The following is a 121,349-nucleotide window of genomic DNA, read 5'->3' on the forward strand; positions in this document are numbered from 1 at the left end:
CTTATTCAAAGTTTAATCTGTAGTAGGAATGTAAAGAAATCACCCCACCATCAAAACTCAAACTCCTGTTTGGAACCTGCTGTCAATGACACATTGATTGACACATCTGTTACAGTGATACAGCGACTAAAATTAGACACATCAGCACTGAGCGATTGATGCTGTTTATGGCGTATTCATATCAGTCGTGTCTGTAAATACAGAGGATATTTTAAGTCAAGGTCGGTTGAAAAACACAAAACCTGCAGGTTGAACTCATCAATGTTTTTTGATTTGTACTTTACATTTATACATTTCATTACATTTGATCAAAACTAAACCTGAGCAGATACAGTAAATGTGCTGTTAGTTATTATAAATGTCCATGACAGAGATAGCTAAAATAGAAAGAAATGCATGGCTTTTAATAACCATTTTCAGAGCACATTCACATCTGTGTGTGTGATGAATAACAAACACAACCCTCTCTAGTTTCTTACTTTAAGGCCAGAAACACAAGGCGCTGCTTGATGTTGTTTTAGGGGTTTCCCCATATATCAGTTCTACGGCTTGTTGCAATTCTAAGGAAACCATCCAAAGGGTCAGTCAATCTAAAACATTATGAAATGTAGGAAATCATAACTTGTACGTTACCCAGTTGTGGTTTACAAGGAACCTCAGAGCTGTGAGAATACTGTTATAGAACAACTAACCACTTTCTATTTTTACAATGCAACCATGTCTCATAAAAAGTATTTATTGCCAGGTGGCCTTAGATCTGCCACATGTTCATATGTTTCTTGTCAGTTTCCCTCGGTGTATATTTATTGATTTAATACAACACGCAGTAATAGTCTGTTTGATTGTGGTTGCAGATACATTCTCTTTGTTTTATGTAGCCTATTGTCTAAAGAGAATACAGCTGTACTCAGATCTTTAGTATATTGTGTAGTCGTATGTATTGAGAAGGATTTCAAAATGTTGAGATAGCCTTTGCTACTTAGCAATGATTAATTGAGATTAATATTTCCTCTTAGATTTATAGACGCTGATGATGGTCAAAAATATTTGCCTCTGCACTTTTTCAGTTACACCGTTTTTCCTATGTGTCAGCATCTGTGAATGCAATTAATACATGAAGACCAAGCTTCAATCTCATAAAACTAATTTACAAATTTAAGCACGAACAGTTAAAATCAGATTAACAAAAATTCATCACTTCTCCTTTCATTTTTTTTTCTTCTTCCTTCCACAATTCAGCCCCCACAATATTTCTTATCTGCTCTCTTATCTTCTGCACCACACAAATCTATGCACAGTTAGAGTGTCAGCGAAAATAGTTGGCCCTATAATATCATTCTACAAGCTGAGGTTGATTATGATAGTGAAATTGGCAGCGCAGCGTGGAATATCCCCCCGGTGATTTTCCAACTCCAACTCATTTCACGGGCCATCTCTGGGTCCCGATCTCTGAGGCTGGGTTCACTTGGCGCTGGCCCCGTGCTACTGATGTCTTGATTGCTGTTTCATAGACTTTCACGTGTCAATGCAGCAGCACCGAAGGGACCTGCGAGGAGGAAGTGATGCAACCACAAAGACATGTAAGAGCGACTTGAAAACACTAACACTGTGGTTCGCTGACCTCAAAGGAAGGAAGGAGACAAAGAGATAGAGAGAGAAACAGAGAGAGAGAGAGAGAGAGAGAGAGAGAGAGAGAGAGAGAGAGAGAGAGAGAGAGAGAGAGAGAGAGAGAGAGAGAGAGAGAAGGGGTTTATAGGTGGTCAGAGGGTCTAAATGTCAGGTGGTGACAGTTTGGAGCATGAATGTCAAACTATAGTGTTGAAGATTTCTGCACATATGCGGTTATGTTTCTCATGCATCTGTCCAACCCATACACACATAGCACGTGCACACAATACACCACCGTGTTACAAAATGATGAAAACGGCGACACACATGAATCAGGTGGATGGCAGGTGAAAGCAAAAACAGCCTGCTGTGTAATCTCAATGCTATTCTAAACAGCAGCAACCTAATTGCTTTTACAAAAATGTTGGATTTCAAATAAATTAGATCAGTGGCTAAAAAAAAAAAAATAGGCTTGGTAAACGTAGCTTTATCTGTAAGTCAAGGCCATTAGCAGCCCTAGTTTGAGTTGCCTTGGGCTCTGTAATTAACTCCACTCAAGCACAGCTAAACATTTTTGACATTTTTCCTAGTCCAGAATTAACTGTCACAGCAGAGGGGGAAAGTAACCATCTTGTCACATTGAGTTTATCTGAAGATTGGGAAACGCTGTCTCTCTCTCTCTCTCTCTCTCTCTCTCTCTCTCTCTCTCTCTCTCTCTCTCCCCCCCCCCCCCCCAACCTGGATCTCATTTCAGTAATGTTTCATGATGAGCGAGATGATGGAAAGTGTGACTCGGCCTAATGTTTTGAACGTTTGGGTGGCGCCGTCATCAGGTTACATTACACTGCTAATTGTTAGGCAAACTACATTCCTCTTCCTTGTATATATGCAGAGGTCTGGAGCTCATCTAGATGAGGTCACATGACACTCATACAAATATCTTAGTGAGGAACAGAAGTATGAAACACTCCTCTGTCCTGCTAAGCTTTCATTAACTGTTACATACAATATGCTGTATGCTTTACGGTTTAAAACAATGCATTTGCAGGCCCACACGTAGTCGTGTTTTCATGACATTATATTGACTTACATTTATTTCCTGGAGACTTACCTTAACCTCTAACCTTAAACTAAGTCTTCAAACTAAAATGTAATCATTCGTGTTATGGGGACCTGCAGTTTGTCGCCACAAGGAAGGTTTTTTTTTCTTTCACAGGATGACTGTGTAAACAGATTCATGTCCCCACAACAGGGGTAAAACATGCCCCCCACACACTCGCTGCACAGAGGCTGTGTGGAACAGCAGATTCACCTGATTGGTTTAGCTGGGAAACAGAAAAATGAGTCGGCTGATGTGAATGGAAAGGCCCAAGGTGCCGTAAACATGTAGCATGCGGCGTGACAACTCCCAAGCCATCCAGGAACTGCCTGGTTTCCAGAGAAGAATTATTTCTCTGTCAGCGCAATCGCAGTAACTGTTTGATGTACGATTTGTCAGGAACAAGGAGTGAGGTGTCACGGTGGTTCGGGGGGGTAAACCACACACTGTTAAAGATCAGTAAAATATTGATTGTTTATATGCTTAGTAAACACATTAGTCACAAGACTGACTACATTAAAAAAAAAAAATCTATTTCAGTAGACGGATGAATTTGTAAAATATGAACTGAGATAATGACTTTTATACATGTGTATTTCACTATATTATGAGAAAAAAATGGTTTTCTTATTTGTGTGATTCGACAAATTGACAATTTGTACTCATCTCTCTCCATAATACAGCAACATAAAATGCAGTGAACGTTGATGACATTTCTTGCACCCCTTTCAGTTAAGGTATGAATTCTTCTTTTCTTGCAACAGTATAATATGCAGCTATAAAGTGGACAGCAATTTCTATTTAAACAGCATGAGAGGATTTCCAGACTATTCAAGAGCTTGTTAATGATGGTAGAGTTGACCTTAGAGGTCGCCCACACAAATTACTCATTTTGCACATAATAGACCATTTCTGCTAAGTTTCATTTATTGAGAAGATAACGTTTTCCATCTTTCTATCATCTTGTATGGTGGCAATGAGTAGTTGGGAGGTTGCGAAAGCCGCCTGATAATGTCTGACACGCCTAAACAAAATAGCACCAAAGAAAATTCCCAAGTCAATATGGTCCAAATTTCCCCTGATGAGCGCACATTAAACCAATCATTGTGCGTTAGCATTTCGGTCGTCCACGGACCATTACCGGGTGCTGTAATTACACCACATGTTCCATATATTACTTTGAATGAAAGAAGTCCAATTACAATCCTTTTACTCTGTCTCTCAGTATGCTGGCTGATGCCGCCATAAAAGTCTGTGATTAAATTACTCAGGGGAAAGCACTCACATTTTATATGACAACCCCTGACGCATCGCTCAGCCACGAATTCCCCGACCGGCAGCAAATCTTCTGCGGGGCTCTGACTGCGGACAGGTGGGTCCAGATGACTGAGAGAGACGGAGAGACAAGTCCTCCCAGCTTTACGCCTCATGCTATTACTCTCTGTCCCTCCTTATTGATATAGAGCTAACTTACCTGCCATACATATTGTATCATTTGACAGGATCACAAGGAAGGACATCAGTTCATTCCTGACCTCCCTGCTGCAGCATTCTGTTTCCTCTCTACTTTAGCTGTCAAAATGTTAAGAAACACAATGCTTATCATCTGGTAACTGTGTAGATGAAGCATGAGTGCTGCACGTGCGAGTGTAGGGGGGGCTCTCCAGGCCCAAATCATAACCGAACAGGTGATTCAGAACTTTTTGTCGCCGTCTGTTTGAAGTCGTTTCAGAGCGAGAGGCAATACTCACTGCCAAACTGCCCCTCTTTCAGTTGAAATAGGCAGTCAAAGGCTTAAAATGAATATACAGTAACTACCTACACCCACGTGTTCCACCGAGGCTGAAAATTCCCTCATCTGAGACGAGAGTCTGCTGCAGACTGTAGGTGTTGCTGCACTGGTGAACACTGGACATCGGCACCGTGAGAGAAACCCCCGTTCGCGGCACGCAAACAGGCAAAGTAAGAGCTTTACATAACACTCAAATGCTAGCTTATTCAAGAATTTTATTCCCCCGGCGCCGGTGTACAGGAGTCATTTTAGACAAACTGTGTGAACAGCGAGGCTCCACAAATTTCCCTTTTCGCATTTCACAGCAGGGAAATTCAGAAGTTGTTCAAGTCACGCAGGAATGTGAAATGGGAGTTCCTGGAAGACATGCACGGGTCAGGCAGACACAGAGGCCCTTCTGACAAGGAAGGAAACCTCAACTTGTCAATCACGTCACCCCTCCGTCAATAGCTGTTTAATCCTCTGCTGAAAGCTGGTGGGTGCTGGATCTAGAGGCAGAAAGGAGGTTAAAGGTAAAGTGATTGACAACCCCCCACCCTGCCAGAGCATTCGGCATCGTCGGAGCCGAGTTGGCTGAAAGGTAAGGATCTCATTGTTTTTCGTGCAACCAGACATCTGAGTCTTTAACATCAAGGCTGCTCTGCTTGTGACAGTGATACTGATGAAAGTGATACTGAGGGGAAATGCAAAATGCCTGTTATCAACTTTTGCAGATGGCATAAAATGTCTGCCTGAGAGCAGATCCTTCATGCCTTACTACCCCCCCCCCCCCCCCCTCCCTCAAAAAAAAAGAAGAAATCCTTCACAAAGTGTATTGCTTTATTCTCTGCCCGTCTGGAAAAAGAAAAAGACAGTCAAATCAATTTTGGTTATATGTGTGGGTATAAACAAATCGTAATGAAATGAGCACAGGGAAGACAATATCCTCGCTTTTAACAAGAATACATTTGAGCTTATATAAGCCTCATCATCTCCATGACAACGGCTTTACTGGTAACACAGGGACGTATTTGTGTATAACCACAGCAACGTCTTCCAATTGAATTAAGCTGCACCTGTGCACATTATAGATGGAAATGGTAGACGGAAGGTTGTTTCAGTGAGCCTGTTGCCGATACCAGCTCGAGACATTGTTGGTTGCACTGAGAGTATATTTAGTTTCTCACGGATGACAGAAATGATTCATATATAACAGCGCGAGATGAATTATCTGATAAACAAAAGCGATGGCGAGATAACAAATGTTTCACTTTTTTTTTGTTGGTGTATCATTTGTAGCATGAGATAAATGACTAGGGAATCTTATTTTATTATTTTTAAAAAAACAAACTTGATTTTCAATCAGTTATCCTGTGCAATCCATTTGTCTTGTTCAGCATTGCTTTATTATTCTGCTACATGTCAATGATGGTAAAATCTGAGCTTGTATTCTTCCTAATGCACCATTACAAGACAAACAAAATAAATATATGCTCAGACCTGAATGAGAAACTGCAACGGCTCAAACTATTGGATACACAATACAAATGGAGGAAGCCGACATTCAAATAAATTGCTTCATCGTGAACTTTTTCCCATTTTGTTTACCACTGGGGTGCAAACTAAACACCTGATTTGTGGAAAGGGCAGCGGGGCTGAGATGCAAACAGAGAATATTAGATCAGAAGCAATAGTGAGACGTATAAGATGAATAAGATGTGGTGGGGACAGACTCCTCTCTGGTACACTGGCTGCTCTGTCGAATAATTGGAGAATGTTATGACTGCTCTGTCAATACAGAGCATAACCGTCCTGTGCCAATGCATATTTATGATTAATACAGCTATTTGGAATAAATATTTAATGCTGCTTTATTCACCTAGTTGGTCATATAGAATACTGTTTCAAGAGGTGTACAGGGGGTTGGTCATACTATTCAGGTTTTTTAGCTTAATTTTAAAATGCAGATCTTTTATTAGCACACATCAAGTCTGGGTTGCCAGTATTCTTGTTTCCATTCGACATTCATTTAAAATTCTGTGCATCATTCATTATCTTTTATCAAGACAACGGATGTAACAATCCAGTCTGCAGAAATGTTTTTGTCTCCGTGCATATCTGCAAACTACGTGCTGAACTTCACGCACTGAAAGTAGTTGAACGCTCGGTTGAAGAATACAAATATGGTTTAATACGTTTCATTTGACATGCACCAGGTGAAAGAATCAGAGGAAGCGGAGGCGTTTAAAGGCATTTGGTATTTGTTTTAATCACAGACTTCGACCACACAAACCAACCAGAGCAGTAACAAGGAATCAGACTTCCATCCTGCTCGGAAGAAATAGTGAAAGATGAGTATTATGTCTCAAAGTAAGAACATTTATAACAGTCATAACAGCATAACAGGTATCCCGGCAGTTAATTAATAGTTACTTATGCAACACGTTAGCCTCAGACAGCTCGTATCATGGCTAGCTTTTGCCTGGCAGCAAACTGGTAACTCCATGAAACGATCAGAAAGCAAACATCATAATGGTTACCCTCAGATAACGACGGTCGTAAACGTCTGGACAAAATGGTGGATGTAATGTCAGCTCAACTGCCACAGTGGCGGTTGCTACTAGCAACACAACGTTGGACTGAAACCATTTGCTGGTGGCAGAATCGAGTTGACGCCACAAAAATAATACACGTAACAGGAAATGTGACCTTTTTAAATGTTGATGTTGGTTCGACATCGTAATTCCGTCTCGTAAAGTCGAGTCTTAAAACTACTTACTGTCCCTGTACCAACATCTTTGACTGCATATTTTAACGTCCTTCGCATAATTAAAACATCACAGCTTTATGTATTGGTAAATCACAGCAAAAATGATAATTTCCTGCACAGATTGTGGTGTCACAATCTCTGACCTAAATAGATGCACAGACACTGAGTCCTGTACACACACTTTCCTACAGAATCTTCCACTTTGTGTGTTTTATAATCACACAGAAACACGTTATGCAGTTTACACAGATACATGGCAGATGTGTCAAGTACTTTACTGTTAACGTGTCTTTGTGGATTAATTATAACACTCTTACGCATTGCGCTTGTAGATAATTAAAGCCTGTTGGAATTAAAGTGATGATGAACATGAAGCTCTTACAAAGCCCATTTAATACAATCTATGTATTAATACTAAGGTGTACTGCTGTAATACAGAGGTAGACTATGTCCAAAGTGTTGAATCAGTTCAGAATATTTCCAATGCTGTGACTGTGGAAAGGAGGACAGGAGACGTTTTAGCATTTATTATGTGAGCAACTAAAGATTATCTTTATTATTGGTTAATGTGCTATTTATTTATCTACTTTGTTTAGAAAGTGAGAACACATATTGTTATAGTTTACCAGAGCTCAGGGTGACATCTTTAAAATCCTTTCTTTTAACAGACGCACACACACACACACACACACACACACACACACACACACAAAGAATCACAAATCCTCACATTTGAGAATCTGACAACAGACAATTATATTTTTGCTCAGAAAATTTGCAAACATTTTCTTTCTTCCGATCAATTCTTCAACAAATCATTCCAGTTCTCCGACAGTTATTAGTGCGAATGAAAAAGTGTCTTCGATGTGGAAGAGCAGCTCATATTTCAAGAAAAAGCCCGGCGTCCCTTTATATAGGTCCTGTGTTCACGTCTGTGATCTATTCATTACTTTCGTAGGGAGCATGAACACACCACAGTAAACAGGACAGGTTGTTTACTTCTACTAACAACACAAGGAAACACCATCCCCTAATGCTGTTTTCCCCTTGATTGCATCTGCTTTCAATACCACTCCCATGTCCATCGAGTATGAGCGTGAATAAACACAATGACAGACATGAATTAATGATGATGATGCAGATGTTTGCAGTAATGGAGGTGTGCTGGTAAATGTTGTGATAATAGAGGTACAGTAACGGAAACATTTATGATTGCGGAGGAGGGTGACTGAGGCGGATGGAATTTAAGATCAAAGAGGACGACTAAATGCTTTGTCTTCTTTCTTTCTTTTTTTTTTTACACAAGTATAAATTTTAATTCCTGATCTCATAGGGGAAGAATGGGATGCATGGAGGTGTGTGGCTGATTCAGAAACAGGACCGAGCGAGATAAAAGCAAAAGCCTGTAATGCACTGTGACATGAGGCTCACATCAAGAGAAGAGGAAAGAAACGGTGCAAATGTTCGTCTGATAAAAAAAAAGCCATGTTTTCTGTCAAATATTAATGACGCCATGAAAGGCTTTACTCATAACAGCAGCTATTCTCAATTCATAAGAGGGCACAGTCACACAGAATAGTGATAAATAACTTCTTCCAGCTCTCACAATCACACCCCTTTTCTCTTTTAATAGATGGGTACACAACGCAGGCAGCCACATCTGTCTTTGTTTCTCTCTCTCACACGCACCAAAACGCGGCGTTTCCGAGTGCACGTGCGCGCATGCATGTACGCACGCGCATGTGCGCGCCCTGTGTTTGTACAGCTCCGACTTATTTTTCACTTTTCCCTTTAACTTCCTGTGAGTCACCAGCAGTGAAGGAAATACTTTACAGCTGTACCTTTATTTTTTATGTGAAAACACGGCTTAATGCACACAGAGAACAAAAGCAGGAATCTGGTACAATGTTTTGCTTCACTTGTAAATTCCTGTGCACCTAATTTGCTTTGCTACTCAATGGCAAAGTGCAGTTATAGAGCTGTTACATAACCTTTGCTTATTTAAGTATGTCATGAGCTGAGAGTGGCTTATGTAACTTTACAAGATGGTATAAATCTGTAGATCCACTCCTCTTTTCCACTTATCAAAACTCCAAGATACATCTTTTGTGCGGATGGAAATTGCTTGAGAGTCTGTGAAAAAAAAAATGTTCTTGATTATTGTGCATGAGATGAATTTTTCGAAAGTGGTGTCTCCACAGATCTCCTCTTTTTAATCGCAATTAATGTCCAGCGGTGTTAGTTGCAAATGCTGCCAGTCACAAGTGGAATGCAGAGAGAAACGCTATGGAGATATTCTTTATTCCAGACATTCAGTATTTATGTTCTCCAAGTCCACCACACAAGGAATGAAAAGCCCTTTGATAACAGCAGAGCTCGACGATTGTTTGTCATTCACAGAACTGCAGGGACGGATTAAACGACTGTACGATTTTGCCAAATAATTTGTAAAAATTTGGTCTCCAAAAAACACCACCCTCCCTCGGAGTGAACGTCGTCGAGATAAACCTGTCATCCTGAATGCTTTTGGATGAGTTGTTGTTGCTCCAGCATTACATAACCCAAAGCCATTCACTCAGATTCATAGACCTAAGCGTGCGGCTGAAGGGACTGTTTACCTCTCTCCATTCTGATTTATAAACTGAATTCATTTCCAAGAAGAAGAACTTCTTTACTTTTTTTTTGTTGTTGCCGGGACTACATCTGGGGTCAGAGACCAAACCATATGGACCCAGACACAGCCGTCAAACACAGGCATGAGTCTAGATAGAGTTCGGTGTTGGTGGGGAACAGCCACAGTTAATTGGACTTGTCAAGATTAATTAAGATAATTAGGGATTGCCTCCCATGTTGGTAAGTGAGAGGAATGAGGTTGAGATAAAGTCAACCTGGAAGACCTTTAAATGTTAATGTGAGTTAATGGACAAAAAGACTATGAGAATAAAGAATATGGGATATAAGGGGAGTGAGGGATAAGACCTAGGAGGTGTGGCTAAGAGGGAGGAATGCCACGGTCATGTCACACTGCTCAAGCCAAGAAAACATCATCGCATCACCCTCCTAGTTGTAATTCTAGTTGTCAAGGATTAGTGACAGCGAAGATATGTCGCAGTCGCTGAAAGAACCTGTGATATAATATGTTACATGTGATATAATAGGTTACATGTGATACAATGAAATAGTAAAACCCAATATTAGTACTCATATAATTGATTCTGCTAATTAGGAATGAGCTACACACTATTTGTTCGCATGCTACGACTTGAGAAAGGAGTAAAAAGCTCGTCAAAGCTAATTAAATGATGTCACTAAAAGGCCAGCAGAAGGGTGACCATTATAGAATAATGGGCGGACACCACCGAGTCAGAATAAGAAGAGGTTTTCTTGCTCTTACCATGCTGCCGTAATTGCCGAGATGGTCAACATCCAGTGAGCTCGCTGGTAAAATAACAAAAGTTGGAGTCACAAAGCAAATTGTTGCTGTTTTGGAGTGAGTCCAGCTTGAGAAGAACTTTTAATGAAAAAGAAAAGATGGCAATAAACTGTGGAGTAACCGCCATAACAACTTTATGAATATGTCAGGGGTGATTGTATCGCATGTTCATGTGGAGTATTATGCAAAAAAGCAACAAACTTTAAAACTCTTTATAACATTATCAAAGAAATTAAATAAGTTCAAGATAAAGAGATTTATAAATTTAATATATATATTTTTTAAATACACAGGTTATAAATCTATCTTTTAGTATAATATAGACAAAACAGTGAAACAATAGAAAAGCATTATAAGTCATAGTGCTTTTTTTTAAAGAATGTTCTCATTTAAAGGCTATGTATAGCAAACTATGCAATAACTGTAATACATGGTAATTACACTTAACAGGAAATTGTGTAAGCAGAACTAACACATGTTGCACTAGTTGTTCTAGAGGCGAACATATAAATAGAGCATTTTGTGGTATTTAATTGGATCTGTCTTTTCACTTTGAGTCTCATTTGATCTTTTTCTCCTCATATTTCAGCCTCCCTGCCACTCGAGCTGTCAGACCAGGCTTTTAAAATCTTTTTGTACCAGCCTTGTTTGGCTCTCTGCCTGCCCCACAGGTCGGCTAGCCACCGAGAAAACTCCAGGCTCTCCAGATGGCCAGTCCGCTTATGAAAGCAACTCGCCAAGCCCTTTTGAACAGCAGTGCATGCTACATTTCAAATGATATTTTGGTGCTTTGATATTCAGTGATATTCATAGATGTATGGTAGTGAGTAAGTGTTTTTGATAATTATGGAGTTTGTTTAGTGTGGGATTTGTTGACCATCAAAACAGACATCACACAGTGCATCTATGTGCATTACTGGACACTTTCAACTGCCTATCAACTGTTTTCTTGAAAATTAATGTAAAATCTAATATTTTAACAAAGTCAAAAGTGTGCACACCGGCTGGGAGTCGAAACGTCTCTGAGCTCTTTGCTACCTGTTTGCTGCCATTTGTTGTGGTGGAAACTGTGAAACAATAAGCTAAGTTAATGTACCAAGTCAACAGCTCTGGATCCTCCTCAGTCAGCATTTCTAGACCAATTATGTTTGAACAGGAAACAAGGCCAGTCCCATTTCAAAGTTTCCACACGTCAACAAAAAAGACTATTTTGCTTATATTTGGAAGACTCAACTAGTGTATTTTCAGCTGTGCTAAGCAGCTCGTTAGCACACTCGGTTGGTCCACAAAAATCTCCCCATCCTTAGGCGGACATATTTTTTCAGAGGCTAAACGGAGGCTATACTCTGGCATGGAGGTCAAATTGGTCGATTTTTTTTTTTGTTGAAAAAAAAGAAAGAGGCCAATAAAGTGTCAGGAACAGTGGCCTGTAACCGAAAGGCACAAAACTCCCAAACGGATTCACTTTCCACGGCAAAACTAATCAACCGTTTGTTGGCTAGTGAGAGACATCATTGCAGCCAGCATAGTTCCTTTTTTCATGACTTTAGCCCCGCCCCTTTCAGAATCAGAATTGTTTATTTGCCAAGTATGTCGAACACATGAGGAATTTGACTCGATGAAAGGTCCGTAACAATAAACATGACGCAGTGATAGATACACGTGGCAAATAAAAAAAACAGATAACAGTACTTTAAAACAAGTATATATTTCATATTTCATTACTCATGAAACCATTTCTCGAGACTTGTGGGAGGTGAGTGGATGCACGTGTTTACATTGTCGCAGCTATTAGGAATCTCTCGCTTTTTTATTTGTAGCCATCACTATCCCATACGATCCAGTGCGGACCAGTCAGTTGTTTATTGGCTTGTTCAGAAAATTCTTGTCTTATGACTGTATTTACAAGGTATCTGGTTCAGATCATGCATCACATGAGCTGGACCAATGGAAACGCCCCAGCAGGATGTACATGATGGATGCCAGGCATGAACACCATTGTTCTTTTTTTAAAAAAAAAAACCTGCCTGCACACTATGTCATTAACAGTTTATTGTACATAAGTCAGTATATATCCACATATACATATGTGGATATATATGAAAACATTCGATTTGAATGGTTGCAGCGTGTGAGTATCTGTACCAACATGTCCTTTCTCAAAACAGTTTCTGTCTTTAGAAACAGGTAAATGTTTGATATAACTTAACACATTAGGATCAGATCCTTGTTATGAGATATCATTTCATCAAAAACACAAATGTTCAACTCTGCAATTTTGTATTTCTCTCCAGAAGACATAAATGCCCTCTGTTATATTAGAAAATGCTGAAAACTGTAGCCGAAAAGGAAGATTTTCAATCAAAGACACGGTATTAACATTAAAGTAAAAATATTGAGAAAGCTGCAAATTACTTCTGCAGTGATTAATTGAGAGAACAACAACTAAATGCATGCGAGGTCATTATTTTTGTTTTGTTAGTGCACGCTGTCTGCAGAGTGATTGGCATCTAAATAACTGTCTCCACTTTGGGAAGATATTTGGATTATAAAACAGAGTCTTAATTATAAAGACAATACCTCATTTGCATGGCTGTTATTTAGGCGTTTCCTAGTTTTTAGTTAACACATACCCGACAATTATTTTAAATTGCAATATTTCTGGCTCAGGAAGAAGAGCCGATGTTAGCGCCAGCTTTAAGAGCTGCAAGATTAGCTTTATAAAAACAGCCAATATACTGCAGAGCAGCGCGTCTCAAATTCAAGAGCAGCGGGAGGATACAGAAAAGAGATTGAACCATGTATCTTTTCTTCCCTCTTGCCTCAACACCCTTCACATTCAAATGACCTCTGAAGGCAGCATGGGGATCTGCCTGATAGATATTACAGTATTTTGTCTGTTGCCGCTATGTGCTCGACTTCAGTGCCACCCTCCCCCACCATGCAAGCTGACCTTTCATATTTAGTATACCATGTTGGGTAAAGGTCATCACTGTTTTGGCTTCTCTCCACTGGTTTTGTTGTGCAATTGGAAAAGCCCACAGTCTCTCCGATATATAAATATTTCCATGTTGCTGTCAACAACATGCAAAGGGCAAGTAATCATTGTGCGTTTTCAGTAAGTGATTTTCGAGATTTCTAATCACGCCGGGCTGATTAGCTTTCACCTGAGCATGCGGAGCTGTAACGCCGTGCGTTTCTCCTCTCATTAATTTCCGTTACTTCTATTCCGCCACGATCGGCTTCGTGTGCTTGTGACCTAAAGTTTAGGGCATTCAACGCTTGGAATTAGTGTAAGACCTTGCGTATTACGTGTCATGAATAAATAAGTAAAATACTTTGTTATCAGGGAAAGCACCACCTGTTCATAGAACTAAATCATCCAGATATAAATATATATCTTCCCTTTTGACGACGGATTTAATGTCACTAGCATGCTTTTTCCCCAACCTCAGACTTCCCTTTCGATGGAAAGGAAATGCATTTTCTTGCAGGAGATTTCCCAATCACATAAAGTGCCTGCTGCTGGCTCCTCGTGACAGGTGCAGAAACCTAAACAGCCTCTTTGAAAACCGAATAGCTCATTGCTAAAACTATGGACATTATTTCATTACGGGGAGATCTTATAGAAGTGGGTAAGACGCGTCGCCATTCCTCTACGTTCAGCATATTATTGAAACAATTTCGACCTTCAGCATATTTCACTCATCTACGAGAATTTCAGACTTTTGTTTCATCACTCCGTCTTTCATTCTGTCATCATCTCTCTCTGCGGTGGTTCTGTTTTAAGACTTGGGAATGTGAAAGGCTCCAGTTAAGCTTCAAATGGTCCCCCTCCTCTTCTCAATGAGATGGAAACATTAATCAATTAGGTTGGCCCTTAAAGGATCTGAAGGAGATGAAGCTCCCCTCTCTCTCAAAATGAAATGCCACAGACTTTTAAATCCAGTCAAAGGGCATTTTTCCCAATCTTGCTCTCTTCTCTCCCCCCCCCCTCCCTTTCATTCCACACTCCTCGTTTCATTCATCTTCCCTCCCATCCCCCTCTCATTTCTCATGTGCTACATAAGTAGAAGGTCGGGCAATGAGAGGATGATGAAGAGGAGGGTTTATTCAGGAGTGGAATGGGAGGATGAGGGGATGATGGGTCTGTGAAAATATGAGTTGGAATTGCATTTTCGAGGAACAAATTGAAAGGCGAAATACAAATAAACATTTTTCTAATTGTTTTGCATCAGTCAGAGAGAAGTAGATTCACATTTTTACCCTCCTGACAACTGTCATAAAAAGTTCAAACTTATGAAGATATCTTGATTGATTTGGATCATTTGTGTTTCTAATGCACTGAAACCACCAAATGTCAACCTACTTGACATGGAAATGGTACAGCAAATAATATATAATTCAATAAAGTGTGTTCTCTGTATATGAATAGTACATATTGTGATTGCTGGGTTTGGATCTGGTGGAAACGCAACAGCAGCTAATTACTAGTATGGAAAAGGGTCACGCCGAGGGTGGAGCGGACTCCATGAATGGCAGTTGTTTCAATGGCTGATTGTCCGCAGGAACAAGAGACAACATAGTCTCATTATTGAAGGTCAGTGGCTAGAAAAGGTTAGCAAAGGTTCACCATTGAACAGCCCTTTGTGGCGAGCCTGCCACGGCCTCACACAATTTATTCACACTCGCTCTAATACAAAACTGAACTGTGCTTGGGCAAAAAGAAGTGCAAATTCTGCAAAGTCTTCTTCGGTATATTTTCGTTGTCATTCTGGAACTATCACACATTTGACTTTATTTGCACATTTGAATTCAGTGGACGCTCTGCCAGGAAACGTTTCCCAGTCTAACGTTTGTCCACGGTTTCCTTAAGTTAGATCCAGGTTGCCGTGTACAGTACACGTCTCTGCTCGCGATACAGTTGCGCTCTCTGAAAAGAACATACAGAAATGTGATCTCACAGGCGAGCAAATAAAAAATTTACTGCAGGTCAGCGGGATCAAGCATTAAAATATCCCCAGACAAGAATGGGGTCTTTTGTAAGGCCGTGGTCAGTGTGCTGCTTTTCGGCAAAGTGAAGACTTGCTGTGTCTAGAGGGTCTGGATGTTGCGTCTGGAGCCATCATGTGTCTTGTTAACTGAACATTGCATTCCTCCAAACCCTGTCATGTCATCCTGCCCGTTTTTTCCTTTGTCTGCCGACTTTTTCAGAGGCCTATTCTAATGTATTTATGTGTATTCTGTTCATGGTTATGGTAGTTTTAAAACAAAAATAATAGAGATGATTTGATGCATGATTGGAGGAGAAACAGCCATACTTAGCTGAATGGCTTTTCGTTCGACATATTTGGACAGCGGGACATGAGTGGAAATGTGAAAGGGAAAAATTAGGCACCTGAGTACAAGTTTGATTCAGTTTAAATTGACATGAAGTGAAATTCGTTGCATGAGAAGCAAAGTCAAAGGCAAAGTCATTTAGCAAGCTGCTCGGTCACAAAGTGGCCCACAGAACACAAATGACACAAATCAAAGCAAAGGTGAGTCTTTTCAACATCATCTGGTTCCATGGGTTTCCATCTGTTTATTGTTTACATATTTGCTGCTTCTTTGCAATTTTGCGAAATCTCTATGTTTTCTGTGTAAATGTGGGTCATTAATGAATCATCTCTCTGCTTAATGGACCTTTTGAACTATTTCCTGTTTACCATCGCTTTGCTGTTTGCTTCTTTCAGGACAACCTTATATGGAAATGCTCCCAGTATGACAGAGGCGACGCTGTTACAACATTTATATGAGCGCTAAATTCAATCAGAGGGAAAGGTAGCAACATTTAAGGCTTCCAATTTAGTCAAATAGAACGTCCATGTGAAAAATAACCTTGTGCTGCCATGATGTTAATTAAGAAACTCCTCGACCTCCAAAACCTCTGACTGTAATTTCTGAATCTGAAAGCTTTGACCTGTTTTACAAAAGAATAAGCATTAATATTTTACACCAAATGACCAACAACCAAAGTCCTGCTGTGTCTGACGAAACTGCACCTTGACAGCTTCACTTCCCATAAGTACTGGGGACCTGAAGGTCTTATTATAGTGACATTAAATAACACTTGCATAACTCTGCTTATTTGTTACAGATGAGAGAATAGGCTAATGTGTATTCTCTCGTGTGGAGATGGAGGATGTCACGTAAGAAACGCTGAATTAGTGTACAGTGCGACCTCTGAAATACGCGGTGTGACGGTTATTTGTTGACGTCTCTCTTTTTCCGCTTCCCATTCTTTGAATTATTAATAATTTGGAGCCGTTTTACATGCGTGCAACACAGTTAAGGATGTTTTTCGCCAAATATCGTTCATTAACTGTTCAATTTATCAGGGAAGAACAGGGTTTAGTTGGATCCATCCACCTCCCCTCTCACTCAAGCTGTGTGGGTTTTTGCGGCCTTTATACTTCCAAGGTCATGAATATGTTAATTATACGCAAATGGAGCATGTGGAATATCTATGAATTACAGTGCATTCATTTTAGGGTTATCTCAGAGCGTTGTATTAGAACAGCCCGGTCAGAGATATCTAATACCTGACCAAAAATGTGTTATTTTCGTGACACTATTCTTTGACCAATCATTTTTAGAGTAAGTTCACAATAATGCAAACAAATAAAAGGTTCGACCTCTCTAACTGCCTCACAGTGATGTGGCCGCCAACATTTTAACTATGACTGAAAAGTTGTTGTTTTTTTCAAATTATTTGCTTTCTGGCTGTCAAATACAACTTTATAATTCCAATTGGGGGAAATCGAGTGGCTATTGATTTTTGTCATGCAAATAGTGTGTGATGGACGCTCGTCTATCCGCCACTTTGGTTCAGGCAGAATGACCTCAACAACTACCGGATGTATTGCCATGAAAACCTGTATGAATATTAATGGTTCCCATAGGATACATCCAAATATGTGGTGAGGTTGTCATGTGGTCTACACAATGGGTTTGCGTGATGTATACAGCATGTCGAACTGACTCAGCGGGAAAAACAGGTTAAAAGAGATAAAGAAGGAAATACATATCACAGTTAAAAAGTGAAAGACCACATCACCTGGTGATCGAGACAGAAGAAAATTAAATTAAGTCACAACAACACCGTTCCTGTCAAGCTGGCAAGGCCTTTATTCCCTGTTACAAATATTAAAAAGCAAAAGCTGCTTGTGTACCATTCAAGTTTACCTTCAGCAGCTTGTGTAGCATAGAGGTGCTAACGCTAGTTAATGACGTGATGACACACTCAGGCATCATTTCACCTATTCTAGAAAAACACTGTATTAAAATGTGATGTTATATATATGTATATATATATATATATATATATATATATATATATATATATATATATATATATATATATATATATATATATATATATATAAGAGCGTCACCTCAATACCTCGATGGAAAATAATGCAAGGTCATACATTTAGTAACAGCATCCGATAAAAAACAGACCTGAAGACTGTTTTTAGAATGCTATTGTGAAGCTTAAAATATCGTTACATTACAATATTAACGTAACAGAGTTGCATATTGAAGCTAGTTACATTCGCTAAGCTTCTTGTCCATTTTCACGATGAAGACTTTTGTATCAGTCCACATAACAATCACAGTAATTGGTGCTCTCTTCTTTGAAATATGTCTTGTTTAACATTTGCTTCCAAAACATCTGAGAGGAAATAATAGAGGAAATATCTCATATTGTGATAAAAGCTCTTTTAAATGATATACAGTGATATAAAACAAATAGGCAAAGGAAGACAATTTCCCCAAATCCAGGCAGACTGCGTCTTGAGATAAAGAGAAGGAGGATTTCTTTGCTGTTGTTTATTGCTCATCTGTGGTGATAAGTGCACATTTCTAAGCTGAAGAAGAATTAACAGCTCATTGAAGTGCAAGAGGAGAAATCTAAGTGGCACAGTAGAAAGGGAAGAAATGTTTCTGTCTTGGTCTTGTGTCACTCTTCGTAAATAATTGTGTTTTTAAGTTAAATTGTACACCACTTTAAATAAAACAGTTTTTTTTTTCCTCCCTGAAGCCAATTGCTTTGTAAAAGCACAAAGCATCACAGAACATTACTGAGTTTCTTTGCTTGAAGAACGGAAACCTTTTGAGGAGGAGATTAGTCATCTTTCCACAAAAGGAAAATTGGCAATCAATTTTTGAAAAGAGAGATCACTTAAGCTGAAAAGAAAGTTATAAAACCAGTATCGCTGACATCATCTAAGTACCGGGCAGGTCGTAACCCTTAATGGAAAATATTGTTTTATATTTTCTTCTCGTTTCCTGATGGAACAGGAGCTCTTACCAAGGCAATAAAAAGTGTTTGTTTTTGCTAATTGCTCTGAGTGGATGCATGTATTTCAAGATGAGTCGGGCTAGACGACGTGATTTGTATCCCACGATGGAAAGAAGTTGTTCTTTCAAGTGTGTGTGACTTTTCTCCCGCTGTGTCATCTCCCCTTTTATAAACCTGTTACACCAGTCTGAGTCCCTCCCCCCACAACTAATTCCAGCCGGTGTCTCACCTCCTTCTTTTTTATTCTTTACCATTTTTCAAAATTCTTCCACCCCCTCTTTTTTTTTTGCCTTCTTTTTCTTATTTTAAATCAAACATTTTCTGTGGCAGACTTCCCTTTCTGTCTGGCCAACACTCCATGCTACGCAGCGGCGCTGCAACACAAAACACTACACACATTCCTTTCCCATGAGGCCATGAGGCGGCCCGTGCCAGACACCCCTGTGTACTGTATCTCCTGCTGAAACAGTGACTGAGAGGCCGAGTGAACAAGTGACAGTGGGAGAGAGAGAGAGAGAGTGAGAGACAAGCCAGAGGAGAATCAGACAGACAGCGACGCCGAGGTACGGAGCGAGGACAAATCGGCATCTTTGTGACAGTTAACCTTATGAGCTTGGATTCAGGACAGCCTGAGCTGGCAGCTGCAGGCAGGCCGCCACGGCGAGCCCACGGTGCGACCCATCTGTGCCTGATATTAAAACAAGCTCGCACCCCATGCCCAGAGCCACCATGCTGCGTAATATCTACACAGACATAGGCACAGTCCGGAGGGGGCCAACAAGTCACCCACCGGGATGACAATGGCAGCTTGGTTAACACAAACACACACAGAGAGAAGAAATACTCCCACACATGCAGCAAAGGCACAGAGGGACAAACTACACACATTGGCAAGCAGAACCACATTAATGATACTTCCCTATACGTATGAGTGAGCACATAACACCACTCCACCCCATTCTTGTGAAAAGTGTGATACACATTTGGCCGTGAGTGCTGTTATTTTCCCTCTCAGCACCTATTTGAAGCTCCACTCGGACATTGTTCTGTGTTTACATCCTGTTGTGTCGACCACTGCGCGGGTATGTTTTTGCGTTTGTCCAGCTGTGTGTATGTAAGGGTCAAAGCTGGAGCACGGTAGCATTATATATTATCTCAGCTACCATGAGAAGTCGATCTATTCTCAGTGTGTATTCAACCGCATGCCGGATAGGAGACAGGCATGAAAACGAAATGAAGGAATTACACATCATAACAAGAGGTGTCGACATGGTTTGCAGGTTTGAAAAGGGAAAGCAAGACATACATTCTTGCATTTATGAAAATATAGATTGTGTTTTGAACCCTTATTGTGTTGCCTTGTGATTACCACCAGCAGGAAGCCGTATTTCATTCCTGTTCAACACTATATTAACAATACACAAACTGCACGTGTATTTGGCCTTTTCCTCCATCAAAGTCTGGAGCGTTATTCTTCACTGGCTCTCAGCTTTGGCCCTCTGAACATTCAAGGTCTGGCTCTTTTAATGGACATCCCTGACAGTCCACTCAGTGGCATTATAAAGAAACAAAGGGAAAATGTCAGATTTTCTTGTCTGGATTATAGGAAGATCCCAACTGTACAAAGCCAATCAGGCTTCAAGCAGCTTGAACCCTTTCTTTCCTCTTTGAATAGCTTTTAGTGACAAAAATGTACATTGTATGACATGCCATGATATATTATTGATCTGATTTTTACAACACTGAAGCTATGATTCATATGATTCAATGAGTTCCATATTATAACTTGATATTACATGAGATGGAAATGTTTTAATTTTTTTTACATTTGTACACACTACTTTAAAATTCAGTCAGTTTGTATTTTTTTAACATTAGAAACTATTGGTTTGATTAATAATATTGTCCTATGAATGTAACATTAAGTACCATTGTGGACCAGAGGTGGAATGCAGCTAAATGCATTTTCTGAAGTACTGAAGTACAATTCAGAGGTGGTTTTACTTGAGTATTTCCATTTTGGGCAACTTTATACTTCAACTCCATCAAAGATAAATATTGTATATGTTTATCTGATGATTACAGCTACTTGTACTCCTTTGCAACTAAGATTGTACATTGAAAACATATTATCAGTTTATATAAAGTGATTGTGTATTAAGTTTAACAGCAGTATAGAGTAAATATAGTCAAATTTAGCTCAACCTCAATAGTCAGTGATAATATTCCATATGATAATATTCCATAAGATAACACACACACACACACACACACACACACACACACACACACACACACACACACACACACACACACACACACACACACACGGGACTGCTTTTACTTGTCATAGTTTAAATGCTTTTTGCATATGCTTTCTGTACTTAAAGGGCCAGTGTGTATTTCTACATCCAGTGTTTGGTTTGTCCCTTCTGGGCTACTGTAGGGCCTGCTGAAGAGGTATCTGAGTATGTGGATATAAGCGGCTAATTCGAAGGTGACACAAACACAGTGCTTCATATTTTCAGGTGATCATACACTAAAGAAACACTGTCACAAATATACTTTGTGACATTAAAGGCGCTACTTGTTTTAAAAGGGGGACCATAACCAACTACAGGTTAGAAGTTGGTTGGGATCCTGATGACGCCGTCAGAAATAGATCACAGAAAACAGCTTTTTGCTCCCTCATCCTTCCCTTATAATGTTTTCATGACCATGCAAATACTGCCCCCCCCGCCCCCCCCGATAACTGACAGGGGGCAAGTTTGGGAGGACTCTTTCTCCACTGCCCCCCTGCCAATCCTCCCAGCCCCGCCGACACCTCCTCTCCTTCAGTTCCTCCTCTGGCCGCTAGATGTCGCAGCCTCGCAGTCTCTCCGTGAACGGTGGACGCATGGCTGTACGGGAGCGCTCCCACATGACAAAGCTCCAGCGCGCCTGGAAACCAGGAACGGAGCTCGGGGCGTTTTTTGTGTGTGTGTGTGTGTGTGTGTGTGTGGAGGGGAAGAACCAGTCGATAGGGTCTATTCTGCATCTTTACCTGCAGCACGGCTCGGCTCGACTCGGCTGTCAAACAACTTCAGTGACCGTTTGAGTTTTTGTTTGCTTGTGGTGACCGAGGCGGACAGCTCCCCTCTCCTTCTGCCTCTCTCCCGGTGAACTTTACAGGGATGGTATATGCATATTTATATGAGAGCATCACACCGCTGAATGCCCAGATAGCGCTGAAGAAAAGTGTAGCACGGATGTGGAGAGTGAACTACTAGAGAGACGCGAACCTCTTCTTCTACTACTTTTTGATCGGCTTATTACACGAGAAAAGGAGAGTGAGCGCGCGCGCGAGAGAGAGAGAGAGAGAGTGAGAGAGAGAGAGAGAGAGAGAGAGAGAGAGAGAGAGAGAGAGAGAGAGAGAGAGAGAGAGAAGTCGCTCAGGTTTTTTGGAGCTAAGCTTTCATGCCGTCAGTCTTGCGGACTCTGAGATGGACGTCAGATTTTATCCAGCTCCCCCTTCAAGCGTGGGTTCATGTACGTTACCGACTGACTCCGGTTTGGACTATTACCACTCCAACAAGGTAACGATTCTCTCTACTTCACGAGCGTACGGTCGGTGTGACGATGCACGCGCTCACAGGAGCGTTGCTCACACACGGTTGTCCATGTATACAATGTGTAGGAAGAGCATTCGTGGCGAGTGCCGCTCGTCTCTGGGTGAATTCGATTGAAATGAGCTCTCGAGCTGCATGGCCACCGAACTTTGTTTTGTATTTCTGATGTGCAGATTGCTTTGAACAAAGCACACCTGACACCTGTTCTGAGCTCGTGCTTCCTTTAATTAGAAATTGCTAATGTGTTCATCTGGATAAACTATGGGTAGGTTGTCCTGGGAGCGGAGTTGGAGCGCACTATACTCTTTCCAGCGCGCTGGAGCTGAACGCTCACAAACCGAATATGTGGCTTTTTTTTGTGTGTGCGTGTGTCCCACCTCTGAATACACGTAAATCAGAAGAAAAAAAAATAATATTCCCTGTATAATTTAAAACCTTGCTGACCAAACTGCGGAAACTCGCTATCTTATCTGCTCCACGCAGGTTCCCACATGAGTCAATGCACAATTAGTCCAATAAACAGCGATCAAGATTGGGTCTAAATGGGAGGGTGACAACATGTTATGGATCGGGGCTATTTGTGACGCTCCAATGTGTACATAGTGCAGATAGTAACTGCAGTCTGTATTTCCATTCATATTGTGTCTCATTGCTCGATAAAAGTGTTTCCATGAAGAATATGGAATACGCATGTTGCGCATGCACGGTTCACACCTTTTTGCGCATGCATCCAATCTCATCTGTGACCACACAGTAACTTTTTGGATTTCATTATTTATTAGCAATCTACAAATAAATCACCCGGTTTTGTTTGTAACTCTCACGGATGAAATATCGGAAATGATCCTCTTTCGTGTTTCTATCGCCGTGCGTTTTTACGCACGAAAATCGTATCCAGTTTGGAACGTCAAGCCACTTTTATTGGTAAATTGAAGAGGTGCCGTAATAGAAGTGTCACCCACAAGCTTCTATTTAAAGGAAAGCATCAGTCGTTACTGCAGAGCTAAATATGATCGAGTTTCCTGAATTATTATGCAGATCTTGATATTTCTGTTGAATGTCATGAGGCCTGTACTGTACAGAGATCACCTTTCCACTGCTCCACTCCATGCTGTGTTCATGCGCGCTCACGCTTTGCTTTATTCATAAAAAATTTGCATTTAAGCAAATTAGAAATTTACAAAACTGCCAAATAATCAAAAAGTACAAGTCACAAGGCTTTTCCCCCCATGTGTTCTGGGTAAAACTTGTGTAAACATTTGGCTAGAAGAAGCCTTTAGACCCGCAGCCATTCAAATAGGTTTGCTTGCCTTAGCACCTGGAATTAGGCCAGCAGGCAGTTAACATTTGCTGATGACAAAGTGAAACATTATAGCACAGTGCAATGTTTGAATTGTTAATCTCCCCTGTTCATACACACAGTCACCTGCATGTATACACGAACAACACACACTCTCTCACACCCACACTCACTTGCAGAGCGGTTTGGATTACAATACATGAGACTACAGTCATTCTCCAACCCCCCTAACCTCCTGTAACACCAACTTCACGCAAACATAAACTGACCCAAACTCTGAATTTAGGCTTAAATTGTACCTTTGAATGTGAGCGCTGGCAAATTATTCTCACGTAGAAGGGGTTTTGTAATTTTCTTTCCTTGTGGTAATGTTAGTGTTCATGCGTGTGAGTGTGTGAGTGTGTGTGTGTGTGTGTGTTGATAAGTGTGGTTCACACACAGACAAACAGTAGCTGCTGTGGCCGTATATTTAAGATCACAACCAGACCCGGCCCCAGACCAAGGCCGTGTTTCTGGTGTCATGGCGTTAACACAATGAGCCGCACTAGTTATCATGATTCAGCCAGCGTAGAGGCTGTTGGGCCAGTTTGGGTTTCAAGGACAGAGTCGTATCACATTGTCATTACTAAAGTAACGGCTGTGACTAAGATGTAAAGGGACATGTTATCTGTGCCGTGCCGCAGCAGCAACGACACACGACTGTTTAATAATGATGCATGAGCTTTATGTGACGTTTTGGCAATAGCGCATCCTTTATAGCAGTTTTCATTTCGGGGACTGGATGGCGTTGAGCCGACGGAGTAGCACTGTGTGAGCAGGTGTTCACTGGGAAGCTTGCAAAGATGATAAGAAAACAGATATATTTTTGGGATTTCACAGTTGTTATGTAGTTAGTTATAGCCATGCGTGGTTTCAATGTGTTTCTTTTGTTCCAATATTTCACAGGGAATTTAAAAAAAAGGATTTGAAGTTATTGATCTTTGCGTTAAGAAGCAGCTTTTCAGGGTGTGAACTAAAACCCTCCCAATCGAGGCCTCGTGGAAGCAGTTAATTCACTTTACACTTATATAAACTCACTAGTGGTGTTATGCATGAACAGTATTAGATACACTAACCAGGAAGTGAGCATAATACAAAGTGGGACAGTCCATTTATAAAAACCCAGCACTTCCTGTAGTGGTGTAAACTCAAACACATCTATTTCTGACTAACAGGCTGTGTGAAACTGACTTTATGTGTGTGCGTGTGTGCGTGTTATGCATGCAGGTATTCATGCCGTCGTACCTGAGAGGGTTCATAATTGAGGAACGTAAAGAATGTGTAAGCTGAAACTGGTTGGAAGTGATCAGCCACATTCAGACTGACGATTGATTGATGGCTGCCGGGAATATGGATCACATTGACAGGATACGTCAATAGCACAAATCTATGAATGCACTTGACCTTTGCATTTAGACAATGGTTTGCCTGCAATTACACATTAAACATCAGAAAGAAATACACTATGTAACAATCATAAACGTATGAATCAAAGGTCTGATGTACTTTCGGCTTTAATTTCCTTTATCAAACACAAAGCAATAAGGAGATTATGTCAGACAAAACTGCCATTGTGCTTTTCCACACTTCATTGTAAATTCCTCGATAAAACAACCTGTGCATCCACAGTTCAGAACAACGCAAAGAACAACACACGAGCGGAGCATCAATTTGTATTTTTGCTACGAACCCCACGGCACCCGTTGCTCTTCTCAACTCCATCCAACTCGCATTGTCCTGCACTTGCACAATCACCGTGAGTCATCTTTACTTTTCGCCCAAGATTTCTCCTAATCTTTTTGAAGCCTCTCTGTATCTTTCCTCACTGAGTGGGAGGCTTGTTTGTTCAGTGTACACTCAGCTGTGTATACCAGCGCTGAAGGCCACTTCTTCGCAAATGCCTGTTTTAGCGAGAGACTATTTGTCAAATGCATTATGACTTGTGCATACCCCTAGGCAGAATCACTCTGGTGAAATGAAGTTGGATAGATTACTGTAGCTGTTCCACTTTCTCCTCATCCCTCTTCCCTCTAACAACACGGTGCCCGAGAGAGAGCCTCTCAAGTAATTATACTGTAGTTATTCTGTAGGTTTATAATCCAATGGTTTGCAGATGTTATTCTTTACAAAGTTGCAGTCGGTTCCAAGTTACTGTATGTTATTTTTATATGCTGCCGAGCCGTTTTCACCGCAGTGCGGAGGGAACACTCCATTGATACGCAGTTTGAGCAGTACTCGCAGAAGTGATGTCTCATTAAAATCATTACTGTGTTTGACTGTATGCGTGCATGTGTGTGTGTGTGTGTGTGTGTGTGTGTGTGTGTGTGTGAGTGCAGCGCCTACCGAATTGCTAATAGACCTTCAGGCGACATGCGTGAAACACGTTCAACAAGAACACCCTGATTCAAACATGGATCCAGGCTTTCCCACGTTGCACTTTGTTAGGCCTCGTTGTACATCTTCATATAAGTGCAAGTAACAAGCAGCTGACATTTGTCCACCCAAAGAGCAATGAGGCCAGTTTTTGCAGAGCACGTACCGCCTCTTTTCAAGTGGGCCGTTCCATTTCCCCCACTATCCAAATCACTGTATTAGTCATGGGATACTTCAAAGTATGGACGGGCGAAAAATATTTTCCATGTTAAATTCTTAGTGATTTTCTTCTCTCTCTCTCTCTCTCTCTCTCTCTCTCTCTCTCTCTCTCTCTCCAAAACATGACTGTAATAGAAACAGGGGGGAAAAAAAGAAACGAGTTATTCCAGCAGTACCTCATTCTGTACACAGAGAAAAGTTAATTACATGGAGGCGAGCATTCTTGGGTCGCCAGCGTGGACTTGGGGTTTTTCATTGTGCCCATTCATAACATTCTGCTGACTGGCCAGTCCGACTTGCAATATCCCAACCGTTCTCATCGGGAAAAATGTTAACCCATGCATGGCTCTAATGCACACCAGAGGGGGAAACACAGTCTGCAGCTGCTGGAACTGGGAATACTTAAAGTGCCGAGTTTATTGTTCTAATGCAGTTCCAGGCAGTTAACTCAGAGCAAATAGTAGATTACATAAAGGAGTCGTGGGATGAACATTATTTTTTGTGTATAAAAAAACCCCCCAACAACCTTAAGTGAAGTTACTTTTTTTTTTTTTTTAGTCTAACCACTTCCTGGCACTGCACATAATCAAGTCTTTTTGTCTCCCCGTCTCTCCCCCTCTATGTATCCAACTTCTTCTCTCATTTACCTTCCCAGCAGCAATGTCAAAAGGTTACGGAGGGAAGCCGGATCGCCTGGGGCTGATTGTGTCTTTGAGTTAATGATAAGTAGCTACAGTGTTATTCTCTGGGGCAGTGGGGCCCGGATTGTTTTCTGTGCACAGACTTGTACAGTAGGAGAAAACTGCACTATGTATGATTTTATGTTTTTGATCACTTGCTTCAAACAGGAACAAAATGAAAATACAGGACTATGTACGAGTACATGTATCAATAGTCAGATGGATACATTGAGCGTAGGTGAGTCGCACATGGAACATCTAATCTATGTTTCGTTCACCTATGTTACAACATAGGAAAAACACCCACGTAGGCGCCGCCACATCAACGATACTGTAGTTTCTATTTCGCGGCTACATGGGACTTCATGGGGTATTTGAGGACAGCGTTGGACTGTTTAGAGAGCAGGCGACGGGATACTGTACAGGAATTTACCACCGTGGACTTCAGTTTAACCTACAGGCTAGACAGTGAAGGTAACAAAGCCTCAACCAGACTCTGCAGCGCTCCAGTTGCTCTGCTCTGTACTCAATAATCGAGACCAGACATGACTCAGAGCTACTAGAGGTGTTAAGAGGGTCATAAGTCATGTATGGCTGAAAATAGATAGTCTAGTTTATCCTGCCTGGTTAGCTACTTAATCACCTAAGTCCATTGAAACAGGCTATTTATGCCGGTGATTAATGGCATCAACTGCCAAGAATTCATTCATGACGGTGCATTTTTAAAAAAAAATCTCCCTAATATACTTTTGTAATATACTACTGCTATCCAAATCATTTTTCAAGCGTTCATCACATTGCAATCGATCAACCAGAAATGTGCTTTATTATGAGAAACGAGGAGCCTGCTATTGGGGTTCAAGATAGCGTTTAGTTGTCGGGCTTTAGTGGCAAACTGTAACGCAATGCAAAACGCCGCCACAGCACAAGGTGTCAGAGTAATTCCAATTTTGACGTTGAACGCAAATCAAAAGAGCCCGGACCCAGCCCAACTCGTGCCCCTCATTAAGTCACATTAACCCCAATTATCGTCACTGCCCCTTGAAACCCAAATACTACAGTCAGGCTTGACTCCTGGCTTCTCAGCTGGATGTCGGGGGGCGCGTTTCATCCCCTCGACTCGTGTAAAGGAGCCGAATGTGTCGAGGCGCTTTTAAACTGTCCTCACCTCGGGAGGCCATTGGTTCCTGGGTAGCTAGAGCCTCGCCTGTCTGCCGGTCTGCCCCCACCACCCAGTTTCCTTGTGCTGTTTTATATTCAGTTCTTGATTGGTTGGGGGATGGTGTGGTGGAATAGCATTTGAGAGGTTAGCTGGTTTGTGCAAGGAGGGGGAAGTAGATTTGGGGCGTGTGTGTAAGAGGGAGAGAGAGAGAGAGAGAGAGAGAGAGAGAGAGAGAGAGAGAGAGAGAGAGAGAGAGAGAGAGAGGTCTGCAGATGGAGAGAAAATGGAAAGAGATTTTTGGGGTACTTTATTTTTCAGCTCGCCCTTGAGTCTGTAATGTCATTCAACGATGTGGAAACCAAAACGAGCCTTGCCACCAGATGTGTTCCAGTCCAGATAGCGACTTGAAAGACAGACGTTTATTGTTTTAGTGCATTTGGTGTGGTTCAAACCCAAACTGCATGAAATGCTGATTGATGGATTTCACTAATGAATGTGTGTGTGTGTGTGTGTGAGTGTAAGAGAGAGAGAGAGAGAGACAGAGACATCTGCTCCATGTGATTTATTTAACCATTTCTGTGCTCTACGCTCTCACCGCTGATGAGAAGGGAAAGTGAGTTCATTTCACTGTGCTATACAGTATCATCTCAAAGCAGGTTCATTTCCCTTCTATCAGCGCACAAATAGGATATAATACAAGCCATTCAGTAATGTTTCCCTTTGATATCTACAGAATGTGGCCTTGATATTTCTGTAAAGTATAGATGCAAAAACACCAAGTAACAGGCTTCAATTGAGATAAGTACGGTAAACATACTTAGCAGCAAGACCATAAATCACAAAGATGTTGCATAGTAGGGGCTGCTTTTTTATTATAACAATAAACTAAAGTCAATATTGACTCTCAAACTGCTCTGACCTTCTGTTATGCAACAGTATATCTTTGGTTCACCAAGGGCAACAACCAAACGCATTGTTGATGCTGACATTTAGCATCATCCACATGCATGTGGTTTTGACTTAAGGTCAGGAAGTGCGCAGCTCGCTGTTTTTTTGTTGTTGTGTGCAACAGTTTTAGCATCCCTGCTGAGAACTGCGTGTCCTTAATTATTGTACACAAACAATTGTCGTGTTCCTATTGTTTTACAGTTCAGGTATCAGCACAGCCAAAGACGGATGCAAGGAAGACAAAGCATTTTTGTGTGTGTCGTAAATTCCCGGAGCAAGTAAGCTGCTCTTCATTAGGATAATTGCTTCATTTCATTCGTGAACAAATAGACCACAAAGTGATGATTCTCGATGCTGCAGATTATGAGTGCAGTTATTGGCCTTGGCAGATTTGTGTTAAGCAGGCTTTGGTACATAAATTAGCCTAACGATTGTATGAGAAAAACATATCAACATTTCACATAAGCACAGACGGAGCTCATCATCTCTGACTTTCACACCCTACAAAGATCTCACAGTTCACCCAACAATTTGTTTTTCATTTCGTCTCTGTGGGAATAGTGTGTTACAGCCTATGTTTTGCTGCTTTGATTTTTTTTTTTCTCTAAGTAAAAGCTCTACGTTTAGACGTTTAGCAGGAAATGAAACACTAAGGAGAGGAAGAAGTGAAGGAGCGTGGGGAAGGGGGGGGGGGGGTAAGGGCAATTGTTGGGCATGTAGACAGATCAGAGTGGGGACGTTTTGACAGGCTGTGGACTTGAAAGATACAATCTACCTTGGATATCACGGGATTGGGACGGTGTTTCGATCAGCCTCAAGTGAAGGAACCGCTGTTGACTCAATCCTTGTTGTATAGAAGGTTTGTGGTCTCAGATGGCAGACCAACAGCTGATCCAGGTACAGGATGTATCATTTTATATTATATAAAAAGCTCTGGGAATGTGCCTGTCAGAGATGAACCATCGCATGCGGCTTATTTGTTGGCATTTCAATCCCCCGGCTCCACTCCTGATCGGCGTTTCCTCCGAGAATTTCAACTCGAGGGTGGCGTGATCCATAGGATAAATGTATAAAAACACAGATAAACATAATGTCTGCGCCGTCAAAGAATGCAGCTGTCGGGTGTATTAAGAGGGGTTCGCAACACGGGCAAACATGAACAGTTGTCTTAGCTTCCTGAGGCATGTCCTGTGCAAATAGAACTGGAGATGGCTGGTTCAGGCCCACACTCAGAGACCACAAACCCACTGAGTACACACTTTCTCAGAGGCTTGCACTCTCTCACAGGTGGACACACACACACACACACACACACACAAACACGTACACACTCACACTCACACTCACGTTCATACATACAAATGCTAATGCGAGCATGTCTGCACTCGCATAGCGTAAATAAACACAAGTTCACACACATGAGCGCACAAACCACACAAAAAAGGCAGTCGCGCAACATCCCGACCCATTGCAGGAGTGATTACTGTCCTTTATAATATAAAGGTTTATTAATGGAATATATTATGAAGGTTTGAATCATTACAGTTCAACACATTCACTAAACATTGAGTGCAATTACACGCACTTTTTTTTATTTTGTGGTTGGGAATTTTTTTCATTTATTTCTAAATTCGAGCAGAAATTCTGCTCTATTTTTTTGGACGTCTCGTCGCTTCCTTCTCTAATTGTCACGTTGACTTAACCAGCCCTGCTGTTTTCCACACAAGAAGAAGAAAAAAGTCAGATGTGTGCATGTAACCTCGTCGCAGGGTGACATTATTACTGACGGAGCCCTACATACATCGTTGACATTTAAAATAAACCCTCATAAAGGGAAAACTTTTAAAACGGGGGCCTCTTGTGATGCGTTTAACGTCGATACATCATGTTTGAGTTACATCAGGATTGAACAGGAAGTTAGTAAACTGGTTAGGCCACTAAGGATTGGTCCTCTGCCGTGTGCCGTTTGTGTCTGTGTGCTGCTCAGAGCCAAGTGCGGGTGTGTGTGTGTGTGTGTGTGTGTGTGTGTGTGTGTGTGTGTGTGAGACTCCCCTCCCTATCACTACAAACCCACAGTCCCCCCAGGCCCCATTTTTGCCTCAGTCTAGCAAACCACCTCTGGCACTTTTGGGCTTTGTTCATAATATTTTCATTGTAGCTTTGCTTTACTTTCCAGGAATGCCATTCGCTGTGTGTTGATAGTCAGTTTTTGCTAAACCAAGATAACAGCGTCAAATAAGAGCACCTAATCTGACAAAAGAACTGCACCCTGTACTTGAATGTAGATATAATTGCGTTTCTTTTCTTCTTTGCCTATCATTGCTGAATCTGCTCTGGTATTGCCGTCTCCCTGCTTCGTCCAACATCTAAACACACCCAGAATAATGCTTCTTAAATGTGTAGGAGTTTGGTGTTAGAGTTCAATTCAGATTTTCAAGTCTTGGGACTTGTCTTTCACACCCTCTGAGTATTGATTATGGAGCTACAGTAGATGCTTCAGGTCTGTTAGTGCGATGATCGGTGTGTGATGTGTTGGTGCAGCTGAACGCCAGTGTGTTCACTGTGCAAACATAGCATTGCTGGCACTCCTGGTTTCACTTAATCTTTGACACAAAGGCACTGGCATGTGGCTGGGCTCTCAGACAGATTCAGAGAGTGAGAGAGAGTGAAAGAGAGAGAGAGAGAGAGAGGAAGAGAGAAAAAAAGAGTGAGAGAGAGAAAGAGGGGAGGAGTTTTATAGGTGGTCAGAGGGTTTAAATGAGAGAGAGCGCTATGTGCACATAAATAGTGTGATAATTGCTTCTAAGATGGCACATATTAAAGCTTTCAAACGTGTTTTTTCTTCTTTTTTATTCCATCTAGACAGGAAGATTACATTTTTCACATCACAGTCAGTTATTAGGATTTCCTGAAGCAAACACAGCCTCACTGTGACTGATACCATGCCTGGTACTTTGGTCAGATCAGGACCTTCTTCTGAGTTGTAGTACACGCAGACGTCTACACTACGGCTATTCTTGATGGATAATTTATTTGCCTGCCATCCCATAATTACCCACCGGGTAGATGGGAGGACCTCTCCGAGATTATAGTTTGTCTTTGCAGTAAAAAAAAAAAAAAAAAGAAGAAGAAAAAACCTGAGACACTTTTATTTGGCAGTAAGCTCTTTTCAAGGATCTTTTGATGTTTTATCATGCAGTGAAAAATTAATTGAAAAATGTATTCATAATCTCCGCGGTGATGTGAACGGGGAAGCAAACATTTTAAAATGGAAAACATTTATTTATTTCCAAATTGATGCCTTATCCAGAGTCGCGCTTCTAATTACCGCTCGCTTTGTATGAGACGTTACCTCTCGGCACCGGAGACAGCTGTTCGCAAAGTTTGATCTCTTTCTGATGGAGAAACATTGCATTCAGATAGGTTTCAAATAAATATTTTCACATCACAAGCAATTGTTTTCGGGACATGGCTCGAGACGAGAAGAACGACTGCAAACAAATGAAAAGCGGTGACCTCTCGTCAGACTTCGACAGGATTCTGCTGACACCACTCACGGGTATTCACCAGCTTCTTGGCAGGAGAAAGGCGCGAGTTCTTTCTAGATACACAACACCTAATATTCTTTTAATTGACTTCAGAGAAACTGTATCAAGATGTGCTGATGAAGTTACAAATTGGCTATAGCTGCTCATTCCGAGAGCCAGATCTCTTGGTTGCTTTTGGTTTGTTGTACTTCCTGCCGCTCGGCATAATGACGAGGGTGGAAGAGTGGAATATTTCAATTACTCTGAGAAAGTCAAGGAGGTTGTTGAAGTTTGAGAAATACAACACGGGCTGGTTGCTATGTGGAGATTGCGCCCATTTGGAATGCAATTAAATTGGTTTGGCTGCTTGCCAGTGAAAAAAATATATTCCTTTTTCTTTCCTCATCTCAAATGAAAATGTATAGAGTGTTTTGCTGAAAAATACCTGGAGGGAACAGTAGGCTGTTGAATATTTGTAATACAGCTTGCAGTGTGCAGTTCAAATGAGTTTTGAGATGAGTTATCCATTGTGGTTTCCCCTTTGACATTTCAAAAGGTATGCAGCTTTTGAACCATGGATTTACAGTAATCTATTTTTTCCCCCTATTATTGATGTGTGGTTGAGTTATAAACTGTGAATTGGCTTCTCTGCCATTTCACTGGCTGTGCCATATCAGAAACCAGGAGGCCACGGTGCAGAAACATACTTTGTAATAGTGTTTATACACAGTCACATGTAAACCCCCAGTTGTTGGGACCCAGTCTACATATGAAACTGTACAAGACTGCTGTTTACCATATAGAGTGTGTGAAGCTTTCAGCGGCTCCTCAGTAGCACAACGTAACCGATCCCCACTGAGACGTGTTGCAGACTTTACCAGCTGCTCTAATTTGGAAGTAATGACTAACTGAATTGTACGTGAACATTAGAGAATGTGAGTGCTGAGGCTGCTGCAGAAATTGTATTAAAAAAAAAATCTAAATCTGCAGTTGTTTTACGTTTGTTTGATTGATGAACAAAGTACCAGGCGTCTGAAAAGTGAAGCCAATGAGGAAGTGCCTCACATTTGCATTCTTTTTAATAGCCATCAGGGGGCGACTCTTCTGGTTGCCACAAGAAGAAGCTTGATTGTGGTGAAGTCCATGAGAACGTGACTCTACTTCTCACTTGATTTATTACCTCAGTAAACGTCGCAAACTTGAGGTTATAGTGCCACTCTGTCTAGCTTTAACCCTTTCACAGTGTGCTCTCAGCCCATGAAAGCGACATGTTTTATTCAGCGTTTGGTCTTTCCTCTCGTGTTCATTCTGGTGGTGAAAACGCCAAGATGGTGACAGACAAAAATGAAGATGGCGATGGTCAAAAGGCTGAACTCAAGGCTCCGAGGCCACAAACCAATGGCTGATGTCACTGTGAAGACATCCACTTCTTATATACAGCCAACTGTATGTAACAGACTGGGAAAAAAAATGTTTGCTTGTTAACACAGAAATGAATTATCATCTAAAATGACTTGATGAAAAGATAGGGGAAGAAAACAAGTCTGTATCGCTTCCTTCCTTTTAGCTGTGTGAAGACCAACAGTAATTGACATTTGAGGTTGTTTTGGCACTCGCAAAGTACAAAGTGATCTTCCTCTTCGTCGAATGACCTCAAAGGGATATGAACCACAAAAATGCTCTCAGATTTGCGTGAGAGATATTTGGAAACTGTACAGTTAGCGTCCAAGATAACTTTCTGGGTTTCATTTCCAGTATTTCGAAGGCGGAATAACATAGCAGCAATTTCTTACAAGTCACAACAGTGTGAAAACGCCCCAACAATTGTATTGTGAGAGAAAACAGAGACAAAGAGGAACCAACAAATTCAGAACCATGTGAGCTGTTAGCTCGGTTTGAGTATTAAGAAGAAGAAGAAAAAAAAAAAACAGCTGCCTCTGATCCACTGTGGCCTGATCTGCAAATGGATCGAGCTGCCCAGCCGAGCCGCTCTTACAAAATCAGCCTGGCATGGCGTTATAATAGCTTTTCCTTGTACGCGTCCTGTCAAATCAACTTAGCCTCTCCGGGTGCTATTTTAGTGTTAGTCACACAGTCGATAGAGAAAACTACAAGTCCTGTGTGTCGCCTCTTGTCCCCAGAGAGCTGGAGGAAATGTACTTGAATGTCCAACACTGTAATGCTTTCATTACACCATGACACTTTAGGGAAGTGTACTTTGAAACCAGATCCCTGGAGCGAAGGAGCGAGGTGTTGAGATGATGAGCTAATTAGCGGGGTCTACCACTACCCTGCTAATGGCTGTTTGCGGGTTTTGCGGGTGCCGTAGAATGCTTGACTTTTTTTTTCTTCTCCCTTTTTAGGCAGAGGCTTCATCCAACATGCACACGACAAAGCCTGCTAAGTGAATCAAAAAGCTGCGTATCAGTGGAAACAAGGCCCCTCAGTCTCCTCAATGGAGCCGCGAAGATAGAGCGAATGGGCACAGGCGCATGCCAATACACCTTCAGGGCATTGATTGTGAGCCACAATGCTTTCATGTGCCTCTCATGCTTATGTCGAATGTAAAGTCCTTTCTCAATAAGGCGTAGGATTTTTTTTTTCATGTTGTCTTCTGTGTGTGTGTGTGTGTGTGCCTTGCCAGATACTTTGATGTGAAAAGATGTGAGTGGACGTGCACACGCGCGTGTGAGAATCCAGACTTAGGGATACTCTGTTAAGCTGTAAAATGATGCAGGGTTTTACTATTATAGCCCTGCACATGTGAGCGGAACTAGAAAACAAACATCCGACAGAGAGGAAGAGGAGATGGAGAGATGGAGCTTCATCCGACAGAAAGAAAGAAGGCCTGATAAGCAATTCTGCAAAACCTGCAGAAAAACAAAAGAAAACGAAGAGATGCACGTGCGCCGCACATTAGCATCGACACGATCTCTTTCCCGGGCGGTGCGCGTGCTGACAGGACACCAGCCAGACCTCACTTTCATTTGTGCTCATGCAACTGATCACACTTACTGTTCTTTTCATTACGGCAGGGTGAGCAGCAACATCACACAGTGGTGTTCCTCCCACAGTGTTCCCACAACTAAACGACCAAGTTGGCCGTCTGTCACGGCCTCCCGAAATCAACCAATTGAGCACTGAGGGTGAAGTCATTTTCGAGGTATCAATTCTGATGGATAGTTTAAGTCGTATATCAAGTAAAAACGCACCAACACTAACTGGTTTTAGCATTTTAATTAAGGGGACTCAGTTTCTTATCATTGTTAATTAAATATCTTTGGGTTTTGGACCGTTGGTTGGACAAAACAAGCTATTCAAAGTGGGTTTTCTTCAGTTCATGAATACATTAAGATGCGTAATCAACAGATGAATATGATAACAAAAGCCCTCGAAGGAAGCAGCGGCCCAGCGGTCGGTTTTAATCTGCCCAGTCACATCAGTTCCCAAAGAGGACCGACGTCTGTGAAAGTATTGGGGTTTGGAACAAAAAGGTGTTTCTTTAGAGAGTGAAGCAGTGTTGCAAAAAAAAAATTGCAGATACGAAGAGTTAATCCACGAACCGGTGCCTGACCTTTCAGCAACACTTCTCGCATTACAATAACAACTCAGCTTTTCTCTTCGCTTCAGAAAGAAACCGCGCGCTTTCCGCCGGGTCACGACTCTTTACGTCAGCGCGTCGTGCACCGCGCGCATTCCCTGCATCCCTTTACAATTAAATTACATTCAGCTGTAGTCATTCAGGCTTGTTTAGTGTATTTGGCAACTACTATTGCTAAGCCGCACAAACAAACCCAGGCAACAAAGCCGCACGAGGGGTAAGCAGGTTTCGCGTACGACACCGAGGTGACGGATGAGCTAATTGGGGCTTAACAGTTAATAACTGGAAGAGGTGAGACAAGTGCTGAGCTCCTCTCGGTGCCAGAGTCGGCGCTGATTTTTCTTTCTTCCTGATTCTATTCACCCTTGTTTCTCACCTGCCAAGCTGTTATTCCTAGTCTCCCATTCTCGTCTTCTCGGTCTCACACTGTTGGATTTCTCTTCTCTCCTTTTAGTCTCTCTCTCTTCCTCCCTCTCTCTCTCGCTCTCTCTCTCTCTCTCGGGCTGATTCTCATCAGCCTGTATTAGTTGCAAATGCAGAACTAAGTGGCTGTGACAACATTCTCCGATGCTCCAGCTGCCACAGATTTATTGAGTTATTAAAGTAATGTACTGTGATTAAAAATGCTAATTTTCCCTAAATCGTACGCCAGCGTACATCGTTTTTCAGGAGCTGATTTAATTACACGGAAAATGAAACAAGGGCCGATGATTCAATCTTTGCAGCCAATTGCCTCTCCACCCGAAAATGAATTACCTCATGATACAGAATTATTGTTTGGGCAACAGAAAGTGAAATGACAGTGAGATTCTTTTAGATTGAATAATCACAGCGGTTGCTGTTGCATTGTTCCAGCTGTGGTGAGCACACATGAGCTTACATTTGAACCATACACACACTATAGGTGAGCTTGTAGTTTCTTTATATGTCATCGCATCAGTTTTACCTCACGCCATAATCTGAAAGTGAGGCTTTGAATTGACTGTACATAATTACAGATACCTTAAAATCCTTTTCTTGCTGCTAAACTAAGCCACTCAAGAGCTCTGTAGGGCCTGGTTTTACATTTACAGCGTGGATTTTAAATAAAGAGAGAAAAAACTTTCCCTTCCCAATATTATTATGAATTGTGTCCTCGTCTATTTTGAATAATTTCTTTCGCCTGGGGGATTTCTTCAGTGTGCTTTCCTTGGCTCATTTTGGCCTCTCATTATGCATTCATGTATTCGTTTATATAATGCGCAACACTGCAGCCTCATTGGACAAATCTCAGTCGTTATAGACAGCATTGTGTATGATACATGAATGTTAACATTTCTTCTCTTTTGAATTCCTCTTTACTTCGACTTCAAGCAATCCGTTTCTCCCGCTATCGTTATTTTGCAGAATATGCAAGGCCCCTTTTGAACATCACTGGAGTGAATCAGCTCCTGCAAAAGTAATCCTCATTTGAATAATGAGATAGAACTTTTTCCCTTGATCGCTTGATCTGCGCCGGGCACTTCTGCCGAGCAGCAGATAGCGGCGTTACTCCGGCCCTCGAAAAAATCTCCGGCAAGATCACCCAAAACAGCTTCAGATAGGGTTTGGATCCCTTCCAGATTCCTCAGTGTACTGTAACAGATCCTCACCACTTTACGGCCCCACCGCCTATAGGTGAGGGTGTGAAATACCCGTGACCATGTCGGATGTCTTTTTTTTTTTAAACTCTCTGAAAAAAAAAAAAGGATTGACTCACATGTGGAGAGTACAGCGGAGAGTGAGCGGCTCCGGCCCTCCAGATGTCCTAGACATAACAGAGGCTTGTCAGCTCTGTGGCTGGCCTCTAAATGGGTCACTCTCCTTGATATCACACAGCTCCTTCACAATGACCCCACTGTTCTCCTGATATTACAGCACACCAGGTGGCTCCCTATGAAAGTCACGGTCGGACAAATGGAGACTGCGTGTGATTGTGAGGAGTCCGCTCTGTAGTCACACGGGTGCATTTCCTGTTTGTTTAAGGTATAGAAAACGTTTTAATACACACCACTTATAGACAAAAAAAAAGGTATCGGATTGTCCGCCCGCTATATGATTTCAGGCATCTCGCGGGCGACAACCTTCGATATGCTGAAAATGCATTTTTCATTGATCCGCTATACACCTCCCTCCGTGGCAGTTCATATGCATGGCTGTATGTAACGTAGAACGTGCAAGAGAGGCTCTGCCGAGAGGAGTAGGAGGGTGGGAACAAAAAAAGAAGAGAAAAAAAAAGGGAAGGTGGGTGGATGGCAGTTCAGTGATTTATGATTTATGGTTTGATTACAGTCTTTCCATCCTGCTGAAGACCGGTTGTATTTGCCTGCATCACGTGAACTTTTTTTTCTCACATGGCCTAGTGGTGCAGCGAGCTCCAGCTCCTTCTGCCGCTCATCAGAACCAAACAATGTGCGCATAATCGCGGCATAGGACGGGATTCAGCAACAAACACACACAAACACACACACACACACACACACACACACCTGCGCACACATACTCACTGATTGAGAGATAAAATGGAGAATGGGCTCTTTTTTCGTCAGCTGAGCAGTCTGCCCTCCAGCAGCCTGGCAACCATTCAATACCATTTACCTCCTACTGGGAAATAATATTGATATTCATAAATGTACCCAGTAAAAGGGACAAAAAAAAAGAAAAAAAGACAAGCACAGGTGTCTACCGCCTTTGGTTCACAATATCCGACTCATCAGAATGAATCTTGCAAACATGAATGAGAAGAAATCCTCTTTAAAGTTTTCCTCTTTAAACCTCTTTTTTTTTCAAATCTTTGTTTGGAATGTCAATGTCACCGTTTTGTAAATAGCCATGAAAATGTAGACAATGGAGCTTTTTTCTTTCCCACCTGTAGCTGGCTGGATGGTCTCTACTGAAAGCTGCATACCATTAATAGTCTATGAGTGATCAGACCTTGGCGAGAAATACACAAAGCAGCGAAGTGTTTCTCTGTATTTGTCTTTCTTTCTTTCTTTTTTTTTTTTAAAACTAGCATTGATCCACCTGTATTTAAACCAAGTGAATACTAAGAAAGCTGTAGTGAAAGAGCCAGTCACCGATATCATGTCTCCCCAGGCTTTCATTAAACTGTCATTCATTCTCCTCCTCAGGCCTCCTTAGGCCGCTTACTTTGAATTCTCTGACTGCACATTCTGTACCATGCACTCCCGAGCCGTGTGAGTGAAGTAGTACATTTGGGTTCAACTTGTTACTTCGGCTGCTTGTAAAATGCTGCAGTGAAAGTTTAGAACCAGAAAATCTAGATCTTGATTTACCGCTTTGACAGGACGGCTCCAGCTGTTAAAATACGAGTTGCTTCTAAAAGACTAAACCTGGTGATGTTCAAACGAGTAATTGCTGTACATTTAGTGCTTTGACTTCGTTGGCGCTTTTCACTCAACTTTTAGTTTCACACCAACACCGGTTCCCCAAGGTCAAAGTCCTGTTTGTTCGTCCCATCCAAGACTCGGTGTTCATTCTGCGCTACACAAACAACCTGAGTGTGCAGGAGCTGCCGATAGCTCATCTGCTGCTAAAATATCAAAAAACAAAAAGTAACGTCTGGTGGGAATGGCTGCTATCTGGACAGTTGCCTAACATGGAAACATCCGCTCCAAATTGTCTATATCCTCTCATATAACACATGTACAATAGTTGCAGTATCATGCGTGTATACTTTCTAACACACAAAAAGGGCCATCAATTTCAAATTGAATTTGACTTTCATGCGAATCATTTTCGGTTGTTTTCTTCAGGAGCAGATTGACCGTTTCAACAAATAAAGAAAGAGTCGCATCTCTCCTAACTCCTCTTTTAATCTGGAGCCTGAAACACCAAACTGCTAATGGTACCGTGGAGGAGCCATTATACACTACAGTCAGTTAACCCGACAGCGAAGCACAGAGTGGACCCGGTAGTTTCTGGCTGCACTCAGAAAACATCTGAAATTATCACCTAGTGAGAGCTGACGTTAAAAAAACCTTTGAACATCAAAAAAGAAGAAGGAGAAGAAAGAAAAAAAAATGATGGGTGAGCTCGCAGCGGCTCCGGCATAGGCCGGTACATTTGAATATGAACGGCTCCGACTGAAAGGTTATGACCCATAAAGAGGGGGAACGATTTGAGCGAAGCGTGCAGTGGGGAGAAATGTCAAAGTGAGAATGGCAGGAAATATGTTAGTGACAAGGAAAAAGCTGCCCCTGGTATTCTAGAGCCGATGAGTAAAAATAGGGCATTGGGCAAGAAGGCAGGAAACCAGCAGAGCGAGGCCTCTAGTTGGAATTTCTTCTGGGGAGGAGAGATAAGGGACTTAACTCCCTCCTGTCTGGGCCAGCCGACTTTAACATGCGACATGTGATCACTGATCATTTATGTAGAGATGGACAGCGGAAAAGGAGATTGAAGAATTGAATAAATGATCGGAGCGCTGACTGATGTGTGTGCACTGCTGTGCGTCTTAGTGCGCGCACTTCTGCTCTCTGTTGATCTGTCACAGATTGAGCATCGACAGGACTTTTTAATTAGGTCAAGACTTGTGATGGAAACCAAAGATCTCAAACACACGCACACACACACACACATAGGACTCTCCCGCGAAACACACAAATACACATTGAGGTAATGGCTGAGCAGTGGAAAGTACCGCGTGTGTGAGGTTCCTCAGGTTAAAGAGTGGAAGTTAGACAATAAACAGTGGCCTTATCAGGCTCGAGGCAGAGCTTCCCACCTGAGAGCCCGACATATCACTCTGACTATTCGAAACAAATATGACCTCTACGCACTTGCCTCAGCTCACTCACACTCATGAATAAACAATTTTCGACAAAAGAAAGGACCCCCGCCCCCCCCCCCCGCCCCGTCATGATGGCACGTTTGCCTCCCTGTTAAAGATGTCATTTTGCCACGTCACACTCATCCCGCGGCACTATTTGATTTGCACTCAGTTACGTGGCCTCACCGAGTCGAGATCCATCGGGATTTTTTACAAATTTGATTTTGCGGCCTGATGAAATGTGAGATCGATGCCCCAGACGAAACGAGACAACGAGATGATTACAATGCCGTTGATTACAGTAATTTGTACACAGTGTGGCGGTTGAGGAGCTCGCGGGGCGTTCACTGACAGCTACTCGGCTGACAGTCTGAGTGACCACTTCTCATAAACCGTGGGTGGTTCAGGAGTTCCTGGTGTTCATCTCAAAGTCAGAACGTGCCAAACGTCTACTGAGGAGACTAAAAATAGTGCACAGCAGCTGAACATCTTCCCCAACAATAGAGGTCACTGACTTTCATTCATTGTTTTTAAGTACGTTATTCCTGTTGTGAGAGTCAAACAAAATAAGCCAGGCTCCTAATGATCACTTTTTTCGTCATTAGGACAATCAGTAGGAAAATTGAAAAGTCACGTAGATCTTACGAACAGTTGACTCCCAATCAGCTGCCAGCTAGCTGTTCTGGCTTGACAGGCGTTTGGTTGTTGATTGCATTTTGAGAAGAAGCTACTTTGAAATAAAAGAGGAAACTCTGGATCCCTGGGGGAATAAAACAAAAGTGTGAGGGTAAGGATCAGCGTATAATTTCAGAATTTTTTGGGGGGGTTACAGGATTTCTGTCACATGCGCTGTGACAATTAGAGTTGAAAGACAGAAGTGCTTCCATTGACAAGGGGAACAGCGTTGCACAAGCGTCCTTATGTGTCCTTGTTGTGGCCAGTTGCTGTCATATTGAGGGCACTGCCTTCCCTCCAGCGACATCGCCGGATGAGACAATAACCTAAATACCTGTCGGATTTCTCTCTTTCCTTCTCCGCCGTGCTTCTTTACCTCTACCTCACTTTGTGATCCCATTTCGTCCTCACATTTTCCCTCTCTCTCCCCCCCCCCCCCCCCCCCCTCCTCTCCTCCTCCTTACCCACACTCCCTCATGGTCACTCTCTTAAGTGATTGCTACATTTCATCTCATGGTAAATCGTCCGTCAGCCCGGTGAGCTATCATTATGCAAATGATGCGCAATTCAATTTCAGTTGGTCGGAAGGGGGGATTTCTAATTAGGGTGAGGCACAGCACTCAAGATGGAGAGAAAGATGTAAAGGCCGAGAGAGAGAGAGAGAGAGAGAGAGAGAGAGAGAGAGAGAGAGAGAGAGAGAGAGGGGAGGCAGAGAGAGGTGCTGGAAATGGAGAGCAGGGGTGAAGACAGAGGTAAAGACAGAAGGAGAAGACGGAGGCTGAAGAGAGCGAGAGAGAGAGAGAGAGAGAGAGAGAGAGAGAGAGAGAGAGAGAGAGAGAGAGAGAGGCTGGAAGACGAGTATCCATCCACGAAATCAACACCTGCATCACAATTATACTCTTCAGTTGGCTGTGAGTCTTCCGCCTCCTGCTTTCTCCTTAACCAGTTCATTTTAATGAAGTAGTGGCTTCTGCGCTTTCTCAGAAAAGGATCTGGAGAACATGTTTTTTTTTATTTTTTTATTTTAATTTTTCATGATTTTGGATGTTTTCACAAGTGGAAATCTTGGGGGGGAAAACTCTGGACATGCAAAAACGATGTAATCATATTAATAAACACCAACACAGGACTTTCAACCAGGAGGCCCGCTTGTGTGTCCCAGAGTGTTGCAGAGTTATTCAGAAGTTATGTTATGTTCTCCATACTTATGATACATTGTTTATCTTGTGCTTCATTTACATACAACATAGTTGGTCTTAAAATGGTTAAAACCAAATTGTCAGATGACCATTAAAACAACACATCACTTATGCAAATACACTTTTTTTTGTTGTTGTTATCGATTAAGGTGTTGATTTTTTTCTTTATAAATCGAAAAATTGTTTTGTATATAAAATTCAAGAAAATAGTGGAACACAAGATAATATTCCAGTGTATTGTTTGTTTCAACCAACAGTATAAAACGATATCTTGTATTTGATGTTCACCGGAGAAAAGCAGCACATTTTTCCTTGAAAGGATGCTAAAGAAAACACATTTGAAAATCTATTTGCATTCAAATGCATCATTACCAGCCTCGGCAGAAAGAGGCTGAATAATGAGATGTCAAATAAATGAACTACACTACATACACTACAATACTATGTACAGAGGCTTGTGTACACACACAGTTTTTAATTTCCTATATTTTAAAGACATTGTTTTTATGCGTCTGCATTGCTCATGCTACAATCTATCTACTTGCGTTACACTTTTAGTGTAATTGATAAAAGTATAACTTCAATATCAGAAGACTTACAATTATAATATTTGCCGTATCTGCAGGTTTGTGTCGCACATTTTCACAAATGATGTTTTATGATGTGTGTCGCTGTCAAACTTGACCAGCAATGTGCAGCATATTTATTTTGACTAAGCATCATTCCTTACCATCACTGTAATGATGCATTGGGCTTGTCAATGTTTTGTTTTTTTTACATTTTATTATTCTTTTAGTAGTCTAGGAGGGAAAATAATTGAAAAAAACTTTTGTCGAACAGTTCCATCTTGACTAAATGAAATGAATGCTCTCAATTGAGCTGCATATGAAGCTTGTTTGTATCTCTGTGTGTGTTAGCGCTTAATTAATAGCCATTTACGATTTTGATTTATGTCTTGCTTCATTTGAGTCTCACACGCTGTCCACTCTGTCTTTTGCGTGTCCCATGTGTGTGAGTGTGTGAGTGTGTGCCCATCTTTGTGTGGGTTTTGACTCATCTGCACATCCACACATATCTGAACATGTGTAGGTGTACGAACGTGTATCAAGCATATCCAGTCACACACACACACACACGCACACACACACACTCACACACACACACGCACACACAAAGAGGATTCAGCTGAGATCAGCAGCTCACCCTGGGCTGTCAAATTTTCTGTCAGCACAGCCCAAGAATCACAATTGGACTCTTTGGGAGGCATTAATTCAAAGCACCGTAACAATGCTCTGAAACCAAATCAACTGCCTGTAGTCAGCATATCAACTCTCAACTAACTCTCTCCCTCTATCTCTCCATCTCTCCCTCTTACTCCACTCCACCGCTCTCACTCTTTCCACCCTGTGTTTGCTGCCTTTTGCTCTTCCATCATCTCTCTCTCTCTCTCTCTCTCTCTCTCTCTCTAGTTTTCTTCTTCTTCTTCTTCTTCTTCTTCTTCTTCTTCTTCTTCTTCTTCTTCTTCTTCTTCTCTCTCTCCTTCTCTCTCTCCTTCTCTCTCTCTCTCTCTCTCTCTCTCTCTCTCTCTCTCTCTCTCTCTCTCTCTCTCTCTCCTCCTCTCCTCCTGCGATGTGTGATTGAACTTGTAAAGATGTTGCTGAGGCTGGTTCACTGTAAAAGGTTGCCTCACATAGATAGTGACTTCCTCTGCAGCTTGTGTCTCATAAAAGCAACTTGTAAAAATGCTCTCATGATATTTTAACTTACCGTTCCATTTAAAAAAAAATACTCTATATGTATTACTTTATTACCGGCCTTTTTTAATTGATGTTATTTGTACAGATATGAAGTAATGTGAATAAGATATTACACTCTCTTATTACACATTTGAACCCTTTGGCTCTTTTTGGATGCAAATATTAGATTTAATTATTAATAGAACTTCAGATTGCTTGTTTTGTAATATTAAATTCAGAACCATATGAAACAAAGAAAACACTGTATGGCAGCACTGAGAAGCAAGTGAGACTTTTTATTTAGAAGTCTGATTTAGATTATTTTCTCTCTCGTGTTTATGACTTAAGGACATGTAAAAAACGGTTTTGTCGGGATATTTTATTCATGTTCCTAATGAAACTAAATGCATTCATATTTTTATCCAAGTGTATTTGATTTGCTTTATAATGCTTCATAAACATCAACGGCAAACATACATGAATTGTGTGTGAGCAAGTTATGTAACATTACTGTCGTGTATGTGTGTGTGTTCACAGTAAAGTTCCCGAAAGTACGATGGTAAGAAGTGCAAGTTACGCCCCTGACACCATTTAGTGTTGTGGCTGTTGTGTCACATTGAAAGATGAAGTTTAGCTCACAATATAATGTAATTGGTGCTAATCTGCTAGTAGCAGAATGTGAATGCCTGATCTGTAGATGTTTCCCCCTCCTGATCCACACATGAATCTTTGAACCGAACCTTTTTTTTTCAACTCTTTTGTCACAAACACAGAACAATTTAGATACGACGTGGATAAGAAAGTGAATCAGCAGAATGTTGCCTCTCCTTTCCTCTCATTTACTCTCTTTGCCTCCTTTTTCCTCTTCTTGCCTCTCCTTTCCTCTCCTTGCTTCTCCTTTCCTCTCCTTGCCTCTCCTTTCCTTTTCTTGCCTCTCCTTTCCTCTCCTTTCCTCTCCTTGCTTCTCCTTTCCTCTCCTTGCCTCTCCTTTCCTTTTCTTGCCTCTCCTTGCCTCTCCTTTCCTCTCCTTGCCTCTCCTTGCCTCTCCTTGCCTCTCCTTTCCTCTCCTTGCTTCTCCTTTCCTCTTCTTGCCTCTCCTTTCCTCTTCTTGCCTCTCCTTTCCTCTCCTTACCTCTCCTTGCCTCTCCTTGCCTCTCCTTTCCTCTTATTGCCTCTCCTTTCCTCTCCTTGCCTCTTCTTTCCTCTCCTTGCCTCATCTGACAAGCTGAAATCAGTAAATGTATTCACCAAAAATAGTTCACTACATTTCCTTTGCTATACAAGTAATTGTTCTTTTGTTCTTGTCGTACTATCTGCATTGCCGTGCTGCTAAACATCCTCATGATGCGATACAGATGCTGTTTTAGTTGCTCCTCAAGGAAACTGGGGAACAGTTTTATCACAGTCACAGAATTTTCTCATGAAATCAGATGACAAATGCAAACTGACATTTGGGAGTCTCTGCTCTCCCCAGCAATCCCAATTTGTTAAGGAATTATTCTCCTCATCTTCTGCCTGTATTAACCTAATCTAGCCTCTGCGTGTACCGCTCTTGAAAAAAGAAAAGGAAAGCAAAGAAAAATCCCCCGTTTTGGTGCGAGCCAAATCGTCTCCCAACCACTTGTTTTCCTCCTGTAACACAAGCGTTTCACAGCCGAGGCTCTGGCTCCGCGAGTCAGCTGCTGGTTGTTAGCCGTGTTGTTGTACCACCGTGTTGTTTTTGCCTTCAGGAAACCACTTCAAAAAGAGGAAGGGGTTCTGAACAGATTCATGAAAATTAAAAGTTGCTCCGCATCCCAGCGAGCGAGGGGCAGCGGCTGCACTTCATTACCGAGCTCCATCGCTCCGGCGTTTGTGCCAAACGCAGCACGAAGGGGCAGAAAGAGAGCAAACACATTTCAGTAGTTATTCCAGTAAATGTTATCCTGTCAAAGAGGTGTTGTGTTCTCGAGGTTAGCGTTCATGTTTCAAACTGGCTTTGATGTAAATAAAAGACATAATTCATCAAGTGATTGCTTGTCTCTGGCGTACAGCTTTAGTGCATAAAGCTTGATGAATACTTTCAATCAAATTCAACCAATTTCGTCTTTAATTTTGCACTTTCACAAATCCTACAACAAACTGCACTTGATTATCGACTGGAGCAAAACTCTTTAAATACATCTATAACTTTTATTCCATTTTCCTGTATGGGGATTTTTTATTTATTTTTTTAAAAGCAGCGTTTAATCCACTCAATAATCCACTCATCCGACTGCACTTTGAATCTAAGCTTTTGCAATTTTAGATGGTGCTGTTGAATTTCCTATCTGCGAGAAAAACATGCAGCCGAGCGCTGCGTTGTTGTTCCAGTAGATACAGAATCTACTTTCTGTGACAACCCTGTGTAGCTGCACGTAGAGACACACAAAGTCAAGTTGAAAAGAACGAGAAGGAGTCGCAGGAAGAGAAAGGAGAGCAGCAGAGAGACATAAAGGTTCGAGAAACGAGCACAATGAACACAGTTTGATGTTGCAGATGTGGAACCTCCACTTTCACTCTTAGTTGTGTGCGTCTTATTTTGTAAAAAAAAATGCTAAATATTTTCAGATGTCTATCACAGAAAGGTCCAATTTCAACAAATACAACACGTCTGGTTAAGAGCAAGCAACAATATTGATAAGGCTGTTGGGTTTAATATATAATAAAAATGTTTTTATTGAAAAGAATCCTTCATACAAATCACGTTTGTGTTACTTTATGTTCAACTCATATTCACTTTTAATTGTGTTATGTCGAGAAAGCGGTCATACAATTATTTTTTTGGGCATTCATTCCATTTACATTCTCTTACATCATCTTTAATAAATAAGTAAAAGAAGTTGTCTATAAATTTGCATCATCTTCCACTGTATGTAGTCAATGTACAACAACACAAGTGTGTATTTGCGTTTGAACACATCATGCCTGTCTTTTGAAATGCCAGGAGACGGAGATAAAAAAAAAGAATAAAAGGTATTTTTCCAATACCGATACCAGTATTGGATCGCCTCATATTCTGCATCGAGTATCGATTACATGAGTGTACTGTATAAAATCGAGTTATCATATCACTTCACCAGTTCATTTACGCTGTAACGTACACAGGAACGACAACAAAACCCGATCATTGCTGCACATCTGCACACTAGCGATTATCACAGTCAGTTGTTTCCACCTTTTAAAGCGTCAGCATGTACGTACATAAAAAGTCACAGGAGTTTACACGGGGAGCGGATGGAGAGTCTCTGGAAAAGCTGCGGTCAGCTATAAATAGCCTCGGCTCAAACGCTGGTGTTGGCTGGATATTCCCACTGGTGTGATCAGTAGTTTGAGTGTCAGTCGTGGCCCGAGGCAGGTAGCCCTTGGGTTCATGTCCTGGTTATGGTCGAGTTGCTCAGGCCTCAGTTGACATCTCTTTCACACACACACACCTCATGTGTCCGTCTTTCTCACTGCAGGGTTGTTGTTTTTTTAGATAAATAGCACATACAAATACACCCACATAGAATGTTACAGACCTGTTGATTTACAGTCCCTGCAGACATTAACAGAAAAATATAAACCAACATTTCCTGTAAACATGTGCAGGGGTATGTACAATATGCATCAATATTTTTTATTTTTTTCCGCAATTCAGGTCTGTAGCTTCCAGCGTTTAGTAATCAATGCGTTGTATTGATTCACTATATTCCACAAGTATACTGGCTTAACAATAGAGTCCAAACACTTTACATTATAAAGTCCTGGTATGATTGTAATGCAGACAGAACTGCACAGCCTTTAAATGAGCTGGAAATTCAGCATTCGATTTAACAAAGAAGTATGTCAAAGTATCAAATGTCAAACACGGCGGAACTAAAGCATAGTCCCGGATTCTTCTGTCTTCAAATTAAATGATATCGCATTGAAAAGCAAAACATATGGAGGAAAGTGATTCATTGCAATACGGTGTTGCACACAGCAGTTGGTTTTGTTTAAGTCCCTAAAAAACCACTGAAAAAGTGATTCACACTCTGTTATTGACTGTCAGACCACCGCAGCCAGAAATTCGACTGGTATTATGTAATAGGTTTATACAACAGATCTGACAGGATAATGCACGTTACCAGTTGACACATCAGGAAGAACCGCACCAAAGGGAGCAGAGTTGAACAAAGTAGGGACTGAGTTTAAAAACGAGACGTCAGTGTGCATGCTTTGTTGACTGCCTACTGTACATACAGTTTGGATCACCGTCTCCATAATGTATAACTACAGTATGTGTGTACATGCATGATTGTGTGTGTGTGTGTGTGCATACATTACTGTACACTGTAGATGAGTGATAGGGTTTCTTCATAAGCCGGTCTAGGCCCTTGCATTCCTCTCACCGGTGGAGTCTGATGTGTCCAAGCCTTTCAGCTAATCTGGGAAGAATGTCGGCTGCAGACACACACATGTGTTCCATTAAGGCCAGATCTGCGTAAATAATATAACATGCAACAGCTAACGTTACAGGTAACTATACCCCCACAGCTGTGCCTTTGGCTTTGCAGTGCCTCACCACCCCCACGCCTATAAAAAGGCAACGCTGATATCTAATGAGTAGATGTGGCGTGGCGTCTACTGAGCTTTAGGCTGCTGATTTGCAGCAAAATAAAGGGGATGAATATGTATTAGATAATAGAGCCAGACAGATTTGAATGAATACTAGGAATAATGAAAGTCTGATGATATATCAGCCGTTATTCTTGTTCTGCTTGTCCTTTTTTTCTTCTTCTTCTGTTTTTTTTTACGATATGTTTGAGTCAGAGGAATCTACATTTTTTTTGTTGTTGTTTTGGTTTTGTAAGAGATGATTCTGCCAGTTAAACATATATTGCAAATACATTTTTGTCTTATCTGACGATATACACGTATGTATTAGTTGCCCTCGATTTTGTGATGTGTTGGTAGACATTTCAATCTCTCATTGTTAAAATAAGTGGACAAAATTTAGCCAATGTACTTTTTCAACATAATCGACAATCTGAATGTACTAATATTATTGATATATATATATATATATATATCATTAGTATATAATCAGCATCATGTAAATCTGTACGAGAGCAGTAAATCTAAAGTCACATGGCACGAGTTGTGCGTGAAAGCATATCACAGCCCAAATTGTGCACCCTCCCCCTTCCCCCCATTGTTAGTGCCTCGACATCCAGACGACCGTCATTGGCTCTCTGTGTTTATTGTCTGCCCGCTCAGCTCGTACTGATTGGCTCCTCTCTGCCAAGCGACAGGACAATGTTTGCTTTGCTGTCTGCCTGGGGAAGTCCCTCTTGTCCCTGAGCTACAGTAACTGATACAAAGTTCAGAGGATGCCAGCCTCTTCCTGGTGTGGTGCAGCATCTTCCTGTGGCCGCACACCAAAGTCAGTTTGAACAACTGTGCGAGTGAATTACAAACTTATTTATGTATGTTTTTATTTAATGTACTTTTACTTCTCGCACAGAGCATCGCGGTAGCAAGAGAAAACAAGTGGCTCTTGCCTTTTGCTCTATTTTGGTCAGAACTAGATTGTGGGTGTGCGGCATAACAAGAAAAAAAGAGAAAAAAAAGAAGCAGAGATGGTAAACGGCTGGGAGCATCTGGTTTTGGTAGAAATATCACATAAACCTAAAGCCAGCCAGAAAGTGAAAGAGAGGTGACAAGGGTGAGAGCGTCTGAATTGAGGACTCGAAAACAGAAGAGAGGAGTCAGAGAACAAGTGCAGAGAACAATGCTTCTGCACTTGCAAACTGTTGTGAGCCAGCAAGGAAATGTGAGGAGTTTGGCTGTTGCTGTTCTGGGTGCCAGCACTCCTAATGAGTCTGTCAGGGCCAGTTAGCATAGCCAGGCCTGCTTGTGTCCCCTCCAGGCCGCAGACAGCTGTTATTAGCCCCATAATGGCATGCCACAGGGCCAGATTAGCTTGGCACACTGGAGAAATATCAAACATTCACTTACTGTGGCTTCTTCGCTGGCGAAAGCAGCCATTCTGCGAGGCATTCATTTAGCTGCGATGTTGGCAAGCTATCTACCCGGCCACAAAAAGAAAAAGTCCCCTTTGAGGGATGTAGTTAGTGTACAGTAGCTCCTCTGGAAGGTAGAAAAGGAAAATACATGTCTGGTTGTTGAGGATGCAGGGGCAACATACCGGGTCATGTTTTGCTGATTATAGCCCCAAAATAGCCATAATAGCAACTGAATACCTGAATTGGGATACATAAATCAATGTATATTTTGAGGATACTGTAAATCCACATAAAAAAAATAAAAAAAACATCTTGCAATTTGAGAAGAATCTTTTGTTTTTTATGAACAGCTATCAGATATCGGGCCAATACTGACTCAGATAGCTGGATCAGGTAACATGACAAGTGCTATTACATTCTTTGTATCCATCATTTACTGGAATTTTAATACTAGTTTTCATAACAAAGTTTTGACCAATTTGTTGCTGCGTTCAATCGGTTTACTCATGAATTGTATCTACTGTTGTGAAGCTTATTTACCAAGTGGCTGCTGTACGATTGATTATGTAATGATTAAATGTATTTAGTGGTTTCATGTTTGTTTTACTAAATGAGGAAAGTCTGACGTTGCCTTCCACATTAAAGAATGATCCCAGTCAGGCACACATCTATATAATCGAACACGGGTTGGTTCTCCGTAGCGGCCGACACCCAAAAGCCCCCGTGTCGCCATCGGGACTGAAAAGGTGGCGCCTGGTCGGGACGCTGCAGCACAGAGGAAAGCTGTAAATGAGAGTTCTCCTTGATAACGCTGCGTCGTCATTATGCGAGCCATATCGACGAGAGAGCCGCTGCTGTCTACTCATCCGTTTTCACCTTTCATAACGAGCATAGGAAATCAAAACCTTACACAGCAAGTACTCGCACGGCCTCAGGGGATAGCCCGCCACTGACTGTGATCGGCCATTAGATCAGCATACTGTTTGTACTGTGCTCTTCTTCATAGACCTCTTCTCATAGGGTTATAACTCATGCTCTTTGAGCCTTTGAGTTCTCCAATATGTGTCATATACGTCGTGTGTTACCCACGCTTTTTTTTTTTTTTGGCGTACATTGCTCGCAGGTTTCACTTTGTGGTAATCACCGTGCATTTGGGCCCATAAACCTGATCTCTAAAAGGTGTGTTTATGGCGGTTCCACTATAAAAGCCGAGGCCTGCCGCTACGCTCACGTGCTTGTCTGCACCATGTGACTGTCTCGAAGTGGAAGGCAGGGCCAGTTATGGTTGGTTCAGGGATGTTTTCTCACTCAATTGTTAAATATAGTCAAATACGGCACAGTCTCACTGCATGGCAATCGGAAGCCCCGCCCTTGAAGGATTTTGTGTCTGTGTGATTACATGTGTGCCTGGGTGTTTTTGTGTGGATGAGGTGACAGAATGAAGGCTAAATAAAGAAGGCGGCGAGGCGGAGTAAAGCAAGCAAACGATTAAGGACGAGAGAAAGATAATGTGATATTTGCTCTAGATTGCTGCGCTGTTTTTTTTCCCCCCCAATAATCTACATCCTCATTAGCAAACTGTACGTATCAAGTGTGGCAAAGCCATTAAGCACTTTAGCAGGAAGGAGCTACAGCCATTACCCATATAAATTCATGTTTTATCCTCTTACTTAGGAGAAACAAGTCTCCACATCACCCGCTGCAGCATTTATTTTAACAGCAGGCAGCGCACGGAAGCTAAAATAGACTCTCCAACGCCAGAGGAAAAATAAATATGTCGTTCATTTGATCAATTAACCCCTGTTGAACAAATTTAGATGACAGAAACGGCATGCAGCCTGTTGACCAGATGTTCCAGAAGAGTGATGTTAACCTAAGAAACTCAGAATACCGAGTAATCACAGAGGTGCATTGGGATGTGGGAACCACATCTAGCTGTCTCTGCCCGGCAGCGACCACTTGTTGCGAATCATTAGCTTCCCAACTACTGTGGGCTTCGTCACCATCGCTCCATCAGGTTGTGTTGCTGAAGCCAAGTACAGGGAGGCGCCCGGCAGCACACTCTAATTATCATGTATGTAACATATAGGAAGATGGAGTCAGTGGCGTATACATACGGTGTAGCTGAGCTCAGGGTCTTCTGGCTACCCAACACAACAGCTTAGTTCCATTAGTGCCGCTACTGAGCCAACCGTATCCAGTTATTATGTGTGGTACATCACCGTGCAGTGATGTGATTTAACATGGCAGCCAATGGGCAGGCTGTTCGACTTGGCGGACATGTATGAAACCCGCACTCGTTAACAAAATGAGGAGCATGTAAAGAACTGCAGTGTGTACGATTCCTATACACACATCGGATGGGAAAACAAAACTTCCGAAACTTTGAGTGTAGTTGGAAACTAATTATAATGACATCTGGATCTTCTTCTCTTTTTTTCTCTCTTGTGTCTGAAACATTTTATTCACGCGCATTTTCACATTGAATTCTTTGTTTAAAAAAAAAAAAAAAAAAGCCAGGAAATGTACTTAAAATCTTTCTCTCTCGCTCTCCTCTTCCAGAGCAGATACGGTGCTGCAGATCGAGGTGTGAGGCTCTACAGTTCCCTTCCCATGCGCCCAAACCCCGACGGCAAGAGACTGCCCTCTACTGGGGTAAGACCCCCCCCTACCCCCCACCCCATTACCTTCCTCTCCCCTTACCTCTCCTCACCCCCTTACCTTCCCCCCCCCCCCAAGGTCTCATCCATACACTCCTACCCTTATCTTAACAGCGAGAGACACCGAAGAGCCCTTCCCTCATCTGCACAACAAGACTGTCCAAACACGTCATAGGAGTGGCAGTTCAGAAGCAGTGCAGACATCATTTCATGGGTTGAATTTGTGTGTGTGTGTGTGTGTGCTCCCTTCTTGGATTCCCAGCAGCTGGGAAGTTCTCCATCCCGTGATGGAAAGCTTTTGCGTAAAAACAACTGTGAAAGTCAGTTTATCGGGACTTAAATCCTGGCTAGGAAACAATACAAGCCATCGTTTGTGAACTTGGCGTCCCCCTCATCCTTTAACCCCTCATCCCACTACTTCTCACCTCACAGGCTCTGTCCACACACCCTGAGAGACCTTTAACCATCACTGGCAAGGCTCCCAAGATAGCATCAATTGGACTTGGTGGTTTGTGTGGTATCTCCCTGGAAGCGTTGGTGCCGCAGCTGATAGGCCGACCAACTGCCTGCTACTGTATCTGTGTTTGCACAGAACCTGTCGTGGTTTTATGGATGCAGAGCTTCTGACCCATGTTAGGTTGTAAATAAAGAAAGGGCAAATATTGATTAAGTAGAGACATTTTAATATTTAGCTGATTTTTAGCTGTATTTTTTTTTAGATGTATTGCATCATCAAAGTCTACTTTTTCAATACGTGTATCATGTGATTGTTTGCAAGGAAGCTGGGAAAAAAGTTTATTTAAGTTTAGGGAGGCAGCACTTGCACGACTTTGACTTTGACAAAGTGCTGGAACAGTAAGTCTACTCTGTTTGTGACACCTTTCTTTCATTTTTTAATAAAAAAAAATCTTTTAGTGTTGTGAAAATCATAATTAGAATCTAGCTTGCCTTGCTTTTATGCATTTATGTAACAAAGGAGGGAAAATGAAAGAACAATGGAGCGAAAAGAGAGAATTTAATTTCATATGTCTCCCTTTTTCATGTTTCACTCCATGCAAGTGCTTTTTGAATTATCTCTTCTCTGCTCCGGGGCTCAATGAGAGGAAGAGTGGCTGAGCGAGGGAGAGAGGGGGAGACAGAGAGAGAGTGAGAGAGAGAGAGAGAGAGAGAGAGAGAGAGAGAGAGAGGCAGATAAAGTGAAAGCTCTGTAATATTGTTGGTGCGCACCTTTTTTTTTAATTACAACAGAGATTGTATTGATGTCTCAGGCCACATGTCCTCAATCATTTATCAAGAGGCAGAGTGCTAACAAAGCATTTCTAAGAAACCCATCCTCTCCAAGGGCCTGGAATCATACGTTATCTAAAGTGAATATAGTTAATGCTGTTCTGCAGAGAGACCCACTTACAAATCATGCGAATGAGTTCCTTGTCAGTACATGCATAAGGTAGTAAAGATATATATCCACTTTCTTCTGATCCTCTGTTGAGCAAATACAACACTGCATCTAAATCTCAATGCAGAAATTGTGCTCGAAAAGAAGAGGGACATTTTTAAAATGATGGATAAACATTAATGTAAAGGAAGGACATTTTTCCAAATTGCCGAGCTCCGATTTGGAGATTACATCTCTCACGCGGAGTCGAAACTCATCGACAAAAAAAAAAGCGCAAACTAAACACGATTGAAAAGGAGACAATGTGTTAGTTTTTGCTGCTGCTTTTCTGTCATTATCCTTTTGTCTGTCATTACCCGGGTGTAGCGTCGGTACAGTGGCAGCATGTAGCTACAGGCTGCGCGTAGAGGAGGAGACTATGAGCCACTTAACATGCAGGAGGAAACCAGACGTTTTTCCATTGCACTTATCAGGTGCTGCGGTGAGAGCAAGTGTCAAGGTGCAGCAGGTCCCTGCAACCCCCCTCAACTCCTCTCACCCATCCTCTCCTTCCTCCCCTCTTCCTTCCCCCTGCACACCCCTTTTATTCTCCCCTGATCTCTATCTCTGCCCCCCCCCCCTCCCCACCACCACCACCACTCACCACCGTTAAAAGTGGGCTTGGCACTTCCGCAGCGACCCCCTCCACCACGTCTTTTCTCTCTGTCAAACTAACCTCCAACTCCTACTTTTCACCTCTATGTTTCCTGTCAAGGTGCACTGCCCACCTTCCCCCCCTCCCCTGCCTCCCCTGCCCCACTGGCTCTGCCCCCGCAACCTTTTTCCTTTGCTTTCTTTCAACATCTATTATGGCGCTAAATGCCTACAGTTCTTTTCTTTTTTTTTTTTTCTTTGTTGAAATGCTCAGAGCAGAGGGCGTGACCTCAGTGCTATGCAGAGATCTTGCAAGTCCTGCAACTTTGCGATGGAGGGTGGGTGTGGGTGTGGGGGGGGGGGGGTTGCATTAGTGGCTTTGAATGGAATCTCTTGTTTTGAATGAATTATTCTTACAAATGTGAATCAATCTATTCCAAATCTTGCAGCGCATTAAGTGAATGAATCAACCAACCGCACCGTCAATACTTACATGCTCACATATATTAACACCCTTCAAAACGACTAATTGTCATTTTACATGTTCACAAGTTATATCCATTAACATTCTGATCTCAACTTATGCTGCTTTATGAACAGAGTTTGTGTTTACATTCAGTGATCCTGGCTGAATTGCTTTGTGCGAATTTGTAAGGTCAAACAAACATGTTTTCTTCATTTGAAAACATGTATTGTTTTTTATCAATGTTATGTTGCCATTAGTCTTCTACCTCCCGACCTTTGATTGCTGCATTTCTTGGCATGAACTGACAGTTATAGATTAGTGTGAAACCACAGGTTACCAGTAAGTATGTAAAAGCTGTATATATATATAAGTATATATATATATATATACACACACACACACACACACACACACACACACACACACACACACACACACACACACACAGTATCTTCCCTATTTCACACCGTCTTAAAGTAGATCTCTGTCATTTCATCAAATGGAAATATGACTTTTACACATTCCCTGACAATTTTCTATCTTTGGGGACTTTAGGACATCCACTTTAATATGACACTCTGTGGGTTCGGCAGCACATCACCAGTTTGTAGATGCCCCACGTAGCTGAATTCAGTTTACATACCCGATGCATGTAGAGTGCAATGTGTCCGAGGTTTACTGTCAGCCGCGATGATCAGTTCAATCCAGCGCAATTAAATGAAATAATGAAATGCAATTAGTGTTGAACAATCCGTCCAGGCTGCTGGAGTGGAGCTTTGTTTAAGCTCAGGCTGGATAAGCATCCGCGTATTCTTTGCAGGGAGCCAAACTGTTTGAGGTACCATTGGAGTTGTTGTTATTGTTGTTTTAGCTCCACTGCTTTGACACTGATACTTATGGCGAAGGTTGAGAATCTGCCACAGCGCAGAGAAGACGGCGTTGTTTCAGGACTATCTCTTTCTCTGTCTGTCTGTTTGCCTTGGTTTCTACACGGCCCCTCGTTCTCTCTCACTCCCTCTCCCGCTCTCTCTCTCTCTCTCTCCTGCTTTGTCTCTCTGCGTCTTTCTCTCTTTTTCCAAGCTGATTTGGAGCCTTGCATAGTCAATTATGTAGGGAGTGAGAGATGGAGTGGGGGCTCCGGCTCCCATATTTTGGTGCGATATTAATATTGCATGAGCGCTATTCTGTAGCGAATATCTAAGAGACTGCCTATTAAGGCAGCAGTAGGAGGAGAATGTGACAGACACACACACACACATACACACATAGTACCTACATCCACACACAGACAGCCAGAGAGCATGGGTGAATCAGTCAGGATCATGCACAGGTTGTTATAATTAGTGTTTTCCCGATTTATTTTGGTGGGATAATAAGAGTGACTCATTTTCCTGTTTAATATGTCATGTTTGTTTATTTGACACGGTTCACATCACGCCGTACAGTCAGCACGTTTGATGTTGGTGAGAACTGAGTGATGTTTCACTGTAATTGTGCTCAGAATGGAATATTTTAACTAACTAACTGAATAAACAAACAAAACAGAGACTCATAGCTGTAGAAAAAAATAACCCCAAAACATTGCCAAGATAATTGTGATATTGCAAAGCAGGAGCGATGTGACGGCAGGCTATTTATTTTCTGCTGCTGGTTGGCTACCAGCATACAGCAAGTGTCAACAGTGACAGGCTGAGGAGGTCCCGACAGCGATGACGGAGCGGCTCAGTGAGGACACTCGAGGCTTTTTTGGGTGCCAAGTGGCGGTGACACCGGATGGTCTGTTTTAGACGTCTCGTTTCAGGATTACAGATCGTCAAAAGCAACTGTTGTTAAGATGTCACGAACATAATACAGTTTAAAAACATAAGACTCATTTGTCTCATTTGTTATAGCCACTTTTTTGTCAATGTGAAAGTGGAAGATGGCATGGCTGAAATGAATATGGGAATATCCATGATACTTATTCTGGATTGCTTTTTTATATCTCAATTTATAGGAATTGGTCTTCTTTAGAAAATAGTGACGTACAGGCAATATCATTTCCAAAGTGATGTCCTCAAATGCCATATTTTTTCCGGTCAACAATCAGTCTCCCGTCAAAAAAAAAAAAAAGGAATTCATAAAAGTAATCTACTATAAAAAATAAATAAAAAATCAACGGAGAGTCTTTTTCTCACAGGACCTGGAGAACATGTGGAAGAGGTCTTCCTTTACAGTCTTTCCATTCTTGTAGTAACACTGCCAGCCCCTATCAAAAGCCCAGAAAGCCCGGCCAGGAATCCACACAGCCAGTTTGTCCCGAGCCCAGAAGCATCACGCTGGGCCCGACGTCGAACAAGTGCTTGGTGACCTTACAGCACCAGCTGGAGTTAAAAGAAGTCTTTAAAAGGCCGATTCTCCACAGTAATATCATCGCCCGTGCCTCAAAGAGTCTGGATTAGGGCCCACTTTCCCTTGCTAAAATGTAACAAATGTGTGAAAAAACATCACAGCCAAAGCCAATGTGGAGGGAACAATGGAGAGAGGAAGAGGAGCGAAAGAGTTAGAGAGAGAGAAAGAGAGAGAGAGAGAGAGAGAGATGGAGAGAGAGAGAGAGAGAGAGAGGGGGCTTCGAACAGCAGAGGCAGAAAAGAAAGCAGAAAGAAAGTGGGGGAAACTCAACATCTTAACACCCTCAGCCCCCCCCCCCCCCCTCCCTACCAGATATATCAATGTAGTTGGCTTTCTCTGAAATTCAAATGGCAACAGGAAAAAAAAACTGATAAGAAAAAAAGAAACCTCTGGCTTTGGGAAAGGGAGGAGGAGGGGAGGAGAGGAGGAAGGGAGGAGGGGTGGGAGGGGGGAGGGGGGGGCTGAGAAAAAGACCTGCCATCTATGTATTAGTGCTCTGTAAATATTACATGAGCTCCACATTCGCTCAGTTGTTTGGCATTACTTCCACTGGATGGGTATATTATTTTAGAAACCATGCCTTGTTTATGGAGAGGCATGACCTACTTCCAGTCTCTCTCTCTCTCTCTCTCTCTCTCTCTCTCTCTCTCTCTCTCTCTCTCTCTCTCTCTCTCTCTCTCTCTCCCCCCATCCTCTCTTTCCCCTCACCTCTCTCTCTCTCTCTCGCTCTCTCTTATTCACTCACAATCTGCGCAATCTCAACTGGTTGTCCCTGCTGAACAATTACAAGGCAGAGAGACCCAAATGGAGATGTTTGTAGAAAACAACATGTGTATAATTAAGGTTTAATGAGCTCTTGTCAGGGTGGAATGTGCAATTAGATTGGTAATAAAAAAATCTGCCTGAATGCTAGTGGCAGAGGCTGAATGTGGAGTCAGCATGGCAGTGAATGAAAGAACAGTGCATTATTTTGAGCCCTATTGACAGAAGTAGATGGTGCTGGATCCTGCATTTAGATTTAAATACATAGTGAGATCCCAAATACAAAAAGGAGTTGTTTTTTTTTATCCTGCTATATTGTGTGTTTTCAAATTACTGTACTTACACACCGGGGGATAGTTTTCATGGGAAAACAGTTCTTAAACAGCTGAAGTTAAGCCTTACTGCTGCAGATGGAAGCAAGAGGCTATCATCGCGATAAAAGAAGGTATAGACAGTAATACATATTGGATTCAAGAATATAAAAGTGATGCCTAATTAGAGAACATTCAGAAAGCATATAGCGCTGCCAATTTGTTGTTTTAATAAAACGTGCAAATGCATCTGATTCATAACCACAATTATGACACGTTTATATGTTGCTGCAGCGCCATCTATATGTGACATCAGGGCTGCAGTAAATTCATTATTTTATTTTCAAGCAATTTGCGCAATATTTTGAAATATAATGATAAATATATATTGCATAAGATGTAAAATCAGAGTAAACACTGATTGCTCTGTCAGCACTGCTGTCGCCGTCCGTTCTGTTAGCACCGTTAGCTTCCTGCTGCCGCCTCACCCGTCGCCATCCCTCGATCGTGGACATCCTCCGAATTTGAAACGCAGCACGCTATAATTTCTCACCGTCGTCATCTCTTCTTGAAGCGTATTACAGTTGCCACGCGCAGACATTGGAAAACTGAACATACAACATGTTTTTAAGCAATATTGTCAGTTTTGCAGAATCGTCTAAAAAACAACGTTGTTGCGTGGGGACGAGGTTAGACAGAGAGACACACTGAAATGAAAACATTACCTCTGGGCTGAATGGAACAAATATGCAAAAATGAGACTATTTATTGATTTTAAACAGCCCTCAGACTCTCTCTTTTATAAGGACACTTCTCCACCAGACCCATGCGTCTTTTTAAATAAGGTTAGGAGGGGGGGAAAAAAACAGATACTTGCTGCTCTCTTCTTCCACTCTATTTCTTTTTTTCTTGACTTGAAATTGCTGCTTGTGGGTCTGGTGGAGAAGATCCACACGCACACACACGCACACACACACACACACACACACACACACACACACACACACACACACACACACACACACACACAAAAATCATGTTTGGCTCTTTCTGAATTACTTGACTAGACTGAAAGAGAGGGCCCTTTGTTGGCTTCCTCCGGGACTGCCCTTGAAAGGCTCCTATTGTGTGGTAAGCACTATGATATAATGCAAGTGGATTTAATAGATTTAATGGAACATGCAGACATGGTTCTCGAGCCCTCGCGTGATGAGAAACAGCCTGTTTTTAGAAGATCAGAACCACATCTTAAAGAAATGAAATGTCAATGCCGCGTTGCTCCAGCAGTGCGTGAGGATTTGAGTTTTGGTTGTGGCGACAGAAACCATCGCATTTCATTTCACATCACCAACTGTACTATCTTGTTTGTTTGTTTTTGTAGGTCTTTTCAGATGTCTGTATTGCTTGATTATCCATTTGTGTGTCCCACCTGAGTTGTGTTGGAAGTCAAGGTTAGGCAGGAGCGAGGGGGGGGGGGGGCTGGGGGTTGAATGTCAGCGATGTGTTTGCTTTGTTTTCATTGTGTTAACAGGAGCACAATGGTACGATTGTGTAGCCATCTGAAACCCTACACCTGCCCAGGGCTTTCGGGGGTCAGAGGTGGGGGAGATGTGTGTGTGCCTTTAGCCCGACGAACCATGCTTTTTGAAAGACCCAGAACCCAAAGAGTAATCCAACCAGCATACCATCAAAACCATTCTTGCTTCGCCGGTTCGCTCACATACCAGATCTGCTTGTGAAATGCGCTCGTTTTCCAGATATAAATGATGCTTCTTTTTTTTCTTCCCCCTCTCCATCTCGCCGTTGCTGTGTAATCTGTCTCATTATTTTAAGGTGCCATTTGAGGAGTGGCCAGCCTCTTGAAACCCTTCAGTGTGATGGACAAGACCATAAAGCAAAGCAATAAACCTGAGATGAATGTTATATCTTAACACTGATAGAGGCAATTAAGTCCATCATAAGCGAGAGAGGGAACGCTCTTCTCTGGGGACTCATTCACTTGCATGGTTTAACATGATTCCCAGCTAAATCCCTTATTTTATTTCTCCTCTCAGCTCGCAGCTTACAGTCAAGCACAAATTGAGCTGATGTGTTTTTCTATTTTTTTTTTTTTCACACAATTTGGTCTTTCTGTCTGATCTGCCCTTTTCTGTCTGTCGTCATGTCTCTCTCTCTCTCTCTCTCTCTCTCTCTCTCTCTCTCTCTCTCTCTCTCTCTCTCTCTCTCTCTCTCTCTCTCCCTCTCTCTCTCTCTCTCTCTCTCTCTCCATATCCCTCCCTTTTCTCTCCCCATTTCGCCGTATTTGTCATGGTAATGCTAAAAAATCTCAGCTGCCCCAATTCATTTCGTGCTCTTTCAGTCGAGAAAGAAGGGCAATTCTGTGTTTCTGTGTGTTGAGGTTTAAAGGTAATGAAGACCATATTTCATCTGCATGGAGTTATATGACTGGGCGTGGCCGAGCAGGTCTGTTATGGGAAAATAAATATTATGGAAGGTCTAACTTTGTTATCTTTATCTCGCTGGGATCAATGTGTGTATTATTAGACAGGATACATTCCACAAACATGTCGGCACGCACGCAATGTGCACACATTTGGAGGCAAGTGCTTAAGTTGTCTATACAGAATGCACGGACACACACAGAAGGAACACATGAAGGTAAAATACACATGCAGAAGCAGAGATACCCACACATGCACGCAGGCAATCCATATTTACACCACACCATCCCCCAAACTCTTGCTTTGGTTATGCCTGTGGGTGTGTGTGTACGTGTGTGTGTGTGTGTCTATGTGTGTGTGTCTGACAGCGAGTCACTGAATGCTCTAATGACCACAGTCCTGACACAGGTATTTTGACTGCTGCCTCTTTCCATCGGCACATTGACTGACATGTGATTCGTTACGCTGGGATGAAAAACTAGGGAGGCGCACACTGTAGCCATGAAGGAGGGTTAAGTCCTGTTCTCTCTCCGTCTTCCCCTGCCTCATCTTTCATGAAATCTAAAACATCCCTGGCCGCAGTCGCTGGTTGTGTGATTTGGTATTCAGTGCGGACAGTGTAAAGCGCAGCTTGGCGCACAGCGACCTTATGAGAAAAGCCTCTCGCGTAGATCAATGCAGGTTAGCGACGGCGTAGCACAGAATGCAAAGTAAGCATCGTAGTAGGAGTAAAGAATGGATACTAAATTGATCTAAAAAAAAAAAAGAAGCTTTTTTTTTTATTAAGTACAGCTACACCATCCCGCTACTGACCCCAGTAAGTGGATCTTATATTGACCAAATTTAACTGATCCACATTAAGTCCAGTTAATTGGTCAATTTTAGTGATGAAGATCACTCTTTTTGCGATGTTGCAAATAATTCAGTGACAGCAGACAAGTGAGTTGGAGTGCCACAGCGTCCATGGTGCAAGGTAATATCTTGAGTTTCCACATTGTGAGGTTATACAGATTGTTAACTTGAGAAGAAGAGAACAATGGGCACTACTGGCAGACCCACTAACACGAGGTATCGGCACAGCACCATTTTAAGATTACACCAAGCTATTCATAAACATATGCTTAGCTTTATGTGATCTTGCAAATAGGAAAACTTGCAAAAGTCAACCTGACAACAAACCAAAACATACAGATATCCAAAATATATGAGCACAGATTCATACGCAGCATGAAACACAAACTAGATGCTATGTATAACATTGAAGCATGACAGGATTAAAAGAATATTCCTTTTTTTACGGCACTAAACAGCTAGAATACAGTGTGAGCAGACACAGTTTCTTCCACCATCATCATTAGGAGAACAAATTTGATCCAGACTTGTATTTTTACCGACTTTTCTAAAAAGTTAAGTGCAACTTATTCTCTAATGAATGGATAGAATTGCAAGCGTTGCGGCGCCACTACAGATGTGAGTCCCTGTCTGAAGGAAAGCTCCATTTCTGACATGCCGTGTTCCAGTCAACAGTTGTTTTATAACCTCTAAGACTGTGGTGCACTTTCTGCATCAAACTGACATTGGTTTGGCTTCACGCAAACACAGAGCTATTTATAGCATCTCTCCCACTTTATTTTCTCCCTCCCCTTCTCTCCCGCTCGTGTATTTGCATTTCTGCTATGCAAACAGGAGTCTGGTGTCAAGTGCGTCAGGTGTACAGGCCGTACTTGTCCCTTCTCTTTCTCAAGCCTCAATCTATCTCACAATGCCGTTCCCTCGCTCGCCCGTGACTCCCCCCCCCCCTCTCCTCCATCTCACTGTAGCTTTCCACCTCTCTCTCACCTTCACCCTCTCCCCCCCCCTCCCCTCTATCCCTCTCTCAACCCCCTCTCTCTGTCTGTGTTTTCCTTTGCTCAATTGTTTTGCTGTAGATTTGGCCGCTATGATTAATGACCTCAAAGCCTCAGGAAAGCAAACAGAGAGAGAGAGGGAGAGAGAGAGAGAGAGAGAGAGAGAGAGAGAGAGAGAGAGAGAGAGAGAGAGAGAGAGAGAGAGACATACAACAAGCTCGCCCTTCCATTACAAATCTCCCTTTTTTCTCTCACGTCACCTGTTTGTATGTTCACACAGAGCACGTTATGAGATCTGCTTATCATGATAGGTTACTACACAAGAGACATATTTTATATGCACACCTTTTTTTAATGTGATTTCTGACGATAACAGCAGATTTTCCAGACCGTTGTTATAAGGTCCCGTGAATTATTAATATGTTCTTATTGAGTTTATTTGGCTGGTTAAATGATTGCATTTTGCGATCATGCACCTCCAAATGAATGCATTGAATGTCCAGCTTTTCACATTATTTCCAAACGCTTTCAGAGCTCTCTGTGTGAAGAAAAAAAAAGATAAACGAGCATCAGAGCAGGAGACCAGTGACTAGTCACACTCAGAGGCGTTTAGGGTCTTGCTCAAGGACACTTCAGCTGGGTAGATGCTTGAATAGGGTTGATTTGTAGGTGTAGGTGGGATTTATATCACAAAAGGTGCACATTTGATAGTCATTATTCAATATGATATATATATATAAACCATCCTAGTAGCTATTTGGAACTACTACTATAAAAGTGCAAGATGATATATTTTTAGCTGCTAAATTCAATTACTTAAGAACAGAATACAATGTTTTTACATTTCTTCTTTGCTCAGATGAAAACAAGAAATATAGACAAACATAATGTGTCAGTTTTAGAGGGTTTGAGGTGGGAATTAATCATTCCCCTCGATTTGGATATTGTTTGTTATTCTAACAACTCGGTGACCTCAGTGACTCCTTCACATTGTGCTGCAGGAGCACCACCAGACTCACACCACCAGTTTGCTCTTTGACATTCTCTACAATTGCTTTCCACTCCCCCTGTTTTGCTCATCAACATCTGGTTTGCAGGTGTGAAAATAACCTATTTCATGACACCACCACTTCCAGCACGATGTGATTAGGAAAGCAAGTAAAAAACGTTTTCCAGGAGCAATAAAGAAAGTAATTTTATTTGCAGAATGCAATGATTATTCCTCCAGCAAACTAATAGTGCTATCAGACAGAAATCATTGCACTAGAAGTAAAAGCTCCATCAGAGTCCGAATGATAACGTGGCAATGGAATTGGGGTTTCAAATAGAATAATGGTGCAAGGAATTGTCTTTGTGCCGTAGTTTGTTTGGTGCTCTGAGTGTGTCACGTATGAAGATAGAAACAAACATGCAAATGAACTCTGTAGTAGTGGAATCCAACTCATTTTAATTGAAAATACACCCCCCAAAAAGGGTTAAAACCAGCCATGTCAAACTCATTTTAGTGAAGGGGCCACATGCCGTCTATTTTGATCTCAAGTGGGCCGAAACAGGGAAATCACAGCATAATAACACATAAATAACGACAATATTTCTGTGTTTGTGACGCCACTTTGATGGTGTGATCCATTTTTAACGACTTCCAACACAATACTACCCTCGCTCTCATTAATTGCGACTGTGGATCAATGGGTTGCGTGTCCGTCTTACAAGCAGAGGATCAGATATTTGAATCCCAGCTCTGCTAATTTGGATCTAAAAAAAAATATATATATATATATATTTTTATTTTTCTTCTGTTGGACAGGACCCCTTGTGGGCCGGACCCGGCCCGCGGGCCGTATGTTTGACACTCCTGGTTTATACTGAGCAACTAAACAGCTACATTACAGTCGATTCGGTCCCTGGAACACATGGCTTATTGCATGAGATGAAACATTGCTCTCAAAACGTTGTGGCTCATTGCTGGTCCCTGCACACAGTTTGAGAAACAACCCCCAGCACGTTATCGTGGGCACATATCTGTCCCGTTACTTGACCTTACAGTCGCAGCGGTAATGCATCTGAGCCGCTACGAGCTGACTTGAGATGTGTTTTGTTTCCTCATAAATGGCTGGTGCCAAATAGTGTCAGACAGAAAAGCAGGGAAGGCCTCTGGGAGTGTGAGTGTTTGTGTGTGTGTGTGTATGTGTGTGTGTGTGTGTGTGTGTGTGTGTGTGTGTGAGTGTGTGCATGTTTATACGCCGTGTGTTTCAAGCTGCGGCCTCTGGCTGTGACCCCAGTGTTAATCACACTACAGCCAGAACAACCACAGGCTCTATCACCACTGCTGCTGCTACAACCCTCCTCCTCTCCGACTCAGATTCTCTCTCATTCATGCTCTCTGTCCTTGCTCTCTGTTTTTGTTTTTCTCTCTCCCTCTCTCGCTCCCCCCCCACCCCCTCATTCAATCTTTCCTCCTATACTTACTCCCACTTCTCCACGATCCCTACCAGCTCCTTCACCATGATGAGCTCAAGGGTACACCCTCATCTTTGTCATCCCTGTAACCTCAAACAGTCACCTTTCCGCCAGTCTCCTCTTTTGGATTTATTGAGCTCTGATTCTGAGTTCTGGATTAGCAGGGTGCTTCTTGTCCTTGTTTCTTTGGCAAAGTGCAAAATTGTTAAAGACTGTTCTCACCTCTTGGTGTGTAGTCTCGGTCGCTAGCTTAGTTGCTAAAAGTGCTGATTCGTCATTGGTTGGCCATGTTCCCGATTCGTTAGGGTGAAACGGCCTCTGTGTCTGCTCTCGTTCTTACATTTCAGTCATTGTCAACTTCTGTTTTAAATGATGGACATTATCATAATCACCTGCATTCTAAAGGTTTTGGAAAACCCACACTACGCCACAAATGACAAATCAGAGCGAGGGAGCGGGAACCTCCTACAGCTTTCCAAAAGAAAGCGACAATTCAATCGAAATCATCTTGAAGACTTTGAGTCTGACCGAAAGTAAACACGAAAAGTAGGTCCCCCGGAAATCCCTGTAGCCGTTGCAGCGAGGCAGCGAGGCAGCGAGGCAGCGAGGCAGCGAGGCAGCGAGGCAGCGAGGCCGCTCGGCGCCGCGAATCAATTTCTGGGCAGACTCCCGGCTGACTTACCTGTCATGCGTCGTTTGATTATGCTAATGTTGCCCTTGATTTGATGTGACTGGCCAACTGGCTGGCTGACTAACTACACGGCCGTTGGCGCAATTGTTGTGATTATCACTCTGTTGTGCCTTTTGTCGCCCCGTGACACCCGTGGAATCGCAGCGGTGAGGTGTGCGGGTACTTACACACACACACACACACACACACACACACACACACAATCTCAGGCTGTCGGCGAGCTGGGACGAAGAGTGTGAGTTACACAAGCTTTGACAGGGCCTAATTATACGTGTCTCTAATGAACTGTAATTACTGACATCCACCAGAGCATCGAGGTCTATAAGCCGAGGACTTGCAGTCATTAGGCTGCTGTGTTACACTGTTTCTGTGTCTCCACTGAATGACTGAAAAGCTCTGTTTTTCTGTCCCTGTTGTGTTGTCTTTGCATAACTGTTTTCTCTCTCCCTCTCTCTCTCTCTGCAGTTTGATGGTGACAACATGTACATGAATGAAAACAACCACGAGTTCCTCCCACCAAACCAGGTGAGTACAAATTGCCTCTAATGGAATACACTGCTCTTTTCCCCTTTTCCTCTTATTTCATCTGTTCCCGTGATCGTTGCGCAGCCATTTTCATTCCACCATTGTTCAAGCTTGTTAGGATGGAAGACAAATTGTTTTTACCGAAACAACCACAGTTAGAGTTATATGACATCAGCTGAAAGCAAAAGGGACTGAAAGCTCTCAAAAATAGTCCAATTAGTTCACCCATGTTTTATGCTGACAGATGTAACAGAAAAAAACAACTATTCGCTGCATTCTGCACTCCATGGGTGAAATATTCCCCTGCGATAATATGATAATATATAATATTATGAGCGTTAGTGTTCAAAGAGTCGAATAAACTGAAACACATTTCTTCTGGTCCCAGAATCTGGAGAATAATTACAAATCACTGCCAAGGATTCTTGCTTTTATTGTTTGTGGTTTCTTTTTATCCTATAAGTTGTTGCTTTGGCAACAACTACTTATCCTGGGGTCCATAGTAAAATGTATGTTTGCTCATATACATACCATAAAGACTGTAACATAGGTTTCCCTCAATGGCTAAACCAATAAAAAAAACATTAAAAAACTAATGTATAACATACAAGCTAATTCATAGTAAAACATAATAATAACAAAATTTAAATTCATTTCCGCGTCCATTCTGCAAAGAGAGTTCTAGACGGTTTTTGATAATGTATGATGATTTACTTAATGTTCTGACATGGCTGCTACAAAATGTGATTTTCCCTCTGTAAAAAAAAGTATATTTTTTGTCTATTACACACTAAAGCTGGAATGTCTCCCAGCATGCACTGGACAGGTTGCTAGTCCATCACAGTCTATGTCAGACTGCCAGAACCACATTTCTGCTAAGTACAGAAGGAGGAAACCAGAGAACCCAAAATACCCAGATCCCAAACATAAAGTGCTTGGACCTTCTTTCTGTTTCAACCATTAAACCAACTCTCCCATCATAACATTCAAATTCACTTCATTCAAATTATGCGACTATTCTCGGCGCACATCATTTTCACTTTGGTAAAAGCCAAGCAGAAAGCGTCGCTTCACTGAGTGAGTTTTGGCCTCATTGCAAAGGATTTATTAAGTTAGAATAGAGGGGGAGTCAGCACTCTTCTACAGTACATGGCAACCATGTCACTGCCAGATACACTGTAGCACAGCTGGTCGTGAACAACTGGGAGACCATATGGTTGTGTTTGGACAGGGGGATTTGTGGAGTTTGGGAATAAGCCCATCTGACACACACAGGGGAGCAGGGAATTTGTCCCTGTCAATTGCAATTATTAGAACCGACCCATAGGCTACAGTAGTTGTGTTTCTGTTACATTTGCTGTTTTGCTTAATTTCCTAATGCCCTGGCTTGTTGAAGTGTGGCTCGAGGCCCAGAGCGAGAGACAGAGCCGCCTCGGCTGTTCCTTGTGCTCAATTCCCTAAGTTTATTTCGATAACTCTGACGACACATACGTCTGTTACGGATTGATTTTCAGTCGGATAGCGCCGTTATCTGACAAATGTCTCAATCTGCTACTTGGCTGTCTAAATCATCTTAAGAACCACTGCTTTTTATCGGCCATTTGTATTCAGCGCATGTACTTTTACTGCAGTGCTGATTGTCCGATTACAAGTCGCGCTGATGTGCACAATGTTTTTTGCTGAATTACTGAGGGACAGATAAAACATCGCAAATGTGGCATAGAAGATAGACAGAGAGAGAGAGAAAGGGGGGAAAAGGTGGTTATCAAGGAAGCAGGAGAGAAAGACACGGAGGGAGCGAAATGGCGTGAAACACAGTGATGAGATGAGAGACGATTTTGCTTTGCTCTGTGTTATACTTTGTTTACTCAAGATCCCCTCATATTTGACATGTGCCTTGCTCTATTCTCCGCTTCACCAAGTTTCGCCTCTCCTTCCTTCTGACAGCTTGAATCAGGGAGAGCCTTAGGGGTGGGCATACACGCCGGCAACAAAACATAGAGATGGAGGAAATGGGAAGAATCGTTGATCTGCACCTCCTTAGCTGTGTCCTAATTCCACACTTTGAGCAAATTCTGAACATATTTTAAGTATCTAAATGGGACACCACTACATTTTACGCAAAACAGGGAGTATGCAGACTGAGAACGCTTCAGTTGTGAGGCGGCTGCTATTGTTGCACTCTTTTCCCACCGTGCACAAATTGGATGGCGGTGAAAGAGCTCGAGGAAGATGTTGGGAAACAAACCAATTAATAGTACATTTTTCTGGATCATAAATAACAGTGGGATGTCCCAAATCCATGCCACATTCGGATTTTGTATATCGTTATACCATTTTCTGTATCAAATGACACTTTAAAAACAGGAAATTGTACAACGCTTGCGCCGTCGGACGTCAATCAAACTGCTACTTTAGAAATAAGCTGCCAATTAAACTTAACAAAAGAGGCAGCAAAATGTTTTCACAAAATATTTAACTGTTGTTTTTTTGGTTTTCTGAGCTCTTTCTGGAGCTGTACCTCCCACGATTAGTTTGACATTTTATCGGTCTGTGAGTATCTTCTCTTTGTGCACTGCATCGTGGGAGAATCCACATCAACAGGATACACGTGAACAAATATAATACTCATGAAGTCACTTCTCCAGTGTCAACATACAGCGTACTCACAGCCTGCTCAGACTTGGTGTGCAGTATATATTTGGGACGCAGTTGCAGTTTGATTGATGTCTATCAGCGTACGTGTTGCATAATTAATACAAATTGTTAAAGTGCATTGATTTCTTTTATGCTAACGGCAAAAAACGATACAGTTCATATTCTATTCAAGCAAGTGTGTTTCGCTGCGAATGCGTTTCTTCTCGTGTTGTTTGTGCCGTGGTAAAAATGGACTCGGTGAAAGTAACAGACGGAAAACACAGCTGCAGGGATCATTTTTTATTAATTAGTTTTACTCCTGAATAAACGTTTTGTACGGTATATACAGTAGCTGCACTACTCTCAATATATTCCATCTTGAGTAAAAACAAATCACACTGCCTAAAGCTCACTTTTCTCTGCTTGCTGCTTTATTATCTCACTATACTTCTCTACCTCTCTTCCTCCCATTCTCTCAGACTCCCCCACTTTTGCTCATTTTCTCACTCCGTTTCTCTTTTTCTCTCTTACCCCCCGCTGCATTTAAATGCATTTGGGTCAGCGGTTCCGCCTCCAAACTGTGAAAGTGTGTCTCTCAGTGCTCGGCTGTCTCTCACTTCAGTTTCTGCATGTAATCGTTCTATTTAATCTGGCTCACCTATATAAATACATTTTCTTCTACCTTCATATAGGACAGGCGCATATACCCTGTTGAGTAACTGTACGAACGACTGAGACGCTTAGATGGGTATGCTCTCATGATGAGTCACAACGAAACGGGGTCAGTGCCATTGTCATATCGATGTTCCCATGAGCATCGGCGTCTGACCCTGCTTAGTTATCTGTGGTGTTTCTTCTAGTCTCTCTCAACCCCCCCCCCCCCCCCTTCTATCCCCAGCGGAGTGACAAAGTGTTAGAGATTCAATGACAAGGTCACGGACCTCGGTCGTGCCATCAACAAGCTCTTTGTCTGCCCCCGTGGCCGCTGACCATTGTCGCGGCCACAACATATGAGAGAGTAACCAACGTGGAGGAGCTGCGGCTCATTCCAGTGTCTTTGCAGAGGTCTGATGTGACCCTCGAGCACAACCAGAGACACACAAACACGAGATCTGCTCAGTGGAAAGTGGATGAGCACCAGGTGGAGAGTCTTTTCTTTATAATAAAGGTCTCAGCAGACCTTCACCTGAAGTGGGATTTCTATTAAATAGAAAAGTACGGTGCGATGCGATCAAAGATAATGCACTGTGAAGATGCCTTCTCATAGCTCCTCAGCAAAGTAAAAGAAACTGTATACTTCATCAGCACTTTACCTTGACAATGCTTTGCTTTGATGTCTTTCTCCCTGACTTACGAATTCATTTAGCAGAACTGCTGTTTGAGAGAAATATGTCACAGAAAGAAGAAAAAAAAATAACACAAGGAGGAAATGGAAAGTAGGGGAAGGAGAGGGGAAACTGCACAGGGGAATAATTCGACTAATGGAGTGACTGTTTGGATATTCAGCAGAAGTAGGAACAGAGATTATGATCTTGCAATTAGCGTAACAAGGTTTTATTGATTGGCTGCCGCTGTAGCGTCTTTGCTGCCAAGATGCTGCATGTGGTTTTAACATGCACAGTGTGTGTGTAGCCCAGCCAGTCACACTAGTCCTACCACTACGAGAGCAGAATCCAGCTCCGTGTTACCATCGAGCTGTGGCCATTTACTGAGCATCAAAGCTGAAATATTATGGATTGCCGAGTTGAAAGGGTCTGTTTGAATGCCTGATGATAAAGTGGACGGCATTTGCATTTTCCACTCACTTTTAAGTTAATGCATTGCCCCCCCTCCCTCCCCTCCTTCCTCCCGGCCCTCTTTGAGTAAAATGCAGGTATTAAAAAGGCAGCTTCTGGTAACGAGTGATTTGAAAGTTTGCCTGCCTGTTTTACATGTTGGGAGCTCAGATGATGTTTTAACGGCAAGTTTGATGCTTTTTCTCTTCTCGGTTATTTTATTGTAAGTCGTTGCTGGCAGGCTTTCTACCGGCCCCTTGAGTGTTGTAATTGTAATTAGGTCGGTGTGCGAGTGCCAGCAGCAGATTTCGGAGACACGGAGAAGCAGAGACGGGTTGGACACCGAAGATGTTTTCATGTGGCAGCAAACAGATGCGATTATGATTAAGTTTTAAAAAAAACAAAAAAAAAACAGACTGAACTTACAATGAGGCCTTCGTGTTATTTTGTTATTCTTACGTGTTTTTAATGATAGATTTAGTGTTGTAAGAGCTCCTTTGAACAGACGCGATGTCTGTCACCGTGTTAGTGCCTAAACTTGTGGAAACTCCAGCCTGATGAATATGATTAAGTCCGATTCCACAGCTCGACTGTGTCCCTCATCATTCCCCCATATGTTTCTGATGAACAATTGTAGAACATGATCCCATAGTCTTTTATCTACAACCTTTGACAAATCTATCACCTCGTCCCTCTATGCTCTGAATTAAAGGCCCATTCCACCTTTCCAGTTTAGATGAGTAATTCTCTTGTTTGGCAGCAGCCCAAAGCCCAGCCGGCCTGTCTGGAACCTCGGCGAAGCCTGATTGGTCAGGTTCAGCCATGTGTGACTGACAGGAAGCCTGCTGATTGGGGGAGACGGTATCTTCGGATCGTTGCGCTGATTAAAGCCTTGCGGCGGCGTTTTTGTAAACTCCCGCCGTCCGGGGTCCCCGCACCAGCGCCCCGGCCCTGCTGGTCTGAATTACAGCTCGGCCGCATTAGTCTGATTTACAGCTTCCTCCCGCTGTTTAGATTGACGCTGGGGACCAGAGTGGCAGGTTCCTCCTACCCTACGCTTCCACCTGCCCCCTTTCTTTCAATTGACTCTCCCACCTTGTGCCTCACCCTCTACTCGTTATCCCGATCTTCCCAATCCCTTGAATGTTCTCCCTCTCATCCCACCTCACGTAATGTACCAAATGTATCTGTCCTCGGGCCTTTGTACAATTTATTCGGCTCTTCTCACCTATCCCCTCTCTCCCCTACTCACCCTTTTTGTCTCCCTGTCTGTCTTTTCTTCTTACTTTTCCACCTTCCTCCCACCTCCATCTCTCCTCTATCTACCTCCCCTTATCCTCCTTTTCTCAAATGCCCCCCTCAAGCCTCTGACAGCATCCCTTTACCTTTCTGAGTACCTCCCCCCTGCCCTTCCTCTCTCACTCCCTCACTACATCTTTTGTGAAAATGAAAACAAAGAACAGCCTGCCAAAATATTTCTATAGCTGTTCGCTGACAAAGCAGAGAGTGGAGACAATGCAAAAGGATGTGCAGGCATATTTGTCGCGGCAGCAGAAAGATGGAAAGTTCTCTCCCTGTGGCCTTTTCACAGTCATTGGGAAACATCCTCACCCTTCTCCCTCACTCTTGCTCCGTTTAAAAGGCCTCTGTGTGAAATACTCATCTGACATGGCACCACATATAAATGCAGCTGTATATTTGTGTAAGGCCCTCGCTCTGCCAAGCTGTCCATCCTCCTGTTGCCCCAGGTGATCAGGTGAAACTAATGGCAACCTTAATGTGTTTGTGTAGGCCCTTCCCCCGATTGGATAACACGATGACAGACCAAACACTCACTCTTGTGCTCGATCACATGCCAGAGTATTATAAAAGACAGGCAATGGGCAGTGTATTTTTTTTTTTTTTATCCTTTTCATAACTGCAGAGATTTCCAATCTGTTTTAAAAAATAAATCTCACAATGTACTTGAACTGGTTTCCCTCATGGCTGCAAAACGCATTTGAGTTATTAGAGAGGAAAAGAGAGATTCATTAGCAAAAATACTTGGTTAATTATTGATGCAGTATCTTCAAGGTAAGAAAAAAAGCCCTAAGCTGACATCGATCCATGTTGGCTTATTTTCTCTGCCGAGAGAAAGTTTAAATGAGGTAATAAAATCTTGCTTATTGAACTGGTTAAAGGTGAAATATATACAGGATTCAAAGCATTAATAGATCAGCCAACATTTGCTCTGCAAAGATATAGTGGAGTAATGTGAAATCGCTTTCCCTCCATGTGTGTTACAATCTGAACTTTTCCCTGCTTTGTTGACATACCCGGGCCGGTCGTGCATACTTTCAGTGCATGTTAGTATGACCCACTGGCTAGCTTGCGGCCTCCACTCAACACTGCGCTCATACAACGGTTACAGCTGATAATGCTTTCCCAACCGATGTGAAACGTCGCCCCCACTCTCCGGTTCCCCTCAGATGAAACACTGTTAGCTCTGACACCACTGTTGCTGCTGTTCATGCTGTTAGCACTGTGAGCTGCTAGCTGTCAGCTCAGCCATCGCCATGTTGAGAGCCGTGTGGAGGCAAAAGAAACGCTCTCAATCTTGTGTTTTGCAGCTTTGCGCAGCACACAGTCAAGAGTCAGAATACTTTTATAGTTTAACATGTTATGTATATATTTGAGTAGCTCTTCTAGCAGTGGGGCTCACCATGTAAGACGAACCAGAAACGTAAACGACCCAAGGAAATTATTTGAGGACTGTTTCAGTGTACTTTTGTGTGCCTGAATAGTCCGGATGTAGTTAACACCACCTACCTGCTTTTAGTTTGAGTGGAGGCATATGAGCAGTGAATCTGCTAACATCAGCATGCTAACATGCTCAAAGACAATGCTATTGATGTTTGGCAGGCATTATATTTGGCACATTACATTTCATTTAGCTGACGCTTTTATCCAAAGCGACTTACAATAAGTGCATTCAACCATAAGTACACATTTCTTCAATAAAGTCAAACTACATAGTCTCTTTAGTATGTGCCATTTGAGTGCTACTAAAGTGCTACTACTGCGCTACCGTCCTTATTCAAGGTGGGGGCACGTTCACCATACAATGCTGCTATGTTTTACCATGCTAAAATTTTGTCAGAACTACTAAGAGAAGTGAGACTTCGGGAATTTAAAGGTATTTTGTCATAAACCACGGACAAATCCCCAAAGTTCTTACAATTCGTCCCAAGTGTGAATTTCACCAAATGCCATGGCAATCCATCCAATAGTTTTATATCAGTCTGGACCAAAGTGGTGGACCAACTGACCGACATATCCCTGCCCTGAGGCACGCTGCTGGTGTGGCTACTGGCTAACCCTCCCTTAAAACTCTGTCTGTTTGGGGTTTTACTCTGAAATCCTAGTTGTGGATATGCTGCGATGTTCTTTTGTGGACACTTTTGTGAAGCATCAACTGTGAGTTGCAGTGCGGAGTTCTAGTGGAAGACAGGGAGGTTCATTGACGCTGGAGAGCTGTCTCCTCCACTCCCCTCCACTCCCCACCAGCCTCTTATTAACAATGGCACCAAGAGTACGAGGGTCCAGATGTTAGTCTCCTGCTCCCACCAGCTGTGCCAGCCTCCAATACACAGCCTCATTGACTCCGAACCAGGGGGACACTTAAGAATACACTAACACCACACACACACACACACACACACACACACACACACACACACACACACGCGCAGAGTTTCAGTAAGTTTTTGTTCAAAGAAATATATTGTATACACAATTTTCACAAAAGCATTCAAGAGCCATTACACCCAGGTTTGTGTAAGAAGAACAGCACACGGACCCACATTTGTCACACAGATTAAATGACTCACTCACTCACACACACACACACACACGCACACACAGTCCCACCAGCCACATGCACTTTACATTGCCCTTCTCCCGGTGTATGAGTTATTTGTGCGTGACAGGATCCTAACAATTCTCCGAATAATGCACGTTTGTTTGGATGACTGCGCCATCAGCGCTCCCTTTGTTATTCTCAACATTGTTTGAGTCAGTCGGTACTGATCCACCAACCCTTTATTGTGCTGTTGTTTTTGTCCATTTACATGCTCTTATAACAATAATTAGTTTTGTCATTCACATACAGTGGCACCATTTTCCACATGTTACTGACAATTTTGACAGTACGCGCAGAAGAGTAGATGACTGAAGAGTCATTTAAAAATGTTAAAAAGCAGTTGACTTGCTGCTGTTTTGTTTTGTGGCCTTGCCGAGTCTCTGGGTGCTCATAACTCGTCAATAGCAGTGGCTGTTGTTAAGCCTCCCAGAACAGACAGTCGAGTGCCAATGAGCGAAGTTAAAAAGGCGTTCCTCTCCAGGAGACATGGCTGCTCCGAACAGGGAGAGACAGAGGGGACACTGGAAATAAGACTGGATGTCTGAGAATGTAACAGTGTAATCTTAGATTCACCCTGTCAGGCAATAAGTTTGATTATAGTCCTCATTTGAAATGTTGGATTCATATCTTTCCCCTCCCCCCATCCTTTTCTGCTCCCCTCCTCTGTGTTTTCTACACCATCCACCCTCCTCCTCCTCCTCCTCCCCTCTTCTCCCGTCACCCACCACAGTATCAACATCGCCATCACAATCCCCCTCGATGACTATTGGGTAACCTGAGCAATCGTGTGCACTCATGGTTTGTTTTCTGACCGCATTAGTGGAGATCACAGTTAAGTTTTCACTGACACCGAGCAGCATCTGCATAGCATTACTACCGCAAGGTCTTGAACTCTTGCCGCGCCTACAACGCAAACCAGCAGAGGAAGATATAGATACATGTTTATTTATCAAACCATAAACCTGTTATTCCTCTTCAGAGTAATAACTGTGTTGTGTTTTTTTTTTGTTTTTTTACCACTGTTACACATCTATTCTATTCTACAGTATAGTCATTTGGGAGCCATTTAAATGTTGTTTGTGTTCCAGTTGAATGTTCAGCAATAATGATGTGGTTGTTGTTGCTGACAGCTCCTCTCTCGCCAAAATCAAGTGTTATTAGACAGTGAGGAAGAAACAGAGACAGAAACTAAGAGAGAAGAGGGTCAGTGACACATTTTCAATGAATCAAATTGAATAAGAAAGAAAAGAGGAGGAGGAGGAGGAGGACGAGAAGCAACATATTAGGCGCAGGAGGCAGCTAATGTCTGGCCACTCGCGTCGGTTTTCGGAAGAAAAAAAAAGCGTGCAAGAGGCAGACAGAAACAGAGGTACAAGGGAGGTTGTGTTTATTATTTGATAAAGCCTCCCTTATAACCTCAGCATGTTGTGCAATAGCTCTGGCTCTCCTTCAACTCTGCGGTGTGCCACTTCAAATTAGTCGCTTGTGGAGAGGGCCTGCCCCGTCTTTGCAAAATGCATTAGTACGCCACTCAGAGCCTCATACAGCCTAGGGTTAAACACAAATTATATCATTTCTGTCATCCAATCAAATCACACTGACCTCTTGACCTGCCAGATGAGTCAAATGCATAATGAAATATGACATGGCACAAAAGCTCTGATTCTAATCTGCTCTGACACGCGATCAGATGAGGATGACCTCCTGACCTTGACTGACAAGTGAGACGAGCACTGGGAACAAGATACACGAGGGAGAAGAAGGGAAGGAAACATAAAAGAAAAAGGGGGAAATATAAGCAATTAGGAAGGCTGGTTTTAGTGAATGGGAGGTTAGTTAGTAATCAACTCAGTATCTGGGGTGAATAGGGCCATCTGCATCTTCGGACTTTGGGCAGTTGTTATTCGCTTTGATTATTCGCCCCATTTCCTCCATAGTTTCCCTTCCGTAATGATAAAAAATAAGCATTTTTTCCCCCCAGAATTGCAGCAAGGGCTAAAGAGATAGTGGCTGGATTTTTATTTCCTAGAAAGAGCGTGACTGTGACATTATTTTTTCCGTCTCACTCCCTCACTCACTCCCAGTCTCTCTCTCTCTCTCTCTCTCTCTCGCTCTCTCTCCCCCCCCCCCTCCCCCCATCCCATTCTTTCACCGAACAGAAACACAGTACATGGCGATTTAGCATCCCCATCCCCACAGCCCCTTTCATGATTTTCAAACAGTAACACAGTGACAGATAAATAATGCAGCCTGGCAGTTTTAGAGGGAGATGAGATGGCAGGGGAATAAGCGACTGGGGGGGAGGGAGGGGAGGCTGATTCAGGGTCCGGGGGATGTGGAGCGGGGACCAGAACTGTTTGGGCTCTGTAAGGGACAGGCCAGGCTGGGGTTGGGCCAGCCAAGAGAGGAAGAGGAGAGTGGAGGTTTAGGGTGTCTGTAACTGGATCTTTGGCGCACCCCCCCTCCCCCCCCTCCCCCTCTCTCTCTTTGGGCTCTGCTGAAGAAGGCTTTGTGGTGTGTTGATACCCCCCCCCCCCCCCCTGAAATGATATTGTAGCAGAAGAACGACTATGGCTTTAATTAAGCCTGAGTTGACTGAGAGAGATGGAGGGATAAGGAGAGAGAGAAAGAGGAGAGGGGGGGAAAAAAAGGAGTATCAAAAACAAACAGCCCAATAAACAGAAATAGCAGATCAGTTCATGCCGTTAAGCGTTTGGAAGTAAGTGATCTTTGTAGTCTGACGACAGCTATTTGCCTCTGCTGTGTTCCATTAAAACAAGAGCTCTGTGTACACTAGTAAACATGATCATTCATAAATATACAGTATAATCTTCCTCTGGGAGAGCGATGGCAGAGCGAATGAAAATGGATGATGCCCTCAAATTCTTCCCAAAGATAAATCCACCGTTTGCCTTGCAAACTGGACTGCGTGGAAAGAAGAGATAACGGAGCCTGACTTTGTCCCTGTGTGCAGAGTGCTGAGCGGCGGATACGGGAAGGTGTTGGAACGAAGAGTGTCGGTGGTGATGGAAGTGGTAGTGTGTGGGGGATTTTGAGCATAAATCACCACTGTGACAAAGCTCTCCAATAGGCAGATAAGTGCACATTAGTGGTAAGGCAGATCTGTCATCGTCTGTCAAGCTGTCGGTCCCGCCCTCTCTCCCCGAAACCAACGCTGACTTGAGAGGACTCTAAACTCTGTGTCTGAATATAATCATGCATGCGGGCTCTTAATGCGGAGCTTGATTTTTTTGCTTGATTATTTTTTTAATCGAAAATGTTCACAGTGCGTGTGCCATCTGTCTGTATTATGATGTCCCTATTTTAGGTAATATCGCAAGAAACTGGCAAATAATATGACTAGGGTTGAAACTAATGAGTATTTTTATTACGGATTCATCAGAGTCCAAGGTGACGTATATTGATATAATGCAAATATTCAGTTTAAAATACTAAAATAAACTACTACTAAAATACTAAACAGCATGCAGCTCCTTTATTTCCATTTGAATTTGGAGTTGACAGTGAATCATGTTTCAGAATAGTAATAGCAATACACAATTTGATATTAATTAGGTTATGTCCACAGAGTCCAAATTTCTACAGGCATTACAACAGTAATCTAAAGAGGAAAAAGAAGAATGTACAGATAATGAGCCATTAGCCACAGTCAATATCATCTCCAGAAGGCCTTGGATACTCCGGCAGTGTTGCAGAGGGAGGGAGAGATCCGTGCCAAATAAAAGACAAGCTGGAACGCTCCCCAATCAATGTTATTTTCTCTCTCAGTCCCAGACCAACTGTCTATTCATCTGTTTCTTTCAAATGAAAGGTGTGCTGCTATGTAACACTTACAGTCGAGAGATCTGTCTCTTAATTAAAATGTTACAGATTGTGTTTCGCTCACTGTGCAGACGGAGCATACTGTCTATTGGAAATCCCGCTGGTATTGATCAGAGGAGGAAAATAAAGGATGTTTCTGGAAGAAAATAGAATCTGTGTAATGCAGCTTTTGGTAGGAATGTGACCCTGACTATTGGAAGTGAACCCATGTCGACTACCTCATATGGGGGAAAACAAAGAGGAGGCTTTTGTTTGAAAAGTTAATTCCATACTAGGAGGCATGCTGGTGCGTACGATCCATCAAATGCATTGCCTTTGTTTGGATTTCACTTTTAAAGGAGAAAAGAGTATACATTAGCTAGAGTGCACACGTGGCTCTGTACATGCAAGCTCATTTTGAATAGAAGCATATGAATAATTTATCTTGCCACAATCCAACTGGGAACGTCCTTGGTATTTACATTTTATCATCAAGGGCACTGGATGAGCCCTCACAGCAATCCAACACATGACACATCTCCGGTCCGCGTCCCTTTGCACAATCAAAAGCAACGGACAGGGTCCGGGAAATGTTTATGTGGCGTGGATATATAGATTTATATGCAAAGACAAACCAAAAAGGTGGATGAACATGCCTGATGATGTCACAGTGGTCACCCCCCTCGTCGTAAGAGAAGCGCAGTGAAAAATGGCGCTAAATGCAGAGGCTCCGAGGGATGCGCACCGGGACTCACTTCACACAATGGCCTCAATGTTTATAGCAGACAATTTAGTTTCCTTCCAACAATTATGAGGGAAATTGAATCTCAGGAAATGTTCGTTTTCTTGTCGAGTACAATAACAGCGTCCCCAAAGGTTTACAAAATCATCTGTCTTCAAAGGACAGTCCAGAAAATTAATATCAACTGCCTTGCAGGCTATGTCAAGACCAAGTAAATCTAATTGTGGCAATCCCTTTTTATTTATTTTTAAACTTTTTTTCATTTGGTGTTACTGGTAGGAAGATGAAAGTGTGCCATAAACGCTGACTCTTTGTCTACATTCCTGCTTCACAATAAAAACATCACTGACGTCCTTTTTTGTGGTCAAATTAAAGATGGGTGTTTTAGTGTTTTAGGTATTGCAACTTAATGAAATTCCTCTCATCTGGCTTTGTGCTTACTTTGTGCCTCAGATTGGTATTCATTTAAAACACATTAGATACATTTTAATCCTGCTGAAAGCAAGTGTTGTAAAAACAAGATTGTCAGTTACTATGTGTTAAAAATGTGTGATCCAAATGAGGGGAAAAGCTTGCAACAAGGATTTAGAATTGCTATCACTTAAAGAAGGAAACACAATAACAATACTGGTAATTTTCTTTTGATGCAGATTGAGGTTTGTTGGCAGGCCTTTTATCATTGTTTATTCCAAACATCTGAAAAATGCAAATTCATAATTTGCAAGCTATCCTTTTTTTAGTTATACATCTTAACAAACCTATAATTTCCATGGCCACAATATTCACAGAAGAGGCCTTTATGCTCACCTTTTAGGTTGAGTGAAACAAGAAAGAGAAATGTGCCCCGTATCCTCTCTCCTTTCTTCCATCTCCCCATGCCCCTTATTTTCTAAAAGTATCTGTTTGAGAGATAAATGACCACTCTGCTGCCGAGGATGACAGCCTACACAAAGATGATATTGAATTTATTTCAGAAATGTTGCAGAACTGACTGTTTGATGTATACTGCTAGACATGAATCATAAAAATTCTATTAAAAAACCCTTGAATGGCTGACACCAGAATATTATTTGTGATGATTAATTTGACTCAGTCATTACAATGGGAGTCAAGTTGGATAGTCTCAGACAAAATTGCTTTTCATTCCCCGTTGAATTTCCCTGCTATTTTTCTTTTCTTCTGTCTCTGTGCAGGACTCTGATCTGATTGGACTTACTGTGTTAGCGCGACAGCACACAAATACAGAGGCTGTTGGTCTTCTTTATTACTGAACGCTGAGTTTTTGTTCCAAAATGAGACGTTCAAAAATGGGAATCTAAATTACACTTCTTCGAACAAAAATGACAGATCAGAATTCAAGCAGTTCACAAAGCTATTTGGAAAAACTGAATCCATAGGGGAACAAGATGCTCATGTATTAATGATTATTATGGTTGTATCAGCCTTAAATGTTGTAAAGGTTACTTTACACTAAGGGCTTTAATGGCTCACCTCTAATACAGCAGTGGCTGTGTTGACACAAAGTGGTTAGTAGATCCAAGCAGAAACACATTTTGCATTTATTTTGGATCAAACACTGACTCTCCCATCAACTCACTGTAGTTAGGACAGCTGTCAGTAAGAGGTAGTCTGCCAAATATGTTTCAACATGTAAACCACAAGGTGTTAAGATAGACACAAAAAATACACATCGAGACGAAACATTTGCTTCCCTCGAAGTAGCAACTGTAACATGTACCGCTTCTATGAATACTGCGTATCTAGAACAGCTTACAACTGGAAATTCCCCTTTTTTTAAACAATATCCTCCATGTTCCACAACATTTAGTGTTGCTTAATAAATAGTATAAGTCTGCCTAGATGTTAGTTATAATTAATTCAACTTTTTAGAAAACAGAATAAGACATGTTTCTGTGGGGGGGGTTGGACTATTGTAAAGGGCTCTAAATACTGTGATACCCATGAACCTCAGCTGACATTGCTGTGGAGAAGAAACCAATTAGAGGCGCAAATTAGAGCTGTAGCAAATACCGAGCGCTTTGTTGTTGCATTTGGGAGCAAAAATCACCAGCGTTGCCACATTCATCCAAAGATATGCTGCATATATGTATTTTTCTTGGTAGTTGACTTTTGTTCTCACATTTTACATACCGGTACACAGGCTTGTAGCTTTAACTTTTGTTTATTTTTTTTTGTGTGTGTGTGTCATTTTGAAAAGCAATGTTCATCTTTTGTGTTCCTGATGATTCAACTTTGGAGAGTTGTATACACATCCAAGTGCTCCAGTTACATAACATGACCTCTGCAGGAAATGAACAGAACTTTCAGAACTCTTGGCGCCTGAAATAACGATTCCTCTCTGTGACTCTCTCACTACAACCTCAATGTCTACATCTGCAACCCATATGGAAGCGTGTCATCTGGATATCAGTTATGTCTTGGTTTTAGTTTGATCTACGGGTATCCGCTACTTCCTTAAACCTTAGTGTTCTCACTTCAGTCTCTTTTTCTCTCTCCCGCAGAGCTACACAGGTCAGACTGGCGGCGGAGGCGGAGGCGGAGGTGGAGGTGGAGGCAGTGGAAATGGGGACGAGGACTACGAGATCCCCCCCATCACTCCACCTAACCACCCCGAGCCTTCTCTCCTTCACCTGATGGAGCATGACTCTACAGGCTACCTCTGCCACTCGCTGCAACACAATGGGCTCATCAACCCGTATTCCTACCCAGAGCTGCCCACACTTATGATGTCCAACATGCTGGCACAAGACGGCCACCTCGTCTCCAGCCAAATGCCCTCGGTGAGTAGCACTACATGGACTGAACCATTCCACGGGGGCCGCCGTAACATAGGTTGGGATTTCAAGTGTGCCGGCTTTCGCAAAAATTGTAGGACTTTGAAGAAGTGTTGGTTTTTTTTGCTCAGGAGGACAGACTATTTACCTTTTACATGTGTAAACACACACACACACACACACACACACACACACACACACACACACACACACACACACTCTCTGAGGCAGATGCAAAGTTGCAATTTAGGCGGGAGAGGAAGATGATGGAGCATATGGATGATTGGACAAATTTGACCTTTAAAAAGGATTTTCAAAGCTTTTGGGATATTTCAGAAACATCGAAAAACAGCCATTTAAAAGCGATCTCTAATGCGAAACCGATTACGAGCCCATAAGGTAAACGTGATTTTCAAGGCATGAAAAAAAGGGGGCTAAGTGGGGGAACTGAATGATTGTTCAGTGGTTTCCATGTCAGCTCTGATGCATGGCGAAAAGGATTGTGGGTAAATCCATCAGCATCATATCTACCTCGACAGCATGCATCGGTCAATCTGTCAAGCCTTCAAACATGAATGCGCACTGATTACTCCCTCAGCTCCACACAGAGCTACTCCTCCACAAATTAGCATCTCCTAACCGTAATTGCATTCATAGAAACTGCAGGAAATAGAGCAGGTTTCTATCACAATAAATTATATTATGTAAAGCTCATGTGTGAAACATAATGTATAGGCTGCAGTAAGCACATGTATCTCCTATAGTATACATACCTCTGCACATGGCAAGAAATAAGTAGAGTTCAAAGTAATGTCTTTTTTTGGATCCTGCTATTCAGTGATCAAAATGTAAATATTGTAATAGAGATGCACTGAAATACATTTATGTTGTGGTTTGATATATTAGATTCAATGCTTCTTTCTTTTTTTTTAACATATTGATGTAGCATTGCTAATAATCCTAAATGGAGGGGTTTTAATGTGGCTGTATGGCAACCGAGGAGAGCAGGAGTAGTAGAGGACTAAATAGATGGTGGTTTTATAAACTAAACATGATAGCTAAATAGGGCATCAGAACAAAAGTTCAGGGTAAATTAGCAAAGAAATTCCATGACGTAACAGCAGCCTCACAGCAAGCTGCTATAAGAGCGACTCTCCCACAGACGATGCCTAAGTGGCTTTAAACACCCCTCCTGGCTCGACCCTAATTGGACTGAGCCACCGCATGCGATTAGATAAACCAGTGAGGGTAATTCCCACTGAAAGCAAAACATTTGAATAGTTAAAACTAAACCGCTGTTAATACACTCTTCCCCCACAAGAGGAAGTTCATGTCCCCCCTCCCCACACCCTTAACCAGCCAATAGTGTCTGGTCCAAAAAAAAAAAGAGTAAAAGACTGCTGGGTCCTTCCGTTCCCCTTCAGACCAGATTGCCTGTGACCACAATAGTGCCTGTAAGAAATGTTTTTATGAAAAATCGCAATTTGAAAACATCACAACGGTTCATTTTATTCCATGTCCTTGTGATGAACTTTAGAAATAAGTCAAGTAATTGATGGCGCCATCAGGTGCTTAACGAGACACAGCTGACCTGACTCAGCTTGATGACAGTGATTGCTGTCGGCCACCAGTCCGGCCTTGTGAGGGAACCTTCTCGCAATGGACACGCGCGGGTGTTTCTTTTATTGACGGCAGCGCTGAGATCCAAGAGAACATTTCTCGGAAAAAGAAATAGCACGTGTGGTCACGATATTAACATATTTAAAGAGTTCAGGGTTTGAAGATCAGAATATAACACGTTCATGACTTACTTGTTATTGACTGAGATGTTAAAAGATCGAGAAATAACTAGACTTGACATCTGTACCTTCCTTTATTATAATAGATTGTACGAGGAATGACATGAAATACATGTCTGTTAATTAAAATAAAATAATTGTATTCACAGTGAAAATGAAGCGTGATGTATTCTAATGTTCACCATAAACACAAGAGATATGATTAAACAGTAGTCAGCATAGAGACAACATATGGCTTGGTTTTTCTAATATAAACATACTATATATTATATATACTGTTTCAATATCCCCCCCTAGGTATTGGATTTATGTGTCATTTATCTTCATATTCATTTCACATTTTGGTCATGACCTTTACTGTGGAGACAGTGGTTGATTGGCCAGTGTTTCGCTCAGCAGTCAGGATATTTGTTACTGCTACAGAGGGCCACACTCTGTGGTTTTAATAGATTGAGTATTTCAGGTTGTGTGATAAAAATGCATGCGATTTTAAATGTTTGAAACGGCACGCGATGAACATGTCACCAAAACACAGACACTACTAATGCTGGTAAACAATGTCTATTCTGATAACCTGGTGGGTTGACTACGTTTTGAAAGTGGAGACACAAAAATGGGCGCGACACACTTTTCCAACGTGATATTTTGTCCAAATTAAGTTTGCATTCAGAGTCATTTAGAAGCACATAGATCAAGTAAAAGCCAAAACGAAATCACAGCTTTTAACCAAATGATCAGTGATATTTAAAAATGATGTATAACCTCCCAAACCTTGATATTTCTAAGTGGCTCTGAGGGAGGTTCCTTGAACACATAGGAGACCTTTTCAGGGCTCTGCTTCAACTCCATTGCAAAAAGCAGCATATAAAGCAAACTCAGACATTTCTAAGTCAAATAGGCTGCCTGGAGAAACCACCAAACCGTAGCAGAGGTTCATTTGTGCTGAAAATGGAGTGTCTATTAAATTGGTGCCTCACCTTGACACAGTCTGTTGAGCAGAGTAATTAAGCAAACTCTGCAGTTCAAACATGAGATTCTATCATAATGAATACTTCACTCGACATGGATAGATAAATAACAAGGGTTAATTCAAATTTTTGACCGTTTTGTGTGCTAAAAAAATACATGCACATGTCGATAGAAAGGGATTATTTTGCTGCTGTTGACACTGTTTGTGTGTTTCCAAGTGGGTCTGTGTGTTTCTGTGTCCTCACTATAAACAATATCTCTGCTGTTGAAATGGATCCACTACATCTGGAGGTCAGGCCTTATATTCAATCTTGAGCACATTGAAAAAAAAAATCCATTAGGGTTCATCTTTCCTGCATCAGCCATTCTATTGTGGTGCTGCAGTGAGATCTGTTTTCATCAGGCAGATTCAATACGTGAGCTGGGCAATGAAAAGAGTGCAATAGAGTTGGATGAAGAGAGGAGGGGGGTGAGAATGGAGAGGGGGAGGGGGGCATTGTGGGTAGGAAAGCAAGAAATTGCAAAGAGGAAAGAGGTAACTCTTATTCAAAATGAGCATATACCTCCAGTTGTCCGTACCTCCTGGATTTCATTATTAGATATTTTAGAGATAATTCAGTTGAGTAAAATAAGGTTATTCTATCTCAACAAAAGGTTCGGAGCTTCTGGTTTCTAAACTCATATTTATGTGATTCAAGCATGGGGACATTTAGAAGTACTCTATTGCAGGTGCAACATCTAAACATAAAATAAATAGGGCGATTATACAACAAGAAGGATTTAGAGTCGAGCTGTATTACGGCAGCAGTTGATCATAGTCAGGGGGCTGTTGGCAAACTGTGAGACTAAACAGTGCTCAGATTTACATCTCTGGGTGGATACAACAGTGGATTGTGGGTGTGGATCCTCCAGACCAATGATAACGATCAAGATTTTCACTCGCATGCGAATTGGAACTCAAAGAATATCAAAGAACAACTTGCTGCGTTGTCCGTTACTGGATTTCAAAACAGTCCAATGTGGCGGAAATAATTCACCAAAATGTGTTTCTTTAAAACATTTGAGGTGTAAGGGACCTGAAATAATGAATAAGGCATGCTAAATATATCTTCATTTTAAATCGAAATGGTTAGTTAATATGTCTCATCCTTCCTTCACTCTCAAAATACTAATGTTCGCAGCCTTGTACTTTTGGCTTTTATTTTGTTTTCAAACTCTTTTTTTGCTCAGAATGAATTGTTTTTACGGTCACGATTCAACTCGTAATTGGTTGGCTTGGTTCCATGCTTAAAACTCTTGGTAAAGATTTTCTGAAACAAGTGGAGTGAATGAATCTCTGCAACCGGAGCTGTTCAAAATGTTTAAGGACTATTTTTAGCTGCAGATTAATAGACGTTTGGTTTGCAAGAAAGTAACGGCAGCAGGATGGCAAATTTGGTTCTTTGGCTACACGAAAAATGCTTGTTTGTAGATCTGAATCGAGCGCCACATTTTTTTTTGTGACAAAACAAAACAGTTCAGTGATATCAAGGCGGGTTTTTAGGGACTTGCAATTGGCATTTTTCACAAATTTCTGAAATTTTACAAATCCAACCCAACTAAATGTCAAAATATTTTGCAGATTAATTGACCCACTTTGTTGGATTTGTTTATAATGTGTTGCCTATCTAATTCTTTAGATCGATACAAAATTCTGAGCTTATTTTCTTCTTCCACATGACTCAACACGGGGATGGTTGAGTCAGAGCGGCTAGAAGCTAACGCTGCGAACGCTGCGAATGCTGCTAATGCCGCTAATGCTACTAACCCTGCCAATGCTGCTAACAGTGCCAACAACGGCAGTGCTGACAGAGCTAACGGTGTTTACCTGAGGGGGAACCGCCGAGTGGGTGGTACACTAACCCTGCTAGTCAGGACGACGTTATCTACTGAGGGCCATTTAAGGGTCAGTGTGACGGGGGCCGTCGTGCAGTGCGACGGAGCCGTCGTGCGCTAAAAGCACAAGCAGCCTGCCCGGCTAACGATTCAAGGAGAAATTTGGATTACAACACACATTGTCTTCTCAGGTAGACATTACTCCAATGTAGTTGTTTGCTGCTATGATAATGCTCTGAATAAATACGTAACATTGAAGTCTGAATCATTGATATCGGCAGTTGAGAGAAGCGAACTGTCCCGTCCAGCCAGGTGGGGATCTTTTAGGTGTTGTTTTTTCTCTGTTGACTCAAACCTGAAAGATATAATTGACTGTACTCTCGTAATTGAGTAAAAGGGCCATTTTCAATTCATACTTTTTCTTTTTTTTCTGGCGCTTATTGTGTTGCGGTCTGAAGCCCCTCCTGGCCAAACCTGATATCTTTCAGAGAGCTCTTTTCTCTGATGCTCTGATGCACTTGGCAGGGCCTCCCTCTCTGTTAATGCCCCCACTGTCATACCATCTACAAGTTCCAAAACACATTAGACATTTAATAGCCATGCTCAGGTTGCATTGATCTTATCAATACAGCCCAGAAAGATACACATCTCTGCTGCTAGTGAATAATGTCTGGACTCACAAGTGAAGTGCCCTTGTTGTTGTCTAATATATCTTTATTTAAACCAAAACTTGCCAAAAGCAACACTATTTTATCATTGGCCTGATATGAATGAGATTCACACCTGTGCTATCACAACGACATCTGCAATCTATTCCAACAGAAAGGCTCCACATTCAATTATGGTACATTTAAAATGCGCCCTTAAATTTAAATGACATGCATGCCAGCGACTGGAATAAATTATCTTTGATTAAGGTTTTTTCATGTTCTTCAATGATGCATGCAATATTAGCCATCATCAAACTGGCTCGAGTGTGATGTTTTGAATATGTAACGGATGATGAATGTATAATCAGCCGCAGGATGTTGTGCTTAACGGCTATGTATTAGCAGAAAGAGCTATATGCAGCCTTAGCTCCATCAAACTCCCAGGTATTATCTCATTTGTTATTTCCCAGAATACAAGACGTGAATCTGCCTGAATGAGGGTCAGTTCCTTTTGAAATGAGGGTGGTCTGCCTGCTGTATTCATATTCAAATTCATACTCTTAATTTCTTTTGTTACCAACATTTAAATGTAAGAATTTCCTCCCAAGCTCCTTATCTGCAGTTGTTGGGGTTAATTATCAAGTGTTAATCCCACCCTGATTGTCATGTTAAGTTGGGTGGATGCCTGTGTTTTCTTTTCTTTCTTTTTTTTTTTTTTTACTCGCGAGGCATTAAGTGCTTCTGGCAGGTGCTCGCTCTCCAAGACTGCGTGAATGAAATATGAGCTGCAATGTCAACTGAACTTGTCACAGACAAGCTGGGATGAATTAATGATAAGAGAGCAGAGGTGTTTTTTAATGTGTTCTCTCTCTGATGGAGGGTCTCAGCAAACGTATTATCGCATACTGTACACCTGCTGTTTTTTGTATAAACATGAAACAGGTAAAAAAAAAAAAAGCTGGATTAAAGATGAGGTGATGGTTTTTTAAAGAAATTCTTGCTCTACTAATTCAAAGTCTGAAAAAACGACTGGTACGTCACCTTGACTGTTATCAAGTGACTTTACAGAAATACTGTAATTAAATGTGTTTAGACTTTTCCAATATGGACTTTAATGGAAAAGGTAAGACAATTTTAACGACTTTCTGCTCTTTAGGGCTTTGCCTCATTCTATACTTTTTATTCAGATGAAGAAAACCTATTTCTCCTTTGAAAGACCTTCATTTTCACTCATTTTTTAAAGGGATTAGAGCGTCTGTGGAAAATGATGGAATGTCTGTCGCTTTCCACCACAGTTCAACAAGCCCAGTGATAGAAGGGGACTTGTATTAGTTATTCCAATGTTGATTCAGACATAGATGATGTTGAATGATCAATGCCCTCAGCGGAACAAAAATAGCACTTGCTTGTTTGATGGCCTCTTGGAATCTGCTGAGAGGAAAAAAAAATATGGCTGTTCTTTAAACTGTTTTCCTCTTTTTTTTCTCCACTTTTTTGTGATTATTTATTTGGAAATTGTCCCTTAGGCTAATGTTCCATTTGGCATTTCACACCTCCCTCTCCCATAAATGAACCATCACAGCCATAAATCACTGGACAAACAGAGACTTGTGCAAACCCTGAAAGGTTCAGAGATTTATGTAACACATTCATGTTTTCCACTTCCTCATTTTAGTACTCCACTGGTAAAGCCTAGCTAATAAAAGGTCCTATTAATATTTCCTGTTGCTTAGCAACGGCAGGCAGCAAGTAATAGCATTCTGTGGAAAAATAGATGACCGATAAGGAAAAATTCAATTCTTTTCTCATCTCCTGGGAGAAAGTGCCTTATTTTTCTGGCAATGTGATATGAAACTGTAGTTGTATATTAAGAAATATCTTAAAAGAAATATAGGTTATTTTCCAATTTCATCTTTTCGTGGGGATTTTATTGCAACGGCAGCTCATCTATTTTCCCCCAGCCCGATAAAGCCAATTAACCTCGCATCGGATTAAGCTAATCAGAGGATAAGGTGTGGATTTAATTTCTTTATTTGTAATCAGAAATTCGACAGAGATGGTGTCGAATAACACACAAAGCAAACTTTAAAAAGATCGGTTATATGAGATGAGTTGCATTGTATAATTTAAGTGGTGTTTTGTACAAAAATAGGCCAGTTTTAAGTGCTACGCAAAATCCCTTTTAATAACGCTGCCTATCAGTGTGATCACAGGTAATGGATTAGAATCTCCATGGTGACAATTTTCAATTTAGATAGTTCATCACATTGTATTTCAAAAACAACTGAGTAAAAGATGCGCTATCACCCGCATGTTGTTGTCGCCGTCCTCATCCATACACTGTAGATGTGATATCAACGGTGGCATTCAAGCAAAAGAACAGAAGCTAAAGAAACAAAGGCAGATTCAGCTGCAGGAGATAGCCGGTGTTATGAAGCAGATACATAGATAAGGGATTTCATATTACACTTAGCCACGGGCCCCTGCTGAGATTTATCATGCCATGAAATCGTGTCCATATTGCACTGTGGCCTATCTCAACCATCCATCAGCTCATTCTGCTCTCACCGCCAGGAATATTCTGCCCTGGTGGCGGCGGAGAGCCGTCCCGTGTCATCTCAGTCAGGGACGTCTCCCCCTGCTGTGCCACCAGCCACCAGTTCAGCACAACACTGCCACTCTGTCTGCTAATGTGCCACAAGAGCGGCTCGAGCCAGGCTGATTACAACACTTTGTGTGTCCGTGTAACGCAGCTCAGTGTGTGCTGCGTTACTGGGATCCAGCACCGAGAGGCAGAAGCTACACGCACATTTCAGGGGGGGAGCGTTCACGCTTGATTATTAATGGTCGTAGTTTAAGTTTTAATATTAGGATAGAAAGAAAAGACACAACGTGAGCTTAAGCGTATTTTTGCCGCCTCTTAATGTTCACGGCAAGTACAGGACTCTTATGTCTTTTCATTTTGATTATGAAAAAAAGTGATGAACATTGACAAGACAATTGTACTAATAGAAAAATCTGGTTGTAAATTAGAGTATTAAAATAGCAAAATTGTAGTTTAACTTTTTTGTGTCCATTTGAATCACTAAGAGGGGGGTTAGTAAAACCAAATTGATGTATTCTTTTCATTTTCTGAGCTGTCTTTGTCGTAAAAACAACTTCCCCTGGCCATGATATTTAATGATCTGTGTGGTCTTGCAGTATAAAGTACAACATTTAGATGGCAGCATTTAATCTGATTAACGACCTTGTTTAAAGGGATTCTTTCATAAAGTATGTGTTTTTTGGGGGATACAAATCTGTAAAAACAAAAGAAGTGAGCCTCATGCTACCACAGTGAACATGCGTGATCACACGTACAGTATCATACCAATAGCGAAGAATTCATTTGTTTTGATAATCTGCTGCCTAGTCCAAAGAAGGAGAATACAGTGACGATAGCTTCTGACAGAAATGTGTAAAATTTCTCTTCGACAGGGTTTCACACATAAAAATCACCTCACCGTGACCTGCGCCATGCAGTACAGTACGCTCCCACTTTTCATTTGTGTGCTCTTTCTTGTTTTTGTGTTCATTATTTCTGCATCTACATTCATTTTTTTGTTGTTGTTGTGGGAGCACAGGCTGGCACACACACACCTACACACACACACACACACACACACCTACCCCCACACACACACACACAGACCTACACACAGTGTGTTTGACACGGCAGCCAGGAGTCTCATTAGTGGCAGCAGAGGAGCTTTGCCTTCTGCTGTCAAGAGTGTGTGTCCCTACCGCTCCTCACAACCGTCTCCTACATGTCATGTCAGGCAAGCCTCTGATTCTCTGACGCCGTGCTTTGTGAGGTGAGCTCGGAGACACGCCCGGGCTGAGAGGGAGCGAGACCGGGGGAGAAAGAGACAGTGAGGGAGAACAAGAGAGAGAGAGAGAGAGAGAATAAAGACTGAGGAACAAGAGAGAGAACTAGGGAGGGGTGGAGGGAGGGAGGGGGGGGAGAAAATAAAAGCAAAGGAGGTTCTGACATTAGCAGTAATGAGGAACATGGAGGATGGCGCCGAGGGGGACATCCTGACATTACTATCTGCAAATCAACCACTGCCTTGTTGCTGCCACAGATTCACTCTGAGAGGCGTTCAGGGTGGTGCAGTACTTTTCAAACCAACAGTCAATCACGACCGGGGGACGTCAGCCTCTTTGTGCAAACGCCTCCAGCGAGACTTTTAGATTTAGTCATTAATAATAGTGATAATAATAGCCACAAGCATTCAAATATTCCCACACAAAGGGAAATAAAATAGCAACACATTTTGTTTTCATCGTCATAAAAGTTGACCTTTTTACTTGACTCGCTTTTTATTTTAGCTTTTCGTTGTATGGTACAACATAGAAAGTAATTCCGAGGTATTTTATGAAAATATCAAACGCGTTGGCGCAGGTTGCGTCTGGCGTTCACATATACATTAATCACAAATCCATTCTAACAGTGTGGCCACTTAAGACGCTCTTGCTTTCTCTCTCTTTACAAGTTTGTGTTGAAACTCATAATTATGTCCGTGCGCTGTTAGTTTGCGAGGTATTGCTGCTTTTCTGCCAGATTAATAACTTGATCACAGTTCAGCGCGGGAGGTGCACGAAAGACCAAGTATTTCACATTTTTCCTCCTGACTATGTAATTGGAACGATTGAATGTGACCTTATAGTGTCTTGTTTTGCCAACATGGAGTCGCTGCCAAGCTGTTAAAGAAAATTAGGTTTTAATAGCGTGTTGCTAAATGCAGTTGGCTGGTAGTACACCTGGATCACAGCGTACATTTCAACCGAATCAAAGTCTCCTTGTCTTATATTTTACAAGTAATCTTAAATTCATTTAAAAATATGTACAAATAAGCTTCGACAAATTCATAAAACATTGGTGGTTCGTCTTTTTAAACATCTGCTGCCCATCATATCGCCTTACTCGGCATCTGTCTGATGTCACCAGAAGGCAGAAGGAGCGTTTTGCCTTTGCTTTCATACTTAAGTAGCGTATGATTCATAAATCCACTCTCTTATTAATTCTCCTCAGCTTGTGTAAATGACCCTCCTGGGTATATATAAGCTTGATAAACTGAAGACATGGATGAACGAAGAGAAAAGAAGAAGAAGAAGAAGAAGAAGAAGAAGAGAGAGAGCGGGAGCAGGGGGAGGGAGGCGTGGAGGCTGGAAGGCTCTTTGAGGAACAGAGTTGTTAGTGCTTTGCCCTCGGGGTGAATGAGAAGTAGCTTTGAGGCCCCGGGTTGGCTCCCCACCTAAAGGCGTGTTTACCGCCGCGTTGCACGGTGGCTGTGCTTTTGAGGGATCAGTCTTGAACGCGCCTCTAATTAAAGCTGTCATGGCTGGGTGCCTGCAGGGATAATGTTCTATTATTATAGTCATTTGTTTCAATTAAACGCTGGGTGATTTTACAATAGCAGCCGTGAACCTGTGTGAGTGAGCCATCACTCTAAACAAGATGGCTCCAGTCAAGCAGGCAGTGGGGAGACGAACGTCTCGGGACTCTCAGGAGCATTGATCACCGTGTATTCAAACAGGGCAGGGCGGGACGCAGAGGGTCTGAGTGTGTGATTGACGCAGGCTATTAGGGGATGTCTCTTTAAAATCAAAATACCAACAAGATTTCTTCTTTTTTTTTTTAAAAATGCTTAATCATGCGCGAACATATTTCACCTTTCATTTACATGTTAGAGTTAGTGCACTGAAAGTGGATAGACCCCGCACTTAATTCAGAACTGGCACGCTGACGATGTATTGACTCCTTTTTTTTGAGGTGATGATAAAAGTTAAAGCACAACATTCATTCATTCTTTAGCATCGAGAGACTCGAGCATTAAAACCTCGCATAGCAATCACCCTGCTAATTTAAATGATGAAACAGATGCCACTCTGGTATAATCATCATAAGGACGGAGCAAGGTTAGCTGCTCCAGTCTCCTCGTCCTCCTCGTAGCTGTGTGGAGCTCTCCTCTCCCCGTTTTCTCATCTCTGTGCTGGTGGTCAAATCCCCTTAGCTAAATCAAATGGTGCAGGCAATTGGAGCAGCCGTGAAACCATTTCAAAGGTAGGGTCAGCAGGAGCAGGAGAACAATGGCTTTGTGATATTCCATCTCACACACAATGTGCTACACATAATTGGAAAGCCTTTGTTATTTGACTCCTATTTGACTATGATGTACAAGATGTGAATACAAACACGACAGGCGTAACGATGGCAGAGGAGCACGCTCACACCGAGTTTCCTGGCTTTACATCACAGTTTAAGTCGGCCCGGCTGCTTGTCACCAAAAAGCAATATCTAACTGTCCTCTCGCTAACTTCGGAGATGGATTTTAGTACTGAAGTCATGTTTTTGTGTCTTTTCGGCTCTCTCTCTCTTCCAGCGTCATCTTTCCTTTTTTTCCCCCCCCTTTTCCTTCTCTCCACTTATGAGAGACAGATCTCCTGGGGCTTTACAGCAAACAACTAAACTGCTGCGGGTTAAGCGCAGCAACAATACCCAAGAGAACTTTATCCAACTTTATAAGCAATCTAAATATAGATTAATATAGATTCAGGGCACTGTATTGCTGAAGTTGGCAGCTATTGGTTCATAATTATACCACAAAATACAGCAGTTCAGAAAAAACCTGAACGACAATGAGCAAAGTGTTCAACGAGTGAGCTCCTTCATCATAGAACAAGACTACTGGCGACGCTCTCGTTCTCGACCTATAACCATCGCTCAGGTTCGCGCCTCTCAAAATAGACAAGACATCATGACATAATTGTCGCCACAGACCAAGTCACATATCCAGGAAATGAATCTGTATTATGGGCTGCCTATCAGAAGGCCGTACGGGTTAAATACTAAAAGCAAAGTGTGCAGTGACCAACCACGTCCTGTTGTGCTCGCCCCCCCAGACCCTTTCCTCACCCCCCCCCCCCTCCCCCCTCCTCCCATTTGGATGATACCATTAGGAATTAGCATACAGTACCTATGGCAACCGGCAACCTTTGTCAGATTCTTTCATAATATTTGAACAGCCGTCTGCTGCTCGCTTTATTTAGCTCAGGCTTGATGGCGCTATGTGATAACTTCTTGCTCTTTCCATCTCGTACAGGTGAAAGTGACAACTAAAACCACCCAGAGACGTTTAAAAAAAAAAAAAGTGACATAAGAGTAACTGTTGGTGCATTATCACAGCAGGGATGTTTTGAGTAATGAGCAGGAAGTCCTTTATGTGTCAGCTGCTATTAGTGACTGTAAAAAGGGTGCATACACTTTCATACTTATGTCTGTGTTGTTACAGTAGCCGTAGTATCCGTTTCATTATACTTTCACTGATGTGCAATAATAGTTATTTCTGTGTTTTCTGGTGACCTCACCGAAAAACACAGCCAGTGCCTCAGTCTTAGAGCAACAAAAAAAAAGGAACATTGGTTTTCTGGCTTCAGTAGTGAGGACCGAGCACTCATCTCTAATGACAATTGAGTCAATGCTCCGAAGATAAGAAGTGGCAGATGAAAGTGCCCTGGTTTTCAAAATAAAATCAAAAAAATACAGTGAATTCTTCATTTTATTTTTGGAAAATGAATGTAATTTGACTTGTTTAAGGTGAATTTGCATGTAACACATTGTCACATTTTTAGAAAATGAAGTGCACTAAATCAATCAGATAAAATGGGAATTTAAAAATAGATTTCTGTACATCTGATCTTTCCTGTTTCTCCTCTTACGAGCCTGACACCCGGTACCCACAATGCCATGGTGCCTTCTCCCGGTGAACTCTCTGCATGTCTCCTTCTTGTTTATATTAAACATGGTGTGGCTCAGATTAAAGGGTGACAATTTTGCCTGGAGGCTGTTGCTATGGAAATGCGTCTGCTATAGCTATGATAGGCCATTCATGTTTGATTAATTGGTTTTTCAATGCTTCTTGGTTTGTGAGGACCCTTAAAGAGCAAGTCCATGGCAAATGGAAAATTAATGGATTTCTATTTCCTTCGCTTTCCTCTTTCTTCCTCTTTTCTCCCCGCCTATCTCACTACTTATTTTGCTGAAGCTGTTTCCTCATGTTTTAAAAAGTGTAGTGATGGTGTTGTGAATTATGATTGGAAGTTGGAGATTGCCATGGATCAGGAGGAAAAAGAGGGGGCGGGGGGGTTAGAGTTTGGTTATTTGAAATGCAAAAGGAATGTCTTTGTTCATAGCTTGCTTTTGTGTGCAGCTGCTGAGGCAAACACAGAATCTAATGTCGTGTGAATATTATGAGTTTTCAAAGCAGGCCAGAGCCTCGTACGACATTACTTTGTTGTGCATTTGTATTCTAGCAATCTACTGGGACCAATTATGATTAGAGAGCCGAGCCTTCATCTTTGAACCTCTACTCGTGTTTATCAGGACCTCATATGCTCGGGCCTTTTCAATTTGATCTTTTTAGCACTTCACTAATGTGTAATGTATTATTTAACTCATAAATATTTAAAAGAGCTAACAAATGCTAGTTCATCACTTTCTGATCTGTAAATTGCCAAACATTCCCATTTATGCCTACTTTAAAAGCATCCTTTGGTGCGCGCTCATGTTCTGTCCTGATGAATCTTGGAGAAAAGCTTTTCATGTAGTCATTACTGAAGATCTTTTAAGATGGCTAAGAGCAGAACTTTGTGAGAGTCTGATGCTCTAATCACTCTGAAGGGTGCTCTCCATGTGGGGGTCATTCTCCAGCAGCGAGCACCATTTTTGTTTCAATTTGTGGGCTCCAAGTGTTGGAAAAGGTGTTGTTAAACATGGCAGTAAGTGATTTTGGTCTCTTTCATAGCACATGGCGAGCATAATACATCTGCAGGGGGTTGATAAGGTTGTTATCAATGCCATTGACGCAACGATTGCCGAGCAAGGTAATGAGATTTCTGGGTTCTTACTACTTCATTTTTAGAAGCAGGAACTGAAATCTCCCACCGAACACCAACCAGGTCATCGTGTCTTAAGGACCATGGTAAATAAAGTAGCACCTTGGTAGCACTTTAGCAGCACTTAAATGTCGCGTACTTATAGCAGGTAGAATGCACTTATTGTAAGTGACTTTGGATAAAAGTGTCAGCTAAATGAAACGTAATGTAACTATTTTACCTTTGATTATTATAGAAAGGTGCCATGAGTTTAGTGTATTTGATTATTATAGAAAGGTGCTGTGAGTTCCATGTCTCAGTGTTGAATGCAACATTTAGCTTGAGGTACCGTTCCAACTTGTAGGTGTGGAAAACTTTGACTTGAATTGAATAGTGGAAGAAGAAAAAAAACGTCTTTATTAGATTTTTAAGTTGTGGTTGTTTTTTTTTATAGAAAAACTTGCAATAGCTGATTGTTTTGGCTACTTATACAGCAGAACACAATACTGACATATTCTCATCTTCAATAATGAGCGTGTTAGCAAACAGTTGCACATCTTTCACATCTAGCAGGAACATTAGCATTCATTATCGTATCTCTGACTCGACTCAAATCTCATATATACTCTCATTTTAGTTCCTTTTTTAATCTCCACAAACTCCTGATGAAAAATATCTGGCTCTTTAGCTGATATGTTAGCTGAATGCTCCACTATGTTCACCAGCTAGTCGCTAACTGGTCGGTGTTAAGCAGGCAGTGTGCAGGAAGCATTTTTGCCTTCTGTGGACTTCTTGCTCAGAAAAAACAAATAATTAGTTTAAAGGACTTAAAACACTCAGTGTAGCTGAGGGGAGTCTCTTGAGCTTCATCTCCACAAGCTGTCATGTAATTGACTATGTAACATAAAAACATACTGCTTACAGTAGCTGCTCTGAATAGCTGTCTCTTCTTCTAGTTTGTGTTTTGACAATGATTTTGAAATGTATTTTCCTTTTTTTTTCTTTTTTAAAAGGGTATGCTTGGCTCACATTTGCGTGACGGACAGCATTTGCTCGTCTCAAACCCATCACAGCGAGCCCTGCTGACTGCTGCTCTCATCAGATTCATCCAGCTCACTGAAAATCTAGACTTTGTGGTTACTTATTTTTATACATAGGTATACGCACCGACAGTTAACGAGAACAGCCTGAGAGATTTCATGTTCTTAGTTTTTTAGAGGGATATTTAGCTTATTAACCACCTTGCTCCCAATATTCAAATGTGATCCCTTGTAAAAAGGTCAGTGGTACCAAATAGCAAAAGATAAAATTGGCCACAAACCTGCAAATTGCTAAATAGTGATTGTTACTGTCTTGAGAAAAGGCAGTTGCAAATGTCTAGTTTTTTTCTTCTTCTTTTTTTTCCAACAGACATGCCCTCATTACAACACATCTAAAAAGTAATTGTTGGTCTTACTTTAGCTTTTGTCCAACTAATCTTTTCTCAAATTTGAAAATGTCATCTCCACTCCTCCAAGTCTTTGCATATTTGGCTAATTGGCAAACTTTTATTACTTTGAGTAGAGGAGAAGATGGTAAAGCTGGTGTTCTTCTCTCACCCCAGATGCAGGAGATGGCTTTGCACCACCACCAACAGCAACTCCATCACCAGCACCCAGATGGCTCTCATTATGACCCCGCCCGTAACCACCCCCTGATAAACCGCTCACCTCCGATACTCCCCAACCCCATGAGTGCACTCACCCAGCTAAACCCTCAGGTCAGCAGGAGTGCACTGCCTCATGGTTCCCCTTCACCTCCCGGAAGTAAATCGGCCACACCCTCCCCCTCAAGCTCCAATCAGGAGGAGGAGACTGATCCTCATTCGAAGGTACTGATGTGGCAACGCTTATCTGGCTTGTAGTCGTGGAGTAGGAGGCGAGGGCTTGGCAGTGCTTCTCAGAGAGGGTTTGCATGCTAGTGTTGAGCCGAAATGGGAATTCAGGGGTGCTTTTTATTGGGTTGGGTGGAAAACTGGCATGGTTGCAACATTTTTATGTTGAGGAGAACTGAAGCCATGTTTTTTTTTTGGTATTTCTGTATTTAATGGTGTGGTGGAGGGTGGTGTCATATTTGAAAAGAAAATTGACTTGAAACATTTACTTCATGATTGAGTGTTGGCACTCCTATGTTATTTGGTCATTGGAGCTACATGCAATCTGGTTTGAAAAATACTTTTACATACCAAGGATACTTGTTTAGATTTGTTTGATTTATGTAAATCTCTGCTTTCATAAATTGCTCACCAACCAATGTCTCTGTGGAATTGCTTCGTTTCTATCGGGGCAATGTGAATGTGTGTATAATTGAATCGGCCACATCCACAGTCTTTCAGATTCTTCGGTGTATTTAAATGCTAGCTTGCAGTGATGCAGTACAACAAGAAGAGGATCCTTTAGTTAAAGAAAAAATATATATATATCCCTGCATATACATCTCTGCTGTGTGTCTCACTGTGAGTGTGAATAAAAATGATTACCATCACTCCTATCAGTAAGTAATTCCATTTGCTCTCTCCAGTTCTCTCTGAGACCACATCAAAGCTAAAGCAGATACAGCAGGAGATTTAAAATTCCTTTCACCCCATAGCATGAAAAGTCTGAATTTATGACTTGCTCAACAACTAGAAAATAAAGATTTGGAAAGGTTTGATAAAATGAACTAACGGATGTTATTTTTGACGAAGTATAAGGCAGAAAAAACCCGTCAAGTATTGTCGGTGTCAAAATGTTACTGTCAGTGAAGAATGGCTGCAATGTTCAAACGCTGTCTAACAGAGAGCTGGAGTTTTGCATTTGGCGAGGTTGACACGCTTTACCAGGACCCAATGTTAGAAGCATTCATCAGCGATGCAATCATTCACTCCAGTTGGATTGGTCGCCCTTGTTTCTGCGGTGTCAATAAGTCGTTTTGTTTTTTCTGTGCTTTTGATGGTCTTCCAGATCACGGGCGAGAAGCGGCCGTCTTCAGAGATGATGAAGCCCAAACCCAAACCCCAAAAAAAGAAGAAGAAGAAGGATCCCAATGAGCCTACAAAGCCCGTGTCAGCCTATGCCTTGTTCTTCAGAGACACCCAGGCAGCCATTAAAGGACAGAATCCCAACGCCACCTTTGGAGACGTATCCAAGATAGTGGCCTCCATGTGGGACGGATTGGGAGAGGAGCAGAAACAGGTAGATTGATATTCTCAGAGAATTGACTCACGTGCTTCAAGCATTACGATAGAACGTGTGAAAGAAGGGTTTGGCAATGTGTGCTCAGCTAGCAAATTATTGTGCAACATTGATATTAGTTTAGATATGGGTGTCTGACCACCTGGAGAATTCTTTTATCTCAGATTTTGGTCTCTACCAATTCCTGAAGGAAATATCTGTCTCTTTAGCTGCTAGTTGCTAACTACTTTATCTGAACATAGAGAACATGGCATTTTTAAAACTACTTCTTGCTTGCAGCCTAAAACAACGCTGTATTTAAGCCTCGTTGGGTCTGATTCACATGAACAGAGTAAATAACTCTGGACTCGGACTAATAGTGCGTTTTACAACTCCTATAGGCCCTCCTGATTTAAATCAGTGCTTCGAGTGTTTATACGCGAGTGGATGTGAAATTTTTTTATTTTTTTTGCCCAATGGTACCATGTGACAGACCCAGAAGTTGTAATTCAACTGCCTGACCACTATGTCAAATTTGCTTCAATGCCTGGCCCTCTTTCAGGGAGCTATAAGAGAATAAAGAGTGAACCAGAACAGGAAAACCACAACATGGAGCTTTCTCTGTGGCTGCGTCCCTACGACTAACACATTTAACATATCACGTGTCGATTGTTAATGCCACTTTTTGACAGCCAAATGTAAGTTATTAGCATACAATTAGTGTAAACCCACTCTACCAGCCCAGTTAGATATCTTAGGTTGTGGTCATGCAACTTCACAGGTCAAGGTTCATCACAAATACTGTAAACTTTGGTGAGAATCCACAGTTTGGTGAGTCTCGCTGTTGTAACACACACAGTCGGGCAAACTGAGCTATGTATCTGTCATGCAGCTACAAAGATGTAACAATATGGCTTGCAGCTCTGGTATTGCTTGTCACAATATTATGTCCTTCTGACATAGTTAATATGGCTGTTTGGCAGCTAGCCAGTTAGAAAGTTTTAACAGAAAGTGCACTCATGGTAAATTGTTTGTATAATAGGAGCATCCTTCATATACAATAACATGATTCATTACAGCCTGAAAACATGGTTATGATCAAGTTAACGATGTCAAAAGTCTATTACCAACCATATGTGTTTACGCTGTGCTAAAACTGCAAAATAATATGTATTTAAGATGAGGAACGATGACGCGGCCTCAGAAAATTAAGATTGTCTTTTAAAATGAGATAGTTGTCCATGTTGACAACTTATATATCGTGGAACATAAACAATATTTCCATTCACACAGAATTTACGTTTTTTTTCATGCAGTGATAATCATATCTTGAAAGAAATGAAAAGTCTGTTGCCTTCAACAGTGTACACATATTTCCCTGAACATTTTCAGGAGTCAATTTTATTTTATGACCCGGCCTGTGAATACAGAACTGCGTTAACATTCACTGCAGTTTAGAGCGTTTCCACCCGGCACATTTTCTATTTCATTTCAGCTTTCTAAAGCAACAAACAAAGTCAGAGAAATAGAAACGCAGTGTCTATGTGTTTTCTGGTAACAAATGATGGTGTGAAATGAATGGAAAACGAGACAGTCTGATGACCGTGCGCAGGCTCATATTTTTAGAATATCCAGTCAGGGCGCAGCCTATTGGGTGTCAAATAAAAGCACCTGTCTCCATGACAAAGTGCAGCCCATTCTCCTCAGCCCCAGCCGCCGCCGACTAGACCCCATCTAGCATGTGTGTGTTTTTCTCCCACCAAACCTACTTTATACGCCGGACTTTGGAGGCCGTCTGTCCCTTTTATTTGCAGTTAATTTTTGCCGCCTTCACCGGGGCTCTTCACCATGAATCTTCATTTCGCCGCTGACACCCTTGAATGTGAATTCCTCATTTCCTGTCCTTTTATTTATATCTGTTGCCTGGTGATTTGATCATGCTGGGAATACAAGATTAGCAATTGCCTTGTCCTTGGTTTTGCCTCAAGGACATCTGCTCCTGAAATGTTATTGTTTGTGCTTCTTAACCCTTCGTGTCCCGGCTCCTTTTTTCACCTTAGACTTTGCACCGTCGATGCATCTCTCTCTCTCTCTCTCTCTCTCTCTCTCTCTCTCTCTCTCACTCTCACTCTCTCCTCCCGCCCCCCTTCCTCTACACACACACACACACACACACACCCTGAATGCATTTGTCCTTCTCAGTATTACCTGGGAACAGAGACGGAACCAACAAAAGGGCAGTTCCATCATTAAACAAAATACATCCATTTATCGTGCCATTCCACCACTAATTTTTTGATTTGTTTGTGCATTCATGTGTTGAATCAAACGTGTCACCTCGAAAGACACATAATTAACGCGAGGTAATGATGTCATTATGGAATGAAATGTAGGACCCTGTCTGAGCAATAACACTGTGATTGCTCTAATTATTCTCCGTGACTAACCCTGTCACTTATTCCTGCACAACAAACGCATGAACTTGATAGCCGTGTATTGACAGAGTTTAAGCAATTCAGCGTGGTAATTGTCATTATTAAAATATACAAAAAGGTCTGCCTTTTTGGTTTGAACAACATATTTAAGCATGCACTTGCCACAACTGCTGACTAGTGGTGTTCAGCTGAAATACATTTAAGATAAAAACCTCTTCAGGGTCCCGTAACTAAAGCATGTTCAATCTCTGCTCTGGGCCTGTCGATGTATATGCGGTTCTGTTTTTTTCAGCTGTCGCGTCATCTCTATAGGGCCGATGAGGTGTGTTCTATAATGTCACAGTCAGACCCTCTGGAGCCGTGTAGGAGCAGCTGAATGTAAACAGCCCTTCGCCTACACACAGCTTTGTTTTAACTAGAACGTGGCCCCCTGTTTCCAATTACCTATAGTACTTCTCAGACGCATCATGCAGCAGAATTCACATAAATGGATTGAAGGCGGCATGTTTTATTGCTGTGTTTTATTGAAGAAACGATCAGAAGTGTCATTGTTGTGATTTGTGTTCCTTTTTTTTTTGCCATTCTTGTTTTTTTTCTTTCCGAGCCTCAGTGTGTGTTTTCCTCACTTTGATAGCGTTGTTGTGTATTCTCCAGTGTCACCCTTGAGTTTGGTTGAACAAAGTTGTTTTTTTTGTTGTTGTTGTTGTATTCATGTTCATGTTTATAGTTTCCTTTTCATTAATATGTTTTCAGATGCGTGCTTTACAGCGTTTTTTTTTAATTCCCGAAGGTCTTTGTTTTATAGCGCAAGATCAATGCGTTATTTGGGCTGCGTTATTCCTCAAGGTGACTACACGTTAAAGCTGCCCCAGAAACACAAAAGAACTTGTTTCTTGTTTTTGTTATTTAAGATTAAGATCAATTTTCCTTTTTTTTTTCTTTTTTTTTCTTTTTACAGCAGTGGGGAGTCATAATGAGGGAGGAGATGCCTCAGTTTTATTTAATTGAGTCTGCTGTGTTGGAGTTGGAGATATAACAGTTTAAACTGCACACTTTGCTATCAAACTCCTTCTGTAGGAGGTTTAGCATCTAATGATGATTTTTTAAATCTATTTTTATTAACTATTCTGCCTCTTTGTCTTGCTTTGACATACATTTCTATGTTTTTAAAAAAAAAAAAAAATCCTCTCCACTCCCTCCCCTCACCGGTCGCTCGGCTCTTCGGTCGTCGGGGTAATCACTCCCTTCAGTGTCAGCGGGGTGCGGAGTTATTGTCTTCTGTAATTAACTGGTTATCAAACAAGAACATTTCATTAAGGTACAATTAGGGGCTAATTCAGGCGGGACACCTCTGTGTCAGGATTACGATGGAGGCATATGCTCTCCCCTTGCAGCTTTGTTATTTTTAATTCATACTGACCTGCAGCCTCTGACGGCTTCAATTGCTAATGAATCCACTCACTTTGGAATAATTAGACATCCTTAGGCATGGTAATTTATTTAAAAGTATCTGTCGTTGCGCGAATCATTAGCTGTGTTAAATTGATTTGAAATTAAAGCTGCTGGGAGAAGTTTGGGGTTCATTAAAGAGGCAGGCATGGCTCTATCAATATTTAAAGGGTTGAGGGCTAAGGTTGTCACTTTTTCTTTTGTGTGTGTTTTTTTTTCTACAAGAACTGTCATTTATTTCCTAAATGGAGATCATCTGTTTGTATTATGACCGTCTGTTGCCTATTCCTGTATTTTTGGACTTCCTCATCGATTGCAATCTTGTTCCAACATGCCTGAATGAATATCACAGAGGATGGAATAATAATAATTTTGTAAATAGGGATAAGTGAGAGGATGAACATCATCTGTTTAAGCAGGAGATTGTATCCGTCTCCATCCCAGTTTGTTTGCTGTTCCGTGTGTGTGTGTGTGTGTGTGTGTGTCTGTTTGTTTATTGACTGTATGTGTTAGCAGCTGCCAGCCTTTGTGCATTTGGCAACCCATGAATGCTTAATGGTTATTCTACCCCACCTCTTTGAATGAAATGACCCCGTCCATGGAGCCACAGACTGTCTCACACTGAGGATCAGTAATTACCCGCTGCATTCAAACACACGTTCTCCTTCATATTAAAATGCTCCAGAGAGGAGCTGAGATCTGAGAGTCTTCCTCATCGATTTTAAAGGGTGGACTTTTTGCGACTTGTTTTTCCCCGCATCAAAAAGGCGGTGGCAGCTATAAAGAGCCCGTGAGTGACATGTGATGACATTAACTTGAATTCCCTGTCTTAACGCATCATTTGAGGTCCATTCAGAAGGCGAGAGATTGCCTCTTTGCTAATGCTGTTTTGAATTCTTTTATTTCTTCCTCCTCCTCGTCTGAATGATTTGCTGGGACATCAGCTCTGATTAAGAGATGAGCAACAGCCTTAATAGAGGAAGAGGCTGGAAAGCCACGCACCAAATGACAAACAGCGTCTCGTTGGTCCTTTAGTGTCATAAAACTCCATTTCCACATTGTCGCGTGAATGCTTTCTCTGCATTTCATCCTGGACATTTTGAAGAAATACACGAGTCAAACGCAGACGTCCAAATCTCCTTCACTTAACCGTGCAGTGAATACATTTAATAGGATGTTTTTTTTGTTGTCACAGAGCTCTCTGCCTGGTCACGCGACGGCACCATGACTCCCAAAATGTCGTCCACATCAGTCGGCGTGAGACAGCCGAGTCATTTTAGCCCTTTGGCACCACCTTGTAATCAATCGTTGTTGTTGTTGTTGTGTTTGTTCCTGCAGAACTACAAGAGGAAAACAGAGGCTGCTAAGAAGGAGTACCTGAAAGCCCTGGCCGCCTACAGAGCCAGTCTGGTTTCCAAGGTAACCACGGGGGTCACATCTTTGATATACACGGGTCAGCGGCGATATAAGGGATGATAAATTAGAGTATTCCTCTCACTCTTATTTCAAGGAAAGGGTCCACTTTGTCCGTATGTGTGTGTGTCTCTCTCTCTCTCTCTCTGTGTGTCTCTCTGTATGTGTGTGTGTGTGTGTGTGTGTGTGTGTGCTCTGAGGAGAACAGTGAAAATTAGGTTTCAAACACACCCAATTCGCAACCTGTGGTGAAATGAAATAAGTAACAGTACACGTCTGTGTGCACGCGCTCGTTATTGTGCACATGTAAGAGCAGAAGTGAGCATTAGCTACCGTTTGCTGTCCACCTGGTGTTTCTGTCCTCCCTGATGAGCCGCTAATGCGCTAGCTGAGGTTCGCTCGCACCTACTTTGCTGCAGTTTACTCCAGTTTACGCCAGACGGTAAACACTTTGTCCAGAAAACGATTCCCACAAGTTCCGTCTTCGTTAAAGGATGATGTCATATGTTCGCCAAACTCTCCGCCGTACATCTGCGAGGCGCACACAAAGGTTATCTCAGCACACAGGGGTGACTCAATCTGTTGGTGCGCTGCGTTTCAGTCCAGTGTTTCGGCATTGTTTTTGGAAACACAACTCTAAATTGCATTAGCATATAGCAAGCTCCTCCTCTTCCCCCCCTCCCTCCCCCCTCCCTCACTCTTCCCGGGCCTCCTTCCTCCCCTCCGCGCAGCGCCGCACTTCCTCTCGCGCTCACGGGCCGAAAACAAGCACCTTGATTAAGGCATGAATAGTGAATTCATCAGCCTCTTCACTGAGCCATACTTTCAACTAAAAAGACTATTCTCATCTCTTGTCTTTGCTGCAATTAGACATTCATGTCAGAGCTCCCATACAGAGGCCTGATTGATACTATATGTCGGTAGATTGCCAGTCAAAAAAACTGACAGCCAATCTGAATGCAGAGCTGAATCTCATGATTCAACGCGACTTTCTTTTTTTAATTACCAATGAAGAGAGTCTTTTCAACGTGAATTGGGGCGGGTGGAATTGAAGGTAATTGGAGTGTCATTTGGAGGATTCACATCTTCAGAGTGCACCTGTTGCCTTTTTGTTTGGTGACGCATGTCGGTTTGTTTGGGAGCAGAGGAAAAAACAAAAAGTGTGATTGCTTCCCACTGTACGTCGTGGCACTTCTCTTGTGTTCATTTGACTCCAAGAGCTCCCATGCACAGAATTTATGAAGTCGAAATAATGCAAAATGAAACTCACCAACTTTCATTTCAACATACAGACTCCTCTGGTAGATATACAATTATTTTACTGCAATGCATCACACTAACATGACCCTTTTGAATAAAATAAGGGGAAATAAATCACACCCCTCCTCTCCTGCTTTCCTTCTCCCGTCACACCATTTCTTCAGTTTTTCATTTTCCACTTGACCCTGCAAATATATCTGACCCGTTCTTTTATCCGTCCTTCCATCCCGATCCATTGATTATTTCATGTGTTCAGAGGAATGGATGTGAGCCATTACTAAATAGCAGACCCCCACACATCACTCCAGCCCCTCTGACAGCTAATGAGAACCACTGGATGTAGTTCAGACACACACCAGCTCATAAAAGAAAGGGAGACAGAGAGACCTGCAGAATAAATGTGTGTGTGTGTGTGTGTGTGTGTGTGTGTGTGTGTGTGTGTGTGTGTGTGTGTGTGTGTGTGTGCGTGTGTGTGTTTGGTCTCACAGCATCAACAGCGCTTTGTGTGGAATGAATAAATAAAGGAGAGCAGAGCGGCGAGCGTGATTAGCATTAGCCACAATGGCTACACATACTTTAATTACTTTAGATAATGAATAGTATAGATTAGATTAGTAGATCTAATACAAAACTGCCAGCTGCTCCTTTATTTTTTGCTTCATTGACACATTGTTTTGAAATCTTGCAAGGGCGCAAAAAAAATGATGGGACATTTAGTCACCATCAGCTCTCGTTCATGTTCATATCGGCCTCAAACCATATTAATACTAATAGTTATTTCATCTATCATTTCCACGCTATTAGTACGTATTATAAGCAATTCATAGACTGCATAACCATGCTGCCGGCTTCTAGAAAGTGCAGTGCAAAACTACTATGCATAATTTACACCAAAAAAGACAAATCTTAAAGATCTGCATTTCAAAATTGAAATATGTTGAATATTCAACTAATTTCTAGTGGTTCAGATAACATTGCACTTAATCTGGGAACATGGCAATTTCAATCAAGTCAGAAATATGAACTCTCAATAATCAGACAGTTCAGTCAGTACATCTAAATCCCATTATTTGGAGATAAACATATAAAGTGTCACGGCACAATCATAACAGTATATATATATATATATATATATATATATATATATATATATATATATATATATATATATATATATATTCATGTTGCAATAAACTGTCATGCGTTGTAACAAAGTGTGTAACCATCTTCCTTCTCCTCTGTCCCCTCCAGACATATAATGATCCCCTGGAGTCAAAAAGTGCCCAAACGAGCCAGGCCTCTCCACACATGATGCCAGCTAACCCGCCCCTGTACAGCGTGCCACCTCCCCCCCAGCCGTCGTCGCCCTACCTGGGGCCCGGGGCCTTCCCGCTCACCGACCTGCAGAGCTACGCCGGACACGCACCTCGCCACGCCCTGTCGCAGACGCTCAGCCAATCGCAGATGCTGCCAAGCATTAGTGCCTCTCCCCCTTCCTCCTTCCAGATCAGCCCACCCCTTCACCCCCACCAGCAGCTCTCCCTGCACCAGAGCTCGCTCCTTAACCAGCCTATCCGCATGCAGCAGGTCCAGTCCCACCAGATGGGGCTGCAGGCCTCCCTCCACTCCCCACCTCATGGGCAGCAGGTAGGGCGACACCCGGAGACACACCCGCTGCGGGATAGGACACACTTTGAGACGTTGGCTTCATTCTCTTTTTCCTTCCTGCCTTCCTTTCTTTCTTTCTCCAGGGGTTTTCCCACCTCCAGTCAGAATATCAGAAGAGTATTGGGGGTCCCCAGTCTCCAGGAGCCCCTGGCCCTGGTCCAGGTCCTGGAGTGGCTCAGAGCCATGACTGGGACAGTGAATACTGCAATCGGGAGTGTGGCAACCACTGCAGGTCAGTGGAGACAGAGGAGACCGTTTGATTTGCTTCCCTGAGTCCGTTTTTCCACAATAAAAGATGTTACTGCATCTAATCTCATCGTCTCGGAGGACATTTGGAGTGGAGACAAATTCATTGAGTTCAACCAAATGGACATTTTTCTTCTTCTTTTGATGTGTGATGCGTTTACTCAAACTAAAGTGAATATATTGTGAAAAAGTGAATGCCAAGAGGGTTTCAGGTTGAATTTGTCAGATAGATACAGTCCAATCCAAGTCTTGGACCAGAGCTCTCCTTTAGAAACAAGCAAATAGTCTTGTCAGACGTCTCTCCCACTGCTTTCACAATATAAGTGTTGAAAATTGTCAGCTCGGTTCCAGTGAGACGGGAGAGACAGCTGGAGAGGTAATGGTGAGATAATAGAGCTTGTCATGTGTTTGTCAGACAGCAGTAAAAAAACAGATGTTCCTTACACAAGTTTTCACTGTTATTGTACTAAACGGTTTGGCAGGCTGCGGAGTCCTGCAGCACGGGAAGATATCCAGAGTTCACGCTGAAGTGCGATGACATGTTTTTCGTTTAATTTGCGGGCTTTAGTTCGAGGAAAGTAGAAGTAACAAGAATGCGCTCACAATGCGGCCATTAAAAGTATCTGCAGTTTGAGAAGGAAACATACGCGCTTTTGCGCTTGAAGCCGTCTTTTTTTTAACCGCCGGGTCGTCGTTCGTCGTCTTAACCTGTGCTTCTGTTTTTCGTGTTGTGTGTTTCTCTCCAGCGGCAGCATGATTGGCAGGGACAAGCCACTCTACCTCACCTGAAACTGAAGATCATGCTCGGTCGACAATTGCGACACAGAGGGGTCTCCTCTCACCCCTCCCCACCCGCCCCACATCCCCCCTCGCCCTTTTACCCTCAACCCTCCTCTTCTGACGCACACACACTTACACACGGTTCACACTTAACATACAGTAACATGCATTCATATACAAACACTCACACACACATTCAGCCCCTCCCAAACCACCACCAACACCACCACATTTATTATTTTTTTTTGTCAATGTAATGATTATTTCTTTCAGTTTCTAGAAGAACTTGTGACCAGAGTTTGTTTTTTTTGGACTAGGTGACTGCTGTCTGTACCACTTAATGTATTTGCAGTCCTCCTGCTGTTTAAAATTTGCCAAGCACTTATACCCCCAAAAAACCCCCAAACCCCCCCCCCCATCCCCCCTCCTCTCTGAGTTGTGTGTTTACGGCCGCTCTGACACAGGCCGGGCTGTAGAGCACTCCTCCTCTGTGTCACCATCAAAGTCCCCTCAGGGACCCCATCCAGCTTTAATTAAGAAGAAGAAGAAGAAGAAGAAGAAAAAAAGAAAAAAAAATAACTCTTTGTCTTCTTTAACCATTTTAATTTCCTTTTGAGTTTTTCTTTTTTTTTCATTTCCATTTTCCTTTCTGTTGTTGTTGTTGTTTTATTTATTTCTGGCTTGCAAAATTGTTCCTCTTCTTTTCTTTTTTTTTTTTTTTTTTTGCCAATAAGCGTTGGGCCCTGTACTGTAGAAAAATATTAACTTCTAGTAGGTTCAGCGCAGGCTTTGATGTTATGGTAGCTTTGCTTAAGGGCCTGCAAATTGATACAAAAAGCTTGGGTGGGGAAAGGAAACAAAACAAAAAGAATCTTTTTTTAATATTAAAGACCTGTTGAGGTCTACTGAGCGGTCACAGTGTGATTGTAAATATCACTTTTATGGGATCAAATTGGGAATTGGAAGTCCAGATAGATTTGTTTCTTCTTTAATATTACATGTAAGTCATTTTGTGTGCATGTGTGCATGTGTGCGCGTGTGTGTGCGCGTGTGTGTGTGTGTGTGTGTCTGGACGTTAGAATGTACCCCATTCATGACGTGTGAATTTGGGTGTGTATGTGCACGGACACACACTCGTGCGCTAGAGTGTGTCAGCAGTCGAGTGTCGAGTCTTTCTCGTGAATTTTAACAGCCTTGTGCAGCTGGATTTCAGAGGAGTATTTCACACTCTCGTTCTTGCATTAAATCTGTGCTCACTGGTGTGTGTGTTTTTTTTTCCAATAAAGTTCAATCTAAAACTGAATACACAATATGTGTCCTGCAGATCATTAAATGGAAAGAGCCAGGTGAGAGATAGGGAAGAAAGAGATAGAAAGAGAGAAAGACGCTCCGTGAGATAGAAGGAGATATAATGTTGCGGTTGGAGAGAGGAAAAAAAAAGATATTGCCTAAAAATGCCCCACACCCACCTCCCTTTTCTTATTTTCTCTGACCATAATGTCAATTTTGTCTCCTCGACATGCACAAGTGAAGTAATGAAATATGTGAATGGAGCCATCACATCCACATTACAGTGATTTTTATAAGTTTCTACTTGGTGTTTGGTTGTGTTGATCTCATCTTTTTAACTTTTTGTGTGATTAACAGAAATGCATTTTGCTGACAAAGACATCTGTATTTATCTCTTTACTGTTGCATCATTTTTAGTTGTTACAAAAACTATAACATTTTAAGTTGTGTAAAAAAAAAAAAAAACCTGCCAATTGTAGTTATTTTATTTGTAAAGCCAGTAATGATACATATTTTAAATGGTTATCAATATATTGTTTCCGCTAGTTACCCATCAGCCATTTGACAGGTTTTCTTATTTATGAAAGAAATTAGATCATTTTTGCTTCTTACAATGGAGGTGTATTTTTATTCTTATTTTATTGTTTCATTTCTTTGGTTTGATAAAAATGATGATGATCACAACAATGATTTCTTTTCTTTTCTTTTTTACATTTCGGGTGCTGCTCCCTGTTTTCCCCTTTTGCCAGCAGCATCTGTTTGTGTCACAATGCTTCTTTTATTTCAAACCTGCATAATAAAAAAAAGTTTAAAAGTGATCATTCCTTGCCGACTCTTTTTTTTTTTTCTCCGTCCCTTTCTCTATAATGAGACGATCACACATTTGTTGTAGTTTTCCTGACACGATAATCGTTTCAAAGATCCGCCGACACCCCCAACTTACCGAACCTCACAGTGTGTTTGCACTTAAGGAGGTCACATTTGTGTCCTATGTGTATTTTTAGCACAGGACTCCAACGGCATTAGCTAATTAGCCGTGGATACAGAGCACGCCAGCCAGCGTGGATATTGCCAGTAAACTATCTTAACAAACAAGAGAGCAGATGCGAGAAGACGTTTGCTTTGCTTGTGAAAGTGGTGCATCGTAGGCGTCTAGTGTGAGATAAAGAGAACAGAGAAATGCAATGTGCACACAAACTCAGGCAACCGTCCAAGTACTGATTTTACCCCAATTGCACACAAGTCTTCTTCGAGACTTTCTGAGAGAGAGAGACGGAGAGATTGAAATGGAACTGTCACGATCCCTCCATTCGATGTTTTATTCATTTTACGTCTGCCCGCCGTCTCTTCCTCAATAGTATTGAATTGGCAAATAGATCATTATTGGACAATTGGAGAACCTGCCACTTTGTGATATGACACACATTATAGGAAAATCACAGTCATACATTCCTAATACAATGCAAGATAAAAGAGGCTTTGGGTGCTGCCACACAGCACTGCCTGTGTCTTTTGTGTACGCAGTCATGTGCTTGTATGAATAGCTGTGTTTTTGTTTTGTTTTTTTTTCTTCTCTGTTTGGGTGTTGTCTCTCCTCTCGAGCCGCAGTTCTATTCGTACATACATGGTAACAATATCTTATTTCCTTCACCGCATCCTCCCTCAGCCATACACGTGTGTGCCGGCAGTCATTATTTCTGGAGTAAATACTGCGAGGAGACAGTATCGCTTTGACACTCCTGTCAGCGCCCTTAATCCTATATTTCTTCGTCTCAGAGTCAAAGTCACGAGGCCGACGGGGAATGAAAAGCTACGATTCATGGTGGAGGATGCCATCGAGAAGAGGTGAACGCATGAATGCAGCGGTCCTGTTGGTTAGCAGGGAATCCAAAAGACCACTGCAGAGATGGCATCGGTAATAGCAGGCTGGTTGACAAAGACAAGGTCGGTGTGGTACAGCCATCTCCTAGAGAGATGAATGAAAGGGAGGCAAAACCACTATAAACGCAATCAAAAGTGCAATAACTTAAATGAAAGATTTGTGTGTGTGTGTGTGTGTGTGATTTTGTAATATATTTCATGTTTTGACATTGATTCAGGTTAATTTATGAAAATGTGCCCTCTATCAAATCAAAATGAAATTAAAATGAGTCACATCAACCCTATTTTCTGTTGTTTTTTTCAGTCCAATGTGTTTGAGATTCTCTACAAGCTCGATTTATTAAGTAAAACTGATTTTTCTTCTGTCCTCCAAATGAAATATTTTAATTGTTTTTTTTAAAATGTTTATCAGAGTCCTAACGTGTTCGCCTGGCTGTCAGATGATGTATTTCTTTCAATGTGTATTAAGTAGGCAGCTGATTAAAGCTACAACCATGCATGTTGAGCTGGTTGAGCCTGTTTTTCGATGAAGACTCTGAGGTCAACCTCAGCGTGTGAGAGTCTTCATCTGTGGAGTCGCTCAGCCAACGGTGGAACATTTCCATCGCCGACAGACAGACTCATAAGATCCACCCGGTCATGAGCCACTTGCTTTCTTTAAAAAATGTACTTCATTTGCTCGATGTGGTGGTGGAGCAGCGCAAGATCACCTAGCAAGTGAATGCAAATATAAATATAGTTCATCTGAGAAAACTGGACGGGAGCTGGTGCACATGTGTCCTTTGAAAGTGATGCCGGCCAGAAGGTCAGTGCAATGCTTCTCTCGGTGAACCACAGGCAGAGAGCGGGGAACACACCGGGCCTTTTCTCAGACCAGCTAATGCTGCGTACAGACACAACGTTTCAGTTGCAACCTCGGTGCTGCGGTGCAGCGTCAAGCAGCAGGAAATGTGGGCGGTTTTAACAAGAAATGGGTTTCGTTTTGTGTTCAGAATCAGTTATGGTTTCTTTTTTTTAATGCTGATTTTACTGCACATAATGTACGAGTACATCAACAAAAGCACAATATAGCCAGCAGATCTTTGCATTTATTCCAATTGTCATAGAATTAATGGCACACTACTTTTAATTTCGCAATTTAGCTAATGTTAAGTCATTTTTATTTGCTGAAGACGTCTTTTTGGAGCAAAATGGGCTATCATCATTTTACCTTTCAGTTGCACCTTGCATACTTTAAAACTCTGCGGGCAAAAAACACAGAAGGAAACTAAAGGTGACAAAATATAACACAGAGGACAAAACATGTGAGGCACAAAGCACACTTGTGGTTTCACACCTGCAGATGTTGACATCATCCAGCGTGTATGCTTTGTCAGTTTTGACAACCACCAGGTGCCGCCTGCTGGAGGGTCAAATTTGGTCCATTTCCTGTTTTTCTGATAATACAAATAATAAAAAGGTTTAAAGTGGTTGCATTGTCTTTTAATAAAGAACAAATGTTGCAATTTTCTTACAACATAGAACGTTTCCCAGTGACTCATTGTGAAACATCAGGTGATGAAGAATGTTTCTTTATGACTGGATTAAATCAAATTTGAGTGTCTCAATATCAATTTGTTTTCTTTTGGCCTCACACACACACACACAGTGTATCATTTATGTGTCCAAAAGAACACAACTACTTTTATAAAAGTGACTTTCACATAAGATCAAACTAGCTGGAAAGGCGTGCAAATACCATCACCTTCTACTCCCATCTATTTTATTATTTATTAAATACACCTTCAGCATCATTTTTGCAACGTGCTTCAACACATTGGTAACGTCGTATTTGACTTAAGTTATGTACGTTACTTAGCTTAAGTATGTCGGTTGGTTAGGGGAAGATCAAGGTTGAGGTTAAGTGTGACGTACGCAGCTTAAAGGGAAACTTAGCTGAATTACAAGCGGCTTCATATCGCTGCAATACAATGTCATCCGGCAGCCTTTCGCCGGAGTGGGGAGCTGCGGGTGCCGATAACAACGGAGGAATGCCGAATGTTCATTTGCACACACCACCCACATCGTAGGCCCAGCAACGGGCACACTTTGTGAAATAGTCGCAGTTTAAACACAACGTTTGAGTGAATTGAAACAAAGCTGACTTTTGGTTTCACACTGGATATGGACAGCGGAAAAGTTCTGTTTTTGTTTGACCCATCCGTCCACCCGAACCTCCTCCCTGACTTTTTCCATATATATATATCTCCTTCCGTAACTAACATGGCCGCCAATGTTTTTTTGGTGGAAGGCTTGGGCACAAAAACATGTGGTCTTACAAATGTTAAACCCAACAGCAGATACTACATGTAATACTCCAGCTTTACATGTTTTAACTACATAAAACAAAAACAAAAAATGAAATAACACGCAAACTAGAGATATTTCCTACTTCCTTTACTTCCTGCTTTTCTTTTTAGTATCAGATTGTGTTTTTAGTATTTGATTGTGTCAAATGAATATGTAATCTTTCAGATTACCCTTTGCCTTCGTAGGACTAGAAAGTGATGTGAACGGGCTGATATTGCACTTTTGATCTTTATGGACACGTGGAAAATTGGGGTTGAGAGAGAACATTAAGCAAATGGTGGCCGGAAGAGAGACTTGTCTGATAAGAAGTCTCCCTCTCATTTGGCTGTGGGCTGTACGGGGCAGGAGTCTACATCCCTGAAGAGAAACCACCGTGCTCACTGAGTAAGAGGTAAAATAATAGTGCCCCACATTTCTCCATCTCAGCAGTTCTTGAGGCTTGACTTGAAGTGGAGATGAGTCAGATTGAGAACCACACACACCTAACTATTTTCTCATCATCCCTGCAGTTGGGTGTGCAAAGTCAGGTCTCTTTCTGCCCTGGATCACCTCACACTAGAGCCACAAAAACGGGACCAGCCGAATGCAGTCATTTCAGATGTTTGTTAAACGCCACAGCTGCTCTATTTGAGCAATATCGCCCACACATGCTGCACCTTAGATCCTCCAATAATTGCACGTCGGAGAGAGTGTTAGAGAGAAATGATTGTGTTAGTGTAACAAGGTTCTGGTCCAGATGTTTGGGATTAAAGGCTTGTTATGAAAATACAAAATAGTTACTCAGGAGGTAAGGTATTCAGCTCTGTCATGCACATGGCATGTAGCACTATTTAAACAGGCTCGAAGATGAGATTGGGAAAGGATTCAATTGAATATAGTGCAACATGTTGGCATGTTGTATAATAGACAGCCCTAGCATTTGGTTGGTGAAAAAGGTCCGTGTTCTTAAAATCGGCACCATAGCAACCAAGCTGTGACACATGCTTTGCCAACATACAGTAAATGTAACTTCACAATGCATTTTTACACTTGCACTCGTTGCTGAGACACATTTTGAAACAGCATTTGTTCAATATACGCATTCAATTGTCAAACACAATATTTAGGAAGCATTAATGAAAATATAAGCATTTCATGGTTATTTGCAAATGTTCTTGCCTGTTTACCCCAAGATTGAATTATGAGATGTTCCTCTTTGTTTATTCACTCATCGCAGCGAACTGCAACTAATGACTTCTAGTACAGAAAAAAAATAGGATTTTACAGCCATTTCATTTGTGCACAGAAACCAATCAATTCCTCCCATGCAGTGAGGCATATGGTTATGAAAATGATACATATTAGTTCAGAGCAAATCCTTCTCTTGACAACATACAGACAAAAGATTATTTAAAAACGGTTCAGACATGCCGACGCCAAACACAAAACAGAATTTCCAGAGTAAAAAGAAAAACACGAGGGCTGCGTAGAGGCTGTTAGCAAGCTAACATTAGCGTTCACAATACTACATATCTCCCAGAATCTCGTGTTCTGCAATAGAGCAGAAAACTGCTGCTCGACATTTGAACAAAGGAACCACGCAGCATAGGTTTTTTGGCAATGGCTTAAAGTAAATATTTCTTCATTAGGGTTGGCTCATGCTACTACGCTTGTAAAAATACTGAACCTCTTGAAAAAGAAACCCATCAGTGGCTAGTATAGCCACAACGGCCTGATCTTAAACATGTTTAGCTCGTGCTTGTTCTTCTTTGACTGTAAATAAACAGCTTATCCAGGAGAAATGTCTCTTTAATTTGATGCAAATTGCAATAAACATTCCCATCTAATACATAAATACATTTGTTTGATAGCTGTACTATTTATGCTCATGAGGTCAGTGAGAATCTCTCTAAAATGGTGTAAAGCTGAGCTGTCTGGGATGATAGCCACTGCTAAATGCTATAAACGCTCACTTCCTTTTGGGCTTTTGCCTTACTGTAAAGCTTTCGTGAACTTTGTTCCTCTTTGTTTTCCAAGATACACTTTATATCCCTTTGAGTTTACTCAGCAAAAAATGAAATCAATAAGTTTTTCCCACCTAAATAGTATAAAAATGTAAACGTTTGTTCGGTAGCTATGCAGCACAATCCGTTTCCTGAGGTTTTTACATCACCTCAGGTGGAATGAGCTCCATATGACATCGCAAACCAGCCCAGACTCCAATGAACTCTAATGGCTGATTTCTTTAACGTTTGAATAATATTGCCACATTTTTGGCATATATAATATAATGGTTTATTCGAGTGCTAACTCAAAGTAAGTTAGAGTGAGAACATTCTCATTTTTAGTCTCTGTGAGCTCCATTGTGTTTGACACCCGGCACCTAAGTATTTCTCCTCTTTTACCAATCATAGTGTTTATTTACCTGCATCCAGAATGCTTTGTGCTTTGTCTGCAATTTTCATATTTCAAATCCGATATATCATTCCATCTTTAAGCCCTATCACTCTTCATTTATGTCCGTGAGATTAACTTTCTTTCTACCCAAGGGACATTTATTTTTTGTCAGGTGCTTCTGCATTCATCAGAATCAAATACAGCAGAATCTTTATCTGGTATTTCTTGAGTTTTCTCTCTTTTTGTGTCTCTTCCAAGTTATAATACTTTCTGTCACTCCAACGTGTTTTCAATCAATCTCCCTGGTTTTAAAGAAATTGACTTAAAAGGTTTGGAGGAGCTGAAAATGTGAATTGAATTCTAACTTGGGACTCAATTCAAAGGATCATCTCGGGTTAAATCGTTGGCAGAGAAATCCAGGTGCTGACACGTGAACCCTGCTGAAGGCCACATGGTGCGTGTGGGTTTTACAAATAAACATTAGTTCTAAAAAGCATTGCACTCGGGTTTTTTTTCACTGTTGCACTTCTATTCTATGACTCTTGTCAGCACCAGGATGACTTTGTCAATGATGAGCTCACTTGTCACGGAGAAGGGCAGCCGCAATTGTGAACAGGCCAGAAGTTCAGATTGGGGACAAAAACTTCAGAGCCTTTAAGTATACGCGAAGAAACCTTGGAACTTGAATTCTACAGAATTGTTGGGCTTAGCTGTCGTCAATTCAACCTTAACTGTGAGAATGTTGAATGCTACTGCAACCTTGTATACAACCAATCTGCAGCAGCTGGTACATTTTTGAGAGGAACGTACCTGAAATAGTACTTTTATTTTTTTATCAACATTGGACAACGTTGGAAAATGTTTTGAAATAACGTGTCTGGCACATTTAAAATGATTATATTACCAGGATTTGCTTCCTTTGGTTACACATTAATATATTTTTGTGCTATTATTGTTGTAAGAATCAAGGTCAAGAATAAGAACTGGGACGTTATGCTAAACAAGGTATGTTTGCTAAATTGTAAAATGTATTAGTATCAAAACAAGACTGAGACATGCTACAGGCTACATGCTAGCAACTCTTTGAAACGTTGCATGTTCTTATGCACGAAAGAGCTAAATGATAACGCCGGTATGCTGCCATGCTAACCATCACATTGCTATCAAATGAAATGCTCTCCATCAGCATGCTAGCAAGCTTATGTTAGCTAGTTTTGCAGTCATTTGCATGTAAACTAAAGAATTAACACATTGGTTCATCATGGTTGAGCTTGAACTAACCGTGTGAATGAAATAACAGGTAAACAACGTAATGTGAGAAGGGAAACATATATTTGGCAGCGCCAAAGATAGCAGGATCCATCCTCTGGGGACCATGAACGTCTGAAATTTCATATCCATCTGGTAGTTGTTGAGATATTTCAGTCCACCGACTGACTGAGATTATGAGACACCGAAGATGAAGACACAGAGATGCATAAACCTCAGCACCACCCACAACCTCCAAAAACATTTTTGATTTGTTCTCTTCTCTCTCATATAAATGGTAATATGCTAGTATATGAACAGGCCAATACCAACTCACTGATTTAGTGGACTCCTTTACTGTAAACCATAAATTCATATCATACACACTGCAATTGTATCATTCATTAGTAACTTTAATTGCATTTGTTAACCGTGAGCCAGTAATGAATTAAATCCTGTTTTCTTCTCACACCCACATACACGCAGCTCGCGGCCTCTTCTTTCTCCGCTTGTCAGCCACAGATAATAAACACGGGAGAACATTCTGGAAAAAGCTCTTTAATATGTTTCCTTTTTTTATTTTTATAAATGGATCATCAAATTAATGGAAACTGCTCAATAACTGCTGCAGCGAGGAATGCTTCCCACCTAATTGAATTAGGGTTTTCATTTCTGTGATTTCTGTGTTTGTTTTTGGCAGCTGCCATCTGTTTGCCTGGGACCAGCTCTATTAATAAGCTATTCAGATTGAGATGGGGCTTTATTCCAGCAACTGTTTCTCACCTTCTCTCTCTCTCTCTCTCGCTCTCTCTCTCTCTCTCGCTCTCGCTCTCTCTCTCTCTCTCCCTCGCCCTCTCTCTCTCCCTCTGTCCCCCTTTTCTCGCTTCCTCGCTCACTCAAATGATTGTCATGGAAATCATCAGAGGTGCCAAACCACAAACAAAAGAAAGAGATTCAACATACACCTGAGCCAAAAAGAACAGAACTGCAGTCTAATTACGATGGGAACAATTAAGACTGTGCATATTTATTGACAGGGGACTTCACACAGGAGCATATGCTCATGAATACCAAAAAATGAAGGCAGGATGGGGAGGGGGTGGTGGTGGTGGTGGTGGATCTGAATGTCTATATGATGGTGTTGCTATGAAAAAAAAAACATTTCTTCCCTAGAAGCCTGGAGAATGTACTATTTTATCATGGACTCATTTTGTGCAATGTTTTGATGTAACACCTTTCTGAAAGCAATCTGGTCAATTTCCATTGCCTCAAACAAACGAAGATAAAAAAAAATAAAAAACTTAAGTGTGCTCATTGTCACCAGCTGCCAATATTAACCCCTATTGTCGCTTTGTTTTTTTTCTTTTTTGTACCCCTTCTGTTGACAGCTACAGTCTCCTTTCAATGCTCCAAGAACAAGGAATTCCAATCTGGGCTTTGCTCAGTATTCTGATCACACACCTCTCTCCTCCAGTAATACAAGTCTACTTTAAAATTCATAACTACATTTGGAAAGAATAAAAGGGTGCCCTGATGGAATATTTCCAAGGAGCTTACTTGAGCGAAAATACAATTCGCTTTGGCATATTTAATAACCCTAACCTGGTCTTTAAGACATACAGTAGTAATAACAATATTTAAAAAAAAAAAAAATACTGGGGGTGAAAAAAAAATAACGAAATCCAAGCTATGGCGTAGCATGAAATGAGGAGCAATAATTCCTGCCTCTAGGAGGAGGATGAGAGAACGATAGAGGGAATGAAAGAAAAAGGGGGGGGGGGGGGGGAATGAACGAGACAAGAGATGGAGAGAAGGAGAGAAGCCTCGTCAGAGTTCGAAAGAGTCAGCTCAGCTCAACTCTCATTTTCTGCCTTTTTTCGTCCTCTCTTCTTCTGCCTGGGAGGCAGTTTGAATTGAATCAAACAACCTAGATTGATTAAGCTTGGATGAATGACTTTCCAATGACACAGGCCTCAGCTTTAGCCTCACCCCATCCCTCTGTACATATTTGACATGGTTATTGAGGACTTGATGTGAAAGTGATTGCGCAGTTGATTCCTTTGGATTCTGCACAAGGTTGAAACGTTCTACCTCGGCTGACTGTTGTCGCCATTGTTCGTTTCCTTGAAAGTCCCCGTTTGATTCCTGTTGAATCCCGCTTTGATTCCGACGCCTCTCAGGAAGAGAAGCACAATGAACGAGTGTGAGAAAATAGATAACATGCTCCTCCAATTGGAATATGAATTGCTCAGCGCGAGCTTTAGTATTAATCTCTTGGCCTCTTTCCTCTCTCTAGTCCTTTTGTGTTAAGTGGGAGAAGAAGAAAAAAGATAGAGAGAGAGAGAAAAACAACGAGAAATAGAGTATTGAATATTGTGGGATGTCC

At 41.9% G+C, this 121,349-nt stretch overlaps 1 protein-coding gene across 3 annotated transcripts; it reads left to right on the top strand.

Moving 5' to 3' along the window:
* The first annotated feature begins 21,999 nt into the window (after nt 1-21,999).
* tox2 (TOX high mobility group box family member 2) lies at nt 22,000-111,898 on the top strand. 3 transcript variants are annotated; one of them, XM_068595275.1, is made up of 10 exons: nt 22,000-22,603; nt 53,476-53,568; nt 67,437-67,496; nt 82,896-83,174; nt 98,981-99,247; nt 100,359-100,589; nt 105,791-105,871; nt 108,377-108,772; nt 108,877-109,025; nt 109,786-111,898. In XM_068595275.1, exons 1-10 carry the CDS (start codon nt 22,511-22,513, stop codon nt 109,826-109,828), a joined length of 1,692 nt encoding a protein of 563 aa, XP_068451376.1. In that variant the 5' UTR covers nt 22,000-22,510; the 3' UTR covers nt 109,829-111,898. The 3 variants fall into 3 exon arrangements, with proteins under 3 accessions (XP_068451376.1, XP_068451377.1, XP_068451378.1); XM_068595276.1 differs by having other exon boundaries at nt 98,981-99,136; XM_068595277.1 differs by lacking the exon at nt 98,981-99,247 and having other exon boundaries at nt 22,001-22,603.
* The last annotated feature ends 9,451 nt before the right edge of the window (nt 111,899-121,349 follow it).

Source organism: Clinocottus analis, unplaced genomic scaffold (genome assembly GCF_023055335.1).
Source record: "Clinocottus analis isolate CAN_PGR_092001 unplaced genomic scaffold, fCliAna1.0.p SCAF_3, whole genome shotgun sequence".
Lineage (NCBI taxonomy): Eukaryota > Metazoa > Chordata > Actinopteri > Perciformes > Cottidae > Clinocottus > Clinocottus analis.

What these genes read in the sequence shown, in the direction of transcription:
- tox2 (XM_068595275.1), top strand. Translation starts at nt 22,511, where the DNA reads ATGGACGTCAGATTTTATCCAGCTCCCCCTTCAAGCGTGGGTTCATGT. An exon ending in AGTTCCTCCCACCAAACCAG is followed by an intron (nt 67,497 to 82,895) that starts GTGAGTACAAAT and finishes TCTCTCCCGCAG; the next exon opens with AGCTACACAGGTCAGACTGG. An exon ending in TCTCCAGCCAAATGCCCTCG is followed by an intron (nt 83,175 to 98,980) that starts GTGAGTAGCACT and finishes CTCTCACCCCAG; the next exon opens with ATGCAGGAGATGGCTTTGCA.